The sequence below is a fragment of the Antechinus flavipes genome, chromosome 2 (genome assembly GCF_016432865.1).
Source record: "Antechinus flavipes isolate AdamAnt ecotype Samford, QLD, Australia chromosome 2, AdamAnt_v2, whole genome shotgun sequence".
NCBI classification, from domain to species: Eukaryota; Metazoa; Chordata; class Mammalia; order Dasyuromorphia; family Dasyuridae; genus Antechinus; species Antechinus flavipes.
Window position 1 is genome coordinate 366,936,527 of NC_067399.1, and position 114,860 is coordinate 367,051,386.

The 114,860-nt window shown below is 34.4% G+C and overlaps 1 protein-coding gene across 3 annotated transcripts; it reads right to left on the reverse strand.

Annotated features, from left to right (window-relative positions):
- Nucleotides 1-25,628: 25,628 nt before the first annotated feature.
- On the reverse strand, nt 25,629-95,261 carry KIF3A (kinesin family member 3A). 3 transcript variants are annotated; one of them, XM_051978238.1, is made up of 19 exons: nt 94,879-95,261; nt 90,166-90,439; nt 88,050-88,194; nt 81,392-81,476; nt 80,078-80,183; nt 78,417-78,556; nt 77,987-78,184; nt 62,869-63,043; nt 60,250-60,348; nt 56,099-56,107; nt 51,706-51,862; nt 48,205-48,385; nt 47,936-48,046; nt 46,772-46,897; nt 39,838-39,891; nt 39,684-39,752; nt 38,981-39,105; nt 27,126-27,182; nt 25,629-26,165 (listed from the first exon to the last, which is right to left on the reverse strand). In XM_051978238.1, the coding sequence occupies exons 1-18, from the start codon at nt 94,882-94,884 to the stop codon at nt 27,128-27,130; spliced, it is 2,115 nt and encodes a 704-aa protein (XP_051834198.1). In that variant the 5' UTR covers nt 94,885-95,261; the 3' UTR covers nt 25,629-26,165; nt 27,126-27,127. The 3 variants fall into 3 exon arrangements, with proteins under 3 accessions (XP_051834198.1, XP_051834199.1, XP_051834197.1); XM_051978239.1 differs by lacking the exons at nt 25,629-26,165; nt 27,126-27,182; nt 94,879-95,261 and adding exons at nt 33,693-37,943; nt 58,695-58,766; nt 94,498-94,863; XM_051978237.1 differs by lacking the exons at nt 25,629-26,165; nt 27,126-27,182; nt 56,099-56,107; nt 94,879-95,261 and adding exons at nt 33,693-37,943; nt 94,498-94,863.
- Between the last annotated feature and the right edge of the window lie 19,599 nt (nt 95,262-114,860).

The following is a 114,860-nucleotide window of genomic DNA, read 5'->3' on the forward strand; positions in this document are numbered from 1 at the left end:
CCTGGTTCTGCTCATTTCACTTAGCATCAGCTCAGGTAAGTCTCTCTAAGCCTCTCTGTATTCATCCTGCTGGTCATTTCTTATAGAATAATAATATTCCATAACATTCATATACCATAGTTTATTCATGCATATTCCAATTGATGGGTATCCACTCAGTTTCCAGCTTTTAGCCACTATAAAAAGGGCTGCCACAATCATTTTTGCATATACATCATTTTGCATACATTTTGCACATCTCTTTGGGATATAAGGCTAGTAGTAACACTGCTGGATCAAAGGATATGCACAGTTTGATAACTTTTTGAGTACAGTTCCAAATTGGTAAACCCCTTTCTTTTTTTTAAATTTTTAATAGCTGTTTATTTACAAGTTATATGCATGGGTAATTTTACAGCATTGACAATTGCCAACCTTTTGTTCCAATTTTTCCCCTCCTTCCCCCCACCTTCTCCCCTAGATGGCAGAATGACTGATACATGTTAAATATATTAAAATATAAATTAAATACAAAATAAGTACACATGACCAAACTGTTATTTTGCTGTACAAAAAGAATTGGACTCTGAAATAGTGTACAATTAGCCTGTGAAGGAAATAAAAAAATGCAGGCGGGCAAAAATATAGGGATTGGGAATTCAATGTAATGGTTCTTGTCATCTCCCAGAGTTCTTTTGCTGGGTGTAGCTGGATATTTCATTACTGCTCCATTAGAACTGATTTGGTTCATCTCATTGCTGAAGATGGCCAGGTCCATCAGAATTGATCATCATATAGTATTGTTAGTAAACCCCTTTCTTAAAAGGATTTCTCTCATTCTCTTCATTATCTGTTCTCTCTGTCTCCTATAGAACCTGTTTCTCTGGTTCGTTATCATATTTACCTGTTTGCTCTCTATTTTCTGTATTTTTCATGCAATCAAAGTTTCCAAGACATCTATTCTGGGTTCTCCTCTCTAGTGAGTTTCTTCCATTATTTTGTTTCTGATGATCTCCCTTTCCCATTATGCTTCACTCTCAGAGCAATGTCAATTAATGCAGGTGTCAGAGAGACTACTACCCCATAGTAAGCTCCACCCCCACACATCCTTAATTAAACAGTCCACCACTGATCTATATTCTCCCCTGATTTTTTTCTCTATTTTCCTCAAAAATCTTCTAGTAATTTGTTTTTTCTCCCTTAATACTCATTTTCTGACTTCCTCCCCACTGAAGTGGTTTTCAAAGCATCTCAGCCTTTTAGGTCTCTACCCCAAGTGACTTTTAGGTGGACAAAACTGGCCTGTACTAGATATTAAACTCTTTTCATCAGGCTTAGTGGAATGCCACATGAGGTCATTGTTTCTGTTTTAGAAAGGTCATAAATATCAGAGAAAATATCTAGTCTGACACCTAATAAGATGGCACATAACCTTGAAGTATTCCAATGCTCTTATTTTAGATGGTACCCTATTTTAGGTTATACTTTCTGTTAGACAATTATTTTAGAGAGTAATACTAGGCAGTTTGAATGTGACCAGCTGCTCAAGAACAAATATAGAAGACAGAAGGTAGTAGGTGAGACAGTGGATTATTTCAGGGATTCCAAATCCAGTAGAAAATGGGAGATATATCCAGGAGCTGAAGGAAGAGGATAAAAAAAATAACAAGAAGGAAAGAGACAAAAGCTGAGACAGAGGGGGAGAGAGAGAGAGAGAGAGAGAGAGAGAGAGAGAGAGCAAGCAAACATTTATTAAGCACTTAATAAGAGGAGCAGGTACTTCTAGGAGCTTAATACAATTAAGCAAGACAACCTCTTCCTTCAGGAGCATTTAACTTCTAGTTGAGGAAGTCATAAAAGAGAGGTGAAAAGAATGATTGGCAGCCTATGGGTAAAATGGTATGGTTTGGAGATGGTGGCTGGAAAGTGAGGTGGAAACATTAGCTCTAGGCAAATTAAGGGGAAAGCTCACCTGTCACATTCCAAGGTGGTTCCCAGATAAAGTTCAAGTTTTCAGGGGAAAGAAAGAATGGATTAAAGTTAGAGTAGAAAAACCAAAAAGACACCTGTAGGAAGTCTTGGGCTTGTGGCAGCCAATGACCTCAAAAGAGGTATTGTGTCATAGTAAAACATTGAGAGGTCATGTTCTGTAGTGGATAATGTCAATCTCATGTTAGGAATACATAAGTTCAAGACCTGTCTTTGATCTATACTTGCCTAGAATGCCAACTGTATATTCCCCAAGAAAGTGGAGTAGCTCAACTAGTCACTTCACAATTAAATCAGGTTTGGTGTTTTCTTCTATCTTTTAATCCCACAGCAACCTTATTTCCCCAGTGGGCTGGATTCAAGAATGTTGGCTGGTTCCCTAGTAAAAGGAATTAGTGCCATCTTCTGGGAGCTGCTGTGAACAGCAAAACTTCAGAGAAGGAGAGAACTTCAGGACCCAGATGAAAGTAACAGAATAACGAATAGGTCTACAAGAAATGCATTTGCTAGAAATGGAGGAAAACTGCAGGAAATGGAGTTTCTAGAAAAAGTAAAAAAGGTCTAAAATAAAATGATCACTGCCTGCTGAGCACTGGGGACGGTTGCAGGAAACAGTGGTAGAGAATAGGAAATGAAGTAGTGTGAATTATGACTAGTGATATCTGCTGGGAGCATACAAAGTTAAGAAATACCAAAAAGGAGTCAAGGACAAAGAAAAAGACCTTGAAAGGCATTGAGATACTTTAGCAGCACTATTTGTAACAGCAAAGAATTAGAAACAAAATAGATACCCACTGTTGGAAGCCATCTAAATCTTTTATGAAGACATTTTGAATACATAGAAGCACAGGAAGATACATATGAACCCGTGCAAAGTAAGCAGAACCAAGTAAACAATGTGTGCATTGAATTTGACAATGTAAATGAAAAGAATAGCAACCACACCACTGAAACTGAATGCTGTGAAATTATATTGACCAAGTTTGACCACAGAGAAACAACTCCTTCCCTTCTTTGTAGAAATAGAAGATTATGATGATGGAACACTGCAGATGTCAGTTTTATTGGTTTTTATTGTCAGTTTTTATTGGTTAGTTTTGCTGAACAGGTTGGGACTTTTTTCCTTTTTAAAAAAATTCTTTATCAAATTAGATGACTTTGAGAGAAAGAGAAAAGAAAGCTACACTGGGAAATGCTAGTAACACAAAAACAAAAGGTATTTTTTAAAAAGAACTATTGGTGGCCAATCTTAGGTAGCTGGTGATGTTTTGTGCAGCAGAAGTACTCTGTGAATAATGGGGACAGAAATAATTCCTCTCCTTTGGAAATGTTGTAAATAATTTTATTATAGATGATTTCAGACAAATTTGTTGTAGAAAAATGGATCAGTGAATAAAGAGAAGCTAAGAATTTGTATAATGTGAAATTCCAAATACTCTAAATAAATGTCATTGTTTCAAAAAATAATAAAAAGAACTGCTAAAAACAAGTAATTCAGTACAGGTCCACAGAAAAGCTATAGATGGGAATACCAACATGCAGGAGAGAATCCTAACCAGTTTTCAGCTAGAGTGCCACCCAGAATAATATTGTAAGTCATTGAGATAGTATAGGTCTCTGGGAAGAGTTACTTTCCAAGGTATTACTGTGACTTTCTCTGGGTTCAGATAAAATCTATTTGTTTCCATTAATTTGTAAACTAATTGTTGTTTAATCATTTTCAATCTTTTCTGACTCTTTGTGACCCAATTTGGGATTTTATTGTTAAAGATACTAGAGAGGTTTGCCATTTCCTTCTCCGGTTCATTTTGTAGATGAGGAAACTGAGGCACACAAGATTAAATGACTTGCCCAGAGTCATATAGTTAATAAGAATCTTAAACCAAATACTGACTCTAGGCTCAGAATTCTATCCACTGTACTACATAGCTACCCTAACTTATACTTCTGTACATATTTTGAAATATTGAATATAAAAGGAATGGATAATCAATCAGTTAACAAACATTTATTAAGAACCTGCTCTGTGTCAGGCACTGTACTACAGAGAAAGGCAAAAGATATTTTTCTGCTCTCATGAGTTCACAGTTTTATACATATATGTGTATATACACTCTTACATAAAAGTAGACATATATCCAAGTGTATATATCTAGAAATACATATACATGTATGTGTATATTTGTGTGTATATATGTGTGATACATTGAGGAAAATCTCAGACAAAGGTATTAGCATTAAGGTGGATCAGAAAGCGCTTTTTGTAAAAGGGAGAATTTTAGTTGAGATTGAAGGAAACCAGGGAAGCCAGAAACAGAGATGAGGAAAGAGAGCATTCCAGGCCTAGGGGGATGGGCAATAGAAATGCTCAGAGTCAAATCCAGAACTCATAGTTTTGAAAACAAATGTAAAAAATTGTTTTATATGTAATTGGGGAAAATGTTAAATATTGATTAAAAAATAAAAATGCTCAGTTAGAAGACAGAGAGCCTTGTGTAATGAATAACAAGGAAGAGTGGCACTAGATTGCACAGTGGATAGAGCACCTGCCCTGGAGTCAGGAGGATCTGAGTTCAAATCTGACCTCTAATATTTACCAGCTATGTGATTCTGGACAAGTCACTTAACCCCAATTGCTCCTACCCCCCCCCAAAAAAAAAAAAAAAAAAAAAAAAACAAGGAAGCCAGTGACACACTGGGTTAGAAAGTATGTGAGGATAAGGTATAAGGACTGAAAAGGTAGAAGGGTCAGGTTTTGAAGTACTTTGAATGTCAAAGAGAGGATTTTGTATTCAGTGTTGGAGATAACAGGGAACCACTTGAGTTTATTGAATAGAATAATGACTTATTCTTTATCAGACTTATGCTTTAGGAAGTTCACTCTGACAGTTGAGTTGAGGAAGGATTGAAGTGAGGAGAGAATTAGGCAGGAAGACCAATGTGGAAACTATTGCAATAGTCTAGATGTGGGGAGGAAGAGGGCAAGGTGGTAGAAGGGTCAGAGGAGAGAAGGGGACACATATGAGAATGGAAACAACTGAATTTGGCACCTGGTTGGGTATAGGAAAGAGAATAAGGAGTTGAGAGTGACAGGTTGTGAGCCCAACTAACAAGGAGAATAGTGGTACCCTCAACAGTCATAGAGAAATCTGAGAGAGAAATTTGAGGGGAAATTAAATTAGTTCCATTTTAGACATATCAGGTTTAAGATGTCTTTGAAATATCCATTTCAAAATGTGCAATAAGCAGTTGAACATGTAAAACTGGAGGTCAGAAAAGTTAAGGCTGGAATGGCCTGGAATTCATCAGCATAGAGATGATCATTGAGCTCATGGGAGCATGGGAACACCTGGGAGCAAAATAGTCTGAAAGGAGAAAAGAACTCAGGACAGAGCTCATGGTTAACAGGTAACCCAGACAAAAATCCATCAGAGGCTGAGAAAGACATTCAGAGAGTTAGGAGAAGAAACTGGAATGGGAATAATCACAGAAACCTACTGAAAAGAGAGTCCTGGGGAGAAGAGAGTGATAAGGACTGAGAAAATGCCATCACATATGACAATTAAGAGAACATTGGTAAATAAAGAGAGAAGTGGTTAAAATGGTGCGGTCAGAAGTCAGATTGTACAAAAAAGAGAATTAGAGGAATGGAGGCATCTGTAGATGACTTTCTTAGGGAGGTTAACCACAAAAGGGAGCAGAGATTCTAGTGGTTAGCGAACAAGGATGGACAGGTCAGGTGAGCTCATGACTACTCATTTAGAGGAGGGAGATCAGATCCTAAAGTTTTCAGCTCATTTAATTGGGGAAAATGAACCAATGGAGTGGACAGCACTGTCAAAGAGTTCTAAGCATTCATCAGAAGGAAGCTTCTCAGGCACTGATTCTTTCTATTCAGACCAGGTCTATCTGGTAAAGATCACAAAAATAAAAGCTCTGGGTTTTCATTACTGCTTTCACTTGTAAATAGCCTACACAATCACTATTCACTGCTAAACCAAGAGATTTTTTTTGGGGGGGGGTGCTTTTTCTTGGGGGAAGGTATAAGTATCTTGCCCAGGGTCACACAGCTAAGAAGTGTTAAGTGTCTGAAGCTGGATTTAAACTCCAAGACTATAAACTAAGCTAAACTCCATAAGCTAAGGGTTTTGTCATTTTAAATTATCAGACTTGCTCGCACAAATACCACACATACACCCAGACTTGGTTATTACAAACACCTGCTTGAGAGCTGATGACTGTCCCTTACCCCATTTTATTTTCCAGCACTTTCTTGACACAGCTAATTTGTATGGCCTGGCTCAATGGCCCTAGAGAAAGATAGGAAATAGATGGCAGAGAAGGAAGCTCATCATTCTATGGAAAATGTTAAGCAAATAGGAAATATCCTGGGCAGCTAAGTAGTGCAGTGGATAGAGTGCCAGACCTGGAGTTAGAAAGACATCTTCCTAATTTCAAATCTGGTCTCAGACACCTTAGCTGTGTGACCCTGAACAAGTCACTTAATCCTGTTTGCCTTAGTTTTCTCATCTATAAAATGAGCTGGAGAAAGAAATAGCAAACCACTCCAGTATCTTTGCCATGAAAAAATTGTATCACAGAGTCAGGCAAGTCGAAATAACCAAACAAAAAAGGAAGCAACCCAGACATGAGGTGGACAAATGGGGAACATATAAACAATTCATTATAACTCAAGATACTCACTTGGGCAGCAAAAGTAGAAGGCAGCCTAAAATCCATTAAAAGAATAAAAAGAGTAAATAGCCTGGAGCTATTCTGCCCTTCTCCCAAGATCTCTGTTCTAATACTATCATCCCTTATTCCTGATTCAGCTCTGGAAGAACTGGTGTGACCTCTATAGGAGAAAGAATAATGATTACAATACAAATATCAAGAAAAACAATAACCAGGACTCCCCTCCCCAAGGAGATGAAGGATTTATAATACTGTAGACCTTTTCTAATCCAGATGCTTAGAAGTTAGCAACATTTCTTAAGAGAAAGAGAAATTGCATTTCTGCAAGGCAAGTCAAATAGCTGCAATTCCAATAGACTTGGAATAGCAAATGCCAATCATATCCAGAGCGACAACTATGGACACTGAATGTGGATCAAAGCCTAGTATTTTCATTTTTTTGTTTTTTTTTTTCTTTTTCATAGTTTTTCCTTCTTTGGTCTGATTTTTCTTATACATGACAAATGTGTAAGTATGTTTAAAAGGATTATACATATTTAACTTATATCAGATTACTTGCTATCTTGGGGAGGGGGGAGATAAGGGAAAGAGGGAGAAAGAAAAAGTTTTATAAAAATGAATGTTGAAAACTATCTTTATATGTATTTGGAAAAATAAAATACTATTTTAAAATTCCCAAAATTGGAAATCCCAGAGTTTAGGAAAAAATATATAGGGAATCAGTGAACAAGAAAAGACAAAGCTGAAGAGAACAGTCAGGAAGGAAATCTACAATACTGAGCAATGAAGAATCAAAGCTAAAGTTGTAAACCATAAGGAAGAGAAATCATTATTATGACCCAGAGAAGGTCATGCTGCAGCCCCTGCTCTGGGATCAATCCTGTGAGTCATAAGAATAGTATTAGTGTCTTGTGGGTAGAGAGAAAAGTGGACACTCACATTCCTAGAAGGTATAAATGTACTCAATAATAGCTTAGATATGAATCCTTCTATGTTTTTGCTGTGAAAAAAAAATCATTCTGTATTTGCATTATGAGACTGAGTGCTTTTATGGAGAAATTGTAGAACACCAAATACTGATATTCCCAGGAAATACCTTGGTGGGAATAGATAAACCAAAGAAGTCAGAAATCCCCAAGTGATAAGGTTGCTTTTGTGAGAAAGAAGTCTCTCATAGAGGGACTAAACAAGCATTAGAATGAGAAATTTCTACTATTTCCTGTATTTGATGGTGTCTCCTTTCCATTTCCCTCTCAGAAGCAAAGGCAAGTTAAGTAAAAGGAGGATGTATGTTTGAGCTTAAAATGATCAAGAAAATGTTCACTATTGTTCTTATTAGTGGGTTATTAAAACATGTCTAGTTTGCACATCCTGCTCCAAATCAAATTACAGACCAGCCAGCATAAGTAAAGAGTTCTATTATTTAGTCATTCAGTTCTTGATAACACAAAGAATTATAGCATCTAGCGCTAGAAGGAGATGTTAGGATAATAATATCATAGACCCCATATATTTAGAGTTGGAAGGGACCCTATAATTCATCCAACCCTCTTATTTTTTGTTGTTGGTTTTTTCAATAGCATTATATTTTTCTAATTACAGGTAAGGATAATTTTTTAACATTTGTTCTTGTAAGATTTTGAGTTTCAAATTTTTCTTCCTCCCTCCCTTACCTTCCATCTCCCCAAGAAAGCAGCATTCTGATAAAGCTAGCCCTCTTACTTTACAGATGAGGAGCCTAATCACTTCTCCAGGAAAATTAAGTGACTAGTCCAACATCATACAGAAAATTGGTAGAAGTAGGTCCTGATTTCATAGAGGTCTTTCCACTGAACGGTGCTGCCTCTTCAAGAATTAGCAGCAAACTTAGTTGCATAGAACAAGTATTTAATAAATGTTGAGTTGAAAAAATATATTCAGACCTTTTCTGGACTTTGTGGAAATGTCAGCAAAGACAGTCAGAAAGCTTGTGATCTTATTAGGAAAATAATATAGATACAATGACTATGTACCAAGGAAAAAAAGTTATTTCATAAAATAGTAATAAAGGTATACGTGCTCCAGGAAGTCAGGATGGAGAGAAATCAGCATCATCAGTGAAGGCTTCATGTAGAGGGTAGAGGTTAAGTTCTGCCACCCCTCCCCCTTCAGAAACAATCTTCCAAACTGTTTTTCTTTCTATAGAGGGCAGTCATCCAGTTGAGTAAACATGGTGTTATTCTCAACTGCTCAAGTCTTGGTTCTACCTCTACTTCTAGTATTCATTCCCTTCTCTTCTCTCATAAAACAACTTTTGTCCATGTCCTCATCACCTCTGCCCCAGATGATTAAAAAAGCTTCCTAATTATTCTCCTTATCTCAGGTCTCTCCTCACTCTAGCCCATTCTCTGCAACAAATGATTTTCCTTAAGGGCAGGTCTAACTATCACTTCCCTACTCAATAAATTTCAGTGGTTTCATATCACTTCCCAAGGCTCAAATAGAAAATCCTGATTTTCTTCTTCTCTGACTATTGCTTCTATGCCTCTTTTGCTGATATTCCTCCAGATCACACCTTCTAATTGTAAATGTCCCTCAGGATTCTGTCCTGTGCCCTGTTCATTTTTTCCTCTATTATTATTTGAATTGGTGATCTTATCAGTTCCCTTGGATTTAATTACCATCTCTACACCATGATTCTCAAATCTACCTAGCCTGCCCCACTCTCTGTTGACCTTTAATCTCTCATCTTCAATTGTCTTTCAGACATCTGCAACTGGGTTCCAGTAGATATCTTAAAATGACTGTCCAAAATGGGATTCATTACCTTTTCTCCTAAATCTTCCCTCCCCTATTACCAGAGAAGACAACATCATCTTCCCAGTCCTTCAGCCTCATAACTAGGAGTCATCCTGGATTTCTGTCTGTCTCTTACTTTTCCTATATTCAGTCTTTTGTCAAGAATTGTTGATTGCATCTTTGCAAAGTCTCTCAAATATATTTATTTCTCTTCTTTGCCACAGCCACCACTTTGATGGTAGTCCTCTTCACCTCACACCTTGATTAGTACCAGCCTGGTGTAGCTCTGCTTGTCTCAAGTCTCTGCCCATTCCAATGCATTCTCCGTTCAACCACTAAAGTTATTTTCTTAAAATACAAGTCCAATCGCATTACCCAACTCAGTAACTCCAGTGATTTCCTATTGCCTCCAGGATCCAATATAAAATGTTCTCTTTGGCATTCAAAGTCCTCATAATCTAGTCTCTTCCCACCTTTCCAGTTTTCTCATAAATTATTCCCCAAAACATACTCTGAGTGGCACGGCCTCCTGACTACATTGTCCCCCATGTCTAGAAATGCTCTCCATTCTCCATACTGACCTCCCGGGCTTCTTTTAAGTCCCAACTAAAGTCCTATCTTCTACAGGAAGCCTTTCCCAACCCTTCTTAATACCAGTACCTTCCCTCTGTTAATTATCTCCTTAATATTATTTATATAAAGTTACTATATATATATGGAGAGAGAGAGAGAGAAAGAAAAAGAAAAAAAGAGAAAGAAAAGGAAGAAAAAGAAAGAAAGGAAGGAACGAAGAAAGGAAGGAAGGAAGGAAGGAAGGAAGGAAGGAAGGAAGGAAGGAAGGAAGGAAGGAAGGAAGGAAGGAAGGAAGGAAGGAAAAAAGAGAAAGAAAGAACAAGAAAGAAATAAAGAGAAAGAGAAAGAAAGAGAAAGAACAAGAAAGAAAGAAAGAAAAGGAAAGAAAGAAAGAAAGAAAGAAAGAAAGAAAGAAAGAAAAAGAAAAAAGAGAAAGAAAGAAAGAAAGAAAGAAAAGGAAGAAAAAGAAAGAAAGGAAGGAAGGAAGGAAGGAAGGAAGGAAGGAAGGAAGGAAGGAAGGAAGGAAGGAAGGAAGGAAGGAGAGAGGGAGGGAGGGAGGAAGGAAAGAAGAAAAAAGAGAAAGAAAGAACAAGAAAGAATTTTGTATATATTGCAAGTTGTTGCCCCCATGTTCCTTGAGGGCAGGGACTATCTGTCTCTTTTTAAATCTCCTGCACTTCATACAATCTAGGCCACTAGTAATTTTAACCTTTTTCATGGCACTTCACTTTCCTTTCTTTGAACTAGCTGGGCCCTATGCCTGAAATACATTCCCTGCTCACTTCTTCCTCTTAGAATCTGTTTCCTTCAAGGCTTAATTCAACCTTGTACATTAGCATTTCATGATGCTCACATCCTGACTGCCCCCTAAAATTGAAGGTAATCTAGTCAATGTACATGTTCTCTAATACCAATATCACTTCAGATGTAAGTTCCTACAGGACAAGAAGAATTTCACTTTTATTTATGTGTTCCCAGTACACACAACACAGTGTCTGGCACTAGTAGACAGAAAACAAATTCTTGTTGATTAGTTTGAATCCCAAAAAATGGACAGGACATGTATAGGGCAAAAGTACAATGAATGGGAAAAAACTTGGGCTGGACCTATGAATTAATTTGCCACCTTGAGCAAAGCTCCACCATGAACAAAGCCACAGCCTTGTTGAGGATAGAATGTGGAAACTGCTCTGAGACAGAGAATTCATATTGAAGAAATATGAGTCATTGAGTTGTGCTACACAGGAATTTTAATTTTATTCTGGATGTAATAAAGAGATACTGAAGATTTTAAGGAGGAAAGTAATATAATGGAAGCAGAGTTTTAGGAACACTGATCCTATAAAAACAGTTGATGTATCTATTCTTGTTGCTGCATAGTAAATGCTTAATATTTAATCAAATAAATTAAGTAATGCAAACACCATTTTGGAGAATCCTTGCACAGTAACACTTTTATTTTTCCTTTCTTCCAGTTCTAGAAGAGGGAAAACAGTGATAATGTTTAAAAAAAAAAACTGTTAAGAAACTCTGGCAACCAAATTCCAAGTGGATCTTTCAGGAAATAAGGTTGAGAAAGAGGATGGTGGTAACTATCTTTTGCTCATCCAAACCTTTTTTTCTCATTTTTCTCAGGGCTTCAGTTTCTTTACCTGTTAAATTCGAGAGTTGGATTAGATCACCTCTAAGCTCATCTACTAGCCCTGAATTTTATGATTCTACGAAGAAAGACTAGAGCAGGTTATACTCTAAACCTAACCCACAGCCCTTCCTCATCTTTCCACTAGATGTCCCTGGTTCCTCAGCCACTGGCTGGCACCATGTTTAGCAAGAAACTGAATTAAGAAATAGAAAGAAGGCAAAGGCACCTTAAGTTGGGGAAAAGGCATTCAGCCAGCCCGTGACTGAAATGGAACAGACACTCATTGTACCGAACTGAGGAAAGGATAGGATTTCTTCTGAGCTTTGGAACCTAAAGATGGCTAGTGTAGAGATACAGGTAGAAAGGAGAAATAGGCAATAGGATGCCTATGCCAACTGATGGTATGATTTATGCCTTTAATGGATTCTGTGGGAGTAGTCAGGTGGATGATGAATGAATGTAGTAGTAGTCTGTGGATTGCAGAACATCCTGGAATGGAAAAATTCTTCATTCAGAGACTGGAGGGGAATACTCATTGGAGAATACCTATTCTCACTGGAGACATAAGGAAATGATGGGAAATGATAGCACTCAAAAGTTGCTGCGATTTGCCTATTTGCAGAATAGAGGAGTTGTTGCATTTTTATTCTTTTAAAAACATTTTCTTTTGATAAATACTGGTCAAAGAAGAAATAACATTTATTAAGGGTTTGCTATTTCTCAACTTTGTGTTAAGTGCTAAAGAACAAATACAGAAAAATGAATTTTTTGCTCTCTGAGATCCTTATATTTAATAGGAGGAAGCAGTTTAGAATGGTGGCCAGAGAAGGACACATTGACCAAAAAGTTGTTAGGATGGAGAGTGGGGCCATTGGAGAGCTGATGGCACACTTCTTCCAGGAATAATGGCAGAGCTAATTTGATCGTAGTTCAGAACTGAAGAAAAGGGGAAATGAGAGTAGTAATCAGAGATTTTCTGAGTTAACAATAAGTTCTGGAAAAGCACAAAATACTTTTAGGTTAATTTACATTTATTAACATTTTCTGTAAAACTTTATTAAGTTTATCTAGTCAATAAAACAATAAATAAGCCCTAATATATGAGTGTGAACAAATGTTCACATGAAGATTTTACAAGGGCTCTCCACAGTCAATTGAAGCCAATTGTACATTCAACACTTCCCTGGTAGAAGTGCAGCAATGAGACCAGAAGATGGGCAAGTAAAGCATTACTGAGGTTTGCCTGAAATAGTGGGCCAGGTGAGACAGTCACCAATGGAGGTAGGGTGGGGATCAGAACATACATTCTGGAAATAAAAGGGTTAAAACCTTCAGGTTATATTATAATCTCTGGAATCAAGAACACAGCTCAGGATAGAGAATGAAATGAAACATGAAATTCTCTCAGGTAAAGAGTTCAAGCCAGCCTCTGGGGGCTTTGGAAAGATTTCTATAGATATTTGGGAGAGTAACCTAGATGCGGCTCTCTCCTGGCAGAAAAAGATGAAGTAAAGTATGGTTCTAGAAAGCCAGCTCTATCCAGATCAATGGCTCCATCCCAGGGGGTTTGCAGCTGATAGACACCATATCAGCCAGGTACAAGAATCTTTTTTAAATATCGTAAATTTAAATAGATCAAATAAAACTAAACATAGGCACTGACAGAATCCAAAGTGTTGGAGTCAGGTGCTCAATTCATTTATATTAACTAGTTACTCTATCTACACATTTTCTATCTACCAGATAAAAGGGGTCTAATCTAGCCAGCCTGCATCACCTGGGTATTTTCTTCTGGTCTCATCTCCAGCTCAAGACAAACCCTGGATGTGGCGTGGACAGAAGTCAGGAGGAGAGCCCAGGATATGGATGAGGAAGAAAGATGGCAGTGGGAAGGTGAGGGAAGATCATCTAAGGGACTTCATCTGCCCTGGGCAGCCTATACTGGAAGTAAAAGGTCTTGGGTGAGAAGCGAGAGGATGAGTGAGTTTCCGGTGAACTCTTCACCAAACACCCTGTTTGCTGGCTCAGGCACTAGCAGTTTCAGAAAAAAAAAAAAAAAAAAAAAAAAAAAGCTCTAAATAACATTACCTCTGATTCTATGGGCCAGCTACATTGAGTAGCTCAAAAAAAGAAAAAGAAAGAAAAGAATCCTTTAGAGGAGATCTCACACCCTGAGGTTCTTGTTTCTATCTGACTGAGTAGCACAAATAACGGTTAGTTTTCTGAAAATGGAGCTAAAATACTTATCAATTCTATCAGCTTATCATCATTCTGATCACTGGGGAAATTTTGTCACCCATTTGTCATGTTAAATATATTTTGTTAATGTTTGGCAAAAGACACATAGCAAAAATAGAAATTCCCTCATATTTTTAACTGATTCCCTGGTAAGAAAGACTCCTGTCTCGGCTAGAGACAGGACACAGAGGAATTACGGCTCCTTAGCTAGTGAACAAATCACTAACTTATCTGTTCCTTGGTCTTTTGAGGACTTCTTTGTGAGTCAGGAACAAGTTTTGTGTTTCTACCTGTTCTCTGCTTCTGATATGAAAAAAGTAGCTAAATCTCTTATCTTGATCTTTTTTCTCCACTCAGAACCACAGAGCAAATGACCCAATCGCTTGTTGCTGGTTTTCCACAAACTTTCCCAGATTAACTGATTTCTCAGCAGTCAGGCAAGACCCATGATGAAGCTGCTTGAAATCCCAGAAGTAATTTTTTCTACTTACGACTTCATTTTCTGAGAGCTCTCTCTTTGTTTCCTTCCACTGCCTCCTGTTATGGAAAGTGATTCTCTCATAAATCTGTCAACTCCATCCCCCTCAACCTGCATCTTACACCTTCCCCCCATTCTATCATATGAGGTGATACATACATCAAGAATAAATTTAGCAACGATTTTGGCCTTGTCCACGCCTGTGGAACAAACCCAAGAGCCATCATCACTGACGTCTGAATCTTCTGAGGCTAAATGTATTGCGTGCTGGACTATGACTCATTTAGGGTTCCACTGGCACCCATGGCATTAAGATATCCTGATGAAGAAACAAAGCATGGAGTCCCTCCTGAGCAGGTGGAAATCACCACAAGGAATGGACTAGAGGAAAGGGAAGTTTTGATAATATCACAATAGGATTTATGGAGCTCTACAAACAAATTTTTGTCACCTCTTGCCCTCATGTTTTTCCTTCTTCTGGATTTCTTTCTTCAGATCTTCAGACCTGAATATTAAGAGCTGTAGTCACCAAACTATGTGAAAATGATAGAGATAAAGCTAGGAATTGTGCCCAAGATTTTATTTAATGTTAGAGAGCTCTCAAGAAGAAGCTTAGTCTGCAAATCAAGTCTTTTAAAATACATATGTATATATTATATACATATATGTTAGATAAACATATATATATCACACACCCCCAATTACATGTTAAACACTTTTTAAAACATTTGGGTTTTTTTTTTAAGTTTTGAATTCCAAACTCTCTTTTTCCCTCCTTTCTTCTTTCTCTTCCCCACTCCTTGGGATGGTAAGCAATCAGGTTATACATGTGCAAGAGTAGAAAACATACAAATTAAGTCTTGAGAGAACTGCCTAGAACACTGAAAGATGTAGTAATTTGCCCAGGAATATAAGCCTGTATATATAAGAAGTGAGGCTTGAATTCTGGTTCTCCTTGCTCCAAGACTAAATTTTGACTATGCAAAACAGCTTCCCTCACAAATGAGTGACTTTCTCCTAGGGGAGACCTTCATCTATCTTCCTGCAAACAAATAGTGACCAGGACTGTAACCCATATATTTTATATAATTATAGATCTGGAGCTAGAATATACCTTCTAGTATAATTCCCTTATTTACAAATGAGCAAACTAAGGTCCAGAAAGGTTACAATCACAGAGTGAGCATCAGGTGTTGCATTTAAATCCAGGATTTTTCACATCACTATACACATTTCCTTGTACCACTATGCCTTTTAATGGGCTGCAGTGTAGGGCAGGAAGGAAATAACAAATCTTTTGAAAAAGACAGCTTATCCATATAGTCTTTTGGAATGTATTGTTTCAAAATACAGATTAATGTTCTCTCATCACAGGTCAAAAGCTATTACCATTTTATGTTAGGTCAGGACATGAAACAAAGCAAAAAAAAATCTCTCTTCTTATAAACAAGTACATAGATGTCTACAGAATGAGCCTTGATAGATTTTGGTTATATCCTTCTAAAAAAATACAATCATCTCTGGATCAGGAGAGGGTGTAGGGCTTCCTCTACTAACATAATATCTATGAAGAGCACTGGGTATCCTGGAAAGGGGAGCATCAGTTAGGCCAGTGCTGACTGGACAGAAGCAAGCAATCTATGCTAATAAAATGATTACACTGATGACAATGCAGTGGATTTTGTGGGAGTAGTCTGGTATGGAAAAATTCTTTATCTGGCGACTCCAAGGTATATGCATGGTGCATGGGACATGAAGAGAATATGGGTTGTAGTTCAGTTGTTAGTTGTAAATCCATGGATCATAGTATGTTACTCCGTTCTATCTTCCACTGAAGTCTCGCCCAAGCTCATGTTTGTTGCTTCCATGACACCATTTATTCATCCTATCCTGTGCCATTCTCTTCCCTTTTTATCTTTCCCAATATCAGGGTCTTTTCTAATGAGTCCTGTCCTCTCATTATATGGCCTATTTAAGCTTCAGCTTCAGTATTTGACTTTCCAGCAAATAGCCTGAATTAATCGACTATCGTATATAAAAATCTTTCCATCATTGGCTCCAATGTGTTCAAGTAGAGAATTTATGACAATTCTTTTGTTGTTTGATGGAAAGATTTTTATAGATTTCAGTTGGGGAAATTTGAAAAAAATGAAAACATTAAGTATCCCTCTAAAAGGAAGGCAGTCATTCAAATAAGATTGTTAATGGACTGCTATGTGCCTAGGACTGTGCTATAGATATAAAGAAATGAAAAATAAAAACAGTCTCTGTTCTCAAAGAGCTGACTGCCTAAAAGACAGCCTGGAAACAACTATATACAAATAAGATAGAATATATCAGTGGAACCAGAGGGAAGACATGAAGATTAAGGAACACTGGGAAAGACTTCTTGTGGAAGTAAGACTTAAGCTAGGATCTAAAAGCAGGGAAGCCAGCAGGCAGAGATGAGGAGGGAGGGCATTCCAGGAAACAGGGACAGGCAAAGAATATGCCCAGAATTAGGAGTTGGAGGTCATGTACAATGAACAATAAGGATCTCAGCGGCACTGGATTGTAGAGCATGTGGAGGAAGGGAGAGATAAGAAAATTGGAAAGGCAGAAGGGTTAGGTTATGAAGAACTTTGCATTCCAAATAGGCAAAATTGATTTTCCAAGTAATAGGGAGCCACTAGAGTGAAGGAAGGTGAGGAGATGATGTGGCCCCAACCAGCAGGATATTACAATAGTGCAGAAATGAGGTAATAAGGACCTGAATCAAGGAGGAGAGAATGGGGTATGTACAAGAGATGGTACAAAAGTGGAAACTGGACTGGAAATTGCTGGGAGTTGTAAGCACTGGGAGGATGGTGAAACCTCCAACGGTAATAAGTTGGGAGGATTTGGGAAGAAAAATAATGAATTCAGTTTTGGATAGATTAATTTTTTTTGTTTTTGTTTTTTATTTTATTTTATTTAATAATAACTTTGTATTGACAGAATCCATGCCAGGATAATTTTTATACAACATTATCCCTTGCAATCGCTTATGTTTCGTTTTTTCCCCTTCTTCCCTCCACCCCCCCCCAAGATGGCAAGCAGTCCTATATATGTTAAATATGTTGCAGTATATTGGATAGATTCATGTTAAGATGCTTATGGATTATCCAATTTGAGATATCGAATAGGTAGTTAAAGATGTGAAACTGGAGGTCAGGGAAAAGGTAAGGGTTGGCTAAGTAGATATGAGAATCATCTGCATAAAGATGATCATTGAAACCATGGGAGCTGATGAGATCACCAAGAAAAATAGTATATAGAGAGAAGAGGGCCCAGTGTAGTGTCTTGGGGAAATCCCCATTGCTAACAGGTGTGATGTAGATGAAGATCTAGCAAAGGAAATGAGAAGGAGTGATCAGATAGGTAGGAGGAAAATCAGGAGAGAGGGGTATTCTGAAACCCTATAGGGAAGAGGGTATGAAGGAGGAGAGAGCAACAGTGTCAAAGGTTTCAGAGAATTCAAGAAGAATGAAGATTTTTGGAAAGATCATTGGGCTGGACATTCATTGGCAACTCTGGAGCTAAATTTAACACATGCTAGTTGATTAAGGGAAGAGAAGACATTGGGTCCTTTTCCTAATCAATTTCATTCTTGGGTTCCTTCCTCAATTTCTTCACTTAATTTTTCTTCCTGTTCCCTTCTTCCCATATAGACTTTCCCTTCCTTTCTAGACTCATAGAAAATGATCTTTTTCTATGTTCAAGAAGTAATCTGGTATATGGATAACATCCAAGACTGGAAGTTAAGGGACCTAAGTGCAAAAACTACCACCACTAATTTGGCTAAGTGACTTTGGGCAAGCCATTTTTCATTCTCTTCTCATCTATAAAATAGGGTTTCAAATCTTTACTTTGCCTCTCAGGGTGGTTATGACGATTAAATGTGAGATTGTATCTTATTTTGCAAAGGAGTGCTATTCAAATAGGATCTGGTGGTATTACTCACTAGAGGAAAGACAATATTAAAATCCCTACTTTAAAATTACTGCTGCTTTCATTAACAAAAAGCCCAAGAATAGCACCCCCTTTTTTAAAAGCAAAAAACCCCTGAGAAATAATAAATCAAAGTGAGCTGGTAGGTCTGAAATGTACTCTTTATAGGACCTGCATTGAAAATTCAGTAGCCAGTTTTCTGTGAATATAAGAATATAATTTTTTCATGTTGGAAAAATTAGGGCAATCTGCTTTCATAGCACCAATCTTTAGAAGCTCGGAATCTCATCTTGGTTCAAGAAAGAAAAGATGATAGAAATCCTTTTTTATATAGCTATACTGGTTTGGAGGCCAATCACTGCAGGAATATCTCATTCCTCACAATTACAGAATATCAGAACTAGAAGAGGTCACAGAGATCAGACGATCTGGTCATAGATCTGGAGGGGAAGAACTATAGAAACAACCTAGTTCAACCCTTTTATTTTGCAAATAAGAAAACTAAGGCCTAGAGACGTTATATGTGTGTGTGTGTGTGTGTGTGTGTGTGTGTGTGTGTGTGTATGTATATATATATATATATATATATATATATATATATATATATATATATATTCTTGCGAAATTATGCCATTTCGTGTCAAAGATGAGACTCAAGTCCAGCACTCTATTCTCTACTCCTTATGTTTCCTAATCACCTAAAATGTGTCCATTTCCCAGATGAAGAAACTAAGATTTAGAGACATAGAATTGCCTGTAGTCAAAAAAAATCTCTGCTTTCAGCTTCAGCTTCTCCATCTATCAAATTACTGAGTTGGTCTACTGTTATTCTGAAATCTAGGCTCTCTCATTCCCTACTATACTTTAGCAGATCTCTCATTACAACCAGTTGTCAGGGTTCTGCTTACTCAGTCTCTAAAGTCCAGACATCACTTTTAAGATACTCTTGGACATCATTTGCCAGAATCTTGTATGTGTTCATGGTGTGCACACACACACACACACACACACACACACACACACATCTTGTGAGACTGAGACAGAAATAGTAAGAGACACAGACAAGCAGAGATGAGACAGACAGGACAGGACAGCAGGAGGAGATTGTATTTAGGGAGGTGCCATAAACTCAAAGCTGAGCAAATCATATATAAAGGTCAGATCCTGGGAATTATGTAAAAAAAAAAATCCATATAATCTATTGTTATCTATAGTCAGAATTTAACTCAGACTAAATATGTTCCCTTTTCCAACAACTTTGGTAATGATTTTCTAATGTCTTACCCAAACCCTTTGATCTGTAATTGAACTTCATTCGTTGCCCTATTTTTGATGGAGACTTCACTCATTTTCCAAATTTCTCTCTCCTAAACTAGCAGCATCAATTATATTAATTTTTAAAAGGGACTCGGATTCACTGGCCCTGAAATCTGATCTGAGTGCAAATCCTGCTTCTGATATTCACTGTGGGACCACAAATAAGTTATAAATCTTACTGTGCTTTAGTTTCCTCATCTTTAATATGAGGACAATAATACCTTAAGTTTCTACCTCTCAAGGATATGGTAAAAATTAAATGAGATAAAAATGTATGTAAAGTGCTTTGGAAATGTTGACTCTGTTAGAAATCTTTTTTCTGTTTCTATAAAAAAAAAATTGGAAACAAACTACAAAACAGAAGTTTAAAATCAATGCTTCCTCAGGTGTGATATGGTAGAAAGTGACCTATATTAAAAACTAGGAAATCTAGCTCTAAAATTTTAAGGAAAAAAAAAAAAAAGAGCTCAGCTGAGCTGATGGGGGACAAAAACCTGGGTGACACTAGAAATGTCTCTGGGTTTCAATTGCTTTGATCTGAAAGGCCCAGTACCTGATTGAAATTTTCCCCAAATACCTTAAAAAAGATTGTCTACATCAAATACTAGGAATATTTCCGAATAAACATTAATACGGCACTGCTAAGCAATATTTTGGCACCTAGTATAGTACAGGAGAGAGCTATCAGTGGATAGAGCTAGTTCAGTGGATGGAGTGCTGGGATTGGATAAAAACCTGAATTCAAATATGATTTTAGAACTAAAGTTGAGTGATCCTGAGTAAGTTACTTAATCTCTGTTTACCTTAGCCACTGGAGAAAAAAATATCAAATCATTGCAATATCTTTGTTGGGAAAACTCCATGGAGACTATTGACGTACTGTGGTCCACAGAGTCCCTAAGATTTTGGATGCTATAAACAATGGTGTTCTGCACACATATGGTACTCAACAATTCAATAAATATTAAGCATCTACTATGTCAAAACACTATGCTTAGTGCTGAGAAAGAAAGTCCCTATCCTCAAAAAGTTTTCAATTTAATGGAAGACCCACCATGATCCATAAAGAAATGTGTATAGAAAACAATGAATGCACATGTATAATCAGTTAAAAAAGAAAAAGAAAAAAATCAATGGAAGAAATATGTGAACAAGTATACAAAGCAAGCCACATACAGAAAAAAATAAATTAAAAAAGGGAAAGCATTGGAATAAAGAGGGGTGATGGAAGGCTTCCTGTAGGAGGTGAGATTTTAGTGGGGCCAGAGAGATCAATAGTTGGAACAGAAGAGAGCCATGGTTTGTACTTAGACATGGTTTGAATCTTAAACAACTCATTCCCACCTCTTTAGAACTCCTCAGTACCAGCCCAGAGTCAAGCATGGAGTGTTTGTAGAAGAGCCAGATCATCAATGTCTGATCTGGATGTCAATTGGATAATGCTTGAATGAATGAAGACTGAATGACTCATTCCTGAGATTGCTGATCCCCAAAATCAGTGGTAATTCTAAAGCTGGAGCCCAGGCAGAATCCTTTCAGTGTCAGGGAAAAAGTCCCTGGAAACTGGGACAAATTGGGTGATAGTGTCCATGAATTCTTTTATCTTTTGAGGTGTGAGAGGAAAATCTCATTGGCCCCAGAAGTCTTATGGAGGTGCTCCCTCCATCAGTAAAAAGCATGGCTGAATGCTTTATCAGTCAAACTTTCCTGCTATTACTATGTAGCTTTTCTCAGGAGGTTACATAGTTGCACTGAAACAAATTTTGGACACCTGCGGCCTCCTCTTCCTCCTTTGCAAAGTGAAAAGCTGGTAGCAACCCCAAGCTGAGAAAAAAAGATTAATCTATAGAGCAGAATATGGTGCAATTTCCTACACTGGAACTTTGTTGTTGATTTTTAAAAGGTTTCGTTTTCCTCTTGGTCTGATTTCACAGGAAAATTTTAATTTTTTTCTATGAGACATTGTCTGTCCTGGAAGTGATGGATAATCAGATGGCGATGATTTTTAAAATTACAAAATCACCTTCTTTCCTTTCATTTCAGCAATTTTGAATCTATAAATACAGACACCTCAGATCAGTCACACGGTTAGCTTCTCTTGGTAAATTAATGCTCAACTGTTGCCACTTTGTTGATAGCGATCTGAGAATGGGTCTCACATTCCAACTGATACCAACTTTGTTCTGCCTGTTAACATGTACTAGTGGTGTTGTCCAAGGACAGAGAAGAAACTGCCGAAGCACTGTTAGAGAGATCATCCTCTCTGCGAGCTCTCTCACCACGAAAAAGGTACCTAGGCTATTGTTATCGGGCGTCTGCTCTTATCGGTGTCTGAGTAAAAGACTGGTGATTCTGGTATTAGAAAAATGCAACAGCTGTAGAGAAGACAATGGATACTTCTGGCAATAGAAAACAGTAACAAATAAAAATCTAAAAGTTGCTTTCACCTAGCCAGACTAGTTTTTATTTTTTTTTTAATGTTTTTTAAATAACTGGGGATTCCTATAATTCAAAGATTATTTCTCTGTAATTCAATGACTTTCTTTTCTCTGCTAGTTTCTCTGCTCTGAGATGGAAGTGCTGGACATCTTTGAGGATACAAAGGTAAGAGTACTATATACTGGAGTTAAAGAGTATCCTACAAAGAATCCCATGTAAAGCTACGTAGCAAATGAATTGTGAAAAATCTGCCTTCAGAAAAAAGGTGATATTCTGATCTACTAAATGGGAATGCTGATGTTTATTTTGATTATTTTGGGGAATGAATCAGAGAAAGGATAATAATTTATATCAGACTCAAAGTACTAATAGAACGTACCTGGTATGTTTGTCAATTTGTTCAATTTCTCAGACAAAATTCAATCAATAGAAACAGATAATTATGTTACAGAATAAGAAAACTTTTCCTTTAGCTTAGCAATGGTATGTAATAATCAAAATGTTGACAAATTCTCACTTTTCCTCTATCTTCTCTGGTCATCTAAAATTCATTTGCATCAAGGCTGGCTTGATTAGAGCAATTGGGACTTTTAACTGTCTTAGCAAAACATTTTGAAGACTTTATAGAAAAAAATCTTAAAAACTCATCATCCTAGCAGTGCAAAGTGGTCTCCTTAATCCCTCTTCTTCTATAGTGGGAGGACACAGATTTAGCAGCTGATAGTGAATTTTCTCTGACAAACACTAAAGCTGTATCAATAGTTTTGTGCTCTTCAGTTCCTGTTTTCATGGAAACATGACCAAGACTGAAAGCCCAAAAGTCTCAATTTACTATTGTTTCTTATTTAACTGCTTGTTTTCTATGCATTCCTGAATGATGGGCAGACTATTGAGAGCCCTGAGGCAGGATTGTTTAGGATTAGATAACACCAATGCTGACACTTTATTTTCAACTTTAATTTGAAAGCATTACACAATAATCCCATAACTTGGGCTTGGACTTTTGAGGAACATTTATTTGATTTGATGTCAGATAGGTTGAGTTAAAAATCTGTTTCTGACATTTGTGACCTTGGGGAAAGGCTTACTTTCCTCATCTCAAAATAGAGATAGTTGTATTGCCTACTTCATGAGATTATCGTAAGAAAAATGTTATGTTTTATGATACCAATATCAAGTGATTGCATAGCTCTTGTTTCCATTGGGCTTTTATCAGATCTCAATTGTGTCATGCAAGAGGAAAAAAAACTCGCTAAGACAAGGTCCCTCTACCCATCTTTGGCAGCTGAAAGTTGTTTTATAAGTCTCTTTTCAACAACACTACAAAAAAATTAGTAACAAAATTCTAGAACTTGCCTAATTGAAGACAAGAGCACCCTCTCTGTAGCTTCAAGGCACTGAAGGAGACTGATGTAAATGGTGACAAATACTTGATGTAACCTTCTTTTACATGACAAGGTTGAAAACATATGATGGGAAGTGGCCTGGGCTAGGAAAAAAATTACTTTTTTTTCATCTAAGTTCTGCCATTAACTTGTAGTCTTTAGTGAGTCATTTCACCTTTTTTGTTTCTAAATGAAATCAGTCCTACTAAGGCACAGGGAACATGGCATAACATTTGTAAAGATACTTTGAAAAATGAGCAGTACCTTATAGGAGAACATACTCTCCCATATTGTTCCCAGTAGATATAGGCTGTGGAGGCATAATAATTAGGCCAATTGAAACTTTATCTTGAGTACTAAGAAAAAAAAAATTCTTTGAAGAGATAAAAGTCAGGGGAAAAATAGAGAAGCAAATGTGAGAGACAAAAAGTACCATAACTGAAGGGTAAAAGAATGTTTTAGGATGGTACCATATAATTGTCAGTGTGGAGATGCAACAAGTATGGCAGATAGTGAAGAGACTGCATTCAAGAAAGAAAGCCATAATATCTCTCTGATGGATTATTAGATTTGTACAAATAAGTTATTTTCTAAGGAACTAAAATAAATAACAGTAAAAAAACCAAAAATAGGGGATATATATACATACCTATATATGTGTTTATATATACATACACATATACGTATATGTGTGTGTGTATATATATATATCTATATATCTATATCTATATCTATATATATGCATTTATTTGGTCCACTGTAAAGAGTAAAAACTCTCTTTACTGATATGGATCAGTCAATTGTCTATGACTTAATAGTCTGAGAGATCATTAAGCTGTAACTTAATAGTTTGGAGTGCTACATAGTTAAGCAACTTGTCCATAGTCACATATATCCAAGGAAAGACAAACACAGATCTTCCTGATCCCCAGTCAGCCTTCTTACCACACCATCACCTGTAAACAGTGAGCCAAAGTTAACATCTTAAAAGATTAAGAGAAGCAAAACATTGACTATTGTGCTTGAGCTCGCTTTGCTTAGAACTCTTTTTGTGTGTTCAGCATGCTTCCATTCCAATCCACTGGGAAACTCCTTGTATATCTTAAATACACAATTGGCTTATAAAACTGATACTTTCCAGCATAATGATAATTTGTGCCTCTCATTTCTACCATTAGAAGATTAGCTCTTTTAGAGTAAGAACTATGTCTCCAAGTTTAATTTTGCATTCTTTATCTGGAAAAAGAATCTGACACAATTTTTTTTTAAATGTCAGTGAAACAACTGTAAATTATTTATGATTCTAAGTCTCATAGATATCAGAGTGGCTTCATATAAATTTCTATAGCAAAGGTGTCAAACATGTAGCACATGAGCCACATGCAGTCTCCTAAATTTCCCCATGCTGCCCAAACCAGGTTAAAATGGAATTGGGAAACATTTAACAAAACAAAAATACAATAAAATAAAATGTTAATATATGATTTTCTAAGTCAATATGCAGTTCACAGGGATCCTTATGTGTGATTTAATGGCTCCTGCTTTTGACACTACTGTGTTTATTTTTCAACTATGTATAAGAATTTATTGAGTTTGGTGAGTCCAGACACAGTGGCTGTTAACTCATAACCCCTTCAATATCCCACTCTCGAACCTCAATGTATGATCCTCATCGTTTGGTATAGTCAGTTTGGGAAGCCCTCTTTTTAACAGTCCCTAAGTTGTTGGACATCTTCTAAAATAATTTCAGTGTATTCTTTCTTTCATCCCTGTTTTATTTTTCTTCTTTTAATTGGACTAATTTCTGGAATAAAAAGTTTATTTCAAAGAAAGCAAAATATCTACGGCTGTGTCCAAGAAAGGAAGTTATTTGTAGGAAAAAGTGTTTTTTTTTAATACTCCTAAGTAATAACTTTGAATAATCCAACATATTGAATTTGTGTGTGTGTGTGTGTGTTGTCAAGAATTCCAGTACTCCAAAGTTGTTACCTGAGAAGTCCTCATGTTCTCAGCTGGCCATGGTGAGTAAAATGACTCATGTGGGTGTAATCTCTGGTATAGAGTAACAGGTTATTTGATTTTTATAGAAAGTATTGATTTGCAAAGCACAGTATCTCATCCAATAAAACAAATAGAGAAATGAGTATATAGATTGAACATTTAGTAAATGTTTATTATATGCTAGGCATTGTGCCAACTACTGGGGATACAAAAATTGACAAGAGAGACAGTCCTCTCAAGGAGACAACATATAACTGGGGAACCTTTGGTGATATGACACATAGAGGGCCAAGAAGTAACATGGAGATCTGCATCTTGGTAAAATAAGGCAAAAGCTAACATATCAGCCTAGGAACCTTGGCACAGGCTTGATTACCAATAGGGAAGATGATTATGGTCTGAGTAGAGACGTTAAGTACTTGATGAAATTCTACCTTCTACTAGAAGACTTTCCCAATCTCTCTTAGTTCTAATGCCTTCCCTCAGTTATATTTATCCTGTATGCAGCTTATTCATTTACTAGATGTCTCTAAAATCAGATTATGAGCTGCTTGAGGGCAGTGGCTGTTTATATTTTGCCTTTCTTTGTATCTCCAGTGTTTAACACAGTGCCTGGTTCATAGTAGGCACTTAATAATTGCTTACTGACTTGACTTGAGGATCAAGAAGGTCCTGGAATTCCCTGGAATTCAAAAGAAATAAAATAAGCAAATCATGACTAAATTTGTGAAAAGGTGAATTTAAATCTGAGATCTTAACAATTAGAGCATTTCAAAGAGCATATTTTACTTTGGGGGCTTCCCCTCATTGGAAATCTTCAGGAAAAGCTGGATGACCACTCATCAGGGATGTTATAGAAGGAATGCCTATTCAAATGTAACGTTAGACTAGATGAAATAATTTTTGATTCAGAGATTCTCATTCAATATATAGTGGGCTATTCTCACTCAATATACTGTGGACTTTGATATGAAACATAACTAATACAAACATCTTTTCAAAGGGATTCACAATAGAGAAACTCCTGTCCATCAGAGAACTGCTTTTTAAAACTCAGAGAATTTCTATTTGTTAAGCTGGTATTGATTTCACTGACAGAATTCAATGCTAAAGGAAACAAAATCAGCAAATACAGATTTGAATTATTTTGGCTCTGAAATGAGATTGCAGGCACCCAAATTTAATAAAAATATCAGGATTATACTGGATCCCATGCCATAGGCAGTTATATTTTATGCTGTCTGGCCTATATTTAAAGCTGTTTTCCTTAACATAATTTGAAATAGTATTCTTTAATGTTAATGTCTCCATGATGTGACAATGATAAAGTTCTAAAATCCCTGTCTGCTAATTACAGAAATAGAAGGCTCCAGTTTTGTTCAAGAAAAGCTAAAGATCAAAGTGATCTTTGACTAATAGATACTTACACCATTACACTAAGGTGACATGTACGTCCTTGGGGGTAACATAAATCTAACAATATTTAAGAGAAATAACCTTAAAGCATCTTTTCATTTTAACATATACAATCCTTTAGCTCTATTTTTATCCAAAAAACTTTTGATACTTCTCTTAGATTTATATAAGAGATGGAGGCTTTAGGCAGTCAAAATATATTTGATATTTAGATAAGCAAACTTACATTCACTTCTTGGTCTCCTTAGACAAATATGAAATGCGGTCTGAATATAAATCCCTCCTGGAGAGTAGAGGGGGAAAGAGGAGGGGAGGGGGAGAGAGAGAGAGAGAAAGAGAATGGAAGAGAGGGGGAGAGAGAGAGAGAGGAGGAAGAAAGAAAGAGGGAGGGAGAGAGAGAAGGAAGAGAGAGGGAGGAGAGGGAGGGAGAGAAAGGGAGAGAGGAAGAGAGAAGGAGAAAGAGAGAGGGAGGAAGAAAGAGGGAGGGAGGGAGAGAGAGAGAGAAAAAAAAGAGAGAGAGAGAGAGAGAGAGAGAGAGAGAGAGACTGACTATGGGCTTCTATGACAACTATTTCTCTTTCTAGACAGTGAATGACTTTGAAACATTATGCAGAGCTGTCACTGTGCTTCAACAGGCCTCCAACAGCTGTCCAAGACAGGAGCTAAAGAAAATGTGTAGAAACCTAATGCATTTAGTGAATCAGGTCAGTGATGGTTGCATGCACTTCTACTGCTCACTTTCATCATTCAATCTACTGCCCAATTCATCATTCAGTCAGTCACTATTTTCACAGACTCCATCTAAATATTTTCATATATTACTGTGACCCTAATTAGGCAAGCTATCTCCCTCATTATTGGTGTTACTTATTTCGTGCAAAATTAGGAATTGGGGGTAGATGATCTCTAAGGCCCCTTTTGTTCTTAAAATGTTTTTGATTCTCATACCACTGCTACTACATAGGTCCCACCTACCATCCATGCACTTTTCCTCAAACTTTTACAGTGTAACAGGAGAAATTACTCACATCCTCAACAGCATATTTCTTAGAATATTAATGGAAGTAGCTAAGAATGTGACAGAGATGTTTAAAGTTGCCATTCAAAATATCATGCAAATGTGAATTTATCTTCCATTGGTAGACATAGTATGTTGCTAAATTATAGCCAGTCATCTGTTTTATATGTTTGATATAAATATGAGCGTTGCTTTCAACAGCCAAAATTGTTGGTACAAAACATAAACAAATGATTTCCTGCTATTCCACTAGGACACATAAGATCCAATTAAAACAAATTCATAATATCCTGGAAAAATCTACTTATAGCTTTAAATGAGATGCTATGAGGGTCCAAGAGTCAGGAGCTAAAAATAGGCTTGTCCCCAAGTAAACAGAGATAGTGGCAAAAGTAGAATAATGAAATAAGCTGATGTATGTTTCCCTTTACAGACCAAATGTCCTGTGAATGAAACCAAGATTACTAAATTGCAAGATTTCCTGAGCAAACTAAAAACCATCAATCAGAAGATATTTTCAAAAAGCACACAATTTTAGAGAATAAATCTTAACTTATAATTTTCTAATAGTTATATATTTTAAACAATATATTTATATATTTATAATGTATAATTAAATAAAATACACATTAAAATTGATATTTTATTTTAATCATATTAGCTATTTTTATTAGTTAATGGTTTTCATTTCTTTTAGAAATAAAGTGCCTATTATGGCTCTAGAATTGGATTTGGTGTTATGACAGATCAAAAAAAAAATGCATATGACAGTCCCTGCCTTTAAGCAGGTTAAAATCTAGTTGAGGAAAACAAAGCAGATAAAATTAGGAAACTGTTCACAAGACAATATTACTATCAAAGAATTTGGTACTGGAATCTTTGAGAAAGACCTAATATGAATTTAAGGGATGCCAAGTCATTACACACCTGTTTAAACACACTTTTGAAAAAAAAAAATTAGGTCTAATATCAGGGCTCTTTTTTTTTTTTTACCCTGAATTACACTGATTTATAGTCTCCTATTTCACATACTCCCAGAACCACAAAATCCAATTCAAAACTAATTTGTGACAGCTGTGACACATCTAGATATAATTTTAAATAAAATGCCACCAGTGGAAGTGATAAAATCATAGTATTTTTTAAAAAGGGGGAATCATTAGCCCTCAAAAAAATTAGGGGAAGGGGGGAAAAAAACCAACTAAAACTAATCCTTTAACCACAAAAGATCAGTCTAGAAAGTGATTATGCAACCAGGAATTGAGAAAGTCATTCTCTTATGACCAATGAGAAAGTATACAAGTAAGTGTTGTTTTTGTCATCTAATTTTTCAATTCATCTGTCAACCATTTAAGAATATGAAAGGGAAGGAAACAAGCTTAAAAGTACCTGTTAGGTGCCAGGAACCATGCTAAGCACTTTACAAAGGTTTTTTCAATTGAACCTTACAACAATCCTATGAGGCTGATGCTCTTCTTATCTCTTTTACAATTAAGGAAAACTGAAGCAGAAGTTGACTTGCCCAAGGCCACACAGCCAGTGTCTGAGGTCAGATTTAATTCAGGTTTTCCTCACTCCAGACCCACTCTAACTACTTAGTTCATCCAGAGATCGCAGACTTGGGTCTTTATTAGGGTCTCCTAATCCGATCAGAATTATCAATAATCAAGGCTTATACTTGTTAAATGGCGAAAACACAAATAAGAATCACTTATGTGATAAAGATGTGGGAGGATTGCAATCTACACTAGTGAAGGATACATACCAATCAGTTAATTCTTTAAGTCAGCAAATTTAATTGACAGGCTATGGGTAAGATACTAAGTGAGATAAAAAGATAAGAATAAGTCCCTAACCTCAAGGAGTTTACAGTGAGTAACAACAGTAAAAAGGCAGAATATAATGCCATAAAAGTTTAAAAATATTATGGTAATTCAAAGGAAGGAAAAGGGCAGAGAGGACAATCAGGGAAAACTTCAGAAAGGAGGTGGCTTTTATGCTGCTATTAAATCAGAGGATTTTAAAATTGAGATCAATAAACTTGTTCTTTAAAAATATTTTTATAAACTATTTCAACAGATCTTAACCCTGATAGTTTAACCCTGATTTCAATACTTAATCCTGATTGTCAAAAATTACACATAAAATCATTATTCTGAGAAGGGTAACTGATTGCTAAAACATCTGCAAGACAAAGAACTTAATACCATGCTTTAAAAAACCCGTAGGATTTTACCTACCCAGCTAAGATGCAGAGAGGTGGAGAAGAGAACCCTTCAAGCAAAAATAAGTGCATTAGGCAGTGCACCATAAAGCTGTAAATGGAGAAGTGTGGCAGCTCTTCTTCTGAAGGAGCCATTCTTGAAGTGAGAGAAGACTATACATTGAAGGACAGATGGACAACCCCAGGGACTCCTGGGGACAGTAGTAGATAATATGACAAAGCCCAAGAGACCTGAAGGTACAATGGGTCAAATGGCAATACTAAGGGGTCCAGAATGCATAGCATCAGAGCAGATGTAAGGCACAGTGCACCTTAGGGAGCAATGGCAAGTTTCACCATCTTACCAGGATTGCATTGTGACTTTCTGTTCATTTAAGCAGTGTGGCCATGTCAGTCTGTCAACAAGCATTTATTAAGTACTTACTATATGCCAAGGATTATGCTAAATGATGGATGTTTAAAAAAAAAAAAAAAAAGGAGGCAAAAAACAGTTTCTGCCCTCAAAAAGCATACAATCTAGTTGGTAATACAACCTATTTACATATCCCTATGAATGACTGCTGGTACAGGGCTGGACCCAAGGATTGGAGCAGGGTTCTGGGCTACCTTCAGTGCAAAGCCTTATCAGGGAGAGGGTATTCAGTACCTGGAAAGACAAAGGCAATGGGGTTGGGGTGTGGGAGAGGAAGGATAACATGATAATAACACCTGAAACTTGTCTAATGCCTCAAAGTTCACAAAGTACTTCTGTATACATTATCTCATTTGAGAAATAATTTCATTTAGAAAAGGAGAAGGCCAATTGACTGAACTGCACAGTTTAAATAGGGGAAGATGTCACCAAAGGAACATCATGGATCCCCTGAACTTAAATTTAAGCAAGCAAAAAGTATTTCCCCACTCAAATGGAGAACTTAAGGATGAATGGAAATTCTTTACCCACTTTCTCTAGTTTTTTACCTTTGTTCCTATAAGCACATCTTTTTATCTATTTTCTAGATGAGTCAAACTATTGTCCCACAATTTCGATAAACAAAAATATATTGATCACTTATCATGTTTTTAGCAATGCAGAATTACAGAAATATATTAAGACATGGTATTTGGCTTCAGAAAATTTATGATTTTGTTGGGGGAAGACAAGCCAACTACAAAACATTACAAGATGGCAATATAATGAGGTACTAGATTGTTATGGTATCAACTCTTAAGTACTGCAGAAGTTCAGAGGAAAGTAATCAACTTTTGATTTATTACATAATATTTTCAATCTCACAGCATATAGTTATATTACCACAATCAACTTTTTGAGGTAGTAGGCTAATCATTATAGGCTCAACCCTCTCTTACCTACACTAGAATAGAAAGAGAAGTCCCCATGACTACTCTGTAATACAGCTTGTATTTTTCGGTTAGGCAATATCCTCTTGCTAAGATTTTTATCAACTCTGATAAACATTTTATTAGTTGTAAAGTCCCAGGTAAGTGCCTTTCTACATAAATGCATCTTGTCTCCAATTAAACACTAAAATTTTCCCAACCTCCAAAAGTGGGAGTAACTGATCTTTATTAAAGAAATTCAAAGTTATACAAGTTTTGAGTATGACAATATGATGTTCAGATAACATTGATAAAAGAAATGAAGACTGGGTCACAGGAAGCCCAGCAAATGCTAAGAGGAAACTAGTTTTTTTTGAAGTAGCCTTTTCAGATTCATTTTCCCACACATTCACTTATTTAGCTTCCAAAGCAGGACTGAATTATCTGCCTTTGAAATGGAACAACTTAGCAGTCTTAAGTTCAAATAATTTTACCAAATATGTTAGCATAAAAAGTTTTTGAAAAAAGTTTTATGTTTAGACCCTCACCTCAACTATGCTATATATTTATAACTATAAATCTCAGTTCACTTACTGTCTTGTATAAATAATGGTAATTCTTTGTTGTTTCCAGATTTTAAGTCTACAGGAAATTTTACTTATGGTATTAAGCAAGAAAAAAATAGGATGAAGAACAATGTAAATGGTTCTCAGTGTAGCTCTTTGCCTACACACTACTCCTAGAAATTTTAGTAATCTAAAGTGCTTAATTAACACTCTTCAAGAATAAGATGAACTCACTAATTTCAGTGAAATCAGTAAGAGTAATAACCTATTTTGTAACTCTTTAGCTTTTCATAATAAATTTAGTAAACATTTGTTAAGTAATCAAAAAGGACATACATGGTGCTAAGCCCTGAGAAAGTTACAAAGTTTAGTTATGTTATCATAAACTTGTAGTCTGTTAGGGAAATGACATATATACAAATAACCATAATATAAAATACATATCGAGTACATTAGAGAAATACAAAACTAAATATTTCATAAGGCACCCAGTAAAAAAGATCAATAAAAGGGAGGATAACTATTGAGGGATTCAACTGAAAAGAAGGAGGGTGTTCCAATCATAACGAATAGCATAATGGGGAAATGAAGTAGGGTGTGTTTGGAAAACATGTAGTCTGCAGCATTATGCCAGGGAAAGGAGTTTGGAGTTTACTTAGCGAATAGCCAGCCATTCCAGGATTTTGTTCAACTTGAGATGACCACATCTATACATAAGGAAGCCACTCTGGAACTTAAATATGAAGAATGGGAATAAAATGGAAGGAAAACATGTGAATCAATAAGGCTTAGTGACTAGTTAGATGTGAAAAATGTCAGGAGTGAGGAATCAAAAACAAGGTTTTCAACACAAAAGTTGAGGGCAATGTAAAACTGACAAATATTTTAAGCAGGCCAATTTAAAATTTGACCTGCGTAAAGATACCATGTTCATTAGATGTTCAGGCTAATCTGAGCCTTTACAATTACTTTACTTGTAAGTCACTTGTGAGCACACCAATTTCTTAAAAGATGAAAAAAATCTGGGTATGAATAATATCATAGGATATTAGAATCTGTGAATGAAAAGATAGCAATCTTGAATCTTGCATGCATATTCAGAAAAGTTTCAGTAATTAATTAGCATTTAATTCAATGAAGAATTGTGTATAGTATGAAGAATGCCACTATATTTTAATACCCTAAAAAAAGTTATGAAATCACAAACTACAAGATAGTAATCTTGTATAATTTTCTGAACAATTTTTTTTTTGAAGTTCCACACCTTTTTGGATTTAAAACAAGTCAATTCTCTTTCTCTAGAGCACTACTGATGGAGTAGCAGGTGGCAAAGCATTGGACCTGGGATCAGGAAGTCCTGAGTTCAAACCCAACCTGAGAAACTTACTAATTATATCATCCTGAGCAAGTCATTTAACCCTTGTTGCCTCAGTTTCCTCAATTGTAAAATCAGGATAATAATAGGACCTACCTTCAAAGGGTTGTTGTGAGGCTCAAATGAAATATTTGTAAAGTACTTAGAACATTGTCTGGCACAGAGTAGATACTATTAAAATGGTTATTCCCTTGCCAATAAAATGACTTACTAAGCATAAAAATATATGGTGCCTATAAAATATTCAAAAAAGGGAATAATATGCATTAAAAGAATTGAGAAGGATCAGATCCACATTAACCTTAAGATTTTTATTCATCAGGATGAACATGCTATGATGTATACATACAATACTGGTATTTACAACATAAATAAACTTTTTACATAAAAATTAAACAAATAATTACTTTCAAAATTAAAGAAATAATACAAATGAAGCTAACTGTACAATGTTTATTTAGGGCTCATACACAGCATTGTTGCTAAAAGTTTATATATGTTTAGACTACAGTGTAAATTCATCAAAGGCACTAAAGGAGATGATTTTCTAGCACTTTAGAACCAGGAATAGTTAAATAACATTAAAGTATAAACATACATTAAAACTTGACCAAACATCAATATGTTCTAATGGGAAAAAAGATTTTTCCTTAACCCAGTCTTGGAGGGAAAGTGGGGGGAGGAAGGAAGATTCCTTAAGATATAATTTTAGGGGAAAGAAATTATTAAAAACATATTATAAAGCAAAATAAAAAGGCATAACAAATACTAAAATTAAAATGAGTGTTATAGGTAAAATGGATCACAGAAAAAACAAAACATTCAAGACTATAAGGGCTTTAATTGAAACTAATTTTTAAAGTATCAAAATTTTTTATTAAATAAAAAATAAAATTTATTCTCCCTCCCACCCAAAAAGTTTTCACAGACATTTCAACTAACAAATGTAATTGAGAGAAATATACATCATCTTGTGTGCATATTCAGAAAAGTCTTAGTAGTTAGTTAACTAGCATTTAATTCAATGAAGAATTGTGTATATTATGAAGAATGACACCATATTTTAATACTAAAAAAAGTTATGAAATCACAAATTATAAATAACCTTCACCCCATCAATGTTGTCAATGCTACTTTTAATAAGTAATTCTTATTACTTTTTAAATCAAAGGAAAACATAAGAAACATTCAAGAGCCTAATTATTTCTATTTAAGACCAAGTTTATCTATATAATGTATAATCCACTCATTTTAAGAATGTCTATGTGTTGTGCACTTTCATAGAATTTTCACTGAAGTCACTACAAATTCAAGCCTGTGGGTTGGTTTTTAAATGTCGTGAGCCTTATGAGTTTATTTCACTTTAGCATATTAGTTATGTAAAGTTTATCCATAACTACTGATTGGCCCAAAACTCAGTCCCTCCCTTGCTTCAAAGCTTCCTGCTCAATAAATCTAATGTCAATACCTTATGAAACTAAGAAAATTATGTTCGTTTAACATAAGGAACTCCAGGATAAACACTTCAATTTTTCTGTATCATTGAAAGCATAACCATTTTGCTTTCATAGATATGAGTTGTCTTTTGAGGGAAAAACCGACATGGGAAGTAATCTATGTTCTAGTGCAGTGAAAAGAGTGCTGTACTGTGAGTCAGACAGACTTGGATTCAAATCCTGCCTCTGTATGACTTTAGACAAAATACTACCTACCTCTCAGAATCTCAAATTTTTCTTCGGTAAAATGGGGATAATAATATGAATACTCCCTACCTCAAAAGATTGTTAAGGACAAATAAAAATGTATATAAAGTAACTTAGGAATATCAAAGCACTTTATAAATGTAAGCTATTATATGTTATATACTTTTATATTCAAAGATACTTCCTTTATTAAAACACATTTTTTCATTGAGTTAAAGGCTGAAAAATAATGTACTCACAAAAGGAAAAGAAAAATATTAACTATACTTCTATTGGACAAAAAAGATTTCTCTGCAGACATTACTCCCAGAATTCAGAACAGTTTAGATTTAAAGCTAGATACACCCAAAGAAGGAATACTGGGAAATGAATGTGAACTATTTGCATTTTTGATTTTCTTCCCGAGTTATTTTTACCTTCTGAATCCAATTCTCCCTGTGCAACAAGAGAACTGTTTGGTTCTGCAAATATGTATTGTATCTAGGATATACTGCAACATGTTTAGCATATATAGGACTGCTTGCTATCCGGGGGGGGAGGAGGGAGGGAGGGGAAAAAACGAAACATAAGTGATTGCAAGGGATAATGTCGTGTAGAAATTATCCTGGCATGGATTCTGTCAATGCGAAGTTATTATTAAATAAAATAAAATTTATTATTAAAAAAAAAAAAAAAAAAAAAAAGATTTAAAGCTAGAAAGAGGCCAGAGGGGCTACTGAATCCAACACCTTCATTTTATGGATGAGAAAAACCAAGGCTCAGAGAGTTAACTTACAGTTGCTCAAAGTCAGAAGGTAATTAATCTCAGGCCTAGCTTTGAACCCACACCCTCTGACTACAGATCTATCAACTCTTTCCTCAGTGCCATTTGGCCTCTAGTACATGATAGGTTTCTGAAAAAACAGGTAAATTTTTTTTTTGCTGAGGCAATTGGGGTTAAGCAATTTGCCCAGGGTCACACAGTGAAGAAGTGTTAAGGGTCTGAGTCCACTTTTGAATTCAGGTCCTCCTGACTTCAGGGCTGGTGCTCTATCTACTGCACCACCTAACTGCCCCCAAACAGGTAAATTTAATTCAACTCAAAGTCTTCACAGTATTTTAGCTATAAATTCTAAATGAGGAAGTATTGAAGATTCTAAAATTTCTCACATACTACCAAGAGAGAACACAAATTATTCTCATCACACTCAGGAACTTCAGTGCTCCTTCTTCTTGGAGGTAACTTACCAATTTTTCACCCCTTTAATTCCAAAAATAAATCATAAATGAATATCTAAAATACTTATTGAGATCATGTTAAGTCAACAAATACTGTTTTTTGAGGATTTACGACATCTACAACCAATGGGGTTTAGCATTAGCTAACAATGACTTCTTTAAATTTAAAAAGTCACACAAAAAAATTAATTAGTGAAGTTCAGGTTTCAAAAAAAAAAAAGCAACGATCCATTTTGTAAGTAGCTGACTACCATGAGGAGAATAATGAATGAGTTTCTAATAAAGTACTTTGTACATTTGTAAAATCATAACTAAAAACCAACCAGTTTTAAATAGGGAAATGACCTCACTCAAATGACTGTGAGAGAAGAGGTAAAGACATATGCGCCACACTTCCGAATCCAGGAAATCTGAAGAAGGGAAATAAAAGTCTCCAGTTTAAAGAATGGGCTTGAGAAGGAAGTCAGTTTCCTCTAAACATCTTCCAGGTGTGTTTTTGTTCGGCTTCTAACTCAAAGGCAACACCAACTGCATCTGCAAAGCTCTCAATTGATTTCTTTTATCAATGGTTAATTTCTAAGTCTGCTTATTCATTAAGTGTGGAGGGTTTTCTGAAGAACGAGAATCTTCTTTCACTCCAAAAGTAAAGAATAATTAAAATCAAATAGACTTAGATACCATCAAAACATCAATTCACCTATCCATACATTAAATAGATTTCAGGATAGGCAATACAATGGCTATTTAAATTATTAACTTATTTGATCTCAGGATTTCTCTAAGTACTTGTTATAAAAAATGTGGCACCCTTAAATTAGCGACAATTCACTGAAAATATAAATCCACAGGCTTTGCTATCTTTATTAGCCCAAACAAAAATGTGTTTCATTTGAATTTAAATTAACAGTAAGACAATGGGGATACAAGAAGATTGGAAAGGAGGAAGGAGTACATTGTCAGTGTACATTATTTGTTGACATGATAAAGATGTGTTCTGTTTTCTTTAGATGAGCTGCTTCATTTCATACTTTAACTACAGCAAATACTACCATTGCAATGAGCAAATATTCAAATAGTGAAAGAGAGCCATATCATAAATGAAAGCTACCACATTCAAACACAACAGTACAACACAGGATACTTGAAGCTGCCAGTTTTTATGTGCAAGGCATGACATGACATTTAACTTTTTCATGTCTTAAAATTCAGTTTCTCTCTATGAAGGTACTGGGTAAATAGCTTGTCACTTTACGTATGCATTGAACACTGTCACTGTGCACTATGGTCTTTCAAATTTTCCTGCACAAAACAAATAGTAGTAGTGCACATTATGACAATTTAACAACTACTAGTTATGCTATTTGAACACATTATATTACATTAACATATACAGCACAATAGTATTTGGACAAAAGATAATTTCTAATTCTTACTCCAGAGTAAGGCATTATTTTATAGCCTTGGCTGTATCAAATTACAGACAAATCCTCAATGTTCTCAGGGAAACTAAATAGCTAGACCAACCATTAGAACATGTACTAATTTTATTGTGATTTCAGATTTGTAAACGTTTACTGAAGCAAAGAATCAATCACAGTCTCAGGCTTCGAAGAACGCTTTCTGTTTTGGAGAGAAAACAAGAAGAAAATGAATGTTTTCTCAAAAGGCCAAAATGTGAGCATTTACACAGTGTGATACATATTTCGTAACAGATAATCTTTAAAATTATTACTTCTATCAAGCTGACTTCTCAGGCAGTGAAGTGAGGGGAAGGATTTTAGAATAAAAAGTAGACTGTATTCCTTAGACGCATCCAGTAAGGTTAAGTCTAAAATATGTAAAAGTTAGTACTTCTTTAGCATGTATACATAATTAACTTTATATTCAGTTCAATTCTCAAGAAATGAAAATGTTATAAAGACATAAAATCATCATGTTTATCCTTCAAAATACTGAAAAATCAAGCTTCTTACTTCCTGTCTTGATAGTATTACTTCTAGATGTTAAAAACAAAACAGGATCATTTTGGACATGGAGTTGGAGGAAAGAATTAGAAAAAAAATGAAAGCTTAACTCATGGGACTCTACTTTTTCTTGATAAGCTACTTATCTCTATTATGCTAGTTGGCTGATGAATAATGTAGCTGCTAATACAACTTCCATTTGAGACAAATATTTAAATAGAAACTCAAAAAAGAAAACACATAGACATGGAAAGGGATATTTCCCTAAATTGAGAGAAAATGGGAAGAAATCTATCAGAAATGGTCTATTAAGAAATACCTCTCTTAAATAATTGATTTAGCAAAAGAAGCATCTCACCAGAAGAGATTAGTTACAAGTACTTCTTATGACTCAAAAGATTTTGAGACTAAGACAATGCAGGAGGTTTCTGTGAGAGTGTTTACAAAGAACAAAGGGAGACTCAACACAGTCTTAAGTCAAGAGGGCTAGAATAATTCAAACAGACAATAACATTTCCTTTTAAATTCCTTTGATCAGACATATTATGGCTGGAAAAATCAATGTAATATTTCTTAATGAAACATTTTCAAACCAAAATCTTGGTTGTATTAACAGAAATAAAAACAAAATGTGTGTCTTAATGACTAGAATAGCTTAAGCCCAGGATTTATAAGATTCAATAATATTCTTACCTTCTTCCAGTTTTGGGCCTTGATTTTCCCTTTGAAGTGCGTGGTCTCTCTAATTTCATCAAAGATTGTCTCAGGCTTTCCTCAGTATAAGCTAAATACACATGGGAAAGGTCCACTTCAAAGGGCTAAGTAAAAGAAACAACATGGTACAATTTTAATTCCATTTCAATAAATGTACTCTATTGAATATCAAATTCTATGACAGTCACAAAAAAATGTAATTCAAAAAGATGTCTTCTACACAAGCAAACAACTTGACATGCTTATCCTAAGTCGAGTGAACAAAGAATGATCACCAAGTGCTGAAGGGCAAAAAATAAAAACCTCTGATGTGTGACACATTTCTCTAGAAATAGATATGACAAATCCTTTTCTCTATCACTGTTACATTTTCCTGTTAGCCTAAAACCAAAGCAGCAATTAAAGAAATCATTATAGACATATTTCAGATTCCAAAAGAGTCTGAGGAACCTCTATCTACAGATAAACATCAGAGGAATAAAGTTAAGTCACTGAGCCACAATGAGTGTTACCTGAGTATTCTCTCTACAACAATCACTAGAATATCCCTTCAAACAATACTCTTCTTAAAAGGCCTTCATCCATAGGTAAAGGGGAACATGGCCATATGGCTGACTGAACAATGTAATAAACAACATTCTTAAAGCAACAGTAATAGCAACAAAAGTAATGAAACCCTTACATCTTTCTCTTTTTTATCAGGTACTGGAGTCTGCTTCCTCATATTATTTCCTGTGTAGGCAACACATTTCTTGAATAAAAAGAAAATAATTAATTAGCAAACATGGGACTAACAGGTTATTCTAAGGTTAATGCTTGTAAAAGTACATACTTACTAGCTGCCATTCTCCAATATCTTCATTCCAGTGAACATAATTTTCAATCATTTCCTTTGAAAAGATGTAAAGATATTTTGCTTAAAATATTAAACAACTTGTTTTTAAAGTTTATAAGGAAAATGGGTTAGTTCCATCTGTACATGAATATCTTCAAGCAACAATCCTCAAAATGCTTTATTTTGAATGCTTTCTTCAAAAATTGAAAGCATTGAAAATAAAGCATTTAAAGCATCCTCAACACATATAAGTTCTTTGTCTCAAAGAGGACCATTACATTTGGAAAGTGATGTCATGACTTGCAAATGAATTGAATTTAATTAAGTACCCTGTGCAAGGAACTAGGAATATACAAAGTTTAATTAAAACAGGATCCCTGTTTTTTTAAATTTGAGAGTCTGGTAAAGACAGCTACCCCCAAAATTAGAACACAACAAAAAGAAATGGTGAATGCATCAAAGAGCTACATGACAAGAGAGTAAATGTGATTGCAGACCTGAGGACTTTATGAAAAGTTTCTGAAAAGGCAGTATTTAAACTAGGCTTTAAAGGATACTTTGGAATTCAGAAATTAAGCAAGGATTGGTTACAACTAGTGGGGATTCCAGTTATAGAGCAAAGTGTGAGCAAAGAGGAGACAGTAAATGCAGGTCAAGTGGGGAACTATACATTTCAATTTGGCTGAGATGAAGAATAGGTGAGAGAAAACAATGTGAAATAAGGCTCAAAAATAGGGAGACATCCGATTACAGAGGGCCTTGAATAACAGAAAAAAAGGCTGTTTTTACAAGATCTCTGATGTCAATATGTAGAAGATATGTTTGGGAGTGGCAGCAATAAGGGTTTGGAGGCTGGAAGTAAAGCAATTGTGCAGATAAGTGGTATTGAGGGGTTATGTGGCATGAAAGTAGGAGGAGCTAGATCACATACTGCAAAAGTAGAATGGAAAGGACTTGCTAACATAACACCAAGTTATTTTGAACACATGACATTGCGAATGGTTGCACCACTGACACATACAACCAAGTTAAGAGAAGCAAAACAAAGTTTTGTGAAAGATATGTGCAGTATCAAGTATCAGTGGGCAATCCATGAGTAAGTTATGGAACTGGAATGCTGAAAGGCAGAATTGAAGAAATGGATTTGGGAGTTATTTGCATAAAGGTGACCCCTGAAAAGATAGGAATCAGATTGTCAAGGAAGCTTGCATATAGAGGCAGCAAAGACAGAATGTTTTGAATGAACAACCACTTCAGAGGTCAAGAAGAACTCATGAAAAGGTCATAATGGAACAGTTCAGAAATAAAGAGATCCAGATGTGAAGTTTGAAACCAAGTCCAGAAGGAGATATTGTTTATGTCATGGTAGTCAATGGACAGCAAGTAAGTCCTTACCCAAATAACTCATTTTTTTGGCATTATCAAAAAGTTGCAAGATATAAAATCATATACATCATAAACATTTCTCTATATTACCAACGAAACCTAGCAGACAGAGAAATTACATTTAAAATAACTAAGGATGTATAAAATACTTGGAAGTCTACCCACCAAAACACATACAAGAACTATATGGATACAATCACAAAGGGATCTTTAAGGATTAATATAGATTCTAAATAATTGGAGAAATAATCTTTCTAGACTGAGCCAAGTAAACTAGCAAAGAACTACTTTTTAGAACTAGAAGAAGAAAACAAAGTTCGTTGAATGATTCAATTTATCCCCATTACATGTAATACTACTACTGATTTTAGGTTAATTCTACATAACATATTAAGGAAAAATCCTTTTGTAAGGATAGAAATTCTTTCATTTGCATTATGGGCTTAATGTTTATAAGCAAGAAAGAGGTAGTTAACACATTAATTAGGATTATAATTGCTTTAATTAAAATTCTTATTGATGTTCTTGATCTTTACATCATAATCATTTCAATTCTTCCCTCCCTCTTCCCTAAATTTTATTCCACTTAGTAGTCTACTGAAACTATTCTCATCCCATGTCAGAAATTCTTAACTTTTTTTATGTCATTCCTTCGGCAGTATGCTGAAACCTATGGACCCTTTCTCAGAACAATGTTTTGAAATGCTTAAAATACATAGTATTGTAAAAAAGAATTATACTGAAATCCAGGTTAAGAACCATTAAATTTAATAGCCTGTTTTCAATTTTCATTCCTTTCTGACCATGCTACAGCATTTGTCACCGTTAACATCTCCCTATGGACACCCCTCTGGTTTTCCTCTTGTAGGCAGCTAAGTGACAAAACAGATAAGAGCATTAGACCTGGAATCAGGAAGACAAGTTCAAATATGCCCTCCTGAGCCATCAGTTTTCTCACTTATCATAGCACCTATCTCCCAGAATTGTGAAAATTGAAATGAGGTAACAATGAGATGATGTTTGTAAAATATTTAGCACAGTACTTGCTACAGAGGAAGCACATAAATGTTTGTTTCCTTATTTCTCCTTCTCTAGTTTTTTGTAACATTTTATTTAGTATGAGTCTTTCCATCTTTTCTTGTTTCAAAGACTTGTTTGAAAGTCTGGTGAAGCTTATTGATACTCTTCTCATAATATATAGGATTACAAAGGAAACAAACTACATTGAAATAAAGATGTTTTCCCTTTAAGTTCTTGGACCCTCTGATGTTACAGGGGGACATATGTGGACCTCAAGTTAAGTATCCCCAAGTCTGTCCTTGTCATTCTTCACTTCTCCCTCTTGGCAAATTCCTTCACTCCCAAATTCAACTAAATTACTACTATAATGCAGAGGATTCACCAAATGTATAATCTTTCAACCTAGTTTTTCCTTTTGGGATTTAGCTTCCCATCTCCAAATGTTTATAATAATACATTTTTATCAAGATTTACCAAAGACACCTCAAACTCAGAATCTAAAACTGAGTTTCTTTGTCCATAAGACTGCTTCCACTTTTTACCCTATTTCTGCATAAGACCATTATTGTAGCATCTTTGAAATGTAGGCAACATATTGGTTCTTCCTTCTCTCACTTCCCATCGGGTACCACCAAATCTTACAGATTCTGCCTCAACAACTTCTCACATTCTTCCCTCTCTCTAATCCCACTGCAACCATTATAATACTAACCTCACTGCTATCTGCTGGGATTATAATAGTCTCCTAACAAATATGTATTAACCTGACCTTCATACAAATAAACAGAATAATCTCATGTAAAAAAAAAAAATCAGTTGCTTTATTGATCCATAATAGTTCTAGCTAAGCAGCAATTGGAAATAAGATCCCAGTGCACAGCATACCTAAAATCCAACTACTAGGACAAACAAATGATGTCATTTTCATCAAAGTACATTTGGCACAGGATGACTTTTCTTATGCATCTCTTCTCTGCTTAAAATCTTCTGATTCCCTGCTGCCTTCTAAGTAAAATTCAAGCTTCTCTGACTAAAATTTAAGACCTTACATCACCTGGTATTTCATCACTCTGTTATCATTCTTCCATGCTCTCTAGTCAAGACTATTCCTCTTTCTCCCAAACAAAAACACCCCCCCCACCTCTCTCCCTTTGTGCTGTTCTCTATGGCCAGAATGGACTCCTTCCACATCACTTCTGGCTGAAATTTTTAATTATTCCTTAAAATCTAACTCAAATATTGTCTTTTCAATGAAACCTTCCCTGATATACTCAGTCTATAAATCCAAATCTCCTTGGATTGCATATAGCAATTTGTTTTGTAATTCTAATAATATACTTAATATAGAATACTCTAGAGACAATGTGTTTTTGTCTATTTCCCTATGGATAAGTTGTTTAATTTTTTTCTCTATTCTTATCACAGTGTTCTGTGTACAGAGGGGATGAGTGAACTGAATGAAGTATGACTGTCTAAGTTAAAAAAAATCCAACTTACAACTGACAATCATAAATGTTATTAATAAGATCATTATTCTTATCCTGCTCCCTGTGGGGTATACTCCAAAATTCTGTCCAGAGTCCTCTTTTCTCCACCTTTCCTCTCCTCTTTCTCTCCAACCCCTTCTACATATCTCTGTCTTTCTAGCATTGTCCTCACCAATGGCCATGGAATTAATTATAACTTCTATACAGATGATTCTTCAAATGTATATATTTATACCTAGTCCATTTTGCATCATGCATTTCCCACTGAATTGCCTGAAAGCAAATCAAATTCAACATGTCCAAAAGAGAACAAATTTTCTTTCTCCAAAATCTACTTCTTAACTTTCCTATATCTGTCTAACGTATTGCCATCTTTCTAATCATCCAGATTCAAAAATTTGTAAGGAATACAGTAGCTTCTTAGACCTACTAAATTACAAAAAAACCCTTGGAAAGCACAAAAATCCAACAGGGAAGATAAATCACCCTTTTGAAATAAAAGACCAACTCCTTTTCTTAGAAATTAGTTTGAATATAAACTAGGCTCGAATTCAATAGGATTCTTTCCTCCCCCAATTAAAATGAACAACAGCATTCCCAGTTCAAGGTTCTTTGCTCCTTTCACCTAATGTCTGGAGCTGCTAGACTCAAGATAAAAATCCAGTAAAAACCCACTAAACTCTACTGGTAAAGGAGCAGTGATCCCAGAAGGAAACTCAATTCCACATGCAGGCCCAGTGGATCTTTTTTCATCATTCTCCCTGACAGTCTTTTGTTTTGAGAGTTTCTATCCTTGGGCAGAGCCAAAATGGTGGAGAGTAAACAGGACTTTGAGTTCTTCTTGGCTTCCCTCAAATCAATACCAGACCAAGCCTCTGGACAGATTTGGAGTGACAGAACCCACGAATATTTGGAGTGTAACAAATTTCCAACAGAAGAGATCTTGAAAGGACTACAGTAAAGATCTGTCTCAATTGGGCAAGGGGGGAATACAGTCCATTGCAGGCCCAGCACAGGAAGGCCAGGGCAGAGAGGCCCTGTGTAGGGAATTAGTGGAAGGCTCATAGTCAAAATACAACAGCGTTGACTATGCTGTCTTGGTTCAGAAGGTCAAAGGATCAACAGATTAGTTCTGTGCAACTACAGAAGGCAAATAGTGAACCTCTGAATCCCAGCATAAAAGGCAGGACTTGATCACACCTACCTAGCACAGTGGGAAAGCTGCAGCACCAGCCTCTGCACAGCTGCTGCTGCCTTCTAGATGAAGCTTGGGACAATTTCTCCTGTGCCCTAGGACCACACCTTAACCTTTAAAAACGAGCAAAAAAGTCAAAAGAGCTCTTCACCATAGATAGCCATTATGGAGACAGGTAAGAACAGAACTCAAACCCTGAAGATACTAAAGGCAAAACACCTCCAGATGAATTTTCAAAGGGGGCATATGAGTTGGTTTCTAACTCAAAAGGCTCTCTTGGAAAAATTTTTAAAGGATTTAAAAGAGAGAAGAAAAATGGAGAAAGGAAATAAGAGCTTTATAGGAGAGTTTGGAAAAGGAAACAAATTAACTGAAGAAAACAACTCTTTAAAAATACATTTGATGAAATGGAAAAATATATATACTGAAGAAAACCACTTTTTAAAAAACAGATTTGGCAAAATGGAAAAAGAAAACAACTTGAAAAAATAGAACTAGTGAAATGGAAAAAAAAAAAAATCCAGTGAACAAAACAACTCCTTTAAAAGTACAATTAACCAAATGCAAAAGGATATGAAAGATTGTATGTTACAATCTTTTGAGGGCAACGACTATTTCAATTTTGTCTTTACATCTTCAGGGCCAGGGAGTGTGTCTTAAGTACAAGCGCTCCATAAATGATGAATCATTTCTATACTTAATAAAGTTTTTAATAGTTTTTCCTTGTATATTCTTTATAATCCTCAAACCAAAGAGTAATGTTGTATACATCATTTCAAGACTGAATACTCTCCATTCCATTTCAACAACTCTGCCATCAACAGGGTAAATGTACTGCAAATATGAAAGCACGACTAGGCTCACAAACTAACAAAGTAGAAGGCCAAGCATTCCCTATGCCCTCAGATGAAAGGGTACTATGAGGTGAAGTAGAGAAGCTAAGGTGGTCAAATAAAGCTTATTTTCCCCAAGAAGGTCAAAAATCCCAAAGAATATTGTGCTGAAATTTGAGCCTAGTATCCTCCCAACTAAAAATGTTTACATCTTTTAATATCCAATCTTTTTAGATATTCAATGAAAAGTTCTACATTTCATCTTTTTTAATTTTTATAATTAAAACACTTAAAAGGTTAAACTTTTATTTTTACTGAAATGATACTGAATCAATCTGAAATGTAATTCACAGAAAAATGAATTTTAGTTTAAAATCCCTTGTCATTCAGAATTCACAAATAGGGATTTCTGGAGGCTTTTTTGGCTAGCATTATTGTTAAAATCACTTATTGACTGCCTACTTCTCCTGGTATATAGGCATAGAGAATATAAAGTATTAAAGTCAGAGGCACTTTATAATAACAGGGTTTAATCACATTAGTATTAAGCAAATCTGTATTGAATTCATCACATTTAGGGGCTTCCTTATTTCAAAGTATTATCTTAATGAAGTAGCTATTTCCCATGAACACAAGAGTCAATGCACAAAAAGAACTACTTAAAAACAACTGAAATGGCTGGTATAGAGGTCATTAAAAAAAATGACTGGTTGAAGAAGCTGATGGTGATGCTAATTTTCTGATAAAGGACAATAGGAATGACAGCTGTTTAAAAAAAAAAAAAAGACTGGTAATAAAGATGCTTTTTATGGAGGTCATTGACTATAATATTACTATATTTTATATAAAAATTATTTGTATACTTAATAGGCTATGAAGTTCAAAAGAGCTAAGTAATGTCTGTCTTAATTTTTTTAATCTTTCCCTAGGGAAACACAATGTTCTTCACAAAATAGGTGCTTAATAAATGTTTTAAGTGAACTAAAAATAAAATTAGATACCCTTACTATTTACCTGATAATCCTGAGGAATAAAATTGTCAATAATAAGCATCTGAAGTCGAAGTTCCCTGCTAAGCTGTCTAATGTTTTCTAGAAGACCTTCAATTTCCCTCTGATGTTCCTGCTGAAGATCCGCCATCTAAAGTCACAAAAGTGTTGTAAACAAATTGTAATTTCAGTATTATTTCACAGCAAAAAACAATTCTAATTATTTTTTTGCGGTCTTATCACTTTTACAAAAGCTTTTTTTTCATAAAAATAAATCAAGGGAATGAGAATTAAACATTTTTAGGCTAACAGAGAAGGTAATAATTATACTTTAACAAGTAATTTATTAAAAAAATAAGTAAACTTCAACAATAAAAAGAACAAAATAAATGATTTTGTTCCTTTAAGATTGAAGAAATACTTTTTGATTCCTTTATATAAATTAGCACCATGTAAATAAAGGAGTTATAAAAAAAAAAAAGATCCATCTTAATAATATTATTTCTATTTGATGCACTGATTAATTTTGCCAATTAAAAAATTATTCTTTATAACAAAAAGAGATGGTTCTCTGGGGAGTGAAAGGAAGAATGACAGAAATGTTAAAAGATTTTTAATAGCTAAAAGTAATCTGTTAAAATTGACCAATTTGCTATTTTATTGTTTCAGCAGATACTACAAGATCAGTTTGCATTAGAATAATTTCTTCCAGCATCTGTTTTTAATTGCTTTATGGTTGGAAAAAAAAAAAAAAAAGACTTGGAAGAAGTCTCTTTATTTTATTTGATAAGGGATATATGGTTCTTTTTGATCTAGTGGAAATGACTATGCTAATAAAGATAAATTCTTTCCTTTGTAATTAGTAAAAACATCCTTTACATGACCAAACAGTATCTTTTTTCCTCACACTCTTTCTTTCAAGTAGATTTGAAAGGTAGAATATTATGTCCCTTACTGAATTATGACAGACAGTTCTGATGGAGAGCATCTCACTCTGAGTTAATTAACTGCAGTTAATTTTTTTTATAACTGCAGTTAATTCTTTTTGCTTCTCAGATTGGTTAATGGCAGTGTGAAATCGATGGATTCTAGAACAACTTTTGTCACAGGAGGAAATTTAGACAATATAAAAACAAAACAAAAAAAAAATCAGTAACTATTTTTTACAAGTTATTTTTAAATAACTGACCTCTGACTTTGCAGCCATTAGCATCGTCCACACTTTCTTTAATTTCTTGGTCTTTCCCTGAGCTTCTTCCTGTAAACTAGTATACTTCTCTTCAATATCCAGACGTTCTTGCTAAGGCAAAAAATGTTCATGTTCAGAAAATATTGTTTGTGAAAAAAGAATGACAAAAATTATAAAACTACTTACCAATTATTATTTTTGAATGAGATTCCAAACATGTTAGCCTATGTTAGCAAACTATCCAACAATGAATAAAAATTCACTATTACCTCTTTTTCTTCAAGCTCTCTTCGAAGTTGTTCTGCTCTTTTTCTTCTTTCTTCTAGTTCCATATTAGATTCCTCCAGAAGTTTCTCTTGCTCTTCAGCCTTGGCCAATAAGTCAACACCTCCAACAATCACTTTTTTCTCTAGTGCAGATAATTTTTCCAAAAGTGACTGATGCTCTTGTCTATTAATGTAAAAATACAATATATAGTGAAATATCTATTATCCTAACATTTATGATTTCCAGTAAGAAATTTAAACTAATTTAAAAATTAAAAGAGAATCACAAAATTGGAATGTTAATTACTGAGCTCCTTCATTGATTGCCCTTGCCTTTTTTGGTTCCATCAAACTTCAGTGAATCACCCCCAATTCTCTTCTTCCCTGTAGTCATAGGAGAGAGAACCCTACACAATAAAACGAATTTCTTTTTTTATGCCCTTCAGCTATGTGCTTGATTTCCTGCTACCTTCTCTAAAACCTTGAACCAGCAAAATAAATCTCCCTCACTGGCTCCTTCCCATCTGCCTTGGTTCTCTTCTCTTCTCTCGCTATACAATACTGTCTCTTTCTTGGGAATCTCATGCACTGCTATGCCTTTAACTATGGACTCTATGAATATGACTTCCAAATTTATTATCTCCAGTCTTGACTTCCCTTCTAAGCTCCAAACTCACAAAGCCAAATGCTGAGACATATACATCAATCAATTAAAAGGCTTAATTTAAGTGCTCCTTATATGCTAGGGACTGTGATAAGTCCTGGGAATATTTTTTTTTAAAGGCAAACACAATTCCCAAGAGCTTGAATTCCAATGAGGGGGGACATATATAAATACCTAGGTACATGCAAAACATACACAAAGCAGATGTGACGTAATCTTAGAGGAAAAGGCATTAGTAGTTGAGGAAGCTGGGAAAGACTTCTGCATAAAATGGGATTTGAGCTGAATCTTGAAGGAAGCCAAGAGGTTGAAGTGGGTAAGAACAGAATAGTGGGCACAGGGCACAATCATTGCAAGGCATGATCATAGGAAAATTGGCTGAGGAAAAGCAAATAGGCCAACAGAACTTGACTGTAATGTGTAAAAAATCTAGAACGGGAAGTTTCTGGGAAGACGACAGAATAGGTCAAGCTTTCCAGTTTTCTCCCACAAATAAGACAAAACTGTGACTCAGGGTGAACACAGAAAAGTTAAAAATAAATGAGAATTGGGGTCTGCCCAAAGTGGTCTTCCTAAGGTAATAGGAAGTTTGATCCTGTAAAAGGCATTTACCTCCAGGCTAGCTCTGTTGAGTGTCTTGGGGTTATCTGAGTGGGGAGATAGCCTTGGCTCCAGCCACAAGAACTCTCACTTCCAAAAGTGAGGGAAATCTGGAGTCTGAGTCTGGAAAGACTGAGAGAATCTGTGTTGATAAGGAACAGCCGACCAAGCTTTGTTGGGGGTTCTAGATTAGATAAGAGAACTGAAGGAGGACCTGAGGCCAGAGGAACCATCCTTCCACCCCAGGTCTAGAGGTAATTACACAAACAAGCTCTTATTTAAAAAAAAAAAAAAATGAGCAGGCAAAGAAAAAAGAACCCAAGAAAGTTACTATGGGAATAGGGAAGACTGAGGTTCATCTTCAGAGAAAGATATTTAAGTAAAAAAAAGCCTTTCCTACCCCAAAGGGTATTAAATGTTACCTGCTCCAAAAAAAATTCATAAAAGAACTCAAAAAAGACTTTAAAAATCAAATGAGAGTAACTGAGAAAAAACTAAAAAAGCTAAAATAAAATAAGAAAGACTTATCACAGTCCCTAGCATATAAAGAGTACTTAAATTAAGCCTTTTAATTGATTGATGTATATGTCTTTCTCAGCATTTGGCTTTGTGAGTTTGGAGCTTAGAAGAGAAGTCAAGACTGGAGATAATAAATTGATAGAGCTATGATCAAAAAAATAAAATCTTAAATACAATAAATAAAGAAATTGCCCTGAAGTGTTAAAACAAGAGGGAAAAGGAAAAATAGGGAGGGAAACCCACCAATCACTACTTGAAAAAGATCCTATGAGGAAAACCTACAGGAACATCATTGCTAAGTTTTGAAATCCCCAGATCAAAGATAAAATTTTACAAGGAACAACAACAACAACAACAAAACAATTAAATGTGCTAAGATCACAATAAGAATCACCAAAGATCTATGACTGGCTATAATAAAAGACAAAGTTTTGGAACATTATATATTAAAGATCAAAAGAACTAGGACTGCAACCAAAAGTGTTACATCCAACAAAACTAAGCATAATCCTGATTGAAAAAAAAAAAAAAAGAATTTTCAATGAATTGCCAGACTTTCAGGATTTTGTTACAAAAAAATCTGAACTTACTACAAAGTTGGAGATATGAGTCAAGAGAAATATAAAGTAAGCATCAAAGACTAATTTCAAAGACAAATAATAATGACAATGACAAGCTTTATTTTTTTATACACAGAAATGTAAACCATATGTCTAAGATTGTCATTAGTAATTGAGTAGCAGATAAATTGGGGAAAAATCTTTGCTACAAGTTTCATCAATGAAAATCTCATTTCCAAGATATATATGGAATGTACTAAAACTTATTATCAATTGGTAAATAATCAAAGGATACGAACAGGAAGTTTTTAGAAGAAATCAAAACTATCAACATTCATATGAATAATACACTAAATCATGAATAATCAGAGAAATAAAAATTAAAAAGTAATATTGGTTCTGCTTCACACCCAGCAGACAGTATAATTGATAAAACAGGAAGTAACAATTGCTATAAAGGCTGAAAGAAAAAGCATACATCATTGCACCATTAATACAACTGTGAACTGGTTCAGCCATTCTGAAAAGTAATTTGAAACTATATCCCTTGACTCTTTAATACCACTACCAGGTCCACATCCCAAAGAAAAAGGAAAAGGACCCATATGTATAAAATTACTTATAGGAGCTTAAAATGGCGAACCATAATTCCAACATGATACTCATCTCAACAGAGAGTTTAAGGGTTCAGAGTGAAAAAATGACACAATTTTTTGCTGGATGTAGCCAATGTGGAAATTTGTTTTGATTTTGTTTACAAAAGGGCTTGATAGGGGTGGGAAGTATGAAAGCATAGATTCCTGCTGATTTAAAAAATATACATATAACTTTTAAAAAATGTCTGTGTCTAACTAAGTGGCCAACAAAGCTATTGTGAAATTGATTTAGTATATAACATTGATGTTTTCCCCATAGACAAAATGAAAAGTAAATAAATTCTGAATTTATTACATAATGGTATTCTTCTGTATAGCTAAGAAACTATTCTTTTCCAAAGAACCAGAAACTCAAGTTGGATATATGAATTTTTAAATTGGAATCAAATTCTTATTTAAACCAGATTACAAACAACTGACATTTATCTAGAACTTCAAAGTTTTCCAACTGCCTAAAATACATTATCTTATTTAAGACTTTGTTACAACAGATTATAATACTCACTGGGCTTTGAGAAGGTCTTTCTCCCTTTTTTCTAGTTCAGCTCTGGCTTTATTTCTTTCTTCTTCTTCCATATCAAGTTTGGTCTCAAGTGCTTTCCTTTCCTCATCAATCTTTGCTTGCATTTCAACCATCTTATCTGGGGAAACTTTCTTTTTACCTATGTGAGTTTTATTCAAACAGAATTATCACTAAAGTAAGAGGGGGAAGAAAGAGTTGTAAAATAATATGGTGAAATGTTCCTCAGTTTAAAAAAAAAAAGAATATCAACTGGATAATTATATTTTATTTTCTATATCACGAATTCCCAGAATAGCCTTTTTAAAGCAGTCACCAAATTCAAGGAGGCAAAAAGTCAATAACCATCCAAGTTGAAAAAAAGGCAAGATAGATCCATCATGAAATGGAATAAGAAAACAGATAAAAAAAGAAATAAAAAATAAATATAATTGTATATATTGATGAAGTATTAAATAACCCCAAACATGCAAACTATGTGCTCTTTAATTCCTTATCTTAGCATAAGGAATAATTCCAAGCAATTTCTTAATTTAGCCTGGACAAATAACTTGCTAAATTATATTTCAATGTAAACCAATACAAAAACTAGCTAGCTGATGGACGTGGCTCTTTTCAACAACGAGGAGATTCAGGCCAATTCCAGTAAGAGTTATGACGGAGAAAGCAATCTGCATCCAGAAAGAAAACTGTGGGGACTGAATGTGGATCACAACTATCTTTGCATATATTGTGAAAATAAAAAGCTATTATATTTAAAAACTAGCTAGTTTTTCAAAACTAAATATTTTTAAAACTTTTTTCTAACCATCAACTGAACTTGTTTAATGAAAATGTAAAGTTTTCTGTATGTTTACAATATATATTTTAAAACAGCTTATGGTAAATAAATTTTATATTGATGATACTCTCCAACTTATTAATGGTTTGTTACAAATGTTTTAAGTTGGTTATTTAAAATATTGAATAACTTTTCAATGAAGACAATATTATACATGGTTAACGTGAGACAGACAATGAAAAAAAAAAAGAAAGAAGAAAATGAGAAAAACACAGACAGTAAAATGTAATTAAAATAACACTGGATTTGGAATTTAGAGAGCATAACTTTTTAAAGGGAGGAACTATGTTCTCCCCCTAGGTTATAGAAAAATGTAATATATACAGGTTCCCTTCCCAGTGGATGTCTTCAAACAAAAGCCAGATAACTACTTGTCAGATGATACAAAGGAGATTTCTGTTAAGTATTGGACTAGATGGCCTCTAATGCTCCCTTTCAACTTCAAGGTTATATGATTCTATAAGTACTTCCACTGCATATGCATACATTCACAGTAACTGACTTATTAATATGACTAAACTTACCAGATAGACAGAATGGTATAATGGAAAGAACACATTAGAATCACAACATTTTGATTGAATCACAAGAGCCTAATTACTTAAATCACTTTTTAACTTCTATGACCTTCAGTTTTCCCATCATTAATATAGGAATGGTAATACTTCAATGATCAACTTCATAGGGTTGTTATGAGAAACAAATGGGAATTATTATTTTAAACCAAAAATGCTATATCAATATAATCTACTACTAGTATTTTTAGACCTTCTTAAATGACTAATATAAAATGTGAGCATTAAAAAATATAGGTTCAAGGGGGTAGCTAGGTGGCACAGTGGATAGAGCACCAGCACTGAAGTAAGAAGGACCCGATTTCAAATGTGGCCTTAGACACTTAACACTTCCTAGCTGTGTGACCCTGGGCAAGTCACTTAACCCCAGTTGCCTCAGGGGGAAAAAAAAAAACACAAAAAAAACCAAATACAGATTCATAAAGTTCCAAGGATTCTTAAAGAGCCTGAGAGTTCAACCTCTTCATTTATATAAGGAAACTGAGGCCCAAGAAACAAATAACTTGCTTGAGATATAACAGTAACAGTAAAAAGCAAACTTGGAATAAAATCCAGATATGCTCTGACTTCAAATGCAGTGCTTTATATAAAACGAATTAGAATGAAAAATACTTTTTAATTAAAAAAAAAAAACTAAAGAGAAAGAAAATTAAAATCAACGTTACAAAGTTTCTTGTGAAAATGAAAATAAAAAATCCAATTCAAGTAACACAACTTTGAAATGTTTTCCTTCAGACAATAAATACAATGTATTTGAAGATTGATTTGGGGCACTCCTAAATGCTTACTATCATTGATTTCTACCCCAAAGTTCCACAGAAAGAATGTCAAATAGAGTATATAAACATTAAACAGTTGACCTCTCTACCCGGAGTCAAATCACCTCTGCTAAGAAAAAAATACTATAGAGAATACAGGTAAAATATCATTGCACAGGGTGCATGTCTTTACACACATTTTCTCTGGTTTCTTCAAGGAAGTTTAAAGAATATCTTTAGTCTCCAGGATCTCAAGAAAAGGAGTTTAGCAATCAATATAAAATTCTAAAACTCTAAAACAAAGATGGCATTCTATTTCTACATTTCATACAGCTCAAAAAGAAATTCTACTGAGCAGTAGCACAAACAGGATGAATAAGAAATTAAATAATAGTATTGATCCAATCATTTATGCTCTGGTGTGGTGTGATTAATTGCAGTCCAGAAGTTAAAATTAAGAAGTGACTTCTATTGACCTCTTTGGTCTAGTCACCTTAACTTAACTTTATGAATTCCAAAAGGCTAAAAACTCATTTTTATAAAGTAACTCCTAATTCCAAAGAATTTTTTCAAGGATTTCAACATTTTTATCACCTTTTTCTCAGAAACAATGATGGGGAAAGAGTTGCAGAGTATTAACATATAAAAGAAGATTAAAATTTGAATCAGATGAAATTTGTGTTAATTGATATAAAGAATATCATGATAGGACAAATATTAATGGTAAAAAGGGAGTAATATGACCAATGTTTGGGAATGTATTAATTTTATTAAGTCTATAGGATATTTATTTGTCTTTCTATAATAAAAATTAAAATATCAATCACATAATTTTTATAAATATAAAATCAAATAAATGAAATAGACATAAATCATAGGGATGTGTTTAAATCACAAATATAAACTGGGCACAAAACAAAAATTAGTTTGGAAATTATATTGTATTCCTAATTTTACTTCCAAAATTCAAATCTGTGATTGTTTCCCAAGGTATATTTTAAAGAAAAATTCAGTGCATGCCCAGAACAAAGAGGAGAAATACATCCCAAGCTTGATAGATAGTAGTAAAGGTCCAGTTCAAAACCTATCAAAATATTTAAATTTGTAACTAAATAAACTAAAATATACTCCAAGGGAAGAAAACTAAGAAATAAAAAAAACTTTTAATACCTTCTTTATATTCCAGTAAATGCATGCTATCAGAGGGGAAAAATAATATTGGTACTTCAGATTAACTATCATTATTACATGAATTTCATAAGTAAATATGAATCATCCAGGTAATTTGCTCAACTACACATTCGGTAGTGCAAACTTGAGTTATATTGTGTTCTATATAACATTTTCCTCAAGGAATTTTATGTATTCATCTTTTTTTTTAAGTCCCTTTTTAATAATGGATTACTGCAGCCAAAGTTAATTTCAGTGTCAAAATTTAAATCATTAGTCCTCAAGCAGAGAAGAAAGAATTCTGATCACTTTCCTGCATAAATTTTTACAAGCATCATATTGTTTTAAGTCAAGATGCATTTTAGAAATTTTAAATGTAGTTATCAAAAGTCTTGTGCTAATCTATATTGTACAGTATTAAAATAAGGAGTGTCTAGTGTTTTTCTTTTTTTTTCTGCAGGGAGGAGGTACTTTCTAAGACAATAAGTTGTGGAGAAGGTACCAACTTACATTAGGTGAAAGAATTTACTTATGTAGGATTACCATTATCAATCAAATCACATGTATAGTTCCTAACCCTTATTAAGGTGGACATGTGAAAGAATTTCATTCAAATAAAATGTAAAATGTCTGAATACAAGGATTATTTTATTTTGTCTTTAATTTAGCACTTGGAGTGATAATTTATAGTAGGCATTTGCTTAAATGTTTATTCAATTGAAGTAAAAATGGAAATAAAAATTAAAATATTAACAGTGTTTTACTCCCTCCTTACCTAGGAAAAATAAAAATATAGCTGGTTATAATATTTATACATTTATAATATAAATTTGGTTTATTGAATTAAGAATTTAGAAATCAAAAGCTTAAAAAAGATTTTAAGTTCTCCCTGAAAAAATTAAAATATCAAATACTTACCTTGTCAAAATAAATTATTGTCAGTAATTTCTTCTCAATTAAAAAAAATTAACTTGAACAAGTCCTTTACAAGATCAATAATTGTACCATGTGGAGTGCAAATCAATCACACCAACCTGCTTGATCTTGCAATAAGCAGAAGTAAGTAAATCGTAGACAGGAAGCATGTGCATAGAGATGAGGAGGAAAAAAAGAAACATTATTTTTTTTTATAAAACAATAAAATATGTAAAGGTATTAATCTATATTGTAGCTATAGAAAAAAATAAAATAACTACCAAAGCAAGAAGAGATTCCCATAAGGTTCCAGGTATACCTCCCCATTAACATCTTTCATGTTCCCAAAGTAAAACAAATCTATAAGAGACAGTTACTATCTAAAGGAACAATATTACAGATATATTTATTATGCATGGATAATTGGCAGTTGGATTTAATTATATTATCATTATTACAAAACAGTATTGTATTGGGCACAATTTTATGCAGTGTATGCCTGTATATACAGTTAACTGTTATGATTTAATTAGGGTTAGAGAGAATAATAATTTAAGCTTATAATTTTTTTAAAAATCTATTAACTTCAGCAGCTCACTTTATCAAAAATGGTCACCAATATCAAATTTAGGATTATGTGATTGTACCTATATTAAACATGAAGAAAGAAATTGTTAAGATAAATGCCCAGAAATAATCCAAAATTGCATGTTTATTGAAAACTGCCCATTTTACTTACACTTTGTTTCTATAAATTCAAAATTTTAATGTTCCTTGGCAGGATAATGACCAAATGTGTGTTCTACTTGAAGAAAATCAGATATTTGAAATTTATGAAATATAAATATTAGCTTATGAGTCATTTACATTAAGAAAAGATTCTTTGTCTCACCAAGATTTCAAGTTATTTTTGATGCACATTTAAAAAATGATTCAATTTTTCAAAATTTATCTATACAATTTTGTCCAATTACGTTTCAGAAGAATATTACAGAAAGGTAAAACCCTATGTCACAAGTCATCAAATTTACACTCAGCATATTAGTGGGTTGTTAATTGTAATGGCTACAATGTTACTACAGAAGTCAATCTTAATCAGTTAATTAAGTATTAAAAACTTAAAAGATGAATCTAATTTTTTAAAGAAGAGGGAAAAACACTAAGTTTAATATTATCGTTTAACTGGAAGGAAAACCTTTCAATGTATAAATTTGTGAGGAAAAAGTTAATCTAACGTACTAGACACATACTTGAGTATTTCAAGGACTTCAATTTTGTTGGTGTAATATCAACACAGTTTACAATCATTATTTGCCCTAGGAGATGGTTTAAAAAATTAATCATCTGATAAGCCTCTCCAAACCCTTTACATTTTGGTAGAACCTGCCAGAACTCATACTCAATAGGTATGTGCCTTGAGAATCCCAAGATGCCTCCATGTCACTAAGAGACATTGGAAAAAGAATTTAACAGAGGCTAAGTACAAAAATAAATTATAATCAAGTTGATGAATGCCTAATTTCATTAAAATTACTATTTTTAAATCCAGCAAAGAAATTATTTTCAATCAAATGAAATTAAGATTACAAATTGTGGCCTTCCATTCAGATGATGTTTTTTATTTTATTTTGTGATAATGCATAATATCATTATTTAGTATAAAAGGAATCACTCTTATACATACTAGTCCAAAAAAAAAGAGGTGCTAATGTTTTTGGTTTGGCAAAATGCTGAATAATTGTTAACAAAAAAAGAGCATTTCAATATTCTTGAAATACTTCTTTTAGCAGAGACCTACTACCATGAGAACATTTATCCAGTCTTTTAATTAGTTTAGAAAAAGTTAAATCTATAGACAGAGTTTTAAAAGTAAACTGCAAGCTAGTCTGAGAAAGCACTGCTCCCTCTCTCTTTTCTATGAATTTTTCTTGAAATAAAGTAAATCAAATGTGTTTTTGTTTAAGGAAACAGCTTTCTTTATGTATAGTCTAAATAGGTTCTGCACAAATTATTCCACAGCTCTAAGTCTGTTTCAGCATTTTTCTTTTATACCAAACTGTCAAAGTAATATCAGAGATCTGTGTCCACGTAAGTTGCTTTTTACCAGAAAGTTTTTTAAACTAAATGTCAGAGGAAGCAAGATCATCTTATATACATTTCTAAATAGCTTCAGAATTCTTATACATTTCTTCTCATTTTTAATCTAGAGCTAAAGCTAAGTTTGGTAGAATTCTTCAGAAGATTAAAACACTAACAGGTTGCTTTTAATAAGCTCAATTATGCTTTTACAGACATGATTTGGCTTACTAGTACAAGAGATTAATAAATTAAGTCATAATGGGAGTTCTAATATATTTTCAATTTCAGATTACTTTGACAAATTATGTAAATAAAACAACCCACTAATACAGAAGAGGTAACTAACAAATTAATCTTTATATACAACTTATTAGTTTTCTTTACATTATTTCATTTGTAAAACATGAATTTATAGATAACTCTTAAACTAAACTTAGTAATAAGTTTAATATTATTATTTAACTGGAAGTTTATCAGAAAAGAAAAAACCCTGCATGCTTTAGTCTACTGAAAAATCCTCAGATAGTTGTTTTTGTTTGTTTGTTTTTTATGACAGGGAGCAGTGCAGCATTTGTAATATGAAGCACAAAAGTAAGGCCAAAGCTTTGTTAGAGGATTTTAGGAGCTCCCACTCACTAGTCAAGGATTTATCCAAGGGTTTCTCTACGACAGAATATGTAGAATCTGAACTACTGCTCCTGCTACTGCCTGGAAAACAAAGAAATGAGCCCAAGGGAAAAACAAAGGAAGAAAAAACAAGAAAATGAAAACACAGAGAAAAATTCAGTTAAGAATACAGAATGTGAAAGACCTAATGAGTGTTTTAAGACTATACTACATATTTTTCTTTAAAAATAGTCTCAGAGAAATATCATTCACTATACTTTCATAATACCAAAACATCGTAACACTAACCTTAGAAAAACAACCCATTTAGTAATCCACTAATACTCATTACTCACCTAAACATATTAATTCAGTAACCTGGAATGGAGATTAGCCACTTCTGACATCTCAGTCTATTAACTATCTCTAGATTACTTTAAAAGAACCAAGTTTTAGTAAATACAAAACCAAAATTATTTTAACTTATTAACTTTCATTTTGTCAAACAGTGTTTCTGTCTTTTCTTTCTCACTTCAGAAACACTGTTTGTGAAATCTAGAACTTTTTACAGATTTTCATTTTCATAGTCTATTGCTGAAAAATTTTCAATTTTTCAGGAAGGAAATTATTCTCATTTTTAAAAAGTAATTACTATCTATAGAATTCATTTTCACACATTACCTGTATTAGAATTAAATGGGTTAGTTTATATTTTTTAAAAAACAAAAATAAAAAGTAAATTAAGATTTTCCACCCTTATGTCTGAAAAATTCATAAAAATTTGAAAGAACATAATTTTAATGATGAAGGGAAACTAGGATAAAGTTGAATTTATATTTATCAATATGATTAAGGGAAGGAAAAAAGCTTGAAATAATGATCAAAATAAATTTTGTGAAAGTTTTGGGATAGAAGAAGCAAAAAAAAAAATTCTCTTTTTTTGTTTTATTTCATATTCTAGGAACCAACCTTTCACTTCCTGTACTATAGGCCCTTGGGGACAAATGCCAGGTTCAGCTGAATTTTAGAATTATAAAAGGAGAAAGGAATTAAGACATATATAAACTTAAATATGTACATATTTAAAATGTAAAAGCATTTAGGATTTTCACAAATATATCTAAAAGACTATTTGCTTACAAAATACTCCACAAATCCTAATTATTTTTATTAAAAAAAAACAAAAACAAAAAAACCTTGGCTTCCACAGAACAGTTAGAAAGTTCAATCAAAATTGGTTTCAGCTAAAATCATGTAATATTTAAAACTGGCACATCTTCTAGAATATCAGTAACAATAAAGTCTAACAAGAAAATTATATATGGGGTTTTTGATTGATGCCAGTCAATATGTTTCAGTATTATAATATGTAGATCAACTTGCCATAATCATGAAATCACTGTGGAAAAACATGCAAAGCTATTCCAATATAGCATATTTCCCTAATCTCTACTTGATTTTTTTTTCTTAAAAATAGTTGTTACACACAAGATGATTAAAAAATTACATGCATGTAACATACAAAAACTAGTATAAGGAAGCGACCAACTTTGTTTCTATAAATTTTATTATTAAAACATCTTACCCCTTCTTTTTTTCCTTTTTTCTCCATGTTCTCCAACCTCAGCTTCTTCATCTTCATCATCTTCTGATCCACTGATATCAGAACCTGAAATCTCTTCCCCTGGATAGAAACATATTTAACATGCCTTTGATACTGTATTCTAATTCACAGGCTATTTTGGTATTATCTATACCTACAACATGCATTTATCTGTTGCATGTAATAGGATTTAAATACAAAGGCAAGTAATACTGTGCAACTACCTTCTAAGGAATAAAACAAAAATTTTATTGAACTTCTCTAGTTCCATTAAAGATTCCTTATCTTTCCAGTCTCTGAGTTCAAAAAATTGGAATTATCTTTAGCTCCTGACACTTTCTAACACCACATATCTTATCAACTACCAAAATTCATCATTCCTACTTCTACAAAAACTGTCACATCCAACCCCTTTTCAAATTATTTATACATCCATCTTCTTAGTTGAGGCCTTCATTATCTTCCAGATTATTAAAAATAGCCTACCTAGTCTCCCTGCCTCATGTCTCTCCCCATTCTAATCTATCTTCCATATATCTCCAAAAATACAGGTCTGCTCATGTCCCTCTTCTATTAAATAAACTCCACTTAGTCCTCCTGCTTTAAGTCTCATATCAAATATAAATTCCTATTGGGCATTTAAATCCTTTGACAACGTGGCCCCAACCTATCTTTCCATCTTCGTTCTGTAACTCCTCTTTCTACACTTTACAGTCAAGTTAAACTAGACTTACTACTATTCCTCATATAGCCTTTGCACTGGCTACCTCCCATGCCTATATGTATTTCTGAACATATCTGCTTCCCCAAAAGAACAGAAGTTTTTTAAGAGTATGGACTATTTCATTTTTGTCTTTGTGTTCCCTGTGCCCAGAACAATGCCTGGCACATAGCAATTAATTGCTTAATAAATACTTGTTAATCGATAACTGGCATAGCTAGGTGTGCTCCATATAAACACAGATTTTATTTATAGTTTATCAGAATTCTAGAATTTTAGACACAAAGAATTGCTATGAATACTAGCTATAAATACCATCTAGTGGTCAAATTAAAAATTTGAACTTCTTGTAAGTATTTTTTGAAGACAGACTAGCTAAATGGCTGCCTTAATCCCATAAATCCTGTTTCTAAATTTACATATAGCTTATTTTCTACAAGATATTTGCTTTGTTGATATCTTTGATTCTTATTAGTTGATATAATTATATCAACAACTATAAACAAATAGCTCAATTCCTTCATATTTCTTTGATTTAAAAAAAGCCTTATGTGAAACCTGAATGCTTAATCTCTGGTCTCTTCCCAGGAAGATGTGAAAAGATCATAATTTGGCATCAGTTACAGAAACATTTATTCTCAGTATAAAATTGCAGAGAAGAGCAAAGTAAGTAAAAGGAGACTAAGAAATTAAAGAGCTAGAAAATAACTGTTTGGACATGTATACATATATTGTATTTAATTTATACTTTAACATATTTAACATGCATTAGTCAACCTGCCATCTGGGGGAGGGAATGGGAGGAAGGAAGGGAAAAGTTGGAACAAAACGTTTTGCAACTATCAATGCTGAAAAATTACCCATGCATATATCTTGTAAATAAAAAGCTATAATAATTAAAAAAAAAAAAAAAAAAAAAAAAAGGAATTAAAGAGCTGGGGCAGCTAGGTGGTGCAGTGGATAGAATACCAGTCCTGAAGTCAGGGGATCTGAGTTCAAATCTAGCCTCAGACAAGTGTCAACACTTCCTAGCTGTATGCCCCTAGGCAAGTCACTTAACACCAATTGCTTCAGCAAAAGAGAAAAAAAAAAAATCAATGATGGAAAGGACAAGTTCCCTAGTGGAGCATGGTTTTCAGAATATAGTTTGGTTACATTGGAAAGAGAATCCTTAACATCATGTAACACACCTGATGGGTTACACCTACATTCAAATCTAAGTATAAAAAATATTTTTCAAAGTCAAATGCAAAGAACTTCTGGAATATATGCTATGCAGGCTAAAATTCATGTTTTTGTTTTTTCAATATCAAGAATAACTAAGAATTGAGTTTTATCTTATTCAAAGCCATAAATATATTTTCCATTATGTATATACCATAGAAGTTTAAAATTCTGAAGACTTTTACAGTAAATACAAGCAAAAAAAAAAAAAAAAAAGCTCACAACCATCACAGGGTTATCTCTTAGTGTTAAATAGTTATTTCAACTAACATACATATCAATTTGAAAAACAAGGATTAAATTATTTTTCTTGTGTATTATAGAAGTATAAAAGAGCATAAATGTTTACTGAAACTTCTAGAAATGTTTTCTAAAGGGTCAATCTCCAGTGTAATTCAGTTCAACTTTCAAGGAATATTTTATTTTATTTTTTGCTGAGGCAATTGGGGTTAAGTGACTTGCCCAGGGTCACACAGCCAGGAAGTGTTAAGTATCTAAGGCTAAATTTGAACTCAACTCCTCCTGACTTCATGGATGATGCTCTATCTACTACACCAAATAGCTGCCCCATGAAGGACTATTTAATGTTATTTGTATAAGAGTTCTCAATAGATATTCTAAAATGCCAAGCTCCATATGAGAAACAATGTAATTACCTTCTTCAAGCTTTTTTTTGAGTTCTTCTATTTCTTTCTGAAACTGGCGAAGCAAAGCATCCTTTGGATCTTCATTAATTCTAGCTTTATTCTTAATGTTTTTGGCACGGTTAGCATATCGCAATGTACTAATAGTCTCATCATAATTGTAGTCTGCAGGCCCAATATTTGCACACTATTATAGTAGGAACACAAAAACCAGTTATTTGATATTTGACACATATAATAAAAAATTTTACTGTTATTAATACCAGATTTGGAGAAAGCAAATAAGTTACAAATTGTAAGCAATTTGTAAAATTATAATTTTATAGCATTTTATCTGTTTCCAACGTGTTAAAAAGTTACACTATCAATATTTTAAAGTATCAACAAATCTGTCATCTCATCAAGATGAATAATATCCCCTGCTTCACATCATAACACTTATCATGTTATCGGATTTTTTTTCATTTTTGCTCAGAGACCAGGAAGAGGAATCATCCAAAATATAGATTCTCTTTCTTTAGATCTCTTTATATGTAGTGTAATGTTTGGGTCATACACCTATTATCACTCATTCTGTCTACATAAATTGTCCCATTTCCTTTTCAAATAAAATATTTCCTAAGTGATATCCATTATTACACATTTTGTAGAGTCATTCTTAATATGTTTAAGCCATCTTGCACCCAACATCCATCTCTCCATTTACCACTGGGTTGCCCAAAAGTGTGATTAAGATTTACAACTATATGGAAAAATATTGGTGTGACGCAGCAGGAAGCAGCTTGCAAATGTTAAAAGCACGGCACAATTTCCAATATATTATTTATATACAACTTTGTAGGACCTGAATGACAGTAGCAAAGCCTCTAGGAAATACTGAAGTGTTTATCACTTCATATTATGGGTTGCTCAATTTTAATAATGAAAAACTTTGCTGAACTGACTCTTCTCTGTAATTGCATTTTATATACACATGCACAATAAAGGGTCCTTGTTGGAAGAGGCCTGTTTTGCTTTTGTTTTTTTTAAATAATCAACAAGTAAACATAAATGAATCTAATTTTCTCTATACCTTTCAGTTAACCATGTGGCTATAAAAATAAGCTGTACTGTAATCATTTGAGAAACCTTGTTTGTTTTAATTTATTTTCATTAAGGATACCATTGATAAACTTATCAATCATTTGCATACAAATTTTTGAACATGAGAAAATAGTAAGTAAACAATGACTTCCTCTCAATAAGCTTCTTGTGATATTTTATTTTCCATTCTTTAAGTATATGTCTCCTCCCTAAAATAACTTGCAAAAAGATCTCTTGATGCTTTCAAGACCATACCACTTATTGTTCCCATCTCCTAGACACTATCTCTGGACTAGCCTGGCCACTCTTTCCAACTTTGTCTTAAACATAACTGCCTCAGGGACTGAGGTATTAGCAGTCGAAAAGGATTGGTTCTGTTTTCACAAAAAACAAAGACTATTATAGAAATGATGACAAATATGTTCAATTTTCCATTTATTGTCTTTCTACTAGCTGCATTTATGAATGTTCTTGGGCAAAGTAGTTCCACTTAAACTCTAATCAAATTACCTTTGCAGTTTTTTTCCTTAATATATGCTTATTTATGTATCCATTGTCTTCCCTAAGCTCCTGGAGGGCAGGAGGCATTCCATTTTTTTTCTTTGTATCCCTGGTGCTTAGCACAGCATGTGGAATACACAAGATGTATTGACTAATTTAAAACATATTTTCATCTTTGTTATTTTATGAGGTTCTTTGTAATTTTCTGTAATCTCCATGATGTTTTATTAATGATTTTACATGAAGAAGCTGGGCTCTTCTGATACTGTCTTCATATGTGGCATTCAGAGCAAGTATTTGCTGGCTAAAATAATTTTTAGGCCCTTTTGACCTCCTCAATATAGAGACTATTTTGTATTTTTTGTAAGAAACGGTTAACTTCATTTCCTTTCCTCTGATCTGATTCACATTTTGACTTTTGGTCCAACCAATCAATGGTGGGATTTCTATAGAAATATCTAGTATTTTGCTGATTGAACAGACTTCAACAACTACTTAAAAAAAAAAAAAAAAAAAGCAATTGTGATAGGGCGCCAAGATGGCAAAGTTAACAAGAAAAGCAGTGATTCCCCTCACCCTAAAACTCCCATAACCTAGAAAATGTATCAAGGCCAAGTTCTGATTGAGAAATCAAAGAAAAAAATCAGTGAGAAATTTTTCTAGCTCAGGTTGGCAAAAGGGGATAGAAGTGTGCAGACAATAAGAACATGATTTGACCAAATACACACCATGCACAGGAAGGGGTTGTACACTGAAGCAAGAAGTCCCAGATCTATTCTAGAGGGGTCTAAATTATATGAATGCAGAAGAGTTGATAATTGGCAATTCTGTCATTCACTACTCATTTCTGGGTAATAGATCCAGGACAGACTGAGAAGAGGACTTGAGCCCTGAGATGAACCTTCCCAGTTGAAAGTGATCATGGAACCCAGGCTGTGAACCAAGCAAAAAGCAAGTCCAGGAGCTAATAGTTGCAGAGCGACTTGGACTCCAGAAGAGGAGCAAGGTCTCAGTTCCAAATTTTAGCCTACTCTGACAACTGCTTATTTTTGCTATTAGTGGCAGGCTACTGAACTTCCAAAAAGGACAAATTCATTTTCCTATTGCTCAGGCCCAAATCCAGGTCAGGAATTTGAAAGATTTAGACCACAGTAGCAATGATCAGACTTTACCCTAGATCAAACAATTTGGGACCTTTGAAACATTCCAGATCCTCAGCCTAAGTTATCACTAACAGTCTGGAATGGCACAACATTCAGAATGCCCAAAAAACCCAGCAACAGGAGGAATAGCCTCCTATGAGGATGATTTTCCCTCCAGAAGTTGAAGAGTCTGACTTTCAAAATCTAAAATCAGTAGGCTGAGAGATGAAAAAAGAAAAAAGAAAAAAAGAATACCACAATAATAAGCAAGGCTTAAGAGGGAAATCCAGAAAAAAAATTACTCTGAAACATCCAAAAATTGAGGCTCAAAGAAAAATATAGCTGGGGGAAATACTTAGTAATCATAATCATGAAAAAAAATTATGATAAGTTTCTCCGATTTCTCTTTTTTCAAATATATAGAGAATTGAGTCAAATTTATAGAAATAGAAGCAATTTGTCAACTGATAAATGGTCAAAGGATATGAACAAATAGTTTAGTCATATGAAAAAATGCTCTAAAAATCACTACTGATTACAGAATTGGAAATTAACAATTCTATCAAATTGATTAATACGAAACAAAAAGAAAAATGATAAATATTTTAGGGAATGTAAGAAAATTGAGACATTAATGCACTGTTGGTGGAGGTGTGGACTAATCTAACTGTTCTGTAAAACAAGTTGGAACCATGCCCAAAGGTGTATAAAACCATGCAGATCCTTTGACCAACACCTATTAGTTCTGTATTGCAATTTTTTTTTAAAGGAAAAGGACCTATATATGCAAAATATTTGCAACAGCTTTTTTGATAGTGGCAAAGAATTTGAAATTGAGGGAATATCCATCAATTGGGGAAAAGATAAACAAGTTGTGGTATATGATTGTGATCAAATACTACTGTACCATAAGAACTACAAGTAGGATGCTCTCAGAAAAATATGGAAAAACTTATGTGAACTGATGCAAAATGAAATGAGCAGAAGCAGGAGAACACTGTATAAAGTATCAGCAATACTTCATAATGCTCATCTGTGAATGACATAGCTATTCTAGCAATATAATGACCCAAAGCAATTCTAAAGGACTTAAAAGATAAAAAATGCTATCCATCTCTAAAATAAGAATTGGGGGAGCCTTAATGTAGATTTCAAAACATACTTTTTTCTTTCCTTATTTCTTTTGAAGTTTTTGGTTAAATTAAAAAATTAATTTGTAATTAAAAATATAATTTGTAAATTATATTAAAATAAATTAAAATTTATTAAATTAAATTAAAATTAAAATATTTAATAATATTTTTAATTAAATAATTTATTTAAATTAAATTTTAAAAAATAATTTTATTTAATGTTTTAAGTTTCAAAAAAACTTAAGGCTCTGAAGGAAAAAAAAGTTTTCCTTTCCTTTTCTTCCCCCGGTGTAAGCAGATATAGGCAATTCTGTGAAATTATGTAAAACAGTTCTATATTAGTCATTTTGTGCAAGAAAACTCAACTAAAAGAAAAAAAAGTGAAAAGTAACATTCATTATTCAGTCTATATTCAAATATATTTCATCATTAACACTTCGGAATCATCTTGGATCATTGTATTGCTGAAAATGGTTTAGTCATTCACTATTCATCGAATACTATTGCTGTTACTATATACAATGTTCTCCTGGTTCTATTTGCTTCACTATATATCAGTTTGCATAACCCTTTCCAGGTTTTTCTGAAATCATCCTGCTTGTTATTTCTTATGGTACAATAATATTTCATTACAATCATATACCACAGCTTGTTTAGCTATTTCCAATTGATGGACATCTCTTGGATTTCCAATTCTTAGCCACTACAAAAAGAGCTGCCACACACACACACACATACACACACACACACACACACACACACACACACACACACACATTTTGTACAGATAGTTCATTTTCCCTTTTTGTGGATATCTTTGGGATACAAATCTAGCAGAGATATTGTTGAATAAAAGGGTCTGCATTGTTTTATAGCCCTTTGAGCATTATTCCAAATCTTTCTCCAGAATAACTGGATGAGTTCACAATTCCAAAATTCATTAGTGTCCAGGGCAGAGCCAACATTACAGAGTACAATAAAAAGATCTTTGAGTTCTTCCTAGCTTCCCTCAGATTAACAGCAGATCAAGCCTCTGAATGAGTTTTGCAGTGACAGAATCCACAAATATTTAGAGTATTACAAATTTCCAGCAGAAGATATTTTGGAAGAACTTCAGGAAAAGTTTAGTCTTAATTGGGCAGTGGGGGTGGGGGTGGTGAGAGGAGCTTGCAGGCTAGTGCAGCACAGTACAGTGTAGGGATATCCAGGGCATTCTGCATGCTGGGGGAATCTAGTGGGAGGCTACCACCCAAAATACAGCAGCATTTGTTACTCTGTCCTGATTCAGAAGCCAATGAATCAGCAGATTAACTGTGAGACCCCAAATGTAACTACAGAAGGCAAATAATGAGTGCCTGAACCCCAGCATAATGCCAGACCTGGCTATGCCCACCCAGCACTGACAGTACCAGCCCCAGGGCAGCATTAAGCTGCTGTTGCCTATAGAGGAAGCTTGGGACAATCTCCCCTTTGTGCTAAGAGCAGACTTCAACCATTAAAAATGAGCAAAAAAAGAGCACTGACCATAGATAGCTTTTATGGAGACAGAGAAGAACATACCTCAAACCCTGAAGACACTAAAGGCAAAACATTTCCAGATGAACCCTCAAAGAATGATATAAATTGGTCTCCATCTCATAAGGTTCTCTTGGAAGAATTCAAAAAGGATCTTAAAAGAGAGTTAGAAAAAAATAGGGAAAGGAAATGAGAGCACTGGAAAAGGAATCAAAGCAATTGTCTGAAGAAAATCCCTCCTTAAAGAATAGTTTTGGCAAAATGAAAAAAGAAAACAACTCCTTGAATCTCTGAAATGGGGGGAAAAAAGCCCAATGAACAAAATAACTCATTTAAAAGTTCAATTGGCCAAATGCAAAAAGAGATAAAAAAGCTAACTGAAGAAAATAATGCACTAAAAATTAAAACTGAACAAAAGGAAGACAATGAATGACTCAATGAGACATCAAGAATCAGCCAAACAAAACTCCAAAAATGAAAAAATAGAAGAAAAGGTAAATACTTCATTGGAAAAATAACTGACCTGAAAAACAGATCCAGGTAAGACAATGATGGGGAAAAAAAAAAAAAGCCTACACAACATCTTTCAAGAAATTATCAAGGAAAATTGCCCTGATATGGAGCAGCTAGGTGGCACAGTGAATAGAACACCAGGCCTGAGGTCAGGAGGACCTGAGTTCAATACTTCCTAGCTATGTTGTTGCCTCAACAAAACTAAAAAAGAAAAGAAAAAGAAAATTGCTCTGATATCCTAGACCCAGAGGATAAAATAGCCATTTAAAGAATCCACTGATCACCTCTGGAAAAAGACTTGAAAATGAAAACTCCAAGGAATATCGTAGCTAAATTCCAGAATTATCAGATCAAGGAGAAAATACTGCAAGCAGCTAGAAAGAAACAATTCAAACATGAGGAGCCATAATCAGGATAACCCAAGACCTAGCACTTTCCACTTTAAAGGATCAAAGAGCTTGGAATATGGCATTCCAGAGGACAAAGGAACTTGTACAGTAGTGAAAAATCAATCATCCAGCAAAATTAAGCATTATCTTTTGGGGGAAAAGATGGATATTCAATAAAATTGTGGATTTTCATTCATTTTTGGTGAAAAGACTCGAACTGAACAGAAAATTTGATCTTCAAAAACAAAACTCAAGAGATATATAAAAGGAAAGAAAAAAATTATGTTTTTTAAAGGTTAAAATGTTTACATTCCTATATAGAAAAAAGTTAACTCTTGAAAACTCTATCTTTGGTATATTTAGAGGGTATATATATAATTTGATTTTATGATGATGATATAAAAAAGAAGCTACAAATAGAAAAGAGATTTTACTGAAAGAAGAGGGATGGAGAGGTAAAATGGGGTAAATTATATGACATGAAGAGGCAAAAAAAGACCTATTACAGTTGAGGGGAAAAAAGGAGGGGGAAGAACATTGCATGAACCTTAATTCATTTGATTTACTCAAAGAAAGAATATCAGACCTATTTAGTTTAATATAGAAATTTATCTCATCTTCTCAGAGAAGGAGGAGGAGAAAGGGGAAAGGAAAGGAGGAAGTGATAAAAGGAAGAATATTATTAAAAGAAGAAAGGGAAAAGAAATGGAGGAGAGGCTGTAAAAGAGAAGGGCAGATTGAGAGAGGTGGTGTTCACAAGCAAAACATTGGGGAGGAGGGAACAGGGGAAAGAGAAAAATAGAACTTGGGGAAATATAATTTGAGGCAAAAAAGATGGTGGGAAATATAGAGTTAGGTCATAACTATGAATGTGAATGGGATGAACTCTCCCCCCCAAATGGAAGCAGATAGCAGACTGGATTAAAAAAATCAGAGTCCTACAATATTTTATTTACAAAAAACACATTTAAAGCAGAGTGATACATACAGAGTAAAAGTAAAAGGCTAGAGCAGAATCTATCATGCTTCAGCTGAAGTAAAAAAAGCAAGGATAACAAACCTAATCTCAGATCAAGCAAAAGCAAAAACAGACCTACTTTAAAAAGGTAAGAAAGGAAACTACATCTTGCTAATGAAGGGTACCACAGACAATGAAGAAATATTAATACTAAACATATATACCAAGTAGGATAATTTCCAAGTTGCTTAGAAAAGAAGTTAAGAGAGCTGCAAGAATTAGATTAAAAAACTATACTAGTAGGAATTTGTTGTATCAGAACCACAAAATAAATAAGAAAGAAGATAAGGAGGTAAATAGAATTTTAGAAAAGTTAGGTATGATAGACCTTTGGAGGAAACTGAATGAAGATAGAAAGAAATACACTTTTTTCCTGGCAGTACATGAAATCTACACAAAAACAGATCATGTATTAAAAATATGCCTAAAAACCTCAAAATCAAATGCAGAAAGACAGAAATAGTAAATGCATCTTTTTCAGATCATGATGCAATAAGAACTACATGTAATAAAGAGTCAGGGAAAAAAGAGACCAAATGTTAATTGGAAACTAAGTAATCTTACTTACAAGATGCTTATTCGCATAAAATAGAGAATGAAAAGATCAATAAATTGGGCATGCAACTAAAAAAAGATAGGAAAAAGAACAAATTAAAACCCCCAATTAAAAATTCAAATTTGAAATTCTGAAAATAAAAGGGGAGATTAATAAAATTGAAAGAAAACTACTGAACTGATAAACAAAACTAAAAATTGGTTTTATGAAAAAAACCCAACAAAATAAGTAAACCTTAAAAGTTAATTTGTTTAGAAACATGAAAGAAGAAAATCAAACTTTAGTATCAAAAATGAAAAAGGTGAACTTTCCACCAATGAAGAGGAAATTAGAGCAATAATTAGGAACTATTTTGACCAACTGTATGCCTATAAATTTGATATTAAATCACTTAAATGTGAAATGGATGAATCCTTTCAAAAATATAGACTGCCCAGATCAACAGAAGAGAAAACAAATTACTTAAATAGTCCCATTTTGGAAAAGAAATTAACCAACCTATTAACTCCCCAGGGCCAGATGAATTTAAATGTGTATTTTACCACATATTTAAAGAACAAACTAATTCCAATACTATGCAAATTATTTGGAAAAATAGGGAAAGAAGCCCTACCCAATTCCTTTAATGACACAGATATGGTGCTGATACCTAAACCAGGTTAAGATCAAAACAGAGAAATAAAATTATAGCTCAATTTCCCTAATGAATATTGATGCAAAAATTTTACATAAAATATTAGCAAACAGATTACAGCAAGTTACTGCCAGGACAATATGCCATGACCATGTAGGATTTATAACAGGAATGCAGGGCTGGTTCAATATTAGAAAACTATTAGCATAATTGATTACATCAATAACCAAATTAACAAAAATCATGACTCTCAAAAGATGCAGAAAAAGCATTTGATAAAATCCAACAACAACCATTCCTATTAAATATGCTAAAGCATATGGGAATAAATTGAGTTTTCCTTAAAATGATCAGTAGTGTTTATCTAAAATCATCAGCAAACATCATATGTAATGGGGATAAATTAGAACCATTCCCACTAAGATCAGGGATGAAACAAGGTTGTGCACTATCACCATTACTATTCAATATTGTATTAGAAATATTAGCTTTAGCAAAGAGAGGGGGAAAAAAGAGACTAACGGAGTTAGAGTAGGTAATGAGGAAACCAAATGATCACTCTGCAGATGTTATGATGATATAATTAGAGAATCCTAGAGAACCAACTAAAAAACTATAGAAATAACTGACAACTTTAGCAAAGTTACAGGATACAAAATAAATCCATTAATTGATCAGCATCTCTATATGTTATCAATAAAGTCCAGCCACAAGAAATACAAGAGAAATTCCATTTAAAATTATTGTAGATAATATAAAATATTTCAGAGTCTATACTATATATGAATATAATTACAAAACACTTGCCACACAAATAAAATCAGATCTAATCAACTGGAAGAATATCAAGTGTTCATGGGCAGGCCAAGAAAATATAATAAAAACAACAAGTCTACCTAAATTAATCTGCTTATTCAGTGCCATAACAAACAAACTCCCAAGAAATTATTTTACAAAAGTAGAAAAAATAATAAACATTTATTAATTAGTTAAAATAATGCAAATTAATTAATTAAAATAATGCAAATAATAAGCAATAAGAAGTTCATCTGGAAAAACAAAAGGTCAAGGATTTCAAGGGAATTAATGAAAAAATGCAAATGAAGGTGGCCTAACTATACCAGATTTAAAACTATATTATACAGTAATAGTTATCAAAACCACTTGGTACTGGCTAAGAAATACAGTAATCGATCAGGGGAATAGGTTAGGTTCGTAAGACACAAAAGTCAATGACTATAGCAATCTAGAATTTGACAAACCCAAAGACCCCAGCTTCTACAGTAAGAACTCACTATTTAACAACTGCTGGGAAAACTGTAAATTAGCATGGCAGAAACTAAACATTGACCACACTTAACACCTTATACCAAGGTCAAAATGTGTTAACAATCAAAGAGTAATACTATAATCAAATTAGAAGAACAAAGAATAGTTTGCCTCTCAGATCTGTGGAGAAGGAAGGAAGATCTGTGGCCAAAGAAGAACTAGAGAACATTGCAGAATGCAAAATGGATAATTTTGATTACATTAAGTTAAAAAGTCATTGTACAAATAAAACTAATTTAGACAAGATTAGAAGGGAAGCAGTCAACTAGGGGAGTAAATTATATCCAAGGGTTCTGATAAATACATATAGAATTGACTCAAATTTATAAGACTACAAGCTATTCTCCAATTGACAAATGTCCAAAGGATATGATATTTTCAGAAGAAATTAAAACCATTTCTAGTCATATGAAAAAATGTTCTAAATCACTATTGGTCAGAGAAATGCAAATTAAGACAATTCTGAGGTGCCACTGCACACCTCTCAGATTAGCTAAAATGACAGGAAAAGATAATGATGAATGCTGGAGGAGATGTGGAAAACCTAGTTCACTAATACATTATTGGTGGAGGTGAACCAACCATTCTGGAAAGTAATATGGAATTAGATCCAAAGGGTTATCAATCAAACTTTGTATATCCTTTGACCCAGCAATATCTTTATTAGGCTTGTAATCCAAAGAGATTATAAAAAAGGAAAAGGACCCACATGTGCAAAAATGTTTGTGGCAGCCCTTTTTATAGTGGCAAAGAAAATGGAAAATGAGTGGATGCCCATCATTTGGAGAATGGCTGGATAAATTAGGTATATGAATATTATGGAATATTATTGTTCTATAAGAAATGACCAGCAGGATGACCTGAGAGGCCTGGAGAGACTTACATAAACTGATGTTAAGTGAAGTGAGTAAAAACAAAAGAACACTATACAAAGCAACAAGAAGATTATATGATGATCAATTCTGATGGATGTGGCTCTTTTCAACAGCGAGGTGATTCAGGTTAGTTTTAATAGTCTTGTGATGGAAAGCAATCTGCACCAGAAAGAGCACTGTGGGGACTGAGTGGGGATCACAACATAATATTTTCACTTTTTTTTTAGTTGTTTGCTTGCATTTTGTTTTCTCTCTTTTCTTCCTTTTTGATCTGATTTTTCTTGTGCAGCCTAATTGTGGAAATATATAAAAGAATTGCACATGTTTAACATATATTGGATTACTTTCTGTCTAGGGGAGAGGATTGGGGGAATAGAGGGAGAAAAAACTTGGAACACAAGGTTTTGCAAGGATGAATATTGAAAACTAAGTATATGTTTTGAAAATCAAAAGCTTTAAAAAGAATGCATTAGTGTCCCAGTTTTCCACATCATCTCCAACATCCATCATTTTCCTTTTTTGTCACATCAACAACATTGATAAGTGTATAGCTTTCATAAAGATAGCTTGATTTCTTTGTCCTAAAACTGCTTGTTCATTTCTTTGGCCATTCGTTGATCTAGGAATGATCTGTATTTTTATAAATTTGGTTCAGTTCCTATATATTTGAGAAATGAAGCCTTTATCAGAAATACTTGTTGCAAACAATTTTCCTCAGTTTTCTTTATTTATAATTTTAGATGTAATGGTGGTTAATAATTTCAAGTAGTTTTTTAGTTGATTCTCTAGGATTTTCTAAGTGTAACATCATATCATCTGCAGAGAGTCAAGTTTTGTTTCCTCGATGCCTATTCTAATTCTTTCAATTTTTTTCTTCTCATTACTACTGCTAACATTTTTCGTACAATATTAAATAATAGTAGTGATAATGGGCTTCCTTGCTTTACTCTTGATTGTAGTAGGAAGGCTTCTAGCTTATACCCATTACATATAATATTTGCTGATGGTTTTAGATAAGAAATACTTATCATTTTAAATAAAACTCCACTTATTCATACGTTCTCTAGTGTTTTTAATAGGAATGGTTACTGTATTTTATCAAAGACTATTTTTACATCTATTGAGATAATCACATGATTTCTGTTGGTATTGTTATTGATATGGTCAATTATGCTGGTAGTTTCCCTAATAATAAATTAGTCCTACCTTACACCTTGGTATCTTCTCTTTGCTAATATTTTATTTAAATTTTTTTGCATCTACATTCATCAGAGAAATTGGCTATAGTTTTCTTTCTCTCTTTTGATTCTTACTGGTTTGGGTATCAGCATATTTGTGTCACAAAAGGAATATGGCAGGCCTCCTAAATTTTCTTTCACAATATGAAATATGTTTTGCATGACTGCACTGTATAACACATATCAAACTGCTTGCATTCTCAAACTGCTTGAATTCTCAATCGGGAAGAAGGGAGGGAAAAAAGGAAAGAATTCAGAACTCAAAAAAATTTTTAAATGAAAGTTTAAGTTTATTTTTTACATGTAATTAGGGGAAAAATTAACAATAAATAAATATTTGCTGAAAAAATAAAAAGTATCTACCAATCACCTGAAAGAAATCCCAAAATGAAAACTTCTCAAGAACATTATAGTCAAAATCCAGAACTTCGAGGTCAAAGAAATAAAGCTAAACACACTCATAAGGAAAGAATTCAAGTGCCAAGGATCCACAAAGTCAGGATCACACATGACTTAGGAGCCCTTACTATGAAAGATCAGTTAGTTTGGAAAACAATATTCTAGAAAGCAAAGGATACTACCAAGAATAATATACTCATAAAAACTGAGTATAATCCTACAGAAGGAAAAAAATGAACCTTTAATGAAAGAGAAGACTTCCAAGCATTAATGATATAAAGACCAGAGATGTGTAGAAACTTTGAAGCAGAAACATAAGAGGCAAGAAAAACACAAAAAGTTAAGATAAACAATCATAAAGATCTAAAGTATATAGAATGACAGGGAAAGATAATGCAGAATGGTGGAGGGAGTGTGGGAAAACTGGGACACTGATACATTGTTGGTGGAATTGTGAATACATCCAGCCATTCTGGAGAGCAATTTGGAACTATGGTCAAAAAGTTATCAAACTGTGCATACCCTTTGATCCAGCAGTGTTTCCACTGGGCTTATATCCCAAAAAAATCTTAAAGAAGGGAAAGGGACCTGTATGTGCAAGAAAGTTTGTGACAGGTCTCTTTGTAGTGGCCAAAAACGGGAAATTGAGTGGATGCCCATCAATTGGAGAATGGCTGAATAAATTGTGATATATGAATATTATGGAATATTATTGTTCGGTAAGAAATGACCAGCAGGATGATTTCAGAAAGGCCTGGAGAGACTTACATGAACTGATGCTGAGTGAAATGAGCAGGACCAGGAGAAGTATATAAATACTTCAACAACAATACTATATGATGATCAATTCTGATGGACCTGGCCATCTTCAGCAATGAGATGAACCAAATCAGTTCCAATGGAGCAGTAATGAACTGAACCAGCTACATCCAGTGAAAAAACTCTGGGAGATGCCTAAGAACCATTATATTCCCAATCCCTATATTTTTGTCCACCTGCATTTTTGATTTTCTTCACAGGCTAATAGTACACTATTTAAAAGTCCGATTCTTTTTATACAGCAAAATAACTGTTAGGACATGTATACTTATATTGTATTTAATTTATACATTTAACATGTATTGGTCAACCTGCCATCTGGGGGAAGTGATGGGGGGAAGGAAGGGAAAAATTGGAACAAAAGATTTGGCAATTGTCAATGCTGTAAAAGTCCCCATGCATATAATTTGTAAATAAAAAGCTATAATAAAAAAAAAAGAATTAAAGCATAAACTGTTTATATCCTAAAATGCAGAGACAATATATGTGATCTCTCTGAATGCTATAATCTATACATAATCAAACTTCACTTTCACCTATAACATTCCGTTTTCTTTTTAATATACTGAAATACTTGTTTAGTGATGATCAAGTTCAAAATAAAAAGAATGCCAATACTGACATGGTTTAGTTCTTCTTAAAGGACTTAAAGTTCTCCTTCTAAAGAGAATCTCTTAACCTGAAGTTCCAGAACATCCATGGATAGATACTTATGGAGTCTATGAAATTTTATGGTAAAAAATTTACAAATATTTCAGCAAATAACTGGCTTTGTTTATAATCCTTTATCTTTTTATTAATTTGAAAACGTTATTCTTCAAAAAAGGATTCAATAGTCTTCACTAGACTGCCAGAGAAATCCATGACACAAAATTAGAAATACTTATTCTAAAAGCAGGTTGATTTTATTGGTCATAGGAAAAAGATGCCACATTTAGAGTACCAATTTACTAAGGTTTATAGACTAAAGAATGGACCCTGTGATTTCACAAGAGCAGAGTGAGGAAATTCCCTCTGTTCTGAATTACCCAGGTGAGCAAATTAAATCTACCAATGTAGGTCAACACCTTTATAAATTAAATCTTGAATTGTCTAAAGAAGGAGAAGTTAAAGTGATTTGCACAAGGTTTCATAGCATGTGTCAAAAGCCAGGCTTTACTGGCTTCAAGACTAGCTGTCTATACACTGGACCATACTGCCTACCCCTCTATTTATGGATGTTCTAAAAACAGTGATTCTTCATAGCTCTTTTTAAGCCACTCTACCATCATTACTATGGAAAGGGGATTTGCAGGACTGAGGACCACATTAATTATTTTCTGCTTTATGAGTAGCCATTGCCAAAGAACTGTCCATTAACTAATGACAAATCTATTTATGATGTACTTTCTAGATTGTTCTTCCAAAAGATTCTATCACTAAGATCATATAAAAGTTAATCAGTGTAGAACATGCTAGAACTTATGCTTTGCAGTCATAATCTTTAAGAAGTTAGCCTATGTTCACTTCAGCAGCACATATACTAAAAAATTGCCATGCACCACACAAGGATGACATGAAAATTCAAGACACATTCCATATTTCTTTTCTTTTTCTTGCTTTTTATCCTTTGGAATATGACTAATGTGGAAATTTGTTTTATAAAACTCTATATACATGTAATGAATTCTATTCTTTATAATCTTAATGGCTGGAAGAGGAGTAGAGAAAGAAAATTTGGAACTAAAAATAAAATTAAATTAAATTTGGAAAACAAAAAAAAGTACACTGCACCAAGAACTTAAATATCCCAAGTCATGAGGAGAGAATGAGATTAGACTCTGTCACTATTACCAATAGATGTAGGGAATTTCACAAAGATTGAACACATGGTTAAAAAAGGGGGGATACATTTATTCACCTGTTGTAAAATGAAATTCACTACTGAATCAAAAAGTTATGTATAAATCAAGACTGAGTCAAACTGATCAATCATCTAGTTCTTACCATCATGGTCTTTGAGTTTCCTCCTAAAGAATCCTGAAGAAGACGAGTCAATTTTGAATTTCGATAGGGTACATGAGTGCTTTTTCCATCAACCAAGGCAGAAATGACATTACCCAGAGTGGAGAGTGAAAGATTAATTTTTGTTGCTTCTTTCAGTCGCTGTCCAGTAGCTCCAGTTTTTGCCTGTCTTTCTGAACCCTAGTGAAAAGAAAGGAGTTAACATGAAATAACATAGTAAATTCAGGAGAAAACGAGAAATTTAAAAATTATCCATTGAAAAATTAAATGAACAAAAATCTGAAAAATTTAAGAAGTAAATTATATCACTGACTCTTTTCATTTGTTTAAGGAATTTTGAAAATTGAAGTGGAATGATCTATTAAAATTACCAGAGAAAAATCTCCTTTTCAAACAGCATCATAATACTTACAGCAAGATCTACAAGGTGTAGTTTGCCCATCCGAACATGCATATTTCCATCAATACCTTTTTCACTACATTCAATGGTAATTGTAAATATAGCATGGGAACGGGAACTGTGTTCATTCATATTGGTTGCACCAACCGAACCTTTAATATAAAAAGAAAATCACTAAAAAAGGTAATGTTCAAGTTTATCTCAAAAACACAAATAAAATTATTAAATAATAATTTAAAATACATAATTTTATTAGATATATAGCAAAACAAAAGACAGCCACATTTCTGAATTACCCAGAGAACAATGGATTTATAATATCATTATTAGAAATCTGTCAAGGGTTTTGATGTTCAATATGAAAAAATCTGTTCTACCATTCATGTTGGAAGTAAAATTTTGAAACAAAATACTTAATTTTAATCGCAAATGTCATTCATTGTTCATCAAAGTGTCAGTTTAAAAAGTTACATTGTACATAAAAATTCAACATGCCAACTAATTAAACTGTGCTTTTAAAAAGCATTAAGATTATATTCCTTTTACCCCAAAGTAACAATCTCAGTCTAAGATCCCATTTCATAAACTCAGGAAGAAGTAACCTACAAGAAGATATTACAAAACTTAAGAAAAACAAATGATAAGCATTTAACCAAAGGCTTACTTATTGTATTATCTTACTATAAAATGGAAATGACACTTAGTATCCCAAATACCTAAACACCTAGCACCAGCAGAACACAAACTTTTTGCAGTTCTTATGTCAAACTGGAAAGGATTACATTATATAGACCAGAAATCAATTGTCTAAGAAACAACTTAATTAAATCATTAAGCCATCTACTGAAACACAGAGGAACTGGGAGTTGATAGAGAATATTCAAACCAGATGAAGTCACAGATGTCTGAGATCTTAAAGAAGGCAAGTATTTGAAATATGCCATAAAATGAGAATCTAATGAAGTGCTATTTCCTGGTCTACAGTCATTTCATAGACTAATGTACACACAGAACAAAATGTAAAATTATATTCTACATAGTAGTGAATTGGATTTTCTTTAAAGCACAACAATGTAGATATTGGCATTCTCAATTTTTAAAAATTAAATGTCCTATTCAACATGTATAGGACTGCTTGCCATCTGGGGGAAGAGATGGAAGGAAGGAAGGGAAAAGTCGAAACAGAAGTGAGTGCAAAGGTAAAAAAATTACCCAGGCATGGTTCTGTCAATAAAAAGTTATAATAAATAAATAAATAAATAAAATGTCCACTTTTACTAATAAAATGGCTTTAATTTTAAATTGAAACTAATATTTAAGCAGGAAATGGAAAATTTTAAAAGCATTAATATTGATTTCATGTACAAATTTCATAAATTATCTTCTGTTATCTTTCTTTTTTTGATATTACAATTATGTGGAAGTTTTTAAGGGATATCATGATTTGTACGTGATAAAATAAGACTTAAGACTAAAAAGAATCTGTCTCTTCTTTTACTCAAATATTTTGTTCACTGCTAGATAATCCTAAACAACCACAAAAAGAATTGTTAGGATATCTCAAAATCATGTCTTTTTTATATGATATCAAATTGTGACATAATTTAATATTTTCACACTAAACTAATCTACTCAACATTAAAAATGTATTGCTAATTAAGGGCTATACTTACGATTTTTGTGGCCTAATGTCATAATTCTATCCATATCATCTGCATTATTTACTACATAAGCTGATAGATCTTTGATGTAAACTCCCACATCAGGTCTTTCCTTAACCTAAAAGATAAGAAGATTATACTCTGATAATATAGGATACTTTCTAAAACCAAAAGACAAGATTAATATGATAATATGTAATACTTTCTAAATCAATATTCCTTGTATTTACTTACAGATTACTATAGCAAGGATGTAATGTCAGTATAAGTAATTTATAATAATCCTTAAAATAGGAGGAAAATATTTTTTAACCTACCTATCCCTTCATTAGCTTATTCTTTATTCTTTAAAAAAAAAAAGTGAGCTGAATAAAAGAAAAACAAGAAGTATATTGGCCTAGTTTGGAAGACTTGAACATTTCACAGCTTGCTATTTCTCTGACTCATTTGAAATAGATTTTTTTTATAGTCAGGACATAGGAGAAAACACTTCCTCATATTATGTAAGAATGTTGACTTCATCTAGACAGCATTCATAGTTTAGTCCAATATAATACAAGCAAGTGGGACAGGCAAATGGGAAAATGATTGATTCTACACAATCTTATTGTTATTACTTAAAACAAATTGGGCAGTCCATCCATTATAGAACAACAATTATTAGTTATGAAAAGTATAGCATTCACAAGGAAATGGTATAAGACATTATTTTAACAAATTTAATCTGTGACTATCAGGCCAAGTGAAAAAAAATTCTTTTCAAATGAACCTCTTATTTAAAAGGAATTTAAATAGTTTGTAGGATAAAGTAAAATGCCAGAAGATGTATTATAAAACTAGAGCAAAACAAATAAGAAAACATTATTGTAACATCTTTTCAATTTTAACAGATATAGTTTCAAATGATTTTGAATATTGTTTATAAAGGGAATTAGGCTAGATTAAACTGAAAACAATTATACAGGCCAGTACAATGTCATAAGCTAAATTTTAAGCTAAAACACTAAAACTCTTTATACTAAAGTAGCTAAAACTTTAATTTATTTAATTGTCCTCTTAAAACTTAGCAAAAGAAAGATGCTTGACATCATCAAAAGAACACTAGACCTAGAGCAACAAAAACAGAGTTGGAATCCCAACTCTCTTTTTTATTAAATATATGATCTCGAGAAAATCACTTGACCTTTTTGTATCTAACTTTCCTTATCTCCTTTATATCATACAGGGATTTCTGATGGCTCCCTTTAGCTTTAACATCATGACAGTATAACTCTGTGGAAAGATAATTCTTACCTGAGAATATTCAGATTTTCAAAGTATCCTCACCTCTAATCTTTGTGTCTGATCCTTTCCTAGAAGGTCACGCACTTCTTCATTATAAATTTCCAAATAAGATACTCGAACCAAAAACCTAAAAATAAAAAATTTTTTAACATGTTAAAAAAATGTGACTTCCTTTTGTTGCCTCTATTTCCTACAAATACTTAATCATTTCTCGGGTCACTGCAATCTGACTTCCAACACTTTCTAACAAAAAGGTTAACTATGATATGATCTCAACTGCTAAATCCAATTATCTTCTCATTCCCCATGCTTTCCTGCTACATCTAACATTGCTGAATATCCTCTCCTCCCAGTTATTCTCCTAAAATTTCTTGACTCTGCTTTCTCCTGGCTATCTACCTGACCAATATCCTCCTCCAAATCTACAGTGAAGTTATGATCTTTCTCTGTGATTGTACTCCAGGGCTCTCTGTCCTAGAGGATATCTCTTTTTCTCCTTCTCAATGATTTCACAGGTACAAGAAATCCTGACACAGAATTAAAAGAAGCCAATGACAGGAAGCCCAATCTCCCTTCTTCCCAATTAATGAATAAACATTTTTAAATGCCTATCTTGTGCCAAGCACTAAGCTAAACTCTGAAGATATAAAAACAAAATAAACAGTTCCTGCCCTCAGGAAGTTTACCTTCCAATGAAAAAGATGTATTTTAGAAGGGAGAGCATTAGCAACTAGGGAGATTAAGAAAGATTTTTTGTAGAAGATGACTTGAATCTTGATTAAAACCATGGATTCTAAGAGGTGAAGAGGAGTAGGCCAATATGGCTAGATTGTAGAGTTTATAGAGAAGATATAATATGTACTACAAAGGTAGGAATGAGCCACATTGTGAAGAACCATTATTAAACACAGAACAGTTTATATTTGATCCTAAAGATAATTTCACTTTAGAAAAATCACTTTTAGAAAAATCCACAGCTATGTGGAGGATAAGTGGAGTGGAAAGAGATCTGAGGTAAATAGAACAAATTAAAAGGTTTTTTTACACTGAGTGGGCTACATAGAGAAATGATATTTATGAGATAAATCATGTTAGTCAATAAATATTTACTAAGTGTCTGTTATACACCAAGCAAAGTGCACTGAGGATACACAAAAGAAGCAAAAGACACAATCCTTATCCTCAAAGAGCTCACAGTCTAATGGGAGAGATTACAAATAAGTATGTACAAACAAACTATATAGAGGATGACTAGAGAAATAATTAAAAGAAGAAAAGCACTAAAATTATTAAAGTTTAGGAAACGCTTCATATGGAATTTTAATTAGGACTTAAAGGAAATCACAGAAGTCAAAAGGTGGAGATAAGCACTCCAGACAAAGGGGCAGGCCATGAGAAAATCACTAAGCTAGGAAATATTTATGGAACAGCCATGAGGGCAATGTTAGTAGCAAGAAGAGAACTTGCCAGCAAATGAAATGTAAGAAGCTGGGGCTGGAATACAAAGGGCTTTGGAGCAAAAGGCACTGGAAACAAGGAACTTGCCTGGAGGCCATAAAGAGTCATTGGAGTTTTTACTAGAGGGAAGATGTTGAGAGGGGAAGACATGGAGATACGTAGAGATAAGAATAAGATCTGGTGATTGACTGGATATGAGGATATAGTAAGAAGAGCTTTAGATAACACTGGCATTTCAAACATAGGAGCCTGGAAAGATAGTGATGCTATGAAAATGTGATAGAAGAATGTGTTTGGAAATGGCAAGGGGGAGGGGAGTAAGGAGAAGGTAGAACAGGAAAAGAAAAAAAGGACATGCTGAATTTGAGATTCATACATATTATCTGATTCAAAATATTCAACAGAACTAGTTGGGAAGAGGTAGAGACAAAATGGTGGAATAGAAGAGCAGGAACACTTAGCTGAACTTTCCCAAATGTCCTTCCAAACAACTCTAAAATAATACCTCAAAATGAATTATGGAACAGCCCAACCAACAAAAGTTGAAAGAAACAATTTTCTAATTCAAGACAATTTAGAAGGCAGTCAGAAAAGGTCTATTTCACCAGAGTGGTGGTCAAGTCTGTATTATGCTTGAAGCTTAGGACAAAGCCTCCTCCACCCTAGAAGTAAGAGCCCAACTTCCAATCAAGAAATAAAATGGAAAAATGAGCTAACAATAACAACAAAAAGAACTAGGTTATAACAAATTACTATGATAACAGGGAAAATCAAGATACAAACCCAGAAGAAAACAATGATGTCAAGCTGTACAGGCAAATTTTCAAAGAAAACTGTGCATTGGTTACAAATCCAACAAGAATTACAGGTAGAGCTCAAAAAGGATTTTTTAAATCGGATAACAGAGGTAAAAGAAAAATTAGGAAAAAAATTAAAATAATGCAAAAAAAATTAAAAGATTGTTGATAGTTTGGTAGAAGAGGTACAAAAAATACTAAAGAAAATGATACTTTAAAAATAGAATTTTGGCCAAATGATAAAAGAGAGACAAAAAATTCACTGAAAAGAACTACTTGAAAAACAGAATTGGACAAATGGAAAAAGAGGTACTAAAGTTCACTGAAAAAAAATCCCTTAAAAATTGGAATAGGGCAAGTAGAGCTAATAATTCCATAAGACATTAAAAAAAATTAAAATAAAATCAAAAGAATGAAAAAAATAGTAGAAAATATGAAGTATTTCAGTTTTTTTAACTGACCAGGAAAATAGATCCAGTAAAGATAATGTAAGAATTATTGGACTAACTGAAGACCATGATCAAAAAAAGAACCTAGACATCTTTTAAGAAATTATCAGGTACATTGTTGATGGAACTGTGAACATATCTAACGATTCTAGAGAGCAATTTGGAACTATGATCAAAAAGTTATCAAACTGTGCATACCTTTTGATCCAGCAGTGTTTCTACTGGGATTATATCCCAAAAAGATCTTAAAGGAGGAAAAGGGACCAACATGTGCAAAAAATATTTGTGGCAGCCCTCTTTGTAGTAGCAAGAAACTGGAAACTGAGTGAATGGCTGAATAAATTATGCTATATGAATGCTATGAAATACTATTGTTCTATAAGAAATGACCAACAGGATGATTTCAGAGAGGCTTGGAGAGAGCTACATGAATTGATGCTGAGTGAAATGAGCAGAACCAGGAGATCATTATACACGGCAACAATAAGATCAATATATGATGATCAATTCTGATGGATGTGGCTCTCTTCAACAATGAGAGGATTCAAACCAATTCCAATTGTTCAGTGATGAAGAGAGCCATCTACACCCAGAGAGAGAAGCATGGAAAAGGGTGTGGAACACAACATAGCATTTTCACTCTCTCTGTTGTTATTTGCTTGAATTTTGTTTTCTTTCTCAGTTTTTCTTTTCCTTCCTTCTTGATCTGATTTTTTTTGTGCAGCAAGATAGCTATATAAATATGTACACAAATATTGAATTTAACATGTATTTCAACATATTTAACATGTACTGGACTACCTGCCAGCTGGGGGTGGGATGTGGGGAAGGATGGGGAAATTTGGAACAAAAGGTTTTGCAAGGGTCAATGTTGGAAAAATTACCCATTCATATGCTTTGTAAATAAAAAGCTTTAATTTAAAAAAAAGAAAGAAAGAAAGAAAGAAATTATCAGGGACACCTGCTGATAACCTAGAAGCAGAGGGTAAAATAGAAATTAAAAGAAACAATTCACAATGTGAAAGTTAAAGAAAGTATGAAAGGAAGAACTTTTATAGTAGAGGGGAAGATGGAGGGAGTAAGATGGGGGAGACCACACAAACCTTACTTCTCATTGGAATTGGTTCAATAAAGCACATACAAGCTCAGTTGGGTATAGAAACCCATCTTACTTCTATACAGAAGTAGGAAGAGAAGGGGATAAAACAAAATAAGGGGGGCTGATAGAAGGAAGGACAGATTGGGAGAGAAAGTGGTCAGAAGCAAAACAGACTTTTGAGGAAGGATAGAGGGAGAAGAATCAGAGAAGAGAGACAGAGAGAGAGAAAAAAGAGAGAGAGAGAGAGAGAGAAAGAGAGAAATAAATATGACAGAGCTAAAGCCAGAGAAAGAGACACTGACAAAAGGATCCAGACCAATAAAATAGATATTAACAATTGATTAGATATTTTTAAAAAAAGAAATTAAAATTACCAGTATCAAAGTGAAAAAGATGAATTCACCATCAAAGCAATAATTAGGAGCTATTTTGCTCAATTGCATGCCAATAAATCTGATTATCTAAGTGAAATAGATGAATAAATTACATACAGTTTTACTTGATAAAGCAAATGATTAGAGGTCTTGGGAAAAGAAAAAATAAGGTTAGGATTCTATCACTGTAAAGGGCTGAAACTCTTAAAAGGTATGCTTGAATCAGACAACCGAGCACTTAAGGCTAATTACCTATTGGACAATGATTCTATTAGCATGTTTGGGAAAATGGCCCTTTTCACTTTTCTGCTGGCTCGATGTATACAGATAACTGTAGGTAAGGATTAGGGGATGGAGTGAGAGAGGTGAGAGAACTTCACTTTGCAGCAAGACCAGGAAGAAAGAGGTTGGTAGCAAGCTTGTGGCAGTTTGTCTCCTTCACTTCTTTCCCTGAAGACCAAGGACTTTTATTTATCCTGACTCCAGATATTCCTGAGGCCTCCAGGGAGCTAGCCCAGACTTTACATATCATTAAGAAATTTCCCTTCTTTTTAGACCTTTTCTTTTCATATTCCTTTCATTTTCTGATACTCACAGAGATCTGGCTCCCCTGAGAAGATTAGAGACCATCCTCTAATATACACTTTCACACAATTGATTAAGGAAATGGAGGCACATCTTTGCTATTAACATTTACTGAACAGCATCTCATCCTCTGAGATTAGCTTTATCCACATTTGTCATCTTATGCAGATACTAATGCAATTATTTACCAGCCCATAAGTTATTCTCCCTCCTTTCTTGAAGAGGTCAATGCAGAGTCCACAGTCTCTGGTCATCAGATTCTGCCCTTATATTAGGGAACTTCAATATGTAAGTTGATGTTCTCACAAACATCTTGGCTTCCCACTTCTTCTATCTTCTCAAATTCCATGACCCTCAATTGCACTCCACCTCATTTATATGAGGACAGACCCAACATTACCCATAAGTGTTCCACTTCCATGATGGTGAACTATGAAAATCCTCTATCTGACCATGACCACCTATTTTTCTCTGCTTTATTTCTTTTAAACCTGTTCTTTATCAGTCCTCCATTCCTCAGTAAGCTCACCCATCCCATCACCTCTGCTCTGACTTCACTTTCCTCTCTTTCCAATCTTGATTTTATGGTAAACAATTCAAATGTACATGGTCCTCTATCCTCTTACCAAAGCCTAACTAAGCTGCCTTTGCTCCTATTCAAATGAAGTTTAAGAAGGCCAGAATAAGTCACACAATCATACTGAATGGGGCTACTAAAAATTTTATATCTCTGTTTATTCTTTTTACAAAGCAAACCTTTTACCCTTGCTTAACTTTCACATTCTAAAACTTCTCTTTTCACTTCTAACCTCCTGCATACTTTCTCCCTCTCAGAAGACCACTTATCATACTTTTCTGAAAAAACGGAAACCATCTGCCATAGACTACTACCTTTTTTCCCCTTACTCTAAATCTCAAAATTCCTTGTCTTCATTCCCCCCCCCACTTTTTTCTCTTTTATTCCAGTCTCATATGAAGAGATAGAACCCTTTTCCAGGTGAAGGTCAATCTTTTTTACTTACCAACTTGGTCTCATATTTTCCCTTCTCCTCCAGTAGCCTGCCCCTACAATCCTAAACTTCATTGTTTCCCTATTTACCAGTTCCTTCCAAGAAACCAACATGGTTTATCCTTAAAAACCCCTCAAAATCTTCCTACTCCCAAAAGCCATCATCCCACAGCACCATATAAGCTACAAGAACTTGACTATATTTGTTGCCTCTACTTCTTGTCTTCTCACTCCTCAAGTCCTTGCAATCTGGCTTCTCAACATTATTGTATCAACTGAAATTACTCTCCAAAGTTACCAATAATCTCTTAATTGTCAAATGCAACAGCATTTCCTGTCTTCTTTATTCTTGATCTACAGCATTTCCATGACTACCCTTTTCCTCTGGTTTTTCATGACATTGCTAATTTGGTTCTGTTCTCAGTCTTTTGGTTCAAGATCCTCACCCAATTCAAGTTTTCTTAGCTTCTCAATTAAATTACTGCAATTACCTAATTGCTATAACTGCCTCCAGGATCTCCCACTCCAATGGATCCTCCACAGAACTGCCAAATTGATATTCCTAAAATATAAGCCTATATAACTCCCTTGCTCAAGAAGTTTCAGTGGCTTCCTATTGCTCTAGAATAAAATACAAATTCTGAGCTTAAAATTCCCTCACAGTTTGGCTTTGCCTATCTTTTCAGACTGATTTCATATTAATCTTCTTCATTCTCCTGTAGTTGATGGTCTATCTCCCAAATGCCTGGCACTTTAGTAGGACTTAACATATGGTGGCTAAATTGAAGGCCAAATACTTGAAAAAATAATCAGATTACCACCAGATACAATGACATCTATGAATGACAACCTCAACATCTATCTACATTTTAGAAATTATTTTACTTAAAAATAAGTAAATGTGGAAAAATGATCTTTTTCATTTTTACCTTGTATCTCCCTCTGCTTTTGCAATATGACCAAATATATGAGCAAATGAATTTGGGATAATTCCTCTAAGTTCAGGTACAGCTCGTACACCTTCCATGGTAAATGTTTTTCCAGTTCCAGTCTGTCCATATGCAAATATAGTACCTGAAATAGAAAGAATTTACTCCAAACATATTCAAATTTAAAATAATTAACATTTTATTAAGTATCTAATGTATATAGAACATTTCATTAAGCACTGAAGGAAATATATTAGCTAAGTAAGATAAGTTCTCTGCATTCAGGAAACTTACAATATAGTATAATGTTTCACACGATTAATAGACATTTATAAACTAAGTCCCTATTACTTGCCAAGCAATGTGCAAGCATCTGGTGATAGGTCATTCTTGCTAACACTAGCCATATTACCAAAGAGGACATCTTGAATAAACACATTCCTGATGATGAAAATCAATGTCATTCTCAGCCAGGGCCTCATTCAAAGCTTCATATTACAAAGGCTTTACTTTAGTTGCAATATTGACTGAAGCAAAAGTCACCACTATACTTAGTTTTATAACACCAGTCTTCACATGAGCAATAAAAGATAGTACCAAGATCACCAATCTTGTAGATATCTTGGAGGATAGACCACAAGGATTTGTCAGTTGGTCAAACTGATAGCAGGACACAATCAATCCAAAGCTTCAAGTAGCTATCTTTACAAGAGATATTCCATTCCTTGAATCTAAACATATCAAAGTTTGATTCCAGCATGTCACTACCATTCTAACCTGAAACTAATACAAAAATCAGTGTCTGGGTTGTAGCCGATTTTTTAAAAACTGCAATACTTATTTGTTTGATAATTTCCTCATTTCTTTTCTGGTCCTAGGGAGGCTTGGTAGAGTTCATTTTATCATCAGCAATGAGATGTCTCACACCTAGTGTACAGACCAGAAGGGCATGCTCAAAGGTCTTACAATCCTTTGAGATACCAGCTTCAAATTTACCCCAGCAATAACAATCAGGACAATAGCTAGAGATCATGTTTGCAACTGTGTTCTTGATAAAGACCATCAATGATGGTCATATAAAACTTGCTAGTCTTAAATTTCCACAGAGAGTTATCAATGTCAATACCACTCTCATGTTCAGCCTTCAGTTTATGCAAGAACTCTTTTTCAACAACTTTCTTAATCTCATCACACTTATGGACTTATATTGATCAGTGGTCATGAATTTCCAATAATGATCAAACTTATGTTTTTATCTTGCCCATTTTTATTAGCTTTATGTAAAATTTTCATGACACCTGTATTCTAGTGGGTGGCAAACCCATTGTGGGAAAAAAAAAACCCATTGAAATACTTTTCAAGCATTGTTCATAACTTATGCATGTATGCTAATGCATAGTATGATATGATGCATTTCTTATGATAGGTATGATAGTAATGCAATTCTTACTGAAGCATCTTCCTCACTATCTCTAAATGAAATAGGTTCAAATGAAATAAAAAATTCAACTTGTTCTATGATAGCATCACCAAAAAAATACTGGTAGGAAATTATTATAATACTTCAAGTCAGCATGCCCAGTGATAACACAAAAATAACTAATATTTAGGTGTAGAATGAATCACAATTTTTTTTCCCCAAATCGATGTATCTATTTATTTTCTTCAGGATAATCCCAGAATCTTAGCATTTTCTTTACAGATAAAGCAATGACTACTACATATCAAGATTACCATTAACACTTATCAGCTAAAGAAACTGAGTCATCCAAGAAGTTTACCATCTAATAGAGGAAAATCAATTAAGGATTATATTCTAGCTATGCATGATCCACAATATGGATAATCTAAATGTGACCAATATAAAATACAATATATTAATTGTGAGGGGCACAAGTTTATATTTTTTCTTATTTATTAAGCAACTGTTGATATATTTATAGGATTAGTATATATGTAAGAAAGAATTTAATTAATTGTTGAATAATAATATGCTGGGTTAACAACTAAACTCAATAGATAAAAAATTCTTTTATAATGCTCAAATACAATTGCAAGCATCTATGTTTTAAAAATTGAAAATCATCTTATTTCAAAAGTGAAATGAGGTTATTACCATTGTAGCCTTCTAGAACAGAATCAATAATGGGTCTTGCTGTTAAGTTATAAACATCAAGTTGTTTACTTTCTGGTCCAAAAACTGTATCAAATGTAAATGTCTTTGGAGGTTCATTTGAAGAATCTGTTTTATGTACTGTAATAGTTCCTCTCATCTCATCCACAGTAACAGACAATTTGTAGCACATTGCCTTTTCTCTTTCATTGAAGGGTCGACATCGAACAACCACCTTGACATTGTCACAGCTTTCAGGCTTCTCTGATTTATTGATCTAATAATCAAAAGAAAACCGAAAAGAAAAACAAAAACAATAGATAACATTAATCTTTACATACATTAGAATAATTTTCAATGAGAGACTTTCTTATCATTAAGATAAATGTTTCCCCACAAATATCATGCATGTATTTTCCAAATCTTGTTAGTTGAACTAAAAATAAAAATAGTTTGAGTACTCTAATTTTTTATGCAAAAAAAAAAAAAATTACTCTCTCTTCACCAGTGTCCTTGAACACTTAAACTTCCATCAAGGTTCACTTCAGATGCCACCTCCAAACTTTGGCTCAGAAGCCAAAATTCCTCCAGTTAACATTTTTTTCTCTCTCGAAATTATGTTTCATTTTCTCTCCCACCTTAGAAGGTAAGCTTTGACCAAGATTTTCAATTTTGTCTTTGTATACACAGTGGCAAGAACAAATATTTATTAAGTACATACTACTACTTAATTTAAAAAAAAGTTTCTTGTCAAGATTTTTTAAAATTGCTGACATTTGAACAGCAAATTACAGATCACCCTTTTTTTTTTAAATACACTGGTATGTCCTTTTAAATCTCAGTGTTCTTTAGCCTCAAGCTCAAGGCTTTGTCTATCTGTCAATAAGCATTTATCAAGAACTTACTATATGCCAGACACTACGCTAAATGCTGAGGATACAGAAACTATCTTGCTGTCAAGAAGATCATGGTGAAATGGGCAAGACAACGTGCTAATCATTATCAAATCAGATATAGATACAGAATAAATTGAAGATAAACAACAGAAGGAAGTTCCCTAACATTAAGAAAGATTACAAAAATCTTCTAGTGGGTGGTAAATGAAATTTTAGAAACTTGAAAGATGCCAAGAGGCAAAGAGGAAGAAGGACAAAATTCCAGGCTTCAGGGAAAGCCAATGAAAATGTACTGATTTCAGATATGGAATCCTACTGAATGAATCAGGACATCAGGACCTTCATTTGTCATTTTCTGGCAAAAAAAAAAAAAAATCACACAACTACATAGTTTTGCGTGCACAAACGTGTGTGTGTGTGTGTGTGTGTGTGTGTGTGTGTGTGTGTGTGTGTGTGTGTGTGTTTTGTTTGTTTTGAAGAACTGGAATTTTATTGGCTAGGAAAGTCTGGAGAATCAATGCAGGTAAGAGATGGCAAATTAAGAATCTCAGAATATTGCCAGGGGCACTGAATGATTAAGTGACTTACCTAAGGAGGTTATAGTACAAGGGCCCTGAAAGTCAGAAGGTGGCTCTGACTTCAAGACCCTGGGAACTTTGAATTCCTAAGACTAGAAAAAGGACTGAGCCAGGTTCCTCTCACCCCACCTCCCTCCATCGCCAGGACAGCGCCAATATAACCACAAAGTTAATTGACTTTAGAGAGATGGCTTGGCTTATAAATTCATGTAAAGAGATCTGGAAAATTTTTTGAGGTCATCTAGTATAATCTCTCTTATTTTTCAATACTGGAAATTGGAAAAAAACTATCTTTACTTATTGCATTTATTTCTTTTCCTGACATTTCAAAATCCTTTCTGTCCTGTGATATCACTACCAACTGAAATTTCATTCAAAGTTACAAAAGATCTATTATTTGCCAAATCTCATAGATTCAGTTCTTATTCTTCTTGATCTCCATACATCATTTGACATTTTTAAATAACCTCCTCTCCTCTTTATCCCTGGAATTTCTATTTCCCTTCTTACAAGTCAAGTCTCCTTTACACAGGATCAACAATCCTTATCCCACCCTTATACATGGATATATGTATTGCAGAGCTCTGTCCTTAGCCTATTTTCATTCATTTTCTCTCTATATAAATTCTCATGAGTTTAACTACAAAATTTTCTTCATCTCTGAATAAAATTCCTCTCACACTCCCATCAACAAAAATCTCATCTTCTCTTTCCACAAGTTCCCAGATGTGTACTTGCCTTTCCAAACTTCTCTTCCTACTTTATTAAAAAGGTGAAAATCACACATCTTAAGCTCCTCTTCATGTCCAAACTTCAATATCATTGCCCATTCTCTATTTTTCTGCTCCAGTCTCAGAAAGATACATTGGCTCTTTCTGTCATCAGTCTCCTTTACTGGACCATTAATTGTGTCCCATCTCCTATGCTAGTGTGTGTAGCATTTATTATATATGCACATACAAAATATATCTTCCTGATTCTTAAGCCAGCTCTCAATTCACTAAACCACGCTTCCATAAGATCACAGGATCATAGACAGTTAATTTAGTTTCACATTATGCCAATTCTATTCCCAAACACAAAAGCAGGCAGGACTCCACAGTAGCCCAGGTTTCCTGCAGGTTGTTGCAGCTACAGCCAGAGCTGTAGTTTTGTGCCAGGGGTTCTTGATTCAGCTTCTAGGCTGATCCCCTCTGATGCCCCTCTGACTTCTGGGATTGAAAATAAAAGAAGGGCTAATCGTGAAGCTAGAAGAGTATATGGTCTATGGAAGGGTCCATTTATTTATAAGTAGTTTTAAGTGGAAGGCACCTTAGATTAGTATAGTCTAGTATAATCCTCTCAATTTACAGATGAGAAATTTGAGGCCCAGAGAAATCAAATGATTTGCCCAAGGTCAAACAGGTAAAGGGTAGAGAAAACCAGTGAATTAAGATTCTGTGACTCCAGAAGTTAATACTCTGATGCATCATTTCTTCTACTTTCTCTCATAGTAAATTTTGTAAATTTCAAAAGAGTTATGTGGAATTCAATCCCTTAGTTTTCTCCACTTTCTAATCCTTCATTAAGAATTCAGGATTTCCCCTTTTAGAGTTAGCTGTGAAAGTCAATGGCATAATTCCACTTCTTTCTTCTTAATGGCATTTTCCCCCTGGTTAATTGTGATTCTGCTAGGGAATCTCTTTTCCATTCTAAAAACACTTAAGCATTTAGTTGGCTCTTAGCAGTGTAATAAAATCTTTACTCCTTAGGGGGAAAAGATTGAGGATTTCTCTTACACCATGCATATAGAGTGAAATGGTTATTCCATATTGTATAGTATCCTGAAGTCATTTCTGTGATATTCATCCTAGAAAATTATAAATCTATTTCAGGAAAAATGAAGACTTCAAGTAGTCTTAATTTTGGGAAAAAAAAAACAATAATTGCTCACATTTAAATAGAGCATTAAAGTTTACAAAGTGCTTGACATCTAGTTTCTCATACATAAAAAAGTCTACATAAAAATTTTCAGTTACTGAATTTTTAGGAATCAAGAGCTTACAGTGAACATGATCCCAACTCCCTTGTTCAAACTGTACATGATTAAAGATGATGTAGCATCTACCCTAAGTTTAACATTTTTACTATGTTGTGAAATATCAAGATGCACATGGTACAATGAAATGAATTCTTCAAGCTACAGAACCTGAGCTTAATTTAACCCTAGCTATGCCATTGACTAGCTGTGTGTATCTCCTCATCAGTAAAATGAAAAGGGTGACCTAGACAACTTCTAAGGTCTTTTTTCAACTACTGACCTATGAGATGAAAAATCATGGAGAAATTTCAACAGTGCCATTCTATGACATACACTTTTAGCAAATAACTGATTGGAAGTTAAAAGACCAATAGAAACCACAGTTCCACAGCTAAAGGAACAGTAATAGTCCTCTAAAGAGAACAGGGACTTGTCAGTAATTTGGGTATATGGCAGCAGCATCTGGTTCATCTTACTCTAAATAATACAAAGACATCCTCAAAGGAGGTAATAGTACAAGGGCCCTGAAAGTCAGAAGGTGGCTCTGACCTCAAGACCCTGGGAACTTCCAGTTCCTAAGACCAGAAAGAGGACTGAGCCAGGTTCCTCTCACCCCGCCTCCCTCCATCGCCAGGACAGCGCCAAACCCAGCCCAGGCCAGCCCAGGGTCACCTCCAGCATCCCTTAAAGGCAGGAGGCCCCAAACCAGGCTTCGTTGGAAAACCTCAGGCATTATCACAAAGAGGCCAGGCCGGCGTTTCCCGACCTCTGGTTCCGAGCCCAACCGAACCTTCATTCCTCTAGAAGGCCGGGCTGGGTTCGCCCTACCCTGAAGAGGCACCTGAGCTGAGCTGGGCCTCTCCCATCTACGAAGGAAGCAGCAGCTTGGTCTAGGGCTCTTTCGGCCTTCCCGAACGACCCCCCCAAAGAAGCGGTTGCTGCGACAGCAACCGCTACCGCTGCTGCCGCCGCCGCCGCCGCCGCCCCGCCCCGGTCTCTCCCATCCTTCCCAGAGGAGGCCTCTGAGGAAGCTGCCGCTGGGGCCGGGGCCGAGCCTCCCTCGGTCTTCCCTGAGGGGACAGCGGAGAAAACCTCCGCCGAGGCCCGGGCCTAGGTGGGTGATGGAGCCCGACCCGGACCGCGGCCGCCCCTCCCCGCTCGGTGCCTCCATGGCAACCGCCCAGGCCGCCGGACGGGGCGGGGCGAGGATTCGGCTTCTTACCGGCATCTTGGCCTAGACAGCCCCGCGCGAGATGGCCGGTTCCCCCGCCCCTCCGCGCTGCTGAGCAAGACCTCGAGCTCCAGGGCAGAGAGTCTGGTCCGAGGTGCTCCTCCCTCTGCTGCCAGGCCAGAGGCTCTCGAGGCGAGGCGGTGGCCAGGATGCGCGTGCGCAGTCTTGGCTTCCTCCTCCTCCCCGCCAGACCCGCCTTCTTCCCACGTTCCTTCGGATGCACCTGCGCACCGGCTCTCTCTTTCTCTTTTCTCTCCCTCTCCTTTCTCTTTCCTTCCCTCTTTTAACGAATAAAAATGTAAAATGCAGGCCGCCCTCCTCCCCAAACACTTCCTCAGGGCTGATCTCCTAGGACGTTCTGCATAGTCCTGCACCCAAACCGCGGCGCGCCTTTGCCGCCACCTGGTGGGCACTGGACTGAGGCCGAGGTGGGCAGGGCCCCCATGAGCGTGGGGGGACGGGCCCTCGAGAGCCTCCCTGGGTGTCAGTCTATTCCTGGGTGTCCCAGCTTCCTTTTCGCCCTCTTCTGGGGTCGCTGTCGCCTCCTAAACTGTGCCTAGCCAAAGCCCAGGAGGACTGGCCCGCGGGCCGAAGGGAGGGACAGGGCGGGGGTCTAGAGTCTTCCCCGGTGAGACCGACCCCTCCGGGTGTGGCCAAAGGAGACCAGGGTCTGATAGAGCAAAGTGAGAGGCTGCCTGGTCCGGCTGAGAGGGCGCTCTCACTGGTCTGCTTTCCTCATTCTGCTTTCCCTTCTCGAACCTAGACTACACTAGCCCAGCAGCCCCACCACCTTCCTCTGACTGCACTGCTTCCACCAGTTTTTGCATAACAGACGAGAAAATTAGGGTGGGTGGACTGATGAAGTCTTTGTCTAAAAAGAATCCAGAATTTAATGTTTGTGCTTGGTTTTCTGGCTTGTGCCAAGGTTGGAAGATCTCAACGTTGGAGACTTCTGAAGGAGCTCCTTCAAATCAATCTATTTACACTACAGTAGCATCTGACATTTGCATTTGAAATTTTTTATCATTATATATTTATTTTATTATTTTGTTGCTTTTTAAATTATCTTAATTAAATATTGTGAAAAAAAGAGAACATTTACATATACACATAGGAACACACAATTGCATCAGATTTTATAAATGCTAGCTATTATTATCATTATTGTTATTGTGCAGCTCTAGCCCATAATGCTGTCATCCCAGTTGTTCTTGCTGACTCCAGACACAGATCCCTACAGGCTACATTTGGCCTGTCTCTCCTTTAATGTTCTAAGAGACTGCTGGTTCCCTGCATTGTATACTTATTTTGCTGGAAGCCTCCTTTCTTATTGCTTATGAGCCTCAGGCTGACTTTTTTATCCATTTCTGAAAAACATCTTTTACTGTAGTTTCTTAATGAATCAACTAATCTTTTTAGATTTTACAGGAATAGGTATAGGGGAGCTAATCTGCCTGCCACCCATTCAAGGCAGCCATCTTGGATGGAAGCTCTATTCCATTTTAAGTAAAGATCTGAAGAGGCGTGTTTTACTATGGGTAACACTCTACTGTAATAATTAACTTGTTTTAAGCTTAGGAAGCAGTATAATGGTTTCTTAGGTTCACTTTCTTTGCTTTTCTTTAGCTTTAAGGAGTTTCTTTTTTATGAAAAAAATGATAACTTCTGTCCATAATTCTGAACCTCTAATTAAGAAAAATTCCTAACACATAGGCAGAGTTTGATATTTCTGCATAATTTTATATTCATATCTATCTATAGCTAATCTCTAGTCCTTTTGTAATTGAGGCAAATCTGTTTACTGCAAACATTTGGGTAACAAAATTGCAATTATGATATCTATAGACTTTGAGAAGCTAAAGTGAGTCTACCTTTATGGGGCATCTTAGCTTGCATCCTCATCTCCTAGTGATACCAATAGAGTTGATATCTCCATTCTCTGCTATTATTTTCTTCCCTTTGCTTTATGCTTGCTCTAACACCATAAATCTCTTCCTTTTCTCATTCTGATATAGTTCCTCCCTTATATACAAATGGCTAACCTAGTCCCTAACCCAATGGCTTTCTATTGTTTAAAAGCCGTTTCAGTTTGGCACTGAAGTAGCAACTTGGGCACTGAAGATAAATTTACAATGGATGAAATGTACTAAAAATAAAGAACACTTTAATACAGTATAGTGTTCTCTTCTATAATATGATCATTCTCTGGGTGCAGGTTTCTTGGGGAGCTTCTGGAGGCAGCCTTAGTTTTAGTTTCAAGTAATTATCACCTCAAATGCAGCCAGGAATTAAAATCCAAATCTTTATTGTCTCCTTCTAAATAATCTGGTTAGCTTTCCTTGGTTCCGAAAGCTCTTGTTGCTAGTTCTCTGAATCTTGGTTCTCTTCTTCCGCATCCTTCGTTCTCCATCTCCCGACTGAATTCTGGCTCTGTCAATCTCCCGAACTGATTGACTTCTGGCTTTCAATCTCTTCAACTGAATCTTCACTGACTTGTGGCTCTCAATATCTCCAACTGACTCCTTCCTGAGATTGAGAGCTTTTTTTTATATGATCTCTTAAAGGTGTGAACCTAAAAGTTGACTCCTCCTCTGAGAGTGTAGGATTGTGGGAAGGGTAAACTTGCTTCATACTGAATACTGACTTGTGAATCTCCCAAACTTGTGAACTAATGTGTAAGGTGTAAACATAAGCATTGTTTCTATCAATTCTAGGGACTTAACACCTTGTAAGGATTCTAACAATACAGTATCCCTTATTAAACATAGGTTCAAAAATCAGATGATTCCACACTTCTTGAATGAAAATACTTATACATTCAATTGATAGTACAGAGATATTTACATACTTGCATTTAAAGAAGGCAATATTTACATCTTTTCATATAATGAAGTAGCTACCTATAAACCCTTAATCTGGTTTGAAAAATTAGATTTATTAAGCCAAAAATTATTCTCTTAGCGTCTTTTAGTATAGAAAGATAATATATTTAGAGCTAGAAGTGCAAATGATGAGATTGAGTATAACAATTTGCACCAAATGATGAGATTGCTGTAGGCACCAAAAGATGGTTTGGTTATGTGATGAATTCACAATGGCCGTTTTCTTTACCAATTTTTTTATTTTTATTTATTAAAAGAAGTTACAGACAAAATGAAGAGGTATAGCAGGAATGGCAAATATGAAAAAGATTTGGAAGAGGATATAGTTAGAAAGGAAAAAGGTTTTTTTTTTCTTTTTGGATATGTTGCAGTATATCCTAGATACAATATATGTTTGCAGAACCGAACAGTTCTCTTGTTGCATAGGGAGAATTGGATTCAGAAGGTATAAATAACCCGGGAAGAAAAACAAAAATGCAGATAGTTCACATTCGTTTCCCAGTGTTCTTTCTTTGGGTGTAGCTGCTTTTGTCCGTCATTTATCGATTGAAACTCAGTTAGGTCTCTTTGTCAAAGAAATCCACTTCCATCAAAATATGTCCTCATACAATATCGTTGTCGAAGTGTATAATGATCTCCTGGTTCTGCTCATTTCACTTAGCATCAGTTCATGTAAGTCTCGCCAGTCCTCTCTGTATTCATCCTGCTGGTCATTTCTTACAGAATAATAATATTCCATAACATTCGTATACCACAATTTACCCAGCCATTCTCCAATTGATGGGCATCCATTCATTTTCCAGTTTCTAGCCACTACAAATAGGGCTGCTACAAACATTTTGGCACATACAGGTCCCTTTCCCTTCTTTAGTATTTCTTTGGGATACAAGCCCAATAGAAACACTGCTGGATCAAAGGGTATGCACAATTTGATAATTTTTTGGGCATAATTCCAGATTGCTCTCCAGAATGGTTGGATTCGTTCACAACTCCACCAACAATGCATTAGTGTCCCAGTTTTCCCACATCCCCTCCAACATTCATCATTATTTTTTCCTGTCAAAGGAAAAAGGTTTTAACAATTAACAATGGAAAAGACAAGTTCCCTAGGGGAATTCACAATTAAGAAAAGGGAATTAATTAAGAAAGGGAATACATCTTGAGGCTGGAGTACATCACTGATTGGCAGGCTAAATCCATAGAGGGGGTTAGCACTCTAAAAGAGTTAGATATAAAAAGGAGAAAAACACCATGAGGCATGCATGGTACGCATGGAGGGATGGGGAAAGGAGAAAGGCATGAAGAGATATGAGGGAGGAGATGGGAAGAATGATACCACAAGGCAGATAGCCAAGGTGAGCTAACCCAAAAAGGATTCAGCAAAGATGGCTTAAGCCATGAGCAGATTGGTGCTACTACTGGGCTTATACCCCAAAGGAAGCAGAACTCAGTAGGGTGCTCCATAGAATCAATGGAAGCCAAAGCAGGACACAGGGCCAGTTCAGTGCCTGATCTCCAGAACCAGGCCTAAGATCTACAATGCATGGCCTATTCTTTCTTCTGAAATCTGACCAATGAATTAGGTAACCAACTTCCCAATCATTCTGGGAAATTCTGCCAAAACTGACATCATGCTTAAATCTCCTCACTGGTACTTTGGACTCTATCCCTGGGACATTAGGATCTGATACTTGAACTTTTGCCTTACCTTGCCTAGAATCAGGTGTTTATGACATGTCAAGGCCATTTTCATATCAAGTTGTACCTCCTTAACTCTTCTCCTATCTAGAGCCCTTTTATGTGTTGTCTTATACCTCTAGAATACAAAAACTCCTGGAGGGCAGAGACTGTCTTGTTAGCTTGTGTTTGCTTCCCCTGAACTTAGCACAAGGCTTGACCAACAAGTAAGCACTTGATGGTAAATAGAGAGCCAGGTCTGGAGTTAATAAGACTCTTTTTTGTGAATTCAAATCCAACCTGACACTATGTGATCTTGCTTGCCTCAGTTTCCTCTTCTGTAAAATGAGCTTCAAAAAGAAATGACAAGCCACTCTAGTATCTTTGCTGAGAAAATCTCAGATAAGGTCACAGAGTTGGACAAGATTCAACAGCAATCTATCAAATATGTAATGATTTTCTTCCTAAAATAAAGCTATCTCTCCATCTTACTAGAAAAATGCCTTTTGTGGATTACAGAACATTAACAGACCTTTCCTTCTGATCTTTTTTTTTTTTGTTTTGTTTAGATCAATCAAAAACCCAGAGCTGGAGGGAACCACCAAATCCTCCTCTAATCCAGGACCATTAATTTGGCAGATAGAGGCCCAGAGAAAATAGATGATTTAGCTAAGATCATGTGAGGCATGTTTTGAACCTATCTTGACTATAAACATTTTTAAACTCTTATTGACTTCAGTGAACATTACAAGATTTGCAGGGTAATTCTTATTTTTCAGGACTTACTTGAATATAAGGGCTATTTTCCCTCATATTCCCTTATACTTTTTCCTCTTTTAATTTTGCCTCCTTCAATAATTTTTTTTTATAAAGAAGGCATAGAGGGGCAGCTAAGTGGCACAATGGATAGAGTACCAGTCCTGAAGTCAGAAGGACCTGCGTTCAAATCTGGTCTCAGACACTTAACACTTCCTAGCTGTGTAACCCTGAAGAAGTCACTTAACCCCAATTGCCTTAGCAAAAAAAAAAAGGGGGGGGGAGATAAAGAGAAAGAATCTGTTCAACAGATTCTGTTTCTATTCCTCTGTTTTTCCTGTCTCTATCAGTCTCTATCAATCTAGTCTCCAACTCTGTTTTTAATATTTTCTTAATTTCTTTTGTATTACCACTTATGATCAACTCTCTGAAGTTGAAATTTTGTTTGCTGGTGATCATTCCCTCTACAACTGTTCTCTTTCATCTCCCTCTTTCCATTTCCCCATTTGCATCTATTTTACTTTTGAGTTTAATATGTTTTCTACACTAAATTTCTGTGTGTATTTGTGGGTCTTTATGGTTAACCCATATTGATATTTTTCAAATAAGAGGATAAGATGCTTATATTCCCCACTCAAGTGAAATAAATTGTTTCCTCTTCTTATTTCTTCCATAACATATTATTTTCCCCTCCTTTTTATTTACTATCTTGATTAAAACCAACAAAACCAAACAAATCCAGATCCTGGTTCTGTGTTTATCCTATTCACCTAATTCTGTGAGGTGATTGAGCTGATCCCTATATCGGGGATTCTGAAGAGACTTTATATAGCTTTTTCTTCCATTATAATGAAGTACTTCATCATTTATCCCTTTTCAATTGCTAACTATATTTAGTTTTGTTTTTCTTGACTCTTTTATTTGAATTTCCAAACTTCTATTTCTATCCTGTTAAAAATTCATATTTTCACATATAGGATCACACTTAGTTTTGCAAGATTGTTATTTTGAACTGTTATTGTGAGATTTTCTCTTTAGTTATTGCTAAATCTTATATAACCACTAGATGGCACAGTGCATAAAGTGCCAGGCCTGGTGTCAGGAAGACCTGAATAAAAAATCAGGCTCAGACCCTTACTCTGTCTGGACAAATCACTTAACCCTGTTTACCTCAGCTTTCTCATCTGTAAAATGAGCTGCAAAAGAAAATGGCAAACCACTCCAATATCTCCATCAAGAAAACCCTAAAAGGGGTCACATAGAGTCAGACTTAACTGAAAAATGACTAAACAACATTTTGGATGGTTCATTAGCATTTGAACTCTTTCTTTCTGGCTGCCTGTATTATTATTTTGAGTGGAAAGTTCTTGATTTAGGCTATGACATTCCTGTGTGGTTTCAGTTTGAAGTTTCAGGAAGTGATTGGGAGATTCTTTATTTTTTTCATTCTGGTTCTAATAGATCCAGGCAGTTTTCTTTTATGATTTCTTGAATTATGGATTCTAGGTTTATGTTAATTCATGCTTTTCAAGGGTTCCATAAGCATATTCCTCAAGAATACTTATTTCTCCTCAACTTGTTTTCTGGGTCAGTTATTTATGATAATGTTGAGGAGAAAGACATCCCAACAAGATTAGGGCTTTCCTCTGGTCAGTGTCCTGAGTTTAGCAAAAGAATTCACATACTTAGTTTGTCTCCAAGTTAAGGGACAAAGATTTATTATAATTGTAACACCAATTGAAGTGAGCTAAAATTCCAAGGAAATCTAGCAAAGGGAATTTAGCAAGAAGCTAGAAACAAGAAGACATTATACTGCTTGACAGTTAGCTAAAGTTCTAAAGGAGTTTAGCAAAGAGATAATCAAGGAGATAATTTTGCTGGAAAGAGAAACAAAGATTAAGTTGATATGCTAATATTGTGATTTAGAGGTACAATTGAGGAATGGGGGTGGGTGGGAGAGAGGTAGTTCTCATCATTGAGTTCTACAACTTACTAACCAACAATTAGTATGAAATTACTGCTATTGACCAGCATTGTTTATGGCATCCCAAAATCAGATGGCCTTAAGGCTTCTCAGGTCTTGCAGCTTCCTCATATCTCACCAATAATATACACCTTGCAATCTCTTTTTTTCCATACTTTGTTGTCTAAGATCTTGATGAGGTTAGTGGTAGTGAAGAGGTATGAGAATTGGGGTGGGGAATCCCTTCTGCTGGGTGCAGGTCCAATGTGAAAGAATTCACAAACCTGAAAAGTCTGTATGGCAAAAGAGTTTTATTGTCGACACTGAGAAGCCAGCTTTGCTAAGAAGACAGACTTCTTAGTGGGTAAGGTCAGGGCAATAACAGAGGTTAACACTGAGAAGAGAATATCTTCACAGTGGGCAAGAATCCTGGTAGGCAGCTTTGCCAAGAAGAGAGTTTTCTTAGCAAGCATAATCCTGTTTTGGACTTCTGCAAAGATTTGGGGTTCAGAGTTATCCTTTACTAACCTTCTGAGGCTTGGGCTTCCATTCAAAATTGAATGAGATTCCTTCAATGTTGTTCCTGCCCAGGGTTTAGATCTCCAATTGAATAAAATCATTTAACTGGGAGTTTGAAGGCTTCTTCCCAGAGTCTGGGAATCCCCTGAAGGGGATCTGGGCCACCCCAAAAGATCTCACTTTCAATGGAGGGTGATTTGACTAAGATCTCCAATTGAATGAAGCCCCTTAACTTGAGACCCTGTAAGGGTATGCTGGGAAAGGTATGCTTTTCCCAGGGGAGACCCTGAGACCCCAATCTCCCTTCTTTTATAGATTAAAGGGGACACAGTTTCAGGGTTCACCCCCATCACTCTTAATATTCCTTGTCACAGAACAATCAATTTATATTTATCCCATTCAATTCTTTAGGAAAGAAGTTGGCACTGTTTTCTTTTGCCCTGACAGGCCCTGCTGAATTGCTTACCAGAGAAGCTGCAGATCCTGGGGCTTCCTACACTGCCTCTGGTTCTGGAGGCCAGGCACTGAATTAGTTCTGACCCCTGCTTTGACTTCCAGTGTTCTATGGAACATAGTACTGAGCTCTGCTTCCTGAACTGTTATCTGTGAGGTGTCATTACTTCAGTTTTGACAGGCAAGATCTAAGATCTGGCTTCAGGTTCCATTATTGGAATTGCCACCAGCTTATAATACTACTCTTATTCAGAGCCCTGGCCCATTTCAGAGCTATTTATGGGAATTATGGGAACCTCCTCTGTTTGGTCACATATAAATATGAGTTCATCCCTTTCCTATTATAGTTTCTCCTCTTTTTTAGCCACTTTTTAAAGAAAAAGCTTAGGAAAGATAGGGAATGGAATCAGTACTAATAATCTATAACTATAACTCTAGTAGCTTAATCATATTTCTCTGACCTTTCTCTTTTTAGTCATACAAAAAGAAGCAAAAGACACTTCCTACCTTCAAAGACTTCAAAATTTATTGGGGTAAATGAGCGAACAAATAAGTATATTTGTATATACTATATACAGAAAAAATAGGAAATAAAAGAGGGAAGGCACTAGGAATCTTTTCTCTAAGAAAATGGGATTTTATTTAGGTCTTATGGTAATACAGGGAAGCCAGGAGGTAGAGATGAGGGAAAGCATTCCAGGCATGGGGGACAGCCAGAGAATATTCCTGAAGTTGAAAGATGAAGTGTCTTGTTTATGAAAGAGCAAGGAGGTCATTGTCACTGGCACAAAGTGTATATGGAGAGGAATAAGTTATTAAAAAACTAAAAAGGTGAGAGGGTCTAAGTTACGAAGGGTTTTAATGTCAAACAATAGATTTGTATTTGATCACGGAGATGATAGGAAGCCACTGAAATTTATTGAATAGGGGAATAATATGGTAGAACCTATGCTTTAGGAAAATCACTTCAGTGGCTGAATGAAAATGAATTGGAATGGGCAGGACTTTGAGTCAGGCAGACCCATCAGCAGACAATTGTAATTATCTAAGTGTAAGGGGATGAGGCTCCAGCAAAGTGATAGCAATTATTATGAAAGGAGAGAAGGGCCATAGTGCAAAGATGTTGCAAAGGTGAAACTGGCTAACCCTGGCAACAGATTGGATTTGAGGGATAAGATATAGGAATGAGGGATGAGGGATGATTCCTAGGTTGTAAACCTGAGGATGATATTGCCCTCACCAATAAGAGAAAAGTTATCAGGAGGGAGAGTGCAGGGATAAAGAAAATGAATTCAGTTTTTGTTATGTTGAGTTTAAGATATCTGCTGGACATCCAATTCCAGATGTTCAAAAAGTAGTTGCAGATGGAACATTCAAGGTCAGCTGAGAGATTAGGGTATGATAGGTAGATTTGAGAATCATCACTTCCTATATGTAGTTTTTTATGCTTCTCACACTAATCATATTCATCATTTCTTACAGCACAGTAGTACTGCATTACATTCATGTACCACAATTTGTTTAGCCATTTTCTAATCAATGTACATTTGCTTTGTTTCTAGTTATTTGCTACCACAAATAGTTCTGCTATACATATCTTAGTGTATATGGAGTATTTATTATTATCAATGACACCTTTGGGATATATATCTAATAAAGGGATCACTCACTGGGTAAGACAGTATGGGCATTTTAGTCATTTTGGGGGATAATTTCAAAATGCTTTCCAAAATGGTGTTCTGATGCACAATTGCATCAATAATACATTATTGTGCCTATCTTTCCACAAACACTTAACCTTGACTATGCAGACTTTTGCTACCTTTGCCAGTTTACTAGGTATGAGGTAAAGTGTCAGGGTTATTTTGATTTGCATTTTTCTAATAGTGAATGATTTTGGGGAAGTTAGGTGGCATAGTAGATAGAGCATCAGCCCTGAAATCAGGAGGACTTGAGTTCAAATCTGGCCTCAGACACAACACTTCCTAGCTGTGTGACCCTAGGCAATTCACTTAACCCCAATTGCCTTAGCAAAAAATATATATATGTATATACTGAATGATTTGGAGCATTTTTTCATATGGTTTTTTAATAGCTTGAAGTTTTTATTCTGAGAATTGTTTGTTTATATTCATTGACTACTTACCTGGTAATTTTATAAAAGTCTTTGCCATCATTATGGATAATATCCAGTAGAGGATCCAAATCAAAGAGTAGATTCCTGATAGGTGATAAAATACTCAAAATGATGAACTTACGCAAACTGATGCTGAATGAAGTGGGAAGAACCAGGAGAACACCATACACAATAACAGCAATACTATGTGATGAGCAGCTCTTCTCAGCAATATAATGATTCAGGACAATTCCAAAAAACTCATGATAGAAAATGCTATCTATATCCAGAAAAAAAAAACTATGGAGTTTGAATATAAATCAAAGCATACTGTTTTCACTTTTTTGTTGCTTTTTGGTTTTTGTAGCTTTCCTTTTTGTTCTGTTTCTTCTTTCACAGCATAACTAATATACAAATATGTTTAACACAATTTAACATGTATAACGTATATTAGATTGCTTGCCATATTGGGGAAGGGGGTAGGAAGGAGAAAGAAAAATTAAAATCATAAAAAATGAATGTCAAAAACGGTTTACATGTAATTCAAAAAAATAAATTACTATTTACTAAAAAAATTTTTTTTAATTTTTTAAAATGTTCATGTTTTTAGGTGGCATTGTGTTGATTGCATCAAAAACAACCAAGGGAGTCTCCTGAAAGTAATCATTGGAAATATGTCGATCCTCCACAATACTAACTACATTATTTTTTCTACCTGTATGTTCCCCATGTATGTATTGTTTCACTCTTCCCTATTGGTGATATTGTGAAATTGAAAATTAATGCCCCACTTTATTTTGCATTATTGAGAATTGTATTTATTACTGAGATCAGTTCTTAAAGATTAGAATTAGATTTCATCTTATGGGCTTTAATATTAGTATTTATAAGAGTTTAACTTCCCCATTTCTCTGGAATACTGCCTGGATTCGACCTATGTAATCCTAGAAGGTAAAAGAAAAGTGATATATCGTGGTTCCAGACCACACTGTTGTATACATGACTTTTTCGAAAATGTTGATCAACATTGTGTTTTCCCCACTACCGTGGTACGTGGAGATTCTCTTATGTGAGTCAGGCCAAGTGTCAGCCCATTCTAATCTCTGATATAAGCCAATAACTGTCTTAGTTTAGTTTTTACTACAGAATTATTTTTGGTTCCTCATATAGGTTGTTATTTTTTCAACTTCATAAAAAAGCTGCTCTGACTATCTAAGGGATCTTTGACTAATAATTTGTATAGGCAATTACTAACCTTGCTAATAATTTGATCATGTTTGGTACCTTATGCCTCAACTTCTTTTTATCACTGATTTTTATCACAACAGTGTATTTTTTCCAGGAAGAGTCATAGTGGAAATGTTTTATTGCTACTTTTCTTATTCTGCCTTTTCATGAAGTGGCTTTGTTTTGAACTGTTAATATCTACCAGCTGACTATTAAAGGTTCTTGGAGCTTTGGATTTAATAAATTCACATTCACTCTAATTTGAAACTAAAGTAGCTGGGACGGGGAGAGGACCTGTAAGTTGGGGGCTGTCTATGAAATATTATAATTATGTATAAGAATAGATAAAAAAAGGAAGAATATGAAGTATGTCCATGCTTATAATAACTACCTGCTGTTGGAAGGCTATTTTTATTGTGTGTAATATCTAAAAATAATGAATGTTACTGCATTTATAATGTAATATCTGATTATTTTTCTTTATAATATTCTTGGCTATCTATGTGTGATAAATGAAGGGTTTAATGTGTTAGGTAGATATATTTATATGTAAAAGGTTTCTGTCCTCTATGATTGTTAGCCTTGAAATCCATCTGATTACACACAAACTTGATTTACAGAAATGAGTCTCAGAATGGAAGAGAGCAAGAAATCCATCTAAAGACAATCTGAGAGATGAAGCTCATTAGTTCAGATGAGAATAACCATCCTGCAATGGCATATAAATGGTATTCTTGTTGAATGTCATGGATTTTCTTTTTTTTCCCCAATAAATATTTGTCAAATTTAATGAAGAATAATTGCAAATGGACAATAAGCTAAATTCTTGACTTAATGGAAGATTTTTTAAGAATTTAACTTTTTAAAAAATTTTAAACTTGGCAAATATCAATTAGTATTTCCATATATATATATATATATATATATGTGTGTGTGTGTGTGTGTGTGTGTGTGTGTGTGTGTGTATAATATATATATATATATATATATATATATTAGAACAAAGAGGGCTATAAATGAAACTGTGAATCTAGTATACCTTGTTTTTCCTTTTAAATACTCATTTCCTTCTGGTCTTCCTCTTGTACTTCCATTGTGTTCTTAAAAATGTTTCAATGACCTACTTTTCTTTCTTTTTTTACTTATAACTTTAAATTTAGTCCCTCTCTTTCGCACCTCCCTCAACCCCCCAAAAATGAAGGAAAAAACCCCTCCTTTGCAGCTAAGCAAAACAAATTCCTTCATTGGCAGTGTTTGAGTGCATTAATTCTGTCAAAAGGTGAGTACCATGATTCCCCATCAATTGTCTGGAATTATGGTTTGTTAATATATTGACAAGTGTTCTAGATCTTTCAAAGCTAATTTGCAATACTATCATTATTGTATAGAGTGTTCTCTGAGTTTTGCTTACTTCACTCAGAATGAAGTAATATTAGTCTTCTCAAGTAGCAAAATGATATTCCATTACATTCACATGCCACAATTTATTCTTTACCTTTTAGAAGTTGTACAGTACTTTTAATGATGCCAAGCAATTCTCTGAATTGTGATGCCAGTTTAAAAAAAAATTTACAACAAATGAAAATCCACTTTTTTCTCTCCCACATGTCTCCCCCACCCCATTAAAAAAGAAAGAAAAACAAAACTTCCGTTACAAACCTGTATGGGCAAACAAAAACATTGGCCATGTTCAAAAAAATTATGTCTCAATCTGTATATAGTCAATAATTTCTTTGGAAAGAAATACATGGTATGTTTCATCCTAAGTCTTCTGGAACTGTGATTATTCATTGTGTTGATTAGAATACTTAAGTCTTCCAGTTATTTGTCTTTATATTATGTTTAATTTCTCTATTGCTGATTGAAAGCAGAGATATCAAATATACAGTCAAGAAGCCACATGTAAAGTCACAGCACTCTTGTGTATGAACTCAATCAGATTAAATTGTAACTCCCATCTAATTTTAATGTACTGATGTATTAATATGTATGTTTTTGATATCTTGGATTTTTTTCCTCTGTAAACTGCTGGTTCAAATCCTTTAACCAATTATCAATTACAGAAGAACTTAATCTTATAAATTTCAGTTTCCTATGTATTTCAGAAACTTTTTTGCAGGGATTTTTTTCCCCATTTACCTGCTTCTCCTCAACTTTAGTTACATGGGTCTTATTTAAAATTTTACGTTTAAAAAATGGTATGTTTCTACCTCTGTGGTCATCTCTATTCCTTATTTGAATCATGAATTCTTTCCCTCTTCATAGATCTGACAGGCAATTTCTTCCTTGCTTTCCTAATTTGCTTATATCTTTTTTTATATTCTAAGTCATTCCTCATTTATAACTTATCTTGGCATATGGTAGTAGATATTGATCTAAATTCCATGTCTGTCAGACTACTTTCTAACTTTTCTAGCAGTTTTTATCAAATAATGAGTACTTCGCTCAATAACTGAGAACTTTGGGATTATCAGATACTAGACTTTCATGCTCATTTGCTTCTGCATAACTAACCTGTGTAACTAATCCATTTCACTCATTAGTGTAACCAGTATCAAACTATTTTGATGATTATTTATTTATGTTATAGCTTGAGCTCTGCTAAACAAAAGTTTCTCAAATATGGGTCACAACTCACACGAATGTGGGGGTTGCAAAAATTTTTACAACAATAAAAAGTACCAAATATTCTACCAAGAATTAATCCTTTATGTAAAAATTAACAAGTATATCCATCTCATTAGTAAGCAAATTTACTTTTATCTTTAATAAATGATAAAATTATATGTTTACCAAAGAATTGTTTTAGAAAAAATTTCATGAGCAGAACCAGGAGATCATTATATACCTCAACAACAATACTGTATTGAGTATGTATTCTGATGGAAGTGGATTTCTTCGACAAAGAGATCTAACTCAGTTTCAATTGATCAAGGATGGACAGAAGCAGCTACACCCAGAGAAAGGACACTGGGAAATGAATATAAACTGCTTGCATTTTTGTTTTTCTTCCCGGGTTATTTATACCCTCTGAATCCAATTCTCCCTGTGCAACAAGAGAACTGTTTGGTTCTGCACACATATATTGTATCTAGGATATGCTGTAACCTATTTAACATGTATAGGACTGCTTGCCATCTAGGGGAGGGGGTGGAGGGAGGGAGGGAAAAAATCGGAACAGAAGAGAGTGCAAGGGATAATGTAAAAAATTACCCTGGCATGGGTTCTGTCAATAAAAAGGTATTTAAAAAAAAAGAAAAGAAAAAGAAAAAATTTCATTATGACATATAAGTAAATTTTGATTTTTATACTTATTTTATATACCTATATACTCAGGGTCACATGAAAATTTGAGCAGAAAGGGATTGTGAGTGGAAAAAGTTTAAGAAATCCTATGCTAAATCATCTTCCCACTTTTTTCATTAATCCTCTTGAGATGCTTGACTTTTATTCTTCCAGATGAGTTTTATTATTTTTCTAGCTCTGTAAAGTAATCCTTTGGTAGTTTGATAGGTTATGGCACTGAATAAGTAAATTCATTGAGATGGTATTATTTTTATTTTATTTGCTCAGTCTACCCATGAGCAATTCCTATACATCCAGTTATTTAGATCTGTCTTTGTATAATGAATGGTTTATTCCTGTATATGTTTTTGTAAATAGTTCTTGTAAATGTCCTGATAGTTAGACTCACAAGTATTTTATATACCTATAGTTATTTTAAATGGATTTTTTCCTTTTGGTTTTCATAAATACAAAAATGCTGATGAGTTGTTTGGGTTTATTATATATCCTGCAGTATTGTTGACATTATTTCAAATCCACAGATCTTCTAATTGTACCATATATAGAAAGCTCTGAGAGCTTTTAGGCAGTGTTGCTTAGTAGATAGAGTACCAGATTTGGGATTAAGGAGATTCAAAGCCCACTTAAGTTGACTTTGAACTCTATCTCCTCAAACCCACAACCCACAATAAATAGCAGACAAATGCTGTCCAGCCAAATGAAAGGTTGAAAGAAAGAGATTGGGATGAGGGTTGTGATGTATGGATTTGCAAGTAGTTATGGTCTTACATCATTTCCCTTTTAGTTGAACTCTGGATTATATCATGCCCCAGGGACTAGTTCATAACTGCAAAATCACTTCACCTCTGAAACTCAAAGGTGTCATCAATAAGCATGTAATAGTAAGCTCTGCCCCAGGAGCCCCTCTCTCTGACTTGAGGGTGAGACCTCATCCCCAAACCACCATTTAAGGAGGATTCCCAAGGCAGCTATACCACCAGACTGTAGAGTTCCAACATGCTGCCAGGTACCTCCACATCCCTCCTTCCTTTCAGCTTCTTTTTATACATATGACTTCATTTTTCTTTACAATTAAATTGTAAATCCCTTGAGGACAAGGACTTCTTTTTTCAAATTTGTGCTGCCACTATTTAACACTGTTCCTAGCACATAGTTTACTATTAATAAATGTTTATTGACTAAGTGGTATTTTCTTTTGTCATCTTTAATAAAAATAACTGTTTCTATGATTTGTTCCTTTGACTCACCCATACTTTAGGATTGCCATTTAGTCCCCAATTAATTTTTAATAATTTATTTAGTAGCTCTTCAATGAATATTATTTTATTGCATTGTAGACCATAAAATATGCAATCATATTATGCTTATTCTGCATTTATTTGTGTAGTCATTTTAACTGACTACAATCAGTTTTTGGGAAGTTGGTATCCACAACTGAGAAGAATGTGAGCTACTTTTTATTCCCATTCAATAATTTCAAGTGATCTATATATTTAACTTTTCTAAAATTCTTTTCAGATCTTTTACTTTTTATCTTGGTCTAAGATGACTCAAAAGGGATACCTGATTTAGACATAAAGGGAAATACCATAAGCAAATTAGTGGAGTATCCAAAAAATTACCTGTCAGATCTATGAGTTGAGGAAGAGTTCATGAACAAACAAGAGCTAAAGAGGTTCATAGGAGGTAAAAATTGATAGTTTTGTTTATGTAAAATTAAATTTTTTTCACAAACAAAATCAATGCATCTAAAATTGGAAAAAAAAGAAACTGAGGAAAAATCATCACAGAAAATTTCTTCAACAAGTGTTTTTAAATTTAATTTAACTTTTTATTTTATTTTATAAGAAAATAAGTCAAATTTACAAGAAAAAAAGTCATACTCCAATTGATAAATGGCCAAAGGAAAGCCGGTTTTCAGAGAAAGAAATCCAATCTTATAGCCATATGAATAAAATGCTCTAAATCACCAATGATGAGAGAAAAGCAAATGAAAACAACTCTGATATACCAACTCCCACTAATCAGATTGGCAAAGATAGCAAACATGGAAAATATCAAATGCTAGAAGAGTTATAGAAAAACAAGTATACTAATAGTAGGGGAATTGTAAAGTAGCCCAGTCATTCTGGAAAGCAGTTTAGAACTATGCTATTAAATTGTCCATATCCTTTAGCTCAGTGATTCCATTCTAAGTCTATACCTCAAAAGAGATCAAAGAATGAGGAAAAGGATCCATATGTACAAAAATATAGACGTTATTTCTGTAGTGGCAAAGAATTGAAAATTAAGGAATTAAGGGGATGTCCATCAGTTAAAGAATAACTGTACAAGTCAGGGTAATATGAGCATGATGGACGACTACTATGCTAAGAAATAATGGAGAGGATTTTAGAAAAACCTGAGAAGACCTATATGAACTAATGCAAAGTAAAATAAGCAGAACCAAGAGAAATTTTTATAAAATAAAGCAATATTGTAAAGATAATAACTTTCTGATCAACACAATGACCAAGGACTACCAATGAAACATTCCATTCACCTTCAAAACAAATGGCCTCGGAATCCAAATTAAAGCATATTTTCTTTTCTTTCTTTCTTTCTCCTTTTTGGCTATGGCTAATGAAGAAATTCGTTTTGAATGATTTATACATATTTGTAATGAATTTTGTTTTTCTTGACTTCTCAGAGAAGGAGAAGAAGGGAGTTAAAAAATTTGAAACTGAAAATAAAACTGAACTAAAAACAAATAAATTAGAAGCAAGGACTAGAATTCAGATTTCAAGTAAGTATAATTTCTTTTTAAAAATTATCTTGGGCAATTCCAATAGGCTTGTGATAGAAAGAGCCATTCACATCCAGAGAGGACTGTGGAGACTGAATGTGGATCACAGCATATTTTTACTTTTCTGTTGTTGCTGCTATTTGCTTACTTGTGTTTTTTTCTTCTTCCTTTTCCCCCTTTTGATCTGATTTTTCTTGCATAGCATGATAACTGTGGAAATGTGTTTAGAAGAATTGCACATGTTTAACCTATATTGGATTGCTTGTTCCCTAGGGGAGGTGGGAGGTAAGGAGTAAGTAAACTTTGGATACAAGATTTTACAAGGGTAAATATTTAAAACTATTTTTGCATGCATTTTGAAAAATAAAAAGCTATTTTGAAAAAAAGGAAAAATATCTTAGTCTAAGGAAGGTAAATTGAGACTTCCACTATTTTAGTTTTGCCATTTCTCCTTATAACTTATTTAGTTTTTCTTTAAGTTTTCAGATGCTATGCCATTTAGCTCATATAAATCTAATATTGATATTCTTTGTCTATGGTACCTTTCAGCAATTATCTTTTAAGTCTAGTTTTCCTGTTGTTTTGAGATCATGATTGCTACACCCTTGTTTTTTTCTTTTTACTTCAGCTGTCATATTTTTCTCTAAGCTTTTTTTTTTTTACTGTTCATTTTTCAGTTAAAAATTCATTTCTGGTAAACATGTTGGATTTTGCTTTCTAATCCATACTTCTATCCTCTTCCATTTTATGGGTGATTTCATTCCATTCACAATTATGACTGTTGTTTTGTTGTTTGTATTGTTTTGTATCGTATTGTATGTTTTTGTATTGTATTGTATTGTATGTTGTTTTCAATGCCATTCTTTTTTTTTTTTTTTCTTATCCCTACTTTATAAAGAAGAGGGTGAGCTTCTCACCCTCAGTGAAAGGGTGAGAAAGAGCTCAGCACTAGGGCTCTGAGTTTGAGGCAATCTTCTTATTCCCTTCCTCTCTTTCTTGTTCATCTTGAGCCAAATCAATTTTTTCATCTCCTCTTTATGACCCTGTGTTTTTATTTCAAAGTTTCTACATAGATCTTATCTTTTAATTAAGAATGCTTGAAAATTCTCTATTTCATCAAAGATACATTTCCCCCATGCATGGCTCTTTCCTCATTTCTTTCTTCCCCTATTTAGGATTATTCTCAGCTTTTCTGGATATATTATTCCTGGTTGAAATGCTATATTTTTTACCTTTTAGAAAGTCATAATCTAAGTTCTTGGCTCTTTTTTAGTAATAGTTGCTAAATATTGTGTGGTCTTTACTGTGATTCCTCAGTATTTGAATTCTTTTTTTTCTGGCTGTTTACAGTCTTTTTCCTCTGCTCTTTGACTTAGAAGCTTTGGATTTTGGTTCTAATGTTAATGTGTTTGATTTAAGGTTTTCTTTAAGGAAGTGTGTGTGTGTTCTTTTTTTAAAATTATTTTCATTTTGTCCACAGGTTCTAAGAAACCTAGGCAGCTTTCTAGGGTTTTTTGTTTGGTTGGAGTATTTTGGTAATAGCTTTAAGTTATTCCAGGCAGTTCAGTTCTTAAATTCTCTCCCTTCAAGGTTTTCCAAAGCAGATTTTCCTTACTCTACCTTGCATTTTGCTTTATTTCTTTCAGTCCTTCAGCTTTTTGATCTTGTTTTAATATTTTTGCTGTCTCGTGGAGTCACACAATTTTCAGTCTGTTGCTTGAATAAAGTTTTGTACTTTTTTTTTTTTTTTTTTTTTGCTGAGGCAATTGGGGTTAAGTGATTTGCCCAAGGTCACACAGCTAGGGACTATTAAATTTTTGAGGTTAGATTTGAACTCAGATTCTCCTGACTTCAGAGCCAGTCAGAGCCATCTAGCTGCCTTCAGTTTTGTACTTCTTTTGCCAAACTGTTAATTCTCTTAACAATACTTTCTTTCAGTAGGACTCATTTCCTTTCCAATTTTTTACTTCAGAGCTGTCATTTCATTTAAAAATCTTTTTTTTTTGTAAGCTTTTGCTTCAACTCTTCCAAGAATTCTAATTGAACTAGTGTCCAAATTATGTTTTCCTTTAAGGCTTTTGCTTATATTTTGGACTCATTCTTTTATTTTTGGTGGGGATGAGGATTGTGGATTGAGTATCAGTGTCATCATAATGAATAGCTCTTTATGATGATATTCTTTTTTTTTAAATTTGCTCATTCTTTTATCCTATTCCTGAATATAGAACTCTTTTGTTAGAGCCAGAATACGTTTCTAGAGGGACTGTCTAGGCCATACTTGGATTCTTG

What these genes read in the sequence shown, in the direction of transcription:
- KIF3A (XM_051978239.1), bottom strand. Translation starts at nt 94,827, where the DNA reads ATGGAGGCACCGAGCGGGGAGGGGCGGCCGCGGTCCGGGTCGGGCTCC. An exon ending in GAAACTCAAAGACCATGATG is followed by an intron (nt 63,044 to 77,986) that starts GTAAGAACTAGA and finishes CTACTATAATAG; the next exon opens with TGTGCAAATATTGGGCCTGC. An exon ending in AAAGACCTTCTCAAAGCCCA is followed by an intron (nt 48,386 to 51,705) that starts GTGAGTATTATA and finishes TTACATTAATAG; the next exon opens with ACAAGAGCATCAGTCACTTT.